Source organism: Mustela erminea, chromosome 8, assembly GCF_009829155.1.
Source record: "Mustela erminea isolate mMusErm1 chromosome 8, mMusErm1.Pri, whole genome shotgun sequence".
NCBI classification, from domain to species: Eukaryota; Metazoa; Chordata; class Mammalia; order Carnivora; family Mustelidae; genus Mustela; species Mustela erminea.
Genome location: NC_045621.1, coordinates 38,610,140 through 38,732,035, shown reverse-complemented (window position 1 = coordinate 38,732,035; position 121,896 = coordinate 38,610,140). Strand labels below are relative to the sequence as shown.

General features: G+C 39.7%; 3 protein-coding genes across 6 annotated transcripts; 1 reads left to right on the top strand and 2 right to left on the bottom strand.

Annotated features, from left to right (window-relative positions):
- Positions 1–6,008: 6,008 nt before the first annotated feature.
- Positions 6,009–97,584, bottom strand: PSMD1 (proteasome 26S subunit, non-ATPase 1). The gene is made up of 25 exons (XM_032355142.1): positions 97,426–97,584; positions 92,442–92,485; positions 91,745–91,818; positions 91,190–91,359; positions 87,227–87,432; positions 85,134–85,277; positions 82,904–83,130; positions 78,612–78,672; positions 77,583–77,711; positions 75,719–75,807; positions 74,730–74,808; positions 73,866–74,039; positions 72,132–72,243; positions 71,400–71,596; positions 70,188–70,283; positions 69,097–69,161; positions 31,347–31,461; positions 28,060–28,176; positions 21,182–21,284; positions 16,667–16,836; positions 14,542–14,634; positions 12,873–12,959; positions 12,199–12,345; positions 7,756–7,911; positions 6,009–6,228 (listed from the first exon to the last, which is right to left on the bottom strand). The coding sequence occupies exons 1-24, from the start codon at positions 97,439–97,441 to the stop codon at positions 7,765–7,767; spliced, it is 2,862 nt and encodes a 953-aa protein (XP_032211033.1). The 5' UTR covers positions 97,442–97,584; the 3' UTR covers positions 6,009–6,228; positions 7,756–7,764.
- HTR2B (5-hydroxytryptamine receptor 2B) lies at positions 44,988–64,121 on the top strand. 3 transcript variants are annotated; one of them, XM_032355153.1, is made up of 5 exons: positions 44,988–45,370; positions 46,554–46,947; positions 47,101–47,160; positions 56,246–56,446; positions 61,499–64,121. In XM_032355153.1, the coding sequence occupies exons 2-5, from the start codon at positions 46,743–46,745 to the stop codon at positions 62,392–62,394; spliced, it is 1,362 nt and encodes a 453-aa protein (XP_032211044.1). In that variant the 5' UTR covers positions 44,988–45,370; positions 46,554–46,742; the 3' UTR covers positions 62,395–64,121. The 3 variants fall into 3 exon arrangements, with proteins under 3 accessions (XP_032211044.1, XP_032211045.1, XP_032211043.1); XM_032355154.1 differs by lacking the exon at positions 46,554–46,947 and having other exon boundaries at positions 44,989–45,370; XM_032355152.1 differs by having other exon boundaries at positions 44,989–45,370; positions 46,554–47,160.
- A 7,014-nt stretch (positions 97,585–104,598) lies between the features above and the next one.
- C8H2orf72 (chromosome 8 C2orf72 homolog) lies at positions 104,599–114,317 on the bottom strand. 2 transcript variants are annotated; one of them, XM_032355141.1, is made up of 3 exons: positions 113,624–114,317; positions 110,483–110,590; positions 104,599–107,255 (listed from the first exon to the last, which is right to left on the bottom strand). In XM_032355141.1, exons 1-3 carry the CDS (start codon positions 114,228–114,230, stop codon positions 107,116–107,118), a joined length of 855 nt encoding a protein of 284 aa, XP_032211032.1. In that variant the 5' UTR covers positions 114,231–114,317; the 3' UTR covers positions 104,599–107,115. The 2 variants fall into 2 exon arrangements, with proteins under 2 accessions (XP_032211032.1, XP_032211031.1); XM_032355140.1 differs by having other exon boundaries at positions 110,483–110,593; positions 113,624–114,316.
- Between the last annotated feature and the right edge of the window lie 7,579 nt (positions 114,318–121,896).

Sequence of the window (121,896 nt, the reverse complement as noted above, 5' to 3'; positions counted from 1 at the left end):
CAGAGCTGCTGAGTCACTGCCATAATAACTAAAATACAAGCGGAAGCCAAGGCAACAAAAAAAAGAGACAGAATTTGTAGTCACATGTATCTGTGTTTGAGTTCTAGTCTCTTAACTTACGAGGTACCCCGATCCCCTCTAAGCCCCATTTCCTGTGGATAGTAATGTATTTACCTCACAGTAGAATTGTGAGGTAACAAATGGCGATGTGAATGAAGTGAGTACTAAGTTTAGCCCCTGGCACACAGGAGCAAAACACAGGTTTGTCGCGATCGGTCCATCTGCCTGTCCACCCATCCATCTAATACTTACGGAGTGCCTGCAGCGAACCAGGAACAGCTCTAGGCACCAAGCATACATCAATCATCAAAAACTAGCCCCCTGTCCTCATGAAGCTTACATGCTAATCATGTATAAGGGCCACGGAGAAAAATTAGAATCACCAGAATCCCCAAGCTAAAGCAATTATAATTAAAGAAGTATTCAATCGGAAACCAGTGGGCATTATTTATCAAACACGGTGACAGGGACTTTGGGAGATATTTGGATGTTTGCCATTAAGGAGCTTATTTATAGACTGGCTGGGAAACAAGCATCCTACAAACACAGGAAACCACCAGTGAACAGAAAATGTTGTTCTCGCTAACCTTGTGGTGGGCATGCCTGAGAACTGCTTGGAGGAGAGACTGATTAGTGAGGCTGGCAGTGAGTGTAAAGGAATAACCCCTCCCCCCTCTCCCCCAGGGTTCTAATCCAAGAACAGAGGAAGGAATTTGTTTAGGGACCCATCACCAACCCTTATTTTGGACAGGCTAATTTATACCCACCATAAGCCGATAGCCTTTGATGCTTGTAAACCTCTCAAATCTTTAGAACATGAATCAGGGCTTCTGAGAGATCATGGCACAAGAGTCAGAGGCTGCTCATACCAGGTCATGAGAATATGACTTGATGGGAAACTCTTTATCTCTATCCCCACTCTATGTAATGCCCAAGATCCTTGAAGGTAATTATCTCCTGGATGCAATTTTATTATCAACAAATAACCCACTGATTTGGAAAACATTGAGAGCATGCACCAAAGGAGCTGCCCAGAAGCCAGCAAGCAAATGGGAAGTGTCTATCAACAGGGGACTGTGTGGTAGAGCCTCTTGGCATTAGACACTACTACTTTTGGAAGACCTCCAGATGGCCAACAGACACATGAAAAGATGCTCAACATCACTCATCATCAGGGAAATACAAATCAAAACTACAATGAGATGTCACCTCCCACTTACTGGAATGGCTAAAATGAACAACACAGGAACCAACAGATGTTGGTGAGGATGCAATGAAGGGGGAACCAACCCTCTTGCGCAGTTGGTAGGAATGAAAACTGGGCAGCCACTGTGGAAAACAGTATGGAAGGTCCTCAAAATGTTAAAAGTAGAACTTCTCTAGGACCTAGCAATTGCACTACTAGGTATTTGACCAAAAAAATAAAAATATTAATTCAAAGGGATATACGCACCCTGATGTTTACAGTGCATTATCTATAATAGCCACATAATGGAAATAGCTCAAGTGTCCATCAGTTGATGAATGGACAAAGAAGATGTGGTATATATGTACAATGGACTATCACTCAGCCATAAAATGAATGAAATCTTGCCATTTGCAATGACTCGGATGGAACTGGAGGGTATTATGCTAAATGAAGTCAGTCAGAGAAAGACAATTATCATATGATCTCATTCATATGTGGAATTTAAGAAACAAAACAAATGAACAAAGGGAGAAAAAAGATAAAGAGAAGCAAATCGAGAAACAGACTCTTAATTATAGGGAACAATCTGTTGGTTACCAGAAGGGAGTTGGGTGGGGAAAAGGGGGGAAATAGGTAATGGGGATTAAGGATGATCTTGTGATGATCACCAGGTGTTATATGCAAACGTTGAATCACTATATTGTACCCTTAAAACTAATATTACACTGTATGTTAACTGGCATTTAAATAAAAACTTAAAAAAGAAAAAAAGGAAAATACTGCTTTTGCTGACAATCCTTTTCTGAAAAGTTGCAGTGGCTTGAGTATGGAGGAGGGCACAAACCAGGACCAGACTCTGGATATAGGATAGGCAAAGAAATGGCTGTTTGCCATTTGTCTGTTGCCCCTTTGGATCAAATAAGGCCAGAAAATTAATAGGCCAGACCAGCTTCACAGAAAAAGTGAACTGGAGACGTGGTGGTACAGATGGCTCCTGATGTTGAACAGGTCATGTCACTGTTATGAGTGTCCTTGTGTGTAAAATGAAGGGTTATGCCATACTGTTCTGATTCAAACAAATTTAGTTAAGGCCTCCTTAAGTGCAAGGCTCTTTAATATAGAGGATCTCAAGATAACAGCATCTACCCCTAGGGTGGTGGGGAGGAATGAGTCTGTCAATACTTGCGGTTCTCAGCAGTGTCTGGTGCGTAGTAAGGATGTCATAATTAGCCATTATCATTTAATGCCTGTAACAACCTTGAGGTGAACATTTTTTCTGTACAAATAAGGAAACCACTAAGGGACAAGATCAGGATATGAACCAGCCTGAGGCCCAAGTCCACATTCTTCCCATTAATGCAGTTTGGTTTGGAAGGGCCCTTGTGTCTTTTAATTTTAACAAAGCAGAGGGTAGAAAAGGAGTCTGAACTTTAGAAACAATCACCTCAGCACCTTCTAAGAGATTTTCTGTGGAAAGTAGAAGTGTTGTCTCATTTATGATGAGAATAAGGCGGTTGGGGAATGGTTTGGGACAAAGACACAAAAGCTTTGCCCAGGCTCATTTCTCCTCATCTCCTCACAATGATAGATTCAGAGACAAATCTTCCCTACACACACAAAGAAAAGCCCGGGTTTTCCAAGAATAAAACAATTGAAAAAACAGTCCCTAGCAGGAACGTTTAATCATTGCAGGAGAGGAATGGGAAGAGACATTTATAGATGCCTGGAGAAGGCAGCTCCAAGACAGATGAATTAATCACCAATCACTCCAGTGAATTAATCCCCTCTTATATACTCAGGGATTCTGTCCCAACTGTTCTGCTAGTGCTCAGTTGTGGCTCTTAACCATTCTCAATACAGGCAGTTGATGAATACATGATCATGCTCTGTGTGCTAAGGTGTATTATGAAGGTAAGCAAGACAAATGAGGGGGAAAATAAACAAGTCAATAGGCAATAAATGATGGTGTGGTAAGGACAACAGAGTGCAACACTGGAAACTGGGGAAGCAGAAGGAAGAAACTAGTCCTGCTCTGGCGAGGGAAATTGGGGTGGATTTCTTGAGGCAAGTCTCTATAAATCAAGACCTAAATAACTAGTTAGTAGATTCACCGGACCTAGAGGGAGAGGTGGGAGTGAAGAGAGAAGGGTATTTCAGGAAGAGGGACTGATATGTGCAAAAGCGAGGAGGTGACAAAAAGCCTGGATCGCGGGAGAAATTGGACATGGTTCTGAGCATGAGGTGGGAGGAGTCAAGAGAGGAGAGGCTGGAGAGGTGGGTCGCAACCAAAGCCTCGCACAGTTTTGTACACCAACTAAAGAATTTGGGCATTATGCAACAAAACTACTGAGAAATTTTAAGCAGGAGATGAGTATGACTTGCACTGTAGAAAGATCAATTTGGAGAATGGATTAGAGTGAACTAGGTCTAGAGGCTGATGGAGAGTTAAGTGCTTGAACCAGGGGTAGTGACCAGTGGGGAGGAGGGTAAATGAACAGGAGAGATACTTGAGGTTAAACATTTGAGTCAAGGGTGAAGCATGAGTTTTTAGTGTGAACTACCAGATGGAGGGGTTGTCATTAGCTCCAAGCAGAGAAGGCTGGATGTGCTCTGGATATTCCGTTTCTAGTGCCCGTGAGGCTCCTGAATGGGGACGCCCAGTGAGTGGCTGGATGTGCATGCCAGGAGCTCAGGTGAAAGGGAAGGGAGGGATGTGGACGGGGGAGCCATCTGCACAAAGACAGTGGATGAAGGTGTGTGATAGACGGGGTTGCTTAGAGAGTGGACCACCTGAGAAGACCAAAGACCCAATTCTGAGAGGGCTGGAAGCTCAAAAGCAATCAGAGGGAGTGGGACCTGCCAAAGAGCCCAAGAATCCCTGCACAAAGAAATGTTTAAATTAATTTTTTTTCAATTTATATTAAACGAAGAGACCAGTCAGAGACAGAAGGAAAAGACTTGCTATTGATGCCAGAGAGAGGATGCCAGCCTCAGTGGTCATTTAACTGCAGAGGGGTAGGACAAAGACTGGATTCTAGTATTAAGCCCAGTCCCAAATCAATTTCCTTTCATTTGGTTTCCTCGCTGTGCATCCCACCTGCCTTCAAGTCTGAAAGCATAGCACAACATCACCTGGGAGTAACTGCTGCCACATTCCCTTCTGTTCTTCCGGCAAATGTGCCAATCCTCGCTCCTACCTGGTCTTCACATGGGACTTTATTTCACCCTGCTCCTTTCCGCCTTAGATTGCTTTGCTCCTTGGTTATCTCTCAGTGCTACGCCTATCTAGGAAATCTTCCAGAGTAACGAAAGTCATCAGGAAAACAGTCTCATCATAGCCTGATCCAAGTGGCCATTTTACTTTATAGCTTACATTTTTTTTTTTGGAGCTAGAACTTCAATATTTAAGACCAAGTTACAAAGTTACTAAGACCAGTATAAACAAATTGTACTGTTTACCAGTAACCAGTGCTGACTTCTCCCTGAAGTTCAGTCTATTAGTATGGAAGGAATTTAATGACTTTGGCCAGAGGCCAGTGAATGTACCACCTCTCCCAGACTACTAAATTTTGGACAGTGACATCATTGAGAGACTTCTGTTTTATAAACATTTCATATATTAAGGGAAATGTTAAGAGATAACTCTGAAATGCAAGCAATGTTAAGAGCTTGAACAGGAAGGACATAGCTAATGACAGGCTAGGAAATGAGATAATCTCTTTTATAGAATCATTTGATATTGAGGAAACAGGGATTTACAAAGGAGGGGATACAATGAAATTAACCAATGAATGGTACCATCCTTTGGGATTAGTAACCTTTAGACCTGGACCAAGCAACAAAGCTGTGGTGGATGTTGTAGTAGGGTGGATCTATCTGGGCACTGGTTTCCTCTAACGAGCTTTCCCCCCACAGACTCAGAAGGCTATATCCTAAATTAAAAAGTAGAAGGATCAAGGTCGGAATAAAGAACCATTCATGTATAAATGCTGGAAATAACCTACTTTTATTTTACATGATTTAAGTCCAAAACAAAAAGCCCCACCAAAGCCCCCAAATCTAGCTCTTATTGCTATGTCCTAGGGTACCAGAGGTGCCCTTTCATATGCCAAGAACATGGGAAGGGGTAGTTGTCAGAATAATGACCTTGTCTGCTTATTTCAAGAGCCCAACATCTAAGGCCTGATAATATAGAAATCAAAATTGTACTTGTCAAAACTCATCAAATTGTATAGACTTCAAATTTTTGCATTATTGTATTTAAATTATACCTTAAATTAAGCAGCACATGGCAAAAAAGGGTAGGAAAAGAGAGGATAAAAAGAACACATTATTAAATCCTGTGGCTAAATGATTTTGTATCTGTTGTCCTCAACAGGGTCAAAGGCAGGAAACAACAGGCAAAGCCTATTCTTAAATAATGCTTCTGAGCCGCCTAAACAGACATTTCCCTTGGACCACTAAAGGGACTTCTTCAGTAAATGACAGTACCCTATGCCCTCAATCTGATTTTAAAAAACTGGAGAGAATTCTTGGAGTGAAGAATAAGGGTTGATCTTTTTCTTATTTTTTCCATTATTTTTCAAATAATCTATGAACTAGTTTAACTTTTTCATCAATATGAAAATCATGCATACTCATCCCAGCAATTAAGGATTTAGCTCTCCGGGTTTAGGCATTTCATGGTGGTGGGGGGGTAAGGGTATTAGGTCCATTTATTTAAAACTGAGGCTGAAAAACAAATTAAAAAGTCCTTGTCCATCTGGAGATTTTAATATATTTATTTGAAAACCAAGTTCTGTGAAAGAGCACACTAAACAGTCATATATCTTCTCTTCACCAAAGACTTGGAGACAAGGTTCTTCGGGTCAGCGCAAAGGCAATGGTACATGCAGTGAGTAGCAGGTCTCAGCATGGATTTCTTCACAAGCATCTCCAATACAGGCCTGGACAATCATCTTCAGATGAGCAATGAGATCCTAAGGAAGTGGGAAGGGGGAAAAACTAGGGTTATCCTTTGTTTAAAAGAAAATTTTTTACCACGAGCTGTCGATGTCTAAAACTAGCCCCTAACCCTGCCTACGCAGTCCTAACACACCAGTGTTTGGTAAGATGGACTATGGTTTTTACACTCCTACTAGACTGAATATTTTATCCTTTTGAAAATAGTAGGAATCTAATTTCTGGGACGCCTGGTTGGCTCAGTTGGTAGAGCATGTGACTCAATCTCAGGGTTGTGAGTTGGAATCCCCATTGGGTTTAGAGTTTACTTAAAAAAAATCTAATTTCTAATTAAAAACTTCTAAGCCATCTTGAGGTTAACTGCCTTGAAAGACTTAATCAGGGGGTTTTCAGTAATGTATGGTCAAAGGCTTGAGGGGGCTAATGTGAGTCTGTTCAGTTCCACACAGAGACTGAGTGCTTATGGTATCAATACCGCCATGCGCTGGTTGGGTAAAGCTTAGGAAACCATCAAAGGCCCAAAGATAATTTTCAAAGCAATTTTACATAGACAGGAAGTTAGTATAAATCTCCCTCTCTCAATCAAAGGTCCAAACACTTTTGGGGGCTTGAATATATTTTCCTACTAATGGCAGGGTTTCTGCCTTAATATTTATCTGAGATTTCTGTAAAAGCTTTCATTAATTGCTAGTCAGTGTGTAACACTCATGGTCTTATGGTGCTAGATTTACAGCCTGGCATTTAAGTAGAAGAAAAGGATAAATTCTTATTGTCTGACAATAAATATGTACTAGAGTGAGAAAACACTGATTAATAGTTTATATGCATCTTCAAATATGTGATGACAATTTCATAACATTATCCTAATTTTTTGCATCTAAAGACCTACTTCAACACTGTTAGAACACTGACATAATTTTTTTCAACTGGGTGAAGCTTTGTTATATGGTCTAAACTGACTCCGAAGTACTTTTAAGCACCATGTCTTACCACATTAGATGTTTGATATAGCTTCAATGAGTAAATGAATATTAAGGCTTTTAGTACCAAAAGTATCACCAAAGGAAAGGGAGAGAGAGAGAGACGGATCAATGATCCATGGACCAGTGCTGGCCCTCTAACTGATCTATAACAAGGGGCTCACATCAAAGTGTAAATCAACTCTATCATGAGCAAACTGTCATTCAGTTGACTTTCTTGGGAGTAAGGGGTAAGCAAGGATTTTTCAATGAAAGAAGAATCGAGCAGATTGACATTTTAGAGCAAGCTCCATACTCTCTCACGGACCTATGAGAACAGCTTTTAACTGCTCTGAATAGTACTGGTCAAACACTAGAGGGTAGAGAGTCAAAGGAGAAAGAAAAAGGAACTGGAGGTTATGTATGCTGAAGAAGTCAAAAAGAGGGGAAATTCTAACACCATTTAGGTAAATAGAGATTAAGCACAAAAGGAATGGAAAAAGTGACACGATGTCTCTGCCGAAAACATTTAAGATGTACTGACCAACAGAATTCCTTTGATAAACAATTTTATTTCGCACATACCTCTGGTCCTTAATCATCGATATACTCAAATGGTTCTGGAGGTTCTGGCTCTTGTTCTTCTTCCTCGATTTTTGGGCCATGGGCTGCCACTGGTTCAACCAGTTCCTCCGTGTCTTCACTGGTGTCCTTCAGGATGATGATGCCGCCAATGGAAAGCTGTACACACAGAGCAAAGGGTGAAGCAGCACAAACCCCATTCATATTCTCAGACGGCTCCAGAGTGTAGCACGCATATTTGTTAAATGGTACCTTAAGACTACTCAGATGATTTGGGAGTAAAGACCTGGCATAGAACTACATTTCCCCAGACAGCAGCCAGGAAATGCGGGTGTGTGCGCCTGTATGAAGCTACACCTGTGACAAACTGTTGGGCTGCACGAAGCGGCTACTAAGACCTTCCTCTTCCATTCCTCCAGTTAGTCTGAGGACTAAATGAGGAAGGCAACAATCAATGTCCACGACAAAGGACAGAGAAACTTGTCATCTATAGGGAATAGTTATAAACTTAACCCAGTGGCAGAACATCACTGTTCCCAACTAAAGACTGGTATTTCCTGCACTGCCTTGACCTGACTGGAGAGAGAAAGTTTACTTATTTACTTTTATCAATACAGCATTCTAATGTCTTGCTTGCTGTTCGACACATGGTCCTGGACCAGCAGCATCACTATCACCTGGGAGTTTGTCAGAAACACAGAAAACATAGCCCGACCTAAATCTATAGAACTGCACTTAAGAGCCACGGGTATATGTATGCATACTAAAGTTTGAGAAGCACGCTACTCTAACAGATACTTTATTACTCGTGAGAAAACTATCATTTTGGACAAAAAAGACAATCTACAAGTGAAAAGCCAATTTCTCTCCAGTGAGTTCAGAATGACAGAGTGAACAACATAAATATGACAGATATTTCACTTGAACCTACAAATCCTTTATGACACCAGGATGTAGTAGATGGGAAACAAAAAAGAACTCAGTGTAGAATCAATTTTATTAGCCCTCTCCCAAATGTAGCAGAAGTAAATTCACAAACCAAACTATTCACCCATCTCTGTGTGTTAATCTTATTCTATTTGCTTGGCTGTGTCAAAGGAAATGGGAAGCTGCTGTCTGTAATTAGATCAGTCAACAGTGGCAGGGCCCATTGGGAAAAACATTATTTCTACCAAAGCAAATTACTGGAAAGGAAAAGAAGCCCAAGCTCATCAGTCAGATGATTCACATATATACAAATAGCTCTGCAGTTCAACCTAATCTGATTTTTACTCACTGGAGCTCTGCCCTGTCCTGCTATAAAACTGGTGTCTTCGTGAGTGTCTGTACTATCTCCCTTGTCTTGACACGCATATTCATACACTTTATTTTCCCCTAAAAAGTCTGCTTTCCTTGAAGAGAGCCATTTTATGAGTGGACCCTGCCTTTACTACCAATATGCACCTAAGAAAAATCATAGTACAAGGCCACTGTCCTAATCCTCTACGGTCTGAAAGTTTACCTGAGCCTTCTAAAGGAACAAATAAAGATGAATCATCTTTATTCAAGAAAATAACTAAGTTCACAAAAAGGATTTCCTATATTTGGGAAACAGACAGCTCCAGGTTATAACTGTACTATTTCATGCTCAACTGGAATGAAATAATCCAACTCAAATCCTGCAGTATAAACAACATAAGGAAAAAGCCTTACAGCAACGTGGTTTAGTTTATTTTTAAAAAAGTAATCTCTACAACCAATGTGGGGCTTGAAACTACAACCCCAAGATCAAGAGTTACATGATCTGTCCAAGTCAGCCAGGTGCTCGTGATCTTTTTACCACTGTAAAACCACTGTTGTCTCCAGCAACAAATTTTATCTTTTCTTTTTTTTTTTTTAAGATTTTATTTATTTATTTGACGCAGAGAGAGCGTGCACACACAAGCAGGGGGAGCTGCAGGCAGAGGGGAAGCCCAATGTGGGGCTTGATCCTAGGACCCCGGGATCATGACCTGAGCCGAGGGCAGACACTTAAATGATGAGCCATCCAGGTGCCCCAACCATTTTTCTTTTAAAGCATATTTTGTCTGATGTTAGTACAGCTGCTCCAGCTCTCTTTTTGTTACTTGTCGGCATGGGATATCTCCCTATCCTTTTGCTTTTAATCTACTTCAATCTTTGAATCTAAAGTATGTGTATGTTTTAAGATCTTATTTTTTTAAGCAATCTCTACACCCAAGGGTCGGGTTCCAACGTATAACCCTGAGATCAGGAGTTGCATGCTCTGCTGACTGAGCCAGCTAGGTATTCCATAAAGCATGTCTTTAGTAGAGAGCACATAGTCAGATCATTTCTTTTTTATCTGTTTGGCTTATCTCAGCCTTTTAATAGGTGTGGTTAGTCCACTTACATCTCCTGTGATCAGGGCCCCTGGCTGGCTCAGTTTATTGATACACCATGAGACTCTTGATCTTGGGGTCATGAGTTCCAGGCCCATGTTGGGCGTAGAGCTTACTTAAAAAAAAAAAAAAAAAAAAAAAGACATCTCATGTGATTACTAAAATTTGCTCCTGCCATTTAAAAAAAAAAAATATTTTATTTATTCATTTGACAAAGAGAGAGATCACAAGTAGGCAGAGAGGCTGGCGGAGAGAGGGAGAGGGGGGATGCAGGCTCCCCGCTCAGCAGAGAGCCTGATGCGGGGCTCTATCCCAGGACCCTGAGATCACGACCTGAGCCGAAGGCAGAAGTTCAACCCACTGAGCCATCCAGGCGCCCCTGCTCCTGCCATTTTGATGTTTTTTGTATGTCTTATATATTTTTGTTTCTCAATTCTTCCACTGCTGGCTTCTTTGGTATTAAATAGATATTTTCTAGTGTACTAAGTTTAATTTTCTTGTTTCTTTTAGTCCACTTTTAGAATTATTTTGTCAAGTGGTTGCCTTTGCAATTAACATCTTGATCTCACCGGAAAACTGTAACTTAATTTCACTAGTATACAAAAACTACACTTCAATATACCGGTATTTCCCTATTCCTTTGTGTTATGGACTGAATGTTTGTGTCTTTCCACCCTGCCATTCATATGTTGAAATCCTAACCCCCAAAGTGATAGTATTAGGATGTAGACCTTTAGGAAGCAATTAGGTCACTAAGGTGAAGACCTCATTAATAATGATATCAGTGCTCTTATAAGGAGAGACATGAAAAGAGCTAGTTTTCCTTTCTCTCTGTCTTATGAAGATACAATGAAAAGAGGGCCTTTACTAAGTAGGATGAGGGCCTTTACTAAGAACCCAATCATGCTGGCACCCTAATCTTGGACTTCTAGCTGCTAGAACTGTGAGAAATGTTTGTTGTTTAAGCCATTCAGTTTTAAATACTAGGTGGCAATCTGCTATAGTGCCAGAGCCTTGACATATTTCATGCATATTTCAACTTTACACTTTTATACAGTGTGTGCACAACTTATGATTACTTTATACACTTGTCTTTTAAACCAGATAGGAATGTTGGACAGTACAATATTCCTCATTTAACAGATGAGTAAACTGAAACATGAAACATTAAATGACTTGTCTTAGTTAAACAGCTAAGAAATGGCAGAGCTGGAATATAAACTTAGTTCCACCCAATTCTAGCTCTTCACCACTAAATATAGCCATCTTCCATCCCTGTCCGTCTCCTTTCGATGATAATCTAGTCAGGTAAGACCGTGGCTCACAAGTGTAGGTAAGAGATGCCTTCTACTCACCACCATCAGGGACCACTTTCAAGTAGATGAGAATGGGTTTATTTTTTTTTTAGAAATCTCATCTATAACATTTTAGGCAGGTCCAAGATCTGGATGTATTAAATGTATCTACTACTGGCTTTCTAGTTTTTCCAGTTTCAAGAACATGGAGAAAAAAGACATTATCATGCTCAAATTACTAATTTGCATTTGTTTCTAACCTGATACATTCTTCCTAAGAAAAATTAAATGGCAGGAAGATCCTTTTCAAATTGTAAAATTCAGTGCTCTAATGCCTGTGTATTAACTTACATTTTCACTCTTTGTCACATTCCTGAGTTAGGTATAATTCTTATTTTCAGTAGAGGAAACTGAGGCAGAAAAAGGTTTAGTACTAGACTCAAGGTTACAAAGGCTGTAAATGGTAGAATCAGGAGTCAAACTCAGGATGTCTGATCCCAGAGTCTATGCTCCTAATAACGATGCTGTGTTAGAAACGTCTATAGTGTACCCTTCTGGTAGAGGAAGGATGTTTGTAGGGTTACCCAAAGGAAAAAGAAAATCTGTCCCCAAATCTACATGAAATGGGAGGGAATGTTCTTTCTTTTGCTAAGAGATTTGTATTGAGAGCTTTCTCCAATGCTTTGGAGATGTATCCTTCTCTGTCAATATACCACTGTCCCATGAATTACTATCCCACTGGTATATATAGCTTAGGGCCATCAATAACTTACTGGTTTGAAAGGCTGGTATCTACAAGTCTCTGGCATGGTCAGGACCTTAAGCTGGGCAGGCATAACTCGGGCAGGGTTATCCAATAACTGGAAGTTTGGCTCAGGTTCTTTTTTCTTCTCTTTTTCTTCCTTTTTTTCTGCTTCATCCTGGAAAATATTAAAAAAATAGCCCAACAAAGGTTCACTTCTCTTCCACATCACTGAATAATGTTTGATAAAGTTTACTGAGCAACTCGTAGGCACAAAGGGTAGCTAGGATTAGATATAATGAAAGTACAACCAAAGTCATAGACTCAGAGGATGGAGAGGGTAACTGTGAAGGGTGAGAATCTGTGTAACTTGGTTTTAGAGGATGAGGTTTTTCTACCAGGGTAGACCAGAAAAAGAGGGTCCATTTAAACAAATGATATTCTCCTTGCTTAAAGGGCCTTTACTTCTCCCACTATCATCTCATTGTCTGAAAATTCTATACTGCCCTTCAAAACACACTTTAGTAATAGTTTTCTCCAAGAACTCAAGTATCTTCCAATTAAAACTACTGGAGTCTCTGCTTGGAACAGGATACTTATTTAAGGGAAGCCAAAAACAAGGTATGGTAACGTTCACTTAAGGAAGAGTCTGGACCATGACAGAGATAGATATATCAACCCACATGACCACCAAATTATACCTACCACTTCCATTTTCTCCTCTTCTTTTTTCTCCTTCTCTTTTTCCTTCTTTTTAGCCTTGGCAGTAATAGATAACACAGCAGTGGAAACCTGGAGGAAGCAAACAGGGTAAATCATAATCCCTTACCTACACACAAACATACAAGCCCAAAGAGAACTCGATTCGACAATACTACTTGGTTTCCTGGCAGCATCATAAAAAATCAAATCATTAGGGAATACATGGGAAAAGCAAGCAGCACATTTATTCACATTATTTACTATTATGGTCCTCAGGTGACTCTTCTAATTTCTGGAGGCTTGTGTCCTATATAACTTACTATTTTTTTTAAAAATCTGTAGCCTACCTTAGATGTGGATTTGCTATCATGCAATTCTGAGATATCTGGGTGCTGTACCTTTTTTTTACTTTAAAGGGAAAGCACTAAAAAACAAAAAAAATTCCTCCAAACGTAGTCATAAAGATATTCTTACCATATCAGATGTTCTACAACTGTAATACACAGTGGGTAAGTGGTTAGCCTAGAATTACCCTTCCTGATGGGTGTCCCTGAAATCAGGGTGAAAAAGACTTTGAAAGGCTGGTACTACTGGTATAAAGCTGATTTTGTTTCTGATCCAAAAGCTGGGCATTTGAAACAGAGCTGATGAAATGAGACGAGATGTTGTCAGAGGACAATCATCACCCACCATCCTCAAATTTGGTCAATTATATAAATATCCCCATTTACACACAATGTTTATAGCAAATAATCAACAACTGGCTAATATGGAACACTACCTTGAGAGGAAAAAAAGCATTTTCTTAAATGTAAGGTATCAGAAAGGATAATTTTACTGAGAAAAAGTCAGGGGCAAGTGCAGCTCTCGAATTCACTATAGTCTGATTTAACACACATCAGTGAGTGTTCTCAGATACCGCTGACAGAGGAATATAAGTTGGTTATATTCCTTTCACTTTGAAAGGAAATTTAGTTAATACCTATGAAAATAAATAATGTACATTACTTTTCATCAATCACATCTCATACCCCAACCTACAGATACACTTGTACAAGTTCACAAATATATGTGTATGAAGACTCTTAATCTCATTTGTAATAGTGATTAATTAGAAATCACCTGAAAATGTGCATCAAATGAAGAACCGAGAAGACAAGTAATGGTATGTATACCTAAAGGGATTGTCCGTAGCAAACAATGAGATCCATATATATTGAAATTTCTTAAGGTTATTATTGTTTTTTGTTTTATTTTAAGTAGACTACATGCCCAATGTGGGGCTTGCACTCATTATCCTGAGATCAAGAGTTGCACATTCTATCGACTGAATCAGCTGGATGCCCCTTAAAAATTATTAAAGTAAAAACTATAAGCTGCAGAACAGTATGTCAAAAATAATTCTATCTGTGGTGTAAAAAGTATTGAAATGTGTGGAGAAAACATTTGGAGGGATTCAAATTATGATTCCTGCAACATGGGACCTGGATGACTGGGAGAGAAAAAGAGCTTTTACTTTACATTCTTGTGTAATGTTAGATTTTACCATAAGAAGTATTATTTTGAAAATATCTAATTTAAAACGTAAAAATATTTAAAACAAGCCCAAAGAAAATACTAAGTAGCTTCTATATATAAGTATAAATGCTCCCCAAGGGAACAAAGAACTTACCTTTTCCTTTTCTTTTTCTTTTGGTACTTCCAGAGGGGCAGGATATGCAAATGTGGATGGTTTACAGTTTGATTTATACTGAACTTTCGGCATCTGAAGAAATAAAAGAATTTTCCCCCTTACGTTAAAATAACCCAAATCAAGATTTAAGAATTCTACGCTTTTAGTCAGACGTTTCAATCCAGGCTAAATGTTCTCTTATAGTACCTACAGGGATCTGTTTTCTCACAATGAATTTGTTCTAAAGTGCTTTATGGAAGCACTTTTTTGCCTGTAGTTCCCTATACTTTCCTGAAGCTCTGTGCCTGTTCAGAGGCACCTCTTCATCTCATCTTTACTGGCCGTACCCCCTGATTTAGTGGGTTAAGTCCCACTCACGGTGTGAGCATCAGATCAACTGTTACCTCCTTTGTAAAGTGTTATTTGATTATCTAACCTGCATACCTAACTTCCATGTACCTTCCTTACACCACTCCAACAACCTACACAAGTCTGTATGTTTCTGTATCACATAATCCCCCCTAATAAGAGTCTAACATGAGCCTAATGAAAAAGTTAGCTTCACATTACTTATTGAGTAGGTGTTACATTCACTAGTCTGAATTTTTCTCTATTTTCCCAATTTACACCGATAGAGAATGGTAATTGGCATCACATTCACTAGGATAAGGAATCTTGTCTTTTTCATCCCACTTTCCTTGTAGAGAATGGAAACAGAGAACAGGAAATTGTGTGTTAGAGGAAAAAGTCCCTATAGATCATGTAAGATGTTTAACCATAGTGTTAAAGGTTAGGGATTGCGAAACCTAAAGAGTCTTCTTCTTTTTTGATTTTATTTATTTATTTGACAGAGACAGAGAGAACACAAGTAGACAGAATGGCATGCAGAGGGAGAGGGAGAAGCAGGCTCTCTGCTGAGCAGGGAGACTGACGTAGGGCTTGATCCCAGGACTTTGGAATCACGACCTGAGCCAAAGGCAGACGTTTAACAAACTGAGCCACACAGGTGCCCCTAAAGATTCTTATCTTGAAAGATAAAACTGCTCAATATCTATAAATGTGAGTAATTTTATGCTCAAACACGTGAAGGATAAATGGCAGTATAGTTATACTGGAAAAAAAAAAAAGGCAACTGGATGAAATAATCTTTATCAGCCATTTTCTGGCCTCCAATTTTTCCACTCTGAAATTTAACAGACCATTTTAACACAAGTGATGCCCAGATTTAAGAGTATTTGAAGGCGGGGTGCTTGGGTGGCTCATAAAGCCTCTGCCTTTGGCTCAGGTCATGATCCCAGGGTCCTGGGATCAAGCCCCGCATCGGGCTCTCTGCTCCGCAGGAAGCCTGCTTCCTCCCCTCTCTCTCTCTGCGTGCCTCTCTGCCTACTTGTGATTTCTCTCTCTCTGTTAAATAAATAAAATCTTAAAAAAAAAGAAAAAAAAAAGGATGGTGTGATGACAGGGGATGGGTCACCTTTTGTCCTTGAGTCATGTGACCAGTTTCTGTCAGATTCCTCAGATCCTCAACGATGGCCTTGTTTTCTGCCACTACCAGAGAGACATCCTCCCATTTTGCTCTTCCTTTTAGCTGTAATCCTTTCTTCCATCAAATATTCCAGCATCACACAACTCTGAAACATGGCCCTGTCTCAAACCTTCACTCCTTACTAAGATTTAGTTCGGGTCACCTTTCTTTCCTGCCGAGATTACTGCAATAGCATTCATTGTAATGAACTTCCACTGATACCAGAATGTTGTTTCTAGAATGCAAATCTCATCATGTCATTCTGCAAGAAATCCTTCAATAGCTCCCAAAGAACTTCAGTAATAAAACTGAATAAAACTGAAGAGTGATCTATAAAGCTTTCTCATATTTTTATATTTTCCCCTCTCTTACCATTCCCTCTCAACTGATTCATCCAAGGTTAATGCTAGTAGGGAGATTTGATTTTCAAAACTTCCACTGACACACTCCACTCAACAAGGTGATGACTCAATTTAAAGGGGAAATACAATATTGGTGAGATGCCAGCTCATCTTTAAAATTTCATGAAAATTCTTATGAGTGGGTGGTTAGGATACAGTGAAGATGATACACTATAAAACCGAGGTGTTACAAACATACCTTTAAGTCCTTGTTAAGGCCAATGACACAGGTAGGGGTATAAGCCAATGACAGGAAGTGTGAAAGAGGAAACCAGAACCAGAACTGGGTAAAGACAAGGACACCAACTACAGAAGGCATATGGGTGTGCCCAGTCCTGGACTGCAAGGAGATTGTGACATTATGACCACCTGTAGAAAAAGAGAGAAACAATGAACAAAAATCTAGTAGGGTAATAAAGATATCTAAGTATTGCACTAGGGAAGCATTTGGTGATTATTTTAGGAATACAGTTCATAAAAGCTGATACAGAGTAGCTGGAATTTGTTAATGTTATATTGTAATTGGGATAATCTAGACCCTTTTTCTATATAAGTAGGAATTTTCCAAAAACAAAGCCTGAAGGATATCAAAACTGAATATTAAATTAAATATTAATCTCTATTATACATTAAGGTTTTTAATGTCCTAAGAAGTAAAACTTTAGTATACATCATATTTACAAACGACTTTGCTGAGGCAGATATTATTTGCTTAGTTTTACTCTTTCTTTCTTAGTTATGTCTGAATGTAGTCAGCTCCACCATTAACTAGCCTTGTGACCTTGGATAGATCATTTTCCCTCTAAAGTCTCTTTTCCCATTGGCAAAATGAGGGTTTGGACTAGAGCACTGGAACTAGAGCTCTACCACCAACAAAAGAAAACCTTTAATCTCCATCCAACCTTTGAGTCAACTGAAAATTATTTTGCGGAAGCGCAATATATGAAACAATGAAATCAAACCTAATTCTATTTAATCAGAAGTTTGGGCTGTTGAGAGGCTAAATGGCTCAGCCTGTCCTGTTTACGAACTTCATGCCACATCCCCTAGACCATCCCTTGACGGAGTGCAGAGAAACACAGTCTGAACACCAGTGAATAAGAACTAAGATCCAAGCATCAGTTCGCTGGATCTTTACTGGGCCACTTTAGAAAGTCTGAGATTCTAGGAGGCTATTAGGGGTTACAAACTTGAATGCCTTTAGGAATCGGTCAGGCAAACAAATGAGAAAACCTGGACTGGAAGCAGTGGGGAACTGAAGCAACTAGAAAGTTCATGTCGTAATTAAATAGGACATGTTACTAAAGGTATACGTCCAGAGTTGCTAGGTAATTCTACTTTTAAAAGTAGACTCTAATCTGGATTTTGTCCAAAATTTTGCACCTTGGTTAGGCAGGCAGACATGTTTAAATCCGATTTGGCCCACAGGCTACTGTATTGTAGCCTCTGGTCTATATAACAGTATTAGTGTTGGACCCCAGAACTCTGAGACACCAATCTTTTAGTTTATATAAGATACCTGATAAAGGGTATCTCAGTGGCTCAGTCCGTTAAGCATCTGCCTTTGGCTCAGGTCATGATCCCAGGGTCCTGGGATCGAGTCCTGTACGGGATTCCCTGTTCAGCGGGAAGTCTGTTTCTCCCTCTGCCCTTCTCCACACTTGTGATCTCTCTCCCTCTCAAATACATAAAATCTTAAAAAAAAAACCCAACCCTATAAAAATGGAGCCTATTTGTGCCTAGTCACCATCCTAATTTGAATTCCAATTCTGGATCTCTATTGGTCACATTTGACTTCTTTTAACCTCAGTCTCTCCCAGATGCTGCTACATTAGAGTCAGGAAGTGAGTACTAATTTTACTAAGCTAGAAAAGCAGTTCAGTTTTTTATAATAATCAAATAATCTAGATTTTATTTGGAGAAAAATCAGGTACCCTTTAATTCTGTTTTTCCAACAGGGATGAGTTACATGCATTTATTGTCTGCTTGTGCTCTTCCCTATGCTAACCACCACATTCACCAAATGCTTATTATATATTGAGAATTTTGAACAAAATACTGAAAAGAGATCCCAAGGAGCCTCTACTCTAGTGGAGAAGACAAATAACTAGATAATTAAACTAGGGCATACAAGCATTATGAGACTGAAACCTGGACACCAGTGAGGACATATAGCTAAGCATGGCATCTAACCCAGGGTGAAGGCTGGGTAGGGCAAAGGAGAGGGGAAGGCTGCTCAGAATACATGATAATATTTTTAGTTCTGAAGCTGAATTCCCTTTATTTCAGTGAAACCCATTTTCTTCAGACTTAGAAACTAAACTAGTCTTTTGTTCCACGAGTCTGAGATTTAATACAAAACAAGAAAGAGTTTATCCTATTGGTAGTGTTTACACAGTTTTACAAACTTTGGTCATAAACCTTAATCTTTGGCTCTTCTCCCTGAAGAGACCAAATCACTGAGTGAATTCCCATAAACTTCAACTTCACTCATTCCTTTGAAGCTGCCCTAGAGATCCTCCATTAACACTAACTTCCGAGAGCCAGACTGCAGGACTACATGTTTTTTTTTTTTTTTTTTGCAGCTGCAGCAGTTTGTAGGACAGGATACTGATAAAGTGAAAAGGGTGAGAGAAAAATTCGGCTTGTAATAGTGAACACAGCAGTACAGAACTTTTAAGTACTGAATAACACTAAAATAAGTAAGGCGAAAAACATAGTAAATAAAAAGATAAACGGAAAGAAGCATCAAAGCTTGATTGGTCCACTGACAATTCAAAGAGATACTCATAAAAGGCAGTGAAGGGAGAGGGGCTGAAAGGGGAAGGAAGGGAGGGAGAGAGAGGACTTCTAGTAAAGATTAAAATAAAGCCGAAACAGAGAAGTATCCTCCCCTAATTCTTTTTTCTTTTTTTTTTTTCTCTTGGTGTTTTTTTTTTTTAATTTTTAATAAACATATATTTTTATCCCCAGGGGTACAGGTCTGTGAATCACCAGGTTTACACACTTCACAGCACTCACCAAAGCATATACCCTCCCCAATGTCCATAATCCCACCCCCTTCTCCCAACCCCCGCCCCCCAGCAACCCTCAGTTTGTTTTGTGAGATTAAGAGTCACTTATGGTTTGTCTCCCTCCCAATTCCATCTTGTTTCATTGAGTCTTCTTCTACCCACTTAAGCCCCCATGTTGCATCACCACTTCCTCATATCAGGGAGATCATATGATAGTTGTCTTTCTCTGCTTGACTTATTTCGCTAAGCATGATACGCTCTAGTTCCATCCATGTTGTCGCAAATGGCAAGATTTCATTTCTTTTGATGGCTGCATAGTATTCCATTGTGTATATATACCACATCTTCTTGATCCATTCATCTGTTGATGGACATCTAGGTTCTTTCCATAGTTTGGCTATTGTGGACATTGCTGCTATAAACATTCGGGTGCACGTGCCCCTTTGGATCACTACGTTTGTATCTTTAGGGTAAATACTCAATAGTGCAATTGCTGGGTCATAGGGCAGTTCCATTTTCAACATTTTGAGGAACCTCCATGCTGTTTTCCAGAGTGGCTGCACCAGCTTGCATTCCCACCAACAGTGTAGGAGGGTTCCCCTTTCTCCGCATCCTCGCCAGCATCTGTCATTTCCTGACTTGTTGATTTTAGCCATTCTGACTGGTGTGAGGTGATATCTCATTGTGGTTTTGATTTGTATTTCCCTGATGCCGAGTGATATGGAGCACTTTTTCATGTGTCTGTTGGCCATCTGGATGTCTTCTTTGCAGAAATGTCTGTTCATGTCCTCTGCCCATTTCTTGATTGGATTATTTGTTCTTTGGGTGTTGAGTTTGCTAAGTTCTTTACAGATTTTGGACACTAATCCTTTATCTGATATGTCAAGTTTGCAAATATCTTCTCCCATTCTGTCAGTTGTCTTTTGATTTTGTTAACTGTTTCCTTTGCTGTGCAAAAGCTTTTGATCTTGATGAAATCCCAATCGTTCATTTTGCCCTTGCTTCCCTTGCTTTTGGCGATGTTCCTAGGAAGATGTTGCTGCGGTCCTCCCCTAATTCTTAACAGATAATATAGCAGAGACCAGCAAAAAACTGTAGTAGTACTGAATGAACAAGAATGAACAACTAAAGCATTGTATGTAAAAGTACAAAGCTCAAAAACTGGCAGCTAAAAGAAATAAATGGATTATGGAGTAGTAAAATGTTACTCCTAAATCCTATTTAAAAACCAATTACCCAAAGTAGCCAACCTCAAATGGCTACATCCTGTATGATTCCAGCTGTATAATACTCTGGAAATGGAAAAACTAAAGTTACAGAGACAATAAAAAGATCAGCGGTTGCCAGGGGATTGTATGGAAGGAGAGAGAGGAAAAAAGGTGGCACACAGAGGATTTTTAGGGCACTGAAACTATTGCCTATGATGTAATGGTGGATATATAATTATGCATTTGTCGAAACCCATAGAAAATGAACTTGAATGTAAACTAGGGACTGATAAAACCCAGCCAATTCAGTGTCAATTTCTATGAACTATAGGTTCTATGTTTTCTCTAGGAATAATTTTCCCACAGAAAACTTCCCAAACAATTCCCCAAATAATTTTCCCAATTTCTACTATGTTATATAGTTAGAGCAGACAGGTACTTCATCAGATTTAGTCTAAATAGATAAATACATCTGGAAGATTTAATATTTACCTGCATCCAGAATGCCTTGTGCCAAAATAGCGCCAAACTTGGCCATGACATCATCATGTTTATCATTGATAACTTTGGAATACAGCTGTCTGAACTGATTCACCTGAAGGAACATGCAAAAGAATTGTAGTCATATCATATTCATTTGTGGAGCCATTTCAGACCAGGGAATAGACTGTTCAAATTATAATGAAAATTGAGCTCTGAAATTCACAACATTCAAAAAGAGAGAGATACAAACCAGATATCAAGGCAGAAAAGTTCCATAGTTGAAATCATGGGTGTTATGACTTGTCATAAGAACTGGAACACCAGTTCTGTTTTCAATCCTCATTCCCCAGTGGGTGATTCAGACTCATGGAAATGCTGAATGTGACTTTGAATCGCACCACTGTTAGCAGGCTTAAACAGTTCAAGCGAACACTGAGGCTTTAATTGTACTGTGAATAACAGCTACTTTGCTTACCATCACCCTTATAGATTTCCTAGCAGGCATAATCCTTCAATTCTGTCTTCAAGTAAACTACCCTTTAGTGAAGATGTATGAGGCATATTTTGGATTTAGTGTATATTCACATCAAGATTTTCATTACGCACACATATTAATTTTTTGAGAACACGTGCTAACTCAGGGTGGAATTACTGGAATTTTTGTTTCTTTGTTCTTTTCTGTATTCTTAAAACTAATATATATTACTTTACAATTAGAAAATAAATTTATAAAATACATGTTATCAATATATTTGTGATTGCTTTAAAACTGTGTGAGTGACAATAAGGGAACTATTTTATGCTTCCTCCTTGTCTTACACTTCTGTTTTCCCACCAGTGCCTTTCAAGGGGTAGGCACCCAGGAAGAAGTCTGCCTATTCAAGAAGCACGTGATCATGGAGGTCCCCAAATTTGCCCAAAGCAGAAAATAATGACTTTGAGTTTCCTAATATAATGACCTTACTTGCATGACATATTCTTTCAGAATCTCTTCCCCTCTTCACCTGTCTTGGTCTTGGAAGCCATGCTGTGCAATGCAGGGTAAGAGAGAATCAGACAGCCTTGGCTTATAAAGATCTCTCCTTCAATAAGTCATTTAGGAAAGTTACTTAGCTTTTCATCATTTCAGTCTCTTCATCCCTATAGGGATTATAGGATCTATCTTACACAGCTGCTGTTAAGGATTATATGATGCAGTCTATACGTAATGTAATGTGTAAACAGTGTTTTATAATTCAGTAAGCAGGATTATCCTACCATACTGTGGAAGAACCCTACCAGTCACCCCTGACTATTATCTCTGCAGCCTAATACTGCTAACAAAATGTGATGAGAAAAACAATGAACTCTCTCTGCCACTACCTAGCATGTAACTATTAGTGAGCCATTTTCTTCTGCAGGTCTTACTTTATTTAACTATAAAACCAGCATGACTAGATTATCATAAAATTCCCTTCTAGTTTTAAAAATCCCAAGGTTTGATGCTTTTATTCTGGTTCAAAAGGTCAAATTCCTTTGATTCTGAACTTATTTTAGATGAACACTTACATTTCCTTATACAGGATGGAAATTTTATGTGCTTAAAGGTTTATGAAATAATGTCATGAACTTATAAAAAGTAACATTGGACAAAGCACTGTATGTACATCATGAGGAAGAATTTAAATATAAAACTGTACTTAAAACAATAGGAAATCACACGTTCAGTGAAACTGAAAGACAGATTAAAAATATCAATACAAATATGTCATAGGACTCTCCAATTAAGTAGACTACTTCAAAGAGCTATTTCTTACTTATCATTTAAAAATTGTTTTCCTCACATTTTATTACTTATGGAGTAGTAATTCTCATGTTATGATTCTTCATAAAGAATTATTTTAGTAGGTTAGGATAGTATCTTAAATTTGAAGGCAAGTTTGAGATCATATACTCCCTGTACATACGGATGGGAAACTGAAGCAAGATAGGTGACGTGACTGGCCTGTTTGCGATCAAATAACTAACTGCAATCATGATGAGGATTATGATTTCTGGTTCAATTTCACTGTTATGAACAGTATGGTGCCTCCAGAGAAAGTATAATTTGTGGGAGAAAAATGTTTATTTCCCATTTTATATTACGAGTGTCTCACAGAAAAGACAAATTCTAGGCCATCCTGTGATCCATGCAGTCATTCTGCTGCACATGATTATCTAAAAATCCACCTTCTCCAAATTCATGCATTTTTAACATTCATCATATTTTTAAACTCTATACCTTATACTGCTGGGGGGAAAAACACTTTCAGGGAAAAAAAAAAAGGGGAGAAGGAAATAAAGTTCTTTGGGGTCATTTCTATTGGTACTTATCAGCTGGGTATGTTTCAATTTTCATCTATTTTCCTACATAAAGAAATAAAGCAGCACATCAAGGATGAGTTTTGAAGTTGTCTTCCTTTTCTCTTTTTCTGTCATTACATCTGCTCTTATGACTTCAACTATAGGTATGTAACTTCTTCCATGAAATCCCTGAGGTCAGATGAATTTTGGAATTCAGAATTTGTAAAGATAACATGGTCTATATACCATACATTATGTAATACTCAAGGGAGCATGGGAGCAATACCCTATAATCAAATAAATTAGTATTTCAGAAGGAGCTAAATGACTGAAAATTAACACTAACTGGGATAAAGTCTATAAATGAGTTCATATTAATTCAAGTTTTACAGCCAAATGAGTCCTGAAAAATAAACAAACCTCTTTTCAGTTTTCAGAGCTTTTTGGATTTTAGAACTGCAGATATAGGGCTATGGACTTGTGTAGTTTCTTTGTAGTTAGTTCCCAAATCTCTATCTTCAATTCTGATTTTTTCCTTTACTCTCATCTTATTTCCAGCTGACTTGCTATCATCTCAAACTCAACATGCCTAAAACAAAAATTATCTTTATCCTTTTAAGATATTGTCAATATTATCATGATTTCCCCATGATCAATATACCAAATGATGTTTTTAGCTCCTTTCTCAGCTTTATGAGTATTATTTTGTTTATGGTAGTTGCTTGTAGCTCTTTCTATTATCATTGACACTGTTAGAGTCCAAGTTCCTACCTTAAGGTAGGAACGGTAATATAGATTAACATTTATAAATGTGTTATGTTATAAACTATCACCTTAAAACATAAAATTTTATTCTTATAATTTCATCTTATAAAAGTTCAAAGATTTCTCCACAGAAATATTATAGGTGGCTATGGTGGCTCACAAAAGCCTAATCGACTCAAATTGTGATTTTAGAACTGCAAAAGCTTATCAAGCTTGGCCAAACTTGGATCCTACTGCCAAAAGAGCACCTGGTTACTTACCTACAGCAGGTGACCCTAGGCCAGATGATATTACGCAAGGAGGAGCATCAGAGTTTTTATTTTTACACTGCAATATTTTTTATCTGATTCTATAAATGATAATTACATATATGTTCAAAAATGCTAAAGGTGGATTTCACTTAACAAGGAAAACAAAAGACAGATCCTTCATAAAGAGTAGAGTTGGGTTCTTGAGTGGAAACAGTTCAAAGGACTTATAAAAAGTACATTACTCTAGTTAAAATGTTTTGAATCTCTGGTCTAAGGGCTTTCTAAATTGGGTTTGTAATCACCCAGGGGTGTATACAATGTTCCTGGGTCTATTTTGTTGAGAGTGAATGATCAAAAAAACTGGCAGAAGATGAAAGAAAAGATGCACTGGAATAACTTAAACCGAGATCACAGTGTATACAGAACTAAGCATTAAGACAGCATTCTGCAAAAGGATGTGATGTATATCATGCTTACATAAATACTTCCTTTGGAACTTTCCATTGTGAATTTCACAAACTATCAGAGAATGTCCCTTATGGATTTCTCTGAGGGTTGGTTATAGCCTTGATGAAATTAGTACTTCATCTCCATTTTACTTCCACTTGATCTTGAGCAGTTTGCAACGACCATACACTAGGACTCTCTAGTCTTGAGAACTTACTTCTCTTTAAGCTTTTTTTTTTTTTTTTAAAAGATTTTACTTATGTATTTTTTTGAGAGAGAGAGAGAGAGCGCACATGTATATGGAGGGACAGAGGGGGAGGGAGAGGGAGAGAGAATTTGAAGCCAACACTGTACTGAGCACAGAGCCCGATGTGGGGGGCTCAATCCCATGACTGTGAGGTCAGGACCTGAGCCAAAACCAGGAGTCAGATGCTTAATGGGCTGAGCCACTCAGGCACCCTTCTTCCAGCTTGTTAACAGCTTTTTCTTTTCAGCAAAAGTCACATATCATTCCAAAATAATATCAAGTTGTCTTGTTAGCAATAATCAGATAAAAGGGAGATGATATAAACGAGAGCCCACAGAAGTCTTTATAGCATGCCTGATAGCAGAAAAAAATGAAACAGAACTCAAACTTTAAGAATTCATGAGCTGAGTAAACAATTTCCCGCTAAGGAACAGTGTTTCCTGAAAAAATACTGGAGTTCTACACTGGCATATGTAGCTTTGCTTTCATAGTCAGTAGCATACACATTTAACTTTTTTCCCAGAGTTTACATTAATGGCAACAGCTAGAGCAGCTGTAACTGCATGTCAGCATTCGTAATTAATACTCAAGATTCTGATAAAGCCTGAAGATGGAAGTGCTCCCCACGTATTCACATCAGCGAAGACGGTTCAAAGGCATTTTATGGAATGATTAAAAAATAATAATTATTTAAATTCTGTATTTTTTCCACTTTTCTAAATGTGAAAAAGTTTTATTTATTAGCGTAAATAGTTGAATGCTTTTTCAAACTACACAGTCTACCCTACACCACCCCCATTCCAAAGGACCCTGCCAGAGTTGGGGCGGAGTTTATGGTTGAAAAATCAACAAAATCCTACAGCAAAAGATGAAAAGACAGTAAAACATTTGTCTTGTTTACAGTAAAATAACATGAAAGCAACATGGGAGGTCAAAGTGAGTAAATACTATATATTACTGTTAGGGGAGGTACACTCTATGGCCTAAACTTCCTTCTTTAACAACATTACTCAATTGGGTAACTGCCAGCAGATAAAGCTCAGATCAAAAGCAGAAATAAAAGATGCAAAAGCTATTCATATTATAACTGATATATTTAAAAACAAAAGCTAAAAAGAAATGTGGACTCTCTGAAAAGATGTTTTCTCTAGAACATACAATATATGAAGTAATATTAAAACAAAATGAGAAGGTGGGATTCTATTTTTGCAATAATCCAGTTTTTACAAGTCTTAACAAATGATTTTGACACAGAGAGAGAGAGAGAGAGCAGCACTGGGAAAATGAAATAAAAATGATAGCAACTGCTTAGAAATGGGAATCTAGGGCATCTGGATGGCTCAGTCGGTTAAGCGACTGCCTTCGGCTTAGGTCATGATCCTGGAGTTCCAGGATCGAGTCCCGTATTAGGCTCCCTGCTCAGTGGGGAGTCTGCTTCTCCCTCTAACTTTCTCCTCTCTCATGCTCTCTCTCTCAAATAAATAAATAAATAAAATCCTTAAAAAAAACCCGGGAATTTATTAAACAAAGTTCTATAAAATGAGAATGAATGATCAATGAGTTCTGGAAGCTTTGCTCTTCTCCATCTTCCCTCCCCCATCAATCTACTTTGCTGAAAATAAGGATGTTCTACATGTGCTTGATGAGGCAGAAGACAGTATGCCAATGGTTTTTCCAGTTGTCAATTTCTTGACTATTTTTCAAATAGAAGCAAAATTAATAAAAAACTATTAAATGCTCTAATTTCAAATTATGAATAAAAAGTTCTGAACCTATTATATAAGGTATACACACCTATTTCATATATGAAAAGTGATCATTTTTAGTACATGTGAATAAGATCAGTGCATTTTCTCAACAAAATGAGAAGTTTTGGCTGAGGTGCTAAGATACATTAGATATCATGTTCTAACATGATGTCTGTGAGAGTGTCATGAGGATATTTTAAAACAGGTATCTCAAAATCTGTGCTGGGAGCCATCCACAAGGTACCTATGAGAAGTGGACTACAGAATGTGTGAGGGGGATTTCTGTGGGGAAAGCTGAGCTGTGGGTCTTTGTGCCTCACTCCAAACCTAAAGATGGGCTTCAGAGGGACCATGTGGAGAGCTTAATAAGATCAGTGGTCACTGTGCATGGACATATGACATGAAAAGTTAAGAGAAATTAGCTATCCACTGAGGTACTAGCAGAGAGTGTGAGGGAGATGGAGAAGAGGAGGGAGAAGATGACAGAGAGGAGGAGAGAGGGACAGGGCAAGCAAAGTTACACTGAGAACCATATACTCCTAGTTACAAGGGCAAAATATGCAGGACTGGTTCTGTGAGCAGATATGGGTCAGAAAGGAGAGAGCTGTCTTGGAGCCATGTGAATGTCTCCCGGGGGGAGCAGTGACATTCTAACAGAGAATCTGGATATACTCATTTCTAAACTGAGATTGTATATACCATATAAAATGAATGCAGGACTTTTTATTACCTCAAAAAGATGAATCAAAAAGTCACGGACTACCTAAATTTGCATCCTCTATCAGAGGAACAAGTTATCCTACTAAACGCATTTTAAGAGGACAGTAGGAAGTAAAAATTAAAGTTCATTTTTATGATTTCATCAACCTGTAAGTTCTAATTTTTCAAGTATGGCTAAATAGTTAAATTAACAAAGTGACTATAAATCCGTAAAAATGCATTTAAAGAGTGTTATATAGTTAAAGTTGTCTCTTTTACCCACCTTTTTTTACTTCTTTTATGTTTGGTGTCCACTACATTTGAGGTAAAATTGTCCTTAAACGAGGATAAGTTACTAAAGAAAAGCCTGAACCAGCTCTCTTCTGGAGAATTTGTTTGTTTGCTCACCTTTGGACAAGTGATTTCAGTCTGCTGGATCATGATGAGAGCCGAAGCTATCAGAGCTCCTTGCCTCACATAGTTCACAGGGTCATTTGTCATTGGCTCTAACAAATTAATTGCTTCCTGAAAACATTAAAAAAAAACTTTAAATTAAGCTGGTGTAGCTGGATTTTCAAATTAGTTACTATTATTCTAAGTCGGTACTTCCATCTAACATTGTAGTGAGTTCATTAAAGACTACTTGCAACTGAGTATGCTTTAAGTTTCAATACAGTTGACCATAAGTGAGAAGGAAGCTTGTAGAACTGGTGCTCCTGTCTTGAGGTAAAAGAAGTCAAAAAGAAGGTAACAGAAAATGAGATTAATGTTTGATAAACACCTACTATTTTCCAGGTACAACAGTATTATATATGTTATCCCATATAATTCCATTAATCGTAAAACAAAAACAAATAAACAACATAATACAATCTTTATAAACAAAGGAAACCGAGGTTAAGAAATTTGCCCAAAGTCATGTAAGTAGAGCACTCAGGCCTGTCTGACCCCAAAATCTGAATTAAGTATCCAACTTCCAACAAATATTAGGTTAAGGTAATGTCTTTGATGATTTTGTAAGACCTAACTTAAAAAATTAAATCGATGTTTAAAAGGATTCCCCAATATTATATTCTTCAGAATAATTGGTTCTATGAAAAAGGGATTCCTTGGTGAAATTTAAGTTTGGTAGTTCTGGAGTACTATATATCACTGTCCCTTGCAGGTTCAAAATATATACAGCTTATCAAATACTCTCTGAATGCACACCATACCAAAAGATCCAGAGCCTCATTAAAGAAATTACTCAAACTTTGTTTATCCTAGCATTTGTTCACTATATTTGACCAAGAACTCTTTTGCCCTATGTAAGTTCTGTTAACAACGTGCAGAAATTTTGTTAAGTGCCAGTTTATAGGATTCCTTATAAGGTCTCTGGTAGATATAAATCCAGAGGAAAAAAGCAATGGGTTAACAAAATTATCAAATTTATTTCTTAATACAGTATGCCATTTCTTAAATATCCTTTGTTTCAAGGCCAAGGAAGGAAAGAACAAGTTGAATTCTTTTTTTTTTAGGCAAACAACTTCAGATTTCTTTACATGTGGATTCATTTATTTTAAAAATCAGAGCTGATAACAGATAATACGTGTAACAGATAAGAGTATTCTTTCTCCCCATTTCAGTGAAAGATGTCATGACATTGTGCAGAGTTTTTTAAACACACTCATAGTACTGTGAATACTTTTTATGAGGTAGTCATGATAAAAATATAAGTAAATTTCCAACTTATAAGTTAAAAGACACTAACTTGGTCTTTGAGGTATGTGATACAACCTCAAAGATACATTTTAGAACATAAAAAAACTTTTGAGTTTTTAATAAATAAAAATAAGACACCAAACCTTGGTCAAATAGGTATTGTTAGATAGGTCAGATAGGTCAGGTATTGTTAGATAGGTTATATAGGTCAGATAGGTAATTGTTATATAGATCACACAAACTATCTAGAAATAAAGCAGACCTGTTTAATATGAGTAATAAAAATTTTTCATTGAATTAACTTCTCAGGTTCTGTGTCTCAAAGAACATTTGCTCCTAGACATCATATTAAGTTCACAATAATCTGGAAAGAAAAAAAAAATCTAATATACATTTAACTTAAGAGGCTTAATATAAATGTCTACTGAAGATCTGAATGGGAAATACTTTATAAAACATCCAACATAATTTTCCTTTGTTTACAGAGCAGATGTGTTCCAGAAAAAAATGAAGGCCAATTTCTATAAACTGTATTTTATAAACCCAATGATATTTCTAATAAAACTGAAGATACATTCTCAGGTAAGAAATCCCGCCTCAAAAAAAACACTTTAAAAACAAATCTCTGTGAGGACAGAAACTATGTTCAACTCATTCACCATCATATCCTTAAAGGATCTTCCCTCCCAACACTGATTTGAAAAATATTTACTGAATGCCTACTATGTGTCAGGTCTGACTTTAGGTTGTAGCAGTGAATATTCGGTTCTTAGGGACCTCACATTTCAGGGCAGAGACAGACAATAAATAAATACGTGTAATAAAAATATCAGGTGGTGATAAGTCCTATGAAGAAAAAACAAAGCAGGGTAAGGAGATGAATGAGAATACCAGAAGGGGATGTTTCTCTACAAATTTTTATGCAATTTTTATCACATATAGTGAAAATGACATTTTAATTCCTAGCTTTAGTAAGGTTTTATGTGATTAGAAAAAGATATTTGTATCCAATACTAATACTCTTTATTAGAGAAAAAGTTGAGCAAATTAAAATTTAATTCCTGGACTCAATCAATAAGTAACTATGTTTTATTTTATTTTATTTTATTGTGGACAAGAGAGAATTAAAAACAATGACTTCTCTGATGTAAAGACACTGGGAGCATAATCTAGCTATACTTGTGTTCTTTATGTTCTCGTTCTCATTATGCTTGTATTCTCTCTCTCTCTCTCACACAGACACACACACACAGACACACACACACACACACACACACATACATCCCCATGCATGCACATACTCCATTAAAAGAAAAGATCATGCTCTGGGGAGTGGTTAAGGTATACGGGTTTGTGCTATGAAAGGCAAAAATGAGGTGATTATGTCATTGCTGTGAATGAAAAATACTTGTTTAAGCAAGAGTGCATTTCTTTATCAATCCCATGATGAATTGTATTTCCCAGTCATTTGCTTGCCTAACCCGCTCGATTCTGTCACTTTTGAGTTTTTAACAAGTATCAGGTTAGCTATTACGTTTGCGAGAATAATCAGGCAAATAGTTAAATGATTTTCTTAAAACAAAAACAAAAAAAGAAGGTTAGCTGATTTGGATGGTCTCATTCAAGAAGGTTGATTTCCACAATATTTATCATGCCAATTAAACATGTAAATTACCATGTAAAGTGACCAGAGTAATTCTTCAAAGAAAAAAGTATTCTATCTTCTTCTTTTTTTAAAGGAAATCAATGGTTTCAAGAAGAAATTCAACAGCATTGTTTCCATTACAGTCACCCACGCAACGTGGTGGTTTGTTCTTAACTGGCTTAGAGGAACCCAGCATGTGAGGAAGGTAGTTCTGGGAAGCTTAGTGAGACAAGTTAACTCTTATAGATCACACCACACTTGCATTTTTATGGTGGCTATACAAACTTTTCTGCAAGGGAAAACAGTCTGGTGCCAGGAAAGAACTGACCCAACTGGCTTTGGGCTTTACCTTGTTTCCTGTGCCAGCACAGCAGATGCCCAGGGCCATAGCAGCTCCATAACGCACGTGAGGATTGTAACTCTCTGACAACAATGAAACAACACTGGGGCACTGTTCAGGGGTCCTGATAAGAAACAGAGGAAATGAAGACAGTGTTAGAGGTAAAATATTTTAAATAAAGATGGAAGAATTTAAACCGTTTTTTTTTTTTTTTTTTTTTTTTAACCGTATGGGGAACAACAGTTATATTTCACATAGAAGTTGGGAGAATAAAAAACCACCCATGGAATTCTAATTATTGATATTAAAAATCTATCTTCTGTATCCTGAGAATACAGAGAAAGAAAGCAGAATATAGCAGTGATTCCTCAACCATAACTGCATTAGACCAAGCATTACAGTCACTCCTTTGTGCCTCCTCCATAATGGGTAATAACCATGAGGGTGTGGAGGGCACATAATGCTCTATCTACATGGATCTTACTTTGTGTTTTGTATCAGAAGACAAAAGCTGTTATACAGACTCAGGGATGTTTCCAAAGCTGCACAAAAGATCTGAATCACCCAGTGTAACTCTGATTGAATATCAAATTGGTAAATATGCCTTGATAATGAAAAAATTCTGCTTTTTTTCTTTAGCAACTATTGTTGTGTTGATAAGGACAGAATTATTTTTTTAAGTTTTATTTATTTATTTATTTGAGAGAGAGCAACAGAGCGTGTGTGTTGAGTGTGGGAAGAAGCAGAGGGAGTGGGACAAGTAGACTCCATGCTGAGTGCAGAGCCTGACATGGAGCTTGATGCCATGACCCTGAAACCATTACCCAAGCCGAAATCAAGAGTCAGACACTCAAACAACTGAGCCACCCAGGTGCCCCAGAAATTGTTTTTTTCTCAACCTCTTCATAGCTCAGCAAAGACAAAAAAACCCAGGAAAACCCTAACTAATGAAATACCTGACCTCAACTTTATAGTGGTTACTCTTCAGGGCAGCAGGATGAGGGTAGTAACTAGAAGAGAAGTAAGGGGCACCTGGGTGGCTCAGTTGTTAAGCACCTGCCTTCAGCTCAGGTCATGATCCCAGGGTCCTGGGATCGAGGCCCACATCGGGCTCCCTGCTTGATGGGAAGCCTGCTTCTCCCTCTCCTGTTCCCCTCTGCTTGTGTTCCTCCTTCTCTGTCAAATAAATAAATAAAACCTTAGGGAAAAAAAAAAAAGAGAGAGAATGTAAGGGGAGTATCTGGGTAGCTGATAATGATCTCAACCTGGATGCTGGTTACAGTGTGTGTTAGACTGTGAAAATTCACCAAACTGTAGGTTAATTACGTGCATGTTTTTGGATATATAGTACACTTCAGTAAAAACTGAAAGAAAAAGGCTACCCATATAACTACATTTAATAAAGTTTTTTTAAAAAACACTATTTTCTTGTGAATGAAAGCAGTTACTACCTACAGACCAATTCAAATCCATAGCTCTGCTGGAACTGTCCTCCAGACTGAAACTCTAGTAAGTGGTAAATTCAAATTTCAAATGGAGTAGAGCCAAATTTATGAAAACATGAAATTTTGCTATAAGGCTGGATTTCCTCCTTATAACAAGGTGCATCATTCTTTTTTGAAAATTTTCTCAGTTTGACTAAGCTTCCTAGTAGGAATAATTTGTAATTTGTAATACTAACAGCAACAATATGGGAAAAAAAGCTTGGTATTATAAAAGATGCAAAGTATTAAGAAACAGAGGATTTGGGTTCTAGTTCTAGTTTTGTTAATTTCTTAGTATGTCATGACATTAGGTAAGTCACTTTTTTTTTTTTGTAATTAGAGATAACTTTTCTTTTGCTGGAATAAACAGAAAACAAAATGAGTAAATAACTGAAAATATGGTAATTATATATATATATACCTTCAGTTAATGCACACTGACATAAATAACATTATATAAGAGAAAGCCATGAAGTAAAAAACCCATGTTCCAGTTCCTGTTTTGTCTCTAAATAGCTGGGATAATTCAGATAAAGTTTAATAAACCATTCACTCTGGGATCCCTTTCTATGTACAAAAAAAGGACAAGAAGTTCCATAATGTCTTTCCTAGTTTATAATTCAATGGCTTTAAAAAAAAAATATTTTATTTATTTATTTGTTAGAGGGAAAGAGAGACAGAGAACACAAGCAGGGGAAGTAGCAGGTGGAGGGAGAAGCAGACTCCCCACCAAGTGAGGAGCCCAATGCTGGGATCATGACCTGAGCCGAAGGCAGATGCTTAATCAACTGAGCCACCTAGAACTCTCCAATTCTATGATTTTTAAAATCACAGTGACTCCTTAAATAATTTCTTATAAAATATATAAACTCTTATAAAATAAACCTCTTATATCTCTTATAAAATAAACTCCTTAAATAATCTCTGCCTTCTTTTCCTTTTGCCCTCCTTTTGTTATGGTAGTGAGAATGACATGGGCTTGGAATCAGAAAGACTTGAATTCCAATTCCAGTGCCATTTAATACTAGAGTGGCAATCACTAAATCTCTCTAAGCCTTAACTGCATCACCCATGAAATGGTGTCTGTCCCACCTTACTCATGCTAGGAAAGGTGGTGGTATGGTAGAGTAGAATACTATACCACAATCACTGAACTCTAAATGCATTATCAGAAACTGTCTCTGGATCAGAACCAGGAATGTGGCTATCCAAGTTGTAGTTTGGGTTCTTATTTGTAAAAAAGGGAAGGTAACTCAAGCCCAAACATTCATGGAAAATAATATAAAGTGAATTGGATATTAAACCTAGAAAGCTGGTTATATTCAGAGTCCTGACCTCTAGATCTCCTCACCAACTTTTTAAGGAGCTAATGGCAGACAGAACACTTACCCACTGGTCCCACAGCTATAGCAAGGGCAGGAAATTCCAGGGAAAACTGACTCACACTGAAGAGCCTATTTATTTATTTATTTTTAATTATTTTTTTAAAAAGATTTTTATTTATTTATTTGATAGAGAGAGATCACAAGTAGGCAGAGAGGCAGGCAGAGAGAGAGGGGGAAGCAGGCTCCCTGCTGAGCAGAGAGCCTGATGCAGGGCTTGATCCCAGGACCCTGAGATCATGACCTGAGCCGAAGGCAGAGGCTTAAACCACTGAGCCACCCAGGCACCCCTGAAGAGCTTATTTTAAATGTATCTTAAAACTTCATTTATCTTATGATGCTCACTTGTTTAAAAAAGTATTGTACTTAGAACAGGATATTAACAGTTTCATGAGGTTCAGAGAAAAATTTGCCAGTGAACATAAATACTGGGAGCTTAATATAGAGCTTTACCCAGTTGATTACCATAAAGACTAAAATAGGTTTTAAGGGCTATAAACTCAAAGAACATAGAAAAAAAAAATTCTTGTTAAGTTTCTCAGTCGATAACAGTTCCAATGCTGACACATTCTTCAATAAAGTGTTAAGACAAGAAACGATACATTTTTTAATTAGCTTAGACATTCAGTCCCTTCAAGAGTACAGTAAAACCAGAGTATCTATGTTTACTTTAATTTTTAGCAAGTAGCTCTAAAAGGACAAAAGAATCCTTCTAAGCAATGACTGGAATGTAAATATTCGCTGGAAGCAAAACTTTGGCACATTAATCCTTGTCTAAACATGTAACACACACAAAATGTATGCATAAATATAAAAATTTTAAAGTCACAGTTAAGGGGCGCCTGGGTGGCTCAGTGGGTTAAGCCGCTGCTTTCGGCTCAGGTCATGATCTCAGGGTCCTGGGATCGAGTCCACATCGGGCTCTCTGCTCAGCAGGGAGCCTGCTTCCCTTCCTCTCTCTCTCTGCCTGCCTCTCTGCCTACTTGTGATCTCTCCCTCTCTCTCTCTCTGTCAAATAAATAAATAAATAAATCTTTAAAAAAAAAATAAAGTCACAGTTAATAAATGAATAAATGGCAAAACAATTATCACCACCACTTTGAGGCTTGGAATGAATTAATGGACCTCAGGATAATTATCAATGACTGCTAACATCACAAAAATAGGAACAAGTTGCCCTAATGTGCACTGCCAGCCCTGCCCCTCTAAAAAGGAGAGAGAAAGAGAGAGAGAGAGAGAGAGAGAGAGAAACTGAACCTCAGTGTGACCAAGCCTCGAGATCTAACTATTAATTTACAGGAAATACAGAAGACCAAAAAGCACATTAAATTACACATAGGGATGCAGGATGCAATTAGCAAAATCCCTACTGTGCAAACTTGAGTCATAATAACCTGGTTTCTTCAACAAATGAACCGCAAGGTGGAAACAAAAAGAGATTAAAAGAAAATACATCAAATCTTTAATAACAGTCCATAGGGTTTTCTTTCACTTATTTTAGATAATTCTAACACTACTGGAATCTTAGCTTGCTTTTCCTTCTTTCTTTCCTTTCTTCCTTCAAGATTTTATTTATTTGACACACAGAGATCACAAGTAGGCAGAGAGGCAGGGGGAGAAAGAGGAGGAAACAGGCTCCCCACTGCGCAGAGCCTGATTCGATGCAGGGCTCAATTTCAGGACCCTGAGATCATGACCTGGGCCGAAGGCAGACACTCAACCGACTGAGCCACCCAGGTGCCCCAAATCTTAGCTTTTCTACACAAGCATTTATCTCTTAGATAACATCACAAAATAATTCCAGTCATTTGATATAATTTCTTCAGATTAGCATTTATAACAAAGTATTTAAATGACTAATCCCTGACCAGCAATAAAAACTTATCTCTTGGGGTGCCTGGGTGGCTCAGTGGGTTAAGCCTCTGCCTTCAGCTCAGGTCATGATCCCAGGGTCCTGGGATCGAGCCCCACATCGGGCTCTCTGCTCAGCAGGGAGCCTGCTTCCTCCTCTCTCTCTGCCTGCCTCTCTGCCTACTTGTGATCTCTGCCTGTCAAATAAATAAATAAATAAAATCTTAAAAACAAAAACAACTTATCTCTTTGTCTCCATGAACATATTTATTTATTTTAAAAACAGATTTGATTGACTGGGAGGGGCAGGGGTGAGCAAGGGAAGGGCAGGGAGAGGGAAAAGCAGGCTCCCCACTGTGCAGGGAAATAATATGGAGCTCAACCCCCTACCACCCAGAGCATAAGTGGAGCCAAAACCAAGACTTCAATACTCAACCTACTGAGTCACCCATGTGCCTCTCCATGAACATATTTAGAAAAACAAATGTCTAGAAATAATCAAGTCACAGGAAAATAATGGGTCTTGTTTTACTAAGTAGGGGGATTCAGAGAACAAGGAATTCAATAGTTTGGAAACCACTTTATTAGCATAAAATGTGTTATGTCTGACAGCTTTTTCACATATTTATGTTTTGCTATGCTAAATTTAAAAGTATATTTACTCACACAATTATAAATGTGCTAGCTGCATTTCTTTTTAACACTGGAGCTACACGTGGTGGGAACTCTAACAACTTTTTTTGTTCCTTGTATTTTGGCTAGTTTATAAAAATAAAAAGGTGAGTATCATTAGGTTAAAAAAAATGGGGAGAGGGTGCGTGGGTGGCTCGGTGGTAAAGCATCTGTCTTTGGTTCAGGTCATGTTCCCAGGGTCCTAGTAGAATGGAGCCTACACCTGCCCCAATCAGGCTGCTTCTCCCTCTCTCTCTGCAGCTCCCTCCTGCTTGTGTGTTCCCTCTCTGTCAAACTGATAAATAAAATCTTAAAAAAAAAAAAAAAAAAAAAAAAAACCCCAAAACGGGCAGAGATATATTTTTTGAGTTTTATTTTCATTATAATATAAAAGAAATGCATCAAATATTTATTATCAGGAAAATAACTGAGAAAGAAGAAAGCAGTTTTGTTTACCCAGCACACTTTTATCCCACGAAGTTCTATATTTCAAGCTGCTGCTATTCGTGGATTTTCACTTTATCAGTTTAGATATATCTACTACATGTGAAGTATCATAAAGAAAACAAAATGAAATTTCATAGATCCTGCCCTAAATCATACAAATTTAGTCCTACCTTTAATATATATATTTTTAAATCATTTTACTAGACTTCAGATAATTAAAAATAGCTGCAGTTCTAGATAAGCTTTTGCTTTATTTCCAAACAGACTGTTTCTTTCAGGTGCTACCAAAATAGGGCAAAAATACCTCAAAAGATGAGAAGAAAGTAAATTTATAAGATTTATACAAAGAATTCTACTTCACCATAATAAGAAACATGGCCCTTAAAAATATCAAATTGCATTCCTGGACCTACAGAAATCTATAATATTCAAAAAGTTGTAATATTATTAGCACATTCCCACTACACCTTAAAATGAGCAAACCAGGGAAAGTCTTACAGTGTGAGTGAGAGATTATACACTTGTAGATTATTAAAGTATTAATATTTCCTTGATTTTATAAAAATAACATAAATATACTTCAATTCTCAGAAAGTTTAATTCATTTCTGGTATTTAAATAACTGTCCTAATAATAAAGGTCTACTTCTAATAGCTGATTACAGTGATTACTGAAGACTTCCAGAGCTGAGCAAATATAAATCAAATATTTGGGTCTTTTATGATCAACTGTAATTCTAGATATAAGAATTCTTTTAATTAAAGACATTTCATGATATCAAGTTGTACTATAGAATTTCACCGATATTTTAAAAAAATATCTTATTCTTTGGTCCTTGACAAAAGTGGATACAGTCATGAGCAGCTCTCTTTGGCAATATCAACCTGGCAAAAACCGTCAGAATGAACTCTGAAAAAAATCTAATGAAAAACTTACAACAACCATGGGTCAGCTTAATGAAGCACTGTTGGAAGAGAGTGCTGTGATATTGGGAACTGCTCATCTACCACCCTACTCTGAGACTGGTGGTGTCAGTGGAGAGGGCAGCCTGTGTCCTAGCACAGCTGTTAATGAGAGCGAGCAAGACAGACTTTATTCTCAGAGAATTGAGAACAAATTGTGTTTCAACCTACCTGGTGCCTCCTTGAAGCACCAGTGCAATAGCCTGCCTTTATTTCACCAAACTTAAGAGAACTCGCAGGCCTGGAGCAGCTTGCCAGGTGACATTTGTTGAAAACATGTAAAGGCAAAAGTACTGGCCATGGGAGCCTGGGGCAAGGATTAACGGTTAACCTAGGCAATAAACAGACGGAGAAGCTTGGGAAGAAAGAGGCTGGGAGAGGAGATATGTGGGGTTAATAAGGGCTTTAAAAGCTGCCACATACACCGAGGGAATGGCAAATACCACATGCGTACTCAGGGTTAGACACACGCTCAGGAAAGGCCTGAGAAGACTCGAAACTTTCACTCCCGGACCTGCACAAGCAGGAAGCAAAGGCTAAGGCACAGTAATTAGGCTAAATTAAAGGAGTGTCCCTACACAGCCAATATGCAAGGACTGGGAGAACCTTTTTCCTTTTCCCTTTCTTTTTTTTCCTTTTCTTGGCTCCAGGCATTTAAGGAAACTGTCAAAAAAACCCACTAGCTGACCGCCAGACTAACGTAACACAGAGCTGGAGGCAGAGTCTTAACCCACTGAGCCACCCAGGTGCCCATATAAAACTACTTTTAAAAAAGTCACCAAACAATCCACAAGAAGCAGCAATAATAAACCCCTGGAAGGGGCGGGGGGTCGGAATCTGATTTCCTTTGTTGCCACACTGTAATATTCAAAACATCCAGTTTTCAACAAAAAAATTAAGAGTCATGAAAAAAAATAAGGAAATACATAAAGCCTACTCACAAGAAAAAAAAAGAAATTAATAGAATGAGTCCCCGAGTAAGCCCAAGTATTGGACTTAAGCCATCTTAAATACATTCAAAGAGGAAAAAAAAAAAAAAGAAAGGCAAATAACTAAATAAAACAGGAGAACAATTCCTCATCAATTCAAGAAAAACCAATTAATAGAAATTATTTTTAGATACACAAAATCAAATTCTGGAACTAAAAAGTAAAAGTGAAATGAAAAATTCACTAGAGAGGGTTCAACAACAGAACTGGGCAGGCAGAAGAATCAAGTTAGGTAAAGTGACAATATTAAATTAAATTGAGAATTATGTTAGGTGAACTGAGATTATCTAACCTGAGGAGCAGAAAGAGACAAGAATTTTACAAAATGAACAGAGGCTTAAAAACCAGTGGGACACCATCAAGCATACTAACGTTGCATAGATGGGAGTCCTAGAGGAAATGAGAGGGAGAGAGCGGTAGAAAGAACATTGAAGAAATAATGGCCAAAACCTCCCAAATTTTGATAAAAGACTAGAAACTCAACAAACTCTAAGCAGGATAAACTCAGAAACTAGTGATCGAAGAAGACAAAACCTACATTCTAGTAGGAGACATATAATCAAAAATAAATGATAAACTAAGTAAAAAATGTGAAGTAATAAAGAGAACAAAAAAAGGAAATCAAGGTAAGGGGTATTGGAAGAGACAGGAGAGGAAGGTTTAACAGCACCAATTAGGGTAGTCAGCGTAGGCTTCAATGATAATGTGGTATTTTTTTAAAAAAAGATTTTATTTATTTATTTGACAGAGATCACAAGTAGGCAGAGAGGCAGGCAGAGAGAGAGGGAGAAGCAGGCTCCCTGCTGAGCAGAGAGCCTGATGTGGGGCTCAATCCCAGGACCCTGGGATCACGACCTGAGCTAAAGGCAGAGGCTTAACCCACTGAGCCACCGAGGTGCCCCGATAATTTGGTATTTTAAGCAAAGACAGGAAGGCAGTAAGGAAGCAAGTCAAGTGGCTAGGTAGGGGAAGAGTATATTATGTATTAGGTAGAGAAAATACCTCATGCAAAAGCCCAATGATAAAACAATGCCAGGCAAGTTTGAGGAACAGCAGAGGCCAGTGGTTTGAGTGTGGTGAAGAAGGGGAAGAATAATTGAAACTATGGCCAGATCATAAAAACTTTATAGGAACTTAACAGGCCAGGGGTTACCGGAACTTTGCCTTTTATTATGAGTGAAATAAAGGGCCACTGGAGGATTCTGAGCAAAGGAATATGATCTGCCTTGTTTAAAAAGGATCATTTTGGCTGCTTTATTGAGAACAGAGGGCAAAGGCAGAATAAAGAAGACTGGTTAGTTGGTATATATGGGTTTGGGGTGTGCGTGTGCGTGCGTGTGTATATATATGTATTTATATATACATATATACATATATATATATGGCATAGAACCAACAAGATTTCCTGAAGGAAAAAACGTAGAATTTGAGATAAAGAGACTGGGAAGATGCAACTGCCTTTATCTGAGATAAATAGACCAATATATATAAAGCAGATCTGGAGACAGAGAACATAAGTTCAGTTTTAGACAATCTGAGTTTGAGATGTTTTTTTAGACATCTAAGGAAAAATTGAGTAGGCGACTGAACATGAGTCTGGAGTCTAGGCTAGAGATAGAAGTTTGGGAGTTTCAGTATATAGATGGTATTTGTTGGGCTGGCGGTTCCGGGAATGCAGGAGGAACAACAGAAATGCCCGCTGGGGCCGCCATCTTCCAGTCCCCTCCCCCCCTTCCTTAACCCTAGACTGTCCCGCCAAAAGGGTGTACGCCCAGGTCACGTCTCCATAGGTAACCCGATACCTATGCAGGAAGCAGGACTATCAGGAGCCCTCACCCCATACCTTCCGATCACCAAATATGGATGTGAGCCCATGCCCTACCTTGGCCAGATAAAAGACTCCTGCCAACTCCCTCCCAGTGCGACATCCCCCACTCCCCTTTCCGGAGTCGAGGAACCTCGCCCGAGGGTGCCCACCTCCTCCCGGTGCAACTTTCCTGATTCCCCTTCTCCTGAGCCCTGAAACTTCACTAGAGAGTGCCTTTAATAAATCTTGCCCTGTGCCTACCTTGCCTGGTGTTGTGTTTACCTCGCCCGCAAAACCTTACAGTATTTAAAGCCATAAATGTATATAAGACACCAAGTACAGACAGGGGAGAGAAGAGATCCAGAAATGAACCCCCAAGAAGGTTGAAGATTAAGAGGCTGAGAAGATGAAACAGAACAAGGAGACTAAAAAGGAACAGTCAGTGAGGCAGGAGAACATCCATGAGAGTGTGATCTACTGGAAGCCAAGCGAAGCTATTCTACGGAAGGGGAAAAGATCAACTGGGTCAGTCGCTGCTATGAAACAGGCAGAGCAGGTTACGTCACCTAATTACAAATGCAGAAATCAAAGCTCAGAGAAAGGTCTCCTAACCCTTAAGGATTCTGCCGGTCTACTTTCATGACCACGAATCATAGCCATTAGGCTGGAAATAGAGTTTTAGTTTTAGGAGCTTTCTTCAACAAGTTAATGGAAACTACGGGTGAATAGAGGAAGACAATAACGAGAGACATGAAGTCAACAGGGGAGAGGAACCTGGGAGGTATCTGTATATTAAAAGGGGAGAAGAAGAGTTAGAAAAGATTCTTTAAGAAACACAAAGAACCAGGATGGAATGTCTCTGAAGGCAGGAAAAGATAAAAGCTTTAAGAAGAAATGCTTAGCCAACAGAGCTGAATATTGCACACAATCTATAACTGGTGTTAAAAATGGAATTTTTAAGAGTTGTTTTAGTAGAATGTTGGAGATAAAAATCTGATTATAAGGATTATAGACTGGGTGGGTGATGAGAAGAGAAAAAGATAGGCAATTTTTTAAAGAAGTTTGATGATGAAGGAAAGAGACTCAAGGGATAACGAAATGTTTAGTTTTCATTAACTAGAAACCTGAGCATGTCTACAAGAAAGATATTAGAACTGAGGAACTGAATATTCAAGGCATGAATTCTATGTGTGAAAAAGATACTATATTCAGCAAAATTGCAAAGAATATAATAAAGAGTTGGGATCAATAACTTAAGTGAAAGTTGTGGAAAAGAGTAATGTCAACGTAATCCCAAAGGAGAGGATGGATTTAAAAAAAAAAAGACACTTCAGAAAGATTAAAAAGTAATAGCACTTTCAGACTGGTCTAAATCTTTCATTAAAACATAGGTAAAATCAGTTGTTGGGGGAGAATGAGCAGAGTCTAAGAAGAACAGATCAAATTTGGAAGAACTATTTTTAGAATTTTAGCTCTTTTGCTGATATGAGTAAGAAAGGAATGGAAAGAAAAAAAAAGCCAAAAAAAATTTTTTTGAGTTGCTCTGTAGGACCTGTTAAAATGAGCTAGTTTTAGCTACCACCTCTGCATTATAATGATCAATACACTTGCTTGTATCCATCTGTAAGGGCCTACTTAGTCAGAGAGAGCCATTCTGTTGTTTATGCAGTAAACTTAGATTGACCCTGCCCCTCACAGAGGAACTTAGCAAGTCCGGAAACTAGTCCCAGGTAACAAAGCCCAAATACAAGGGTGGGTCAGGCCAGGTGGAGACATCCAATCAGTGGGGCGCACATACTGTCTCCCAAGCTACCAAGGAGAGTAGGCCCCGCCTTTTGGGCGCCAATTCTGATCAAGTTGATAGGCTAGTTCAAATATCTACTAGGGTAAATTGAAATTCAATTGGCCACCTGTTTGTGACCTAGCATGACTGTGCAGTTTTCTCTGTGTGTTGCAATCTCATTGGCCACCTGTGTGTGGCCAGGCTCAACCACATGGCCTTTGCTCTATAAAAGTTAGTCTGTGAGGCTGGGAGGGGTCGCCCTCTCTGTAAGAGGTGGACCCGACCATTCGGTTTGATTCTCGATGCTTGGCATGAAATAAAGCTTTGCTTGACCTTTGCTTTGTATCAGTCTCGCTCCTTTGATCACAGACCCATTAATGGGGGACCTAATAAATCCATGAGATAAATTGACACAAGGGAAGAAAATGTTTACCCTGTTCATCGCGACGAGCAAATGAACTCAATGAATAGTTCACAAATAAATGAATACGTACTGGACACAATCCCTATATTGCCAAAAATTCCTTAATGGCTAGTGTTTGATAATTATGACTGAGAGGTAAAAAAATGTTCTTGGTTGGTATTTGTCTTAGACCTATAAATTAGACTGCCCTTTTAAGTCAAAGACAGAATATGTTCAAGAAATTAAAAAGGCATCAGGACAAAAGTCATCATTTTGGATAAAATGTAGGAATTAAGTTTTCTGGTTATGGTCAGATTAGAGCACAGTTCAGTTATTTGCCAACTGAAAGATTGGTCTACTCTTTCATCTATTTCTTTATTATTATTTTGCTTCCTGATTCTCAGCTATGCTTCTAAATTTTTTAAAATTATTAACATATAATAAATTATTTGTTTCAGGGGTACAGTTCTGTGATTCATCAGTTGTACACAATACATAGTGCTCACCAAAATGCATTCCTGCCCCAATGTCCATATCCCAGCCAGAGTGAAAAGTTGCCAAATAACAGCTGTGTTCCTTAGCCATTAAACTAATTAAAAACAAAAACCAAAAAACAGAAAACAAACAAAAAAAAACCCAATAATAACCCAACCACCAATTTTAACTACTTAGAATTAAGATTCTTAAAAAAGTAAGTGAGGAGACCTGAGTGGCTCAGCTGGTTAAGCATCTGCCTTTGGCCCAGGTCATGATCTTGGGGTCCTGGAACTGAGCCCCACATTGGGCTCCTTGTTCAGCAGGGAGCCTGCTTCTCCCTCTCCCTTTGCCCTTTCCCCTTCTCGTGCTCACTTGCTTGCTCTCTCAAATAAATAAATAAAATCTTAAAAAAAAAAAAGTGAATGTGGGTAAGAGGGTTAGTACTGGCAAAGTTTATAATAGTAATAATGGTCAGCATTTTTATAAAATAGTCGATGAATATTTAAAAAAATTTTATCTATAAAAACAAATCATATATTCATTGAATATACTGGTACAACTTTAAATCTGGCATTATTTGTTTTACAGACTCTTATCTGCCTGCATAAGTACAGCTGCTAAATTGTGATTCACAACAAAGCAATATTTCAGCATATTTCAATATTCCTGAATAGAAGCCTGGCACATTAAAATCCATTTGATTGCTCTTGAGTATTATATGTTTTCATTCAAAATTTACAGCAAATTATTTTTTCTAAAATACTGAAAAAAACCCTGAATTTTGAGTTAAAAAAAGCAGCAAATACTGAATACAATCTGAAGTGCTCAACAGAACTGAAATGAACCAAATATTTTGCAATAACTTTCACACAAGACTAAAAATCTGAAACAGAAAAAGGGCACAACTGTTATTGCTGACCTAGAATTAAGTACTTTAAAAATGAGTGATCTATGATGATCTTTTAAAAAGGAAACTTAGAATGCTCAAGTTCTAATGCTAAGCTACTCTTACCGTCTAGAAAAAACTTAAGCATAGCTGTTAAAATTTTTATGCCAATTTTCTGAAATAAGGCAGAAATATATTTTTATTATATACTGTATACTTTCCCCAAAATACCTGAGAAAAAATACAAAAAACGGCCAATGAACCAACGCCCCAATCCAGAGGCCATCTGTTTAAAAACGAGCAATCAAAGTTCCTACTAAAACCTATGCATACATGTTGAATTCAGATCTTTCTGTGTTCTTCTATATAAGGCTGCAACCAGAGAGAATTAACTGTGTTCCACAGCCAACACATAAAAGCTGAATAAGAATCTTGTTCAGAAATTAGAACTCTGGAAATCCCTACAAGGTTCACAGAATGAAAGTTCTAGAATCTCTAGACTATATCTTAATTTTTCTCAAAAAAGAAAAACAGCTCAGTGTTAATCCAAAACAAAACTATGTTAAGCAAAAATGACAGTTTATTTCAGTCTCTCAAATACCAAAGAGAGCTCTTAAGAATACAATATGAATAGGGTCATGAACTGGTTCAACATACTTAACTGGTAGTTTTATGAATTACAATGAATGCTGCTGCTTTCTAAAAATGAATGTATCAAAGAGGAAATAACTTCCTTGGCATGCCTGTAGCTCTACAACACATTTGTTTCATTGCTTTTAAGCGTCTGTGCGGGAGGCTCTGGAATAAGTCAATGAGAGGACTTCAGTCAGAGAAGCACGCAGGTCTACTGAGCAGATCAGATGACATGCTCAGGAAATTAACAAGAAAAGGTAAGTATTTTACAAATAAATAGATAAATAAATAAATAGTATTTTACAAATAATTATAATTAATCTAAAGATTTTTTTCCCTTTCTTCAGAAAAACTGCTACTGTATCTTTCATTTCTATTCAGTGGCTTAAAAACCAAAATGAAAATTTTACCAATGTTACAGGAGAGATATTTTATATAGGATTTACAGATTTTATTTACTTGAGAGGGAGAGAGACGGAGAGTACAAGTGGAGAAGCGTGCTGCACGCTGAGCAGGAGGCCCTGACGTGGGGCTCAATCCCGGGACCCTGGGATCATGACCTAAACCAAAGGCAGCCGCTTAACTGGCTGACCCATGCAGGCACCCCTGGATTTACAGATTTTATGAATTAATGGTTTAACCTTCCTCTTAGCTTCTCCTCCTTCCCAAGGAAACTGGGGAGGTTAAAGAAAAAAATGACTACTTAAAACAAAAAAAGAGCTTTTTCAAATTTGGCATAAAGTGATAAATTTGGAAAATACTTGTGGCAGCAATAGGCTTTCTCTGAAAGATGATTTTACTAAAAACAATTATTTGGATCCTATTAATACCTATTTTTTTTTCCTTCTCTCAAACTAAAGAAGTTTTAAAATGTTGCATAAAAATGGCTATTTCATCAGTATTAAGATAAACCTGACCAGAGAAAACCCAATTACAAATAAGGATTCCTAGCTGGTAAATCATTCATATGGACTTAGGTGGGCTTGAAGAATTTCTAGGTGGGTAACCATTGTGTACCAAAAAGTTCTATTCAGAACTACGTAGTGCTTTAATGTTTCTATTCTTCTGTACATATTCTAAGGTAAAGGTAAAAAGACATTCAAGGGTCAGGAAACATCTAGCCTTTTTTTTTTTTAATAGCCACTGAAAAAATTAATGTATCTCCTGTTTCGTGACCTGAGGCATATCAGGAACACGACTGTGGAAATAAGTTGCATTGTCACAAATGCACAAGGGACCTATTGAGATGGGAAGGGCTACTAAGTTCAAGAATTATTTCTGTTTTTTTGAAAATAACGAACTAATGCAATCTACGTATTTTAAATCTAGGGGGAACTCTTTGAACTCATTGGCATTCAAATTCAAACATGAGTCTAGTTCTACAGCAGAGAGAGAGGAGAGAAAAGACAGAGAAAGTAATAAACAGTCTTTCTTTCACAGCTATCAGTTTCTTTCACTAAGCCTTCTGAAATCTGAGCCTCTGCAGAAGACTAAACCCTGGGGCCTTACCTACAGAAATGGACAGAAGCTTGTATGCTCTCATTTTCAAGAACCCAAAAATTTTTTTAAAGGAAGAAGTCAACTTTGGCTTTGAGTGTTTGGCCTGGGTACAATGCCTTTAAAAAGCAGATGACCAGCTTAGCTACCGACCATGCAGACCATTGTCCGGAATTGGATCACATCACACAAAAACAGCGAATGGGCTTCTCTTACAGAATATCAGAACAGAGCAGAATTCCTGAGCACATTTTGCAGAGCTCCTTTCATCACTTAATCTTTGCTAACTGGTCTGAATTACAGACAGAATCGATACCAGAGGAAATGAAACAGACTGGTGAGCAACAGGGAAATAAACCGCGCTGGGCAGCTCTTCTGATACTCCTGGTGATAATACCCACCATTGGTGGGAACATCCTTGTTATTCTGGCTGTTTCACTGGAGAAAAAGCTGCAGTATGCTACTAATTATTTTCTAATGTCCCTGGCAGTGGCTGATTTGCTGGTTGGATTGTTTGTGATGCCGATTGCCCTCTTGACAATAATGTTTGGTAAGTATTTCACTTTGCTCCTGGCATCAAACCACAGAACTATGATATACTATCAGAGAAATGGATACTCCAATCTTTAAAGATGGACTTGGACCATTTAAAGATAACAGTAGGTAAACAGTCCCTCATTTCCATCATCTTCTACTGTTGATAATGAGTTTTAAAGAGCAAAAAATAATTTCTTAGAAACTATTCTACTCTTTCCCCAGCCATCTAATAAAAGTCCAATTACCATTTAATCATTTAAAAAATCATCTAAGTTTAGCAAGATTCACAGATTCTGCATTCATCGCCTAAAAATTACAGTGAAGAACAGACCTAAACTTTAACTTTCCCATTATCAATACTTTTTTTCCCTTGACCAAGCAACCGCAAGGACACTTTTGTGACAGCTGGTTATGTGCTGGGTTACTGAGTAATAATAAAATCTTCGAATCACTTAATTCCAATTTGAATCACTAAACACCAATTTAAAATTGGAATTGTTCTAAAAGTTCTTGTTTTTTTTTTTTTATCGTTTGTGTATTTTAGCCTTAAACATAATTCTTAACACATGTGTCATGTTAAGAAAATATTATGTTTAATTGCTAAAGGAAATGGTCTGGCTCACAGTGTCCTAAGAAATGATTCATCTGTTTAACTTTTATGATTTCTAATGATCCATGTCCTTGATACACATAAGAAAAATCTGATTCAAAATAATATTAAATATTAAAAATTTATTAAAAATGAACTATTAAAACAAGTGACCAAAACCTGAGTTATTAAAATAATAACTTGATATTAAAATATTAGTTTGTTATAAGAAGAGAGATAATATTAAAATGAAAGTTTTTACTTACGTGTATCATCTCTAGTTACAGAATTTGGGTAAATACAAATAATTCTGCTGACAAATTATTAGGGCTTCTGAGAATCAGTATAAAGAAAATACTTAACTTATTCAGTGTTTTGCATAAATTGATATTAGACTCATTGACTGCTTAAAAAAATGATTATTTGTAGCAGATAGGGCTTCTGGAAATTATGTTTATATGGTGAGGATAAAAATATTCAGGTTATAGAAGTAAAGTTTATTTAACTAGAATATGTGTTAGAAGGAGACTAAAAACTCCAATTAAAAAAATCCTCCAATTTAAACTATTGTATTTAGGTTTAAATGCTACATTTTTTTTTTTAAAGATTTTATTTATTTATTTGACAGAGAGAGATCACAAGTAGGCAGAGAGGCAGGCAGAGAGAGAGAGAGGAGGAAGCAGGCTCCCTGCTGAGCAGAGAACCCGATGCGGGACTCGATCCCAGGACCCTGAGATCATGACCTGAGCCGAAGGCAGCGGCTTAACCCACTGAGCCACCCAGGCGCCCCCAAATGCTACATTTTTAAGTAATTATACAAAGATACCTAAATTAAGTGTTTGATCCCCCAAATGAGATGGTGACAGGCTAAACTTCCCATTCTAAATTAACATCTAACCGAGGCTTTAAATTCAATAGCAGGGCAAGCAGTAATAACTAAGGTTCTACAGCTTTAATGGACTCTCTAATCATTAATAATATCCAACTATCCCTTCTTTTATACATTTGTAATTTTTTGAATATTTTAGTACAACATGTAACCATGGGAAGTAATTAAGAAATTTTACTCTAAAGGAGAACCTAAAGGATCTTGATTCTGAAAAAAGTTTAAAAGAAATAAATGAGGATAATGTAGAAACATTTATGTATATTTGGTAAATACTGTAGATGCTTGATTCAAGGCTCTTATCTCCAAACACAAATACTAATTAATCTGTAAAATCACACTCTTAAATATTCTTTTTTTTTTTTTTTTTAAGATTTTATTTGTTTATTTGACAGAGATTACTCTTTATGTTTTTGCTAGTCGTACAGAAAATGTTACAATGCTCATCTTATACTATCGTAATATTTAATTGATATATTATTTTGATTAAATGAGACTGAATGAGTTACAGAGAACTGAATTTTAACTCTAAAGTCCATATCACACAACCACTATTTGCAAATTACTGTGGTAGATACTCAAATTATCAGCTAAATAGTTAAAGAATCTTAAAAAGCTAAGTTTCATAGTATTAAAGTGATTAGATAAAAGAGAAAAACAGATAGAAGAGATAAGTCCGTGTAGTCCACAGAAAAATTCCTACAGTCCACAGCTGTAGGTATCTGCAGCTGACGACTGAGCTTATATTTAAATTTTTGGGGCCCAAGATATTCTTGGCAATAAATGGTAGCAGAAAACCCAACATATCTTAACATAAAATATATGGAATGTCTTCCTATTTATGTCCTAAATAACTATGATATGTTTTAACTACATTTCATTCTTTCAAATGCTTGTTAATTTTTAAAAAATAAAATAAAATCTTCTGTGGTCCAAACACTTCGACTATCAGTAGTGAAGCAACACTGGGGGATTAGATTTTTAAAAACTAACCTGGGAACTTAAACACTACTTAAAAATTATTGCTTTAAATTCATTATTAAAAACATTATTCCATTTCTAAGAGAAAGTATATGAGAAAATACATGCTCTGCACTCCAAAAAACTTCAAAAGGATGCATTCATAAATTGGAAACTGCACATACTATAAATTGGAACTTGACTTCAAACACTAAGATTTTTATAGCCCTTCACATGTTAACAAATACAAAGACTTCCTAAATTAATGCAGTTATAAGAATTTTTGATAACATTAAAGGGGGGAATAGATTTTGTGTATTTTTCTCTCATTGTAGGAATCATCTTCTGAACTTCAGAAGTCTGTACGAACAAAAGTGTCCCTGATTCTGTAAACATAAAACATTAACTACCGCTGAGTAGTATGAGTGCTTTTAATTATCTCAGGGAAATTAAATGAAAGTAACAAAAGAAACTTTACATTAGTTAATGTTCTAATAAAATTAAGTTTTGAAGAAAGGAGAGCAGTGAAACTTTAAAAACTGACTCTTATGCTGAGGAGTATGTTATTCAACCAATGATTTACATAATATTTGATTATATAATATTGTTTGCTTTTTTTTTTTTTTAACAGAATTTCATTTTTAGCAAGATTATGATGACTGGCCTAACATGGTCTCTCAAATGAACTGTGATACCTATGTCAATCTTTCTGCCACTTCTTCCACTCTGGAAGCACTAGACTTAACCTTTGCTTTGTAGGTCTAGTTTTGACTGTCTTGTGTATAATTCCCAAAATCCACGATCATAAGTCTTCCGAGATCAGACGAGATCGGGCGCGTTCAGGGTGGTATGGCCGTAGACCACGACCATAAGTCTTAAAAATGCCTACTTAGAAGGCATTTAGAAATACCTCAATAGGATGTAAAGGAAAATAGAACATCATATGCCAATATAAAAAAGATAGGATGCTCACACTTTATGAACTTCTCTGAACTTTCTCTCATTAAATAAATGATTAAAAATGTAAAGGAGAAAATACAGTGTTTGGTCATTCATTGGTCATTACTGGTTTATTTATAACTTAAGTTTTAATCCATGTCTCACAATTAAAGTTGAAACAGTATCTATGCTATAATTGCAAGAGGCTGTAGAAAATAAAATGGTTGCAAGATAGGGATCTGAAGCAAGACATCCCAGGCACTGAATCCTGAAATAGTCAACTAAGGCCCAGCACATTATAGGCACCAGTAACTGGCAAGTATCAGCAGAATATGAGAAGAGTTTATATACTTTAAATACGTGATTTAGTTTAGATGTGAATCTGACCAGAGAGGTGAAACAGATATACAGCAGTAAAAGAAAAAGAAAATCAGATATTTATGTGGTGAAATGCTGCTCTACCCAATCTTAAATGAGGAACCAAAGCAATTAAAGGCACTTCTTTTTGGAAAGTGGAAATTTAGGGTGCCTGGGTAGCTCAGTCATAAAGCGTCTGCCTTTAGCTCAGGTTCCCTGTGTTGGGCTTGGGCTCCCTGCTTGGCAGGAAGACTGCTTCTCTCACTCCCACTCCCCCTGCTTGTATTCCCTCTCACACGGTCTCTCTGTTAAATAAAGAAATAAAATCTTAAAAAACAAAAAACAAACAAAAAAGGAAAGTGGAAATATAAAAAACCAAGAAAAAAAATTTTGTAAGTATTAAATCACTTGAAATGCTAAAAACACTATCATATTAGACATCTAATCCCAGAGTTATTTTATATATTCATATGTAGTGGGAAAATGACAACAAAAACAAAACAGAAGCTTCATAATAAAAACTGAAGCACTGATCTATGTCTTTCTTTCCTGAAATATAATAGAAACGTAAGCATTTCTGAGAATAAAAAAATGGGTACTTTGAGAACCCCATGTCCTTTCTGGCTATGAGGCTATTTAGGGTCTGTCCTACTCCAATAAACTCATGAACTATTTACCTTGGTAAACTCTATAGGCACAGTCCCCTTGGGACAGCTTCAAAAATACAGTCATTTAAAATTCTCAGAAGGCAAATATCTTATGTCTCAGATTTATAGGTTAATTTTAATTATTTTTCTGAATTAATCATATAACTCAGCTTTCCAAACTAAAAGCCTGCTGAAAGAGTAAGCGGGTTTCAGATCAAATGAGTGCATCTCACCAAGAAATGGAGTTTCTGGTTAAAAACACTCAGGTTTCTACAGCCATTAAAAAGAAAGCTAAATAAATAAATAAATAAATAGCCAAGCATGCAATGTATATAGGTTATTTATGTTTGCTATTTATATATATACACACACACATATAAATATAGAGAGTAAAAGGCATACTTTCATGAAAATTTAAAGTTAAACACATTCTCATACCTTTAAAAAAATAAAAGCTTTAAGTTCAGTTGGCTACATGCACTCTTGCTACAGCAGACAGGAGGACAAACATATTGGTTTTACGGTGATGATATGATTTAACATTTACTTCTTAGTAGGAGTGTTTTAATGGGTAGGCTAGTTTCTGTCAAACAGTAATAGTAATAGGAACTAACATTTATAGAGTGCTTTCTTATGCCAGACATTGTTCTAAACACTTTACATGTCTTACTGCATTTAATCTTCAAAGCAATCCTATAAAATTGGTATCATCATCATTATCACCATTTTCCAAGAGAGGACAGAAGAATAATAAATAAATGGCAGAGACATGATTTGAACCCCAGAGAATGGACTCTAGAATTCACAGTTTAACTCATTCTTTTACACTACTTTCTCAAATGAAATGCAACTGTAATGGTCATATTTGACAAACAGCCAACATTAACATCTGAAATAACTTTACCTAACAAGTCAGACATAGAGTTTTCTCTGGGGACAAAGCAGACAATATATTTTTTTCCAGACAATTTTTTTTAAAGTTATATTTCATATTAAATGATACAGAATACTTGGGTCTTAAATAATACTTGTACGAATCTTTGAGATGATCACCAGATCTCTTTTCTGAGGAAGATATGAGACCTGGGCCCATGTCTATGAAGTTGTTGACCCTTGTATGAAGACAAACAAAAACTGATGTAATTGAACGGCAATTCTACCACCCCTTATGTATGGTGGTATTTGAAGCATGCAAGTCTTCATTTTAAGCAACAAACTTTGTGCTATTAATATTTTTAGATAAATAATGAACTACATATAATCCACAACTCAGCAAGATTGTTATGCTCCTATAATTACTGACCTGTAATTATTTCAGGCATCCACAGAAGTGCCATTATTCAAACTTTACTGAAATTAAATTCCTCTTTAAGACTAATTTGGGAGCAGGTGGGGGAAGAGGTGGGTTTTTTAAAGAAAGTTTGTGCACATTTTGTGAAACAACAAATACTATACAATTTAAAAGTTTTCCTTCTTCCGCCTTAGCTTTTATGAAAAAGACAAGTTCAGAGCCCCAGAATAGCAGTAATTAATTTAGTTCAAGTACCTGATAACTTATTTCCCTTATATTGACTCTTATATATGTTTTTCTTTCTGTATAAATCTATAACTGGCCCATTTGAAATAGTATAGTAAGTTCTTATGGAAGTAAGCTGGACATAATACATTATAACAAATAAATGAAATTATAAGTCCTTAAAACAAATTAAAACCCTAGTAAAAATAACAAAGTTTTGGAGTAGTTAATCTACCCCACACCAAAGTAAGAAACTTTTCTGACCCTGAGCCTAACAAATTAATACTAAATGAAAAGATAATTTTAGAAATTAAAGTATCTGGACTAGGGAAAATCCCTTTATAACCCAAGAATGTCTAGAACTGTTTTTAATTTGTATAAATTCTTAGATTACCCAAATCTGTTTAGGCAGACAAGATTTTTTCTTTTTACTTTATATAAAAGATTTCTACTAATTTAATGCTGTCATATTACTTTTATGTTCATTTCATAAAAAGCCTATTGACTAGTACCTTCATGAAACTTTCAATTATAAAGATTAATAATAAAGATCCATCTCTCTTAATCCTAAACCTGTATCACAGTCTCCCTAAAGAAAATTCCCTATCATGCTTCAGTATTTCTACTATTAGTAATCAGTACTAAAATAATAAAATTCTAGCAAACTGCATTAAATATCTGCTTCATGCACCAAAATTAGTTTATTTTATTTTTTTAAGATTTTATTTATTTATTTGACAGACAGAGATCACAAGTAGGCAGAGAGGCAAACAGGGAGAGAGGAGGAATCAGGCTCCCTGCCGAGCAGAGTCCGATGTGGGGCTTGATCCCAGGACCCTGGGATCATGACCTGAGCCGAAGACAGAGGCTTTAACCCACTGAGCCACCCAGGCGCCCCAAGATTTTATTTATTTGAGAGAGAGGAAATAGCGAGATAGAGCATGAATGGGGGTGTGTGCGTGAAGGGGTGGGGAGAGGGAGAAGCAGGCTCCCTGCTGAGCAGGGAGCCCAACGGAGGCTTCAAGCTCATGACCTGAGAAGAAGCAGTCCCTTAACCGACTGAGCCACCCAGACACCCCTGAAAATTTGGAGTTTATAAAATAACTTCATTCTGTTGGAAACTGAGCCTAACAAGGCTTCATTGGAGCACTAAAGAGCTTTCTCTTTTAGTCCACAATTAGAGTCAAATTGTCTATTCTCCAAAGACTTGTACTTTTTACATGGCTTCCTGCTCATGGCTACTAGATTTATGACTAGAATTTCCCAGATCTTAATTTAAAAACATAACCCATAATTAGAAAAGCTAAATAGGCAAGCTTAAAACTATGATCAGTATCTCTTGTTATAGTTCTATATTTGAGTATTTTTCTATTTTCTACTCAGTTCTAAATGTAGAACGACAGGACAGTTTAGAATGTAACATCATTTCAAGTAGTTTCCACTGCACAACTCTTTCAATCATAGATTATTTTCACTCTACCTGAACTGTTAGTTTAGTTAAACTGAGGTCTGTTGCAGCCTTTCAGTGTCCAAAGTCCTTTTCTATTTATTAACAGAAAATCTGAATACTACGACTAAGAGGGAGAAAAATCTTCTAACTGATTAAGTTTCTCTCTAAAGACAGATTTCTCTGCCACACTTGATTTATTTTGAGAGGTCTCCTATAAATTTCTTCCTATGACGCATTCTGAGCACCAATCTTACAACAGTGAATAAATGTTGGTGCATCTTTTAAGACCCAAGATAATATAATGTTCCCCAGAGTCTTCTAAAACACTGCTTTTAAAACATTAATTTGTACACTTTTGAAAAAAAAATACTCAAATCTATCTCAAAACTCTTTCCCTAAATGATAGGCTTTCACTTATTTATTTATTTATTTTTGGTGTGGGATGTTAACATCTCTCTACCCCCAAGGTTCTTAAATTTAAACAGTTTACAACTGAAGAGTTTCTTGGTGCTCTGAAATCCTAAAATGGTATCTTGGTCTTCCTTCAATTATCCCAATTATCTGTCAAGGTCAGATAATCATGCAAAAACTAGGAAAAGTAGTTTATATTTTTCAGTGGACATACAACAATTAAACTATAAAAAGGATTTAGATACTCTCATATATATACGACATTTGTTCTGCACAGAAGTAATTTGCTTTTATTGCAAGGTCTAAAATGTGTATGTGTGTGTGTGTGTGTGTGTCTGTTAGAAATGCGGTTCTAAATGAAATATTCTAGGGGAAACCCTAAAATAAATTCTAGGTGTTTTGGAACCGCAAATATATATATACTGGATGTATGTACAAAATATAACGTATCAACCCATATGTGTTATAGATACTTGCCTAAGTAAATTTATTGGAAAACTACATAGGATATTCAGTACCATATCCAAAACTGAATTTTTTCCAAGTTATTATTTCTCAAATGCTTAAGACTGTATGAGGCATAGAATAAATTTTTTTAATAAGATTTTGTTACATAAATTAAGTACTATGTTTATCCTGACACTTTCTTTTTAAACCATAACTCCCCAGTGCCTGGAGTGAATGATGAAATATGGAAGGATAACAATCCATTTTTCTTCAGAATAATCTGAAGTCATTCCTTTTGCAAACTTTATTTAAGAACTACTTCTGTCAAAAAGAAAACTCCTATCATTTCACTTAATTATTTGACCAAATGAGAATTTGCTATAAACAAAGATCACGCTGCTAGTTATTGCTAGAAACGAGTCAAATCCTAGGCTTCACTGAGATTCCCATTCTAATACTCTTTTTTGCCACACTGTATTGCTTCCTCTATATGGTAAAATATTCTTTTTATACAAAATCAGCTTAAAAATGAATTTTATTTGACTAGCAAGGTTAAGTTGCAGTTGAAACACTGTGGAAATTTTTAAAAGATCACAAAAAGAACAGACAAAAGAGCAACTACGGTCAAATGAATGCTAAAAATGCTAAACTGCTGATTTTGAAAAAGGGTGTTGTGATTACTATACAAAACAGAAAATGTATTTAAAAGGGACCATTTACAGAAATGTATTTATTATTACTGAATCCATTATCTAAAGTTATACATCTTGTGGAGGTTAACTCATAAAATTTCAAATAAGTAACAAAAAGTTTAAAAATATATATCACTTTAAAAAGAAACTGTAAATTGAAGATTGCCATTCATGAGAATATGCTTTTGTTTTGTTTTTTTTCAGAGGCTATGTGGCCCCTCCCACTTGTTCTATGCCCTGCCTGGTTATTTCTTGATGTTCTTTTTTCTACTGCATCCATCATGCATCTCTGTGCCATTTCCGTGGATCGTTATATAGCCATCAAAAAGCCAATCCAGGCCAATCAATATAACTCACGAGCCACAGCACTCATCAAGATTACAGTGGTATGGCTAATTTCAATAGGTATGTGGGGAATGTCAGGGTGTGGGGTGGTATAAATAAACTGCTTTTGGTTTCTTTTGGGTTAGAAATATACCAGGCCAGGTAGGCTGTGAAACTTAGCATAAGAGGTCAAGGCAGACTACTGATATACTGATACACCAACACAAGCTCTTTATGCCATGTCATCATATAAAATCACACTATCAACAACATGTGTGAAAAAGCAAAAAGTTCACGTCCTCAGAAAGAATCATCTTTACAAAGGTTACTGAGATATCTTCCTGCTTTGATTTTGACATGCAGGAAGACTAAGTCTGAAAAGAGGTTTTGTTTTTGTCAATAGATCATTAAGGTCTAGGGAGCATGCAGAATCTCGAAATTAGTATTAAAGTAACAAAAAAATAAAATGCATCTTCAGTCACACTTAAGAAGATAAACAGGAAAAGAGAAACAAGAAAAAAAAAAACCAAACACCTTGTATGCACATACTAAAGACCATAAATTCATCTTGGAAGCCAGTATGTATGTGTATAGAATAAAGGCATTAAGTATCTACATCAGTGTTCTGGATATATGATTAATCGGAGGTTTTAAGAGAGATGCTAGCGATATTCAGAAATTATTTACATAAGAAAATAGTATTTCTTCTAAACTGCCTTATGCCCTTGTGCCCATCTTTAATGCTCAAAGATAGCTTCTATGATAGAGTACCCTAGCATGAAGTAGAGCAGAAATAATTCAGACCTCTTATAAGTTAGTATCAGAAAAGATTCACAACAATTACTATGATGATCATCAATAGTCTGACTAGCAGATTCACTTCTTCCTAGAAAAAAAAAATCAAAGAGCAAAAAAATCAAGAGAGTTCTGGAATGCTAAGGAAAACCATAAAAAAGACATGGTCTTTCTCTAATCAAAGTAAGAACACTGGGCAAAAAAACCAAGATAATGAAAGTGACCTTTATGTTCCTGAAACAATAGCAGGGCCAAACCTCTTTTGAAAAGTTTGGAGGTAAAAGTAAGGAGTGTTATTACTCTGGCTTGTGAAGATATCAGGGCCAAGGAAAAGTCTATTCTGAACGACAGGTTTGTAAGCAGAGAGATAGGCTAGTTTTGGGGACAGATGCTGATTGACAGAGCAGAAAAGGCCCCCCAAAAGAAGCCAGAGAAAGGGCATGGGAGATAATGGGTAACAGTCACCAAAATTTAAAGTGGAAAGGAGGGAAACAGTAGCTCATGCCAGAAGTCCCAATCTTTTTGGTAAACTCACTGCAGTAAGGGAGAGATGGGGGAGACAGTGTGAGGTATGTGTATGTTGGGTTAAGGTGGAGGAAACAGGGCAAAGGCAGGGAGAAAACAAGAGAAATGATCCTTAAGAAGAATTAAAACATTTGAAACCATGAAATATGATCAAGCCATGTTAGAAGTGATACCCAATTAAAGCTGGTTCGCATGAATCCATAAGCAGATCAAATCTCTGTTGCATACCTGTGACATACTAGATATCAAGAATACAAAGATAAGTAAAAAAGAGCCTCTATATTCAAGGAAGGCAGATAATAAACAAATTAGACTAAACAAATTAGACTAATTAATACAAAGTATTAAGTAGGCAGGTAGAAAAGAATAAAAAGAAGACTCCAGATTTACAGCTTTGGAAGGGGTCTTATAAATTCACTTTTTCCTTTTATAGATGAGAAAAGAAACCTAGAGGTTTTATTTTTTTAAAAGATTTTATTTATTTATTTGAGAGAGAGAGAAAGCGTTAACAAGCAGGAGTGGAGGAGCAGAGGGAAAGGGAGAAAGAGGCTCCCTGCCCTGATATGGGGCTCAACCCCAGCACCTAGGATCATGACCTGGGCTGAAAGGCAGATGCTTACCGATTTGAGCCACCTAGGTGCCCCAAAATGTAGAGGTTTTAGATAGTTGGCTTAAAGACTGTTAACAGCTTTTCAGCACCAATGCCATAATCAATGCTGTGTTCATTTCATCACCCTTTGTTTGTAGGACCAATGACAATTTAGTAACTTTGTAGAAGAAAAAGCAGATGATAGGGTTAGTTGAGTTTTTAAATTCTGCAAAATGCTGAAAAGAGCTCGCTTTCTTCTGGACTTAGTTATCCTCAGTAAGACCTGGCAAAAAGTAAGGTATGAAAGAGTAAGGGTATAAGGGTATAAAAAGTACCAGCGAAAACTTATGTTATTGACCACCAATCTGGTTGAAAAGGTAATGTGAGCCTTGAAGGAGGTTAACAGAATGTGAAAATAGAGAAGGATGAATGGACTAGAGGTCAACATAACTATAAAACAAAGTCCCACAGTAGCAGGGCAAGAAAGGGAAACTTCACACAAAGTTCTTGGTTTTAGATATGAGACTGCTTTAAGAGGGTTTGTAGATGCCTTCAGGAGTGCAAATAATAATAATGAGGGTTGATACACCAGAAACTAATATAATACTGTATGTTAACCACACTGGAAATAAAATTTTTAAAATAGTAAAAGATATCAGAACGGAGTTCAACAGACACAAAATGAAGGTGTCAGAAGGGTCATCAATAAGGTCAAGTCATGGAAGGTAACAGCAATGGAGTGGTGGAGAGGAAGGCTTTAGCAAGGTGCTGAATCTACTGAGGAAGATGGGCAGAGGTCCTGGAGGTTGGTAGAGAACAGAGTATTGTAAGCAGATTATCAATAGACTTCAAAAGGGAACGGTTTTGGGGAGAAAAGTGGAAAAATCACCTAGAATTACCAGGGTACAGCAGGGGTCAGCCAACTTTTCCTATAAACGGAAAGAAAGTAAATATTTTGGGCTTGCAGGCTCTAACAGTTTCTGTCACAACTACTCAACTCCGCAGCAGGAGAGTAAAAGCTATCATAGGCAATTTGTTAACAAATAGGGATGGCGGTGTTCCAATAAAATTTTATTTACAAAAACAGGATACAGGCCAGATTCAGTCCTCAAGCTGTAATGTGCTGACTTCTACTGTAGAAGAGTAAGTATAAAGAATCCACTTTCTGGTGGGAGAGTTGAGGAAAAGTAGAAAAAGCAGTAGTCTCCCTGTTAGAAAGTATTTGAGGAAAATATTTTCATCAATGGCTCTTCAGTTACCATAAAAAGGCTGTGTACATGATGAAGTACTTTCAAATTCATAAAAAACAAAACAAAACACAAGGATTCTAGAGATTTCTAAAGATACAGTTAATTCAAACTTCTTTTTAAGAATCTGCTGTTTCAAAGGGAAAGGATTCAGGATAACACTTGTGTACTTGTCTAATAAGCTACTTCATGTGGCAAGATCATATTTAAATACCCACTCCATGGTATTTAAAACATTAGAAAATTAGCATGAGATATATTTCTTTCATATCTGTTAGAGGAACTCTCAACCTGAAAATAAATTTCATTTGGAATGTCTTCTTTGCAGAAATGTCTGTTCATGTCTTCTGCCCATTTCTTGATTGGCTTATTTGTTCTTTGGGTGTTGAATTTGATAAGTTCTATCTTTGAATTTGATAAGGCTTTTGAATACTACACCTTTATCTGATATGTCATTTGCAAATATCTTCTCCCTTTCTGTTGGACATCCAAGTGGCCAATGGACACACGAAAATGTGCCCAACATCATTCAGCATCAGGGAAATACAAATCAAAAACACAGTGAGATACCCCCTTACAGCAGTCAGAATGGCTAAAATTTACAATTCAGGAAATGACAGATGTTGACAAGGATGTGGAAAAACACCTATGCTGTTGGGAATGCAAGCTGGTGCAGCCACTCTGGAAAACAGTGTGGAGGTTCCTGAAAAAGTTGAAAATCGAGATACCCTATGACCCAGCAATTGCACTACTGGGTATTTATCCTAAAGATACAAATGTATTGATCAGAAGGGGTACATGCACCCCAATGTTTATAGCAACATTGTCCACAATAGCCAAACTATGGAAAGAGTCTAGATGTCCATCAACAGATGAATGGATAAAGAAGATGTGGTATATATATACAATGGAATACTATGTAGCCATCAAAAAACCAAAAATCTTGCCATTTGCAATGACGTGGATGGAACTAGAGGCTATGATGCTAAGCAAAATAAGTCAATCAGTGAAAGACAATTACCATATGATCTCTTTGATATGAGGAAATTGAGAGGCAGGGTGGGGGGTCATGGGGGGAAGGGAGGGAAAAAAATGAAACAAGATGGGACTGGGGAGGGAGACAAACCATATGAGACTTTTTTCTCCCCCCATATGAGACTCAATCTCAAAAAACAAACTGAGGGTTGCTAGGCGGTGAGGGGGGAGATAGGATGGCTGGGTTACGGACACTGGGGAGGGTATGTGCTTTGGTGAGTGTTGTGAAATGTGTAAGACTGATGATTTACGGACTTGTACCCTTGAAGCAAATAACACTTTATAAGTAATTAAAAAGAAAAAAAAAAGGAAAGTAAATTTCATGATTCATATGATCTCAAATATTTAAGTAGCATTAAAAAAACAAAAACAAAAACAATGACTCCACTTAGTTTTCCCTAAGTCGTCAGAGGAAAAGATTAAGACATTCATAAATTACAAAAAATGAAAATGTCTATTAAATCAAACTGTGTAGCCTCAAAGACAAAAGTCATCTATCTAGAATTAAGATACTGCATGAATGTATTCTGAAGTCTCTTTAAATCAACTACATTGGATATAAAGATAAAGCAAATTCTCTTCTGAACTACTTTTTCTTAACCTGAGGATAGATCAATAAACACAAACAGATTATGAGAAATGGAGAATAAATGACATTCTCTTCTATTTTGTAGACATACTACAGCTTTAGGGAAGCTTAAATTATAAACTTGAAATCACTAATCAATCTCTGTTTAAAAATACCCCGTTTGATTACTTGGGTCTATTTGTTAAATCTTCCTTTAATTAAATGCTTTGACAGATTCTGCACTGTGTGTACTAGGAATGAAAATTGACTAACCATTAACCACATAAAGTCACTAAGATAAACTCTAAAAGGACCTAATCTAAGAGTCAAAGGTCATAAAATTAACTCAATTTATCTTGTTCCCTCTTCCTTAGGCATTGCCATTCCAGTACCCATCAGAGGGATAGAAATTGATGCAGGTAACCCAAGCAACATCACCTGTGTGCTGACAAAGGATCGTTTTGGCAACTTCATGCTCTTTGGCTCACTGGCTGCCTTCTTCACACCTCTGGCAATCATGATTGTCACCTACTTTCTCACTATCCAAGCTTTACAGAAGAAAGCTTACTTGGTCAAAAACAAGCAACCTCAACGCCTAACATGGTTGGCTGTGTCTACAGTCTTCCAAAGTTCCAAAGAAACACCTTGCTCATCACCTGAAAAGGTGGCAATGCTGGACAGTTCCCACAAAGGCAAAACTCTGCCCAACTCAAGTGGTAAGATACGAAGGCGAAGAATGTCCACAGTTGGAAAAAAGTCTGTGCAGAACATTTCCAATGAACAGAGAGCCTCTAAGGTTCTAGGGATTGTTTTTTTTCTCTTTTTGCTTATGTGGTGCCCCTTTTTTATTACAAATATAACTTTAGTTTTATGTGATTCCTGCAACCAGACTACTCTCAAAACGCTCCTAGAGGTATTTGTGTGGATAGGCTATGTTTCTTCAGGGGTGAATCCTTTGGTCTACACCCTCTTCAATAAGACATTTCGGAACGCGTTTGGCCGATACATCAGCTGCAATTACCGGGCCATGAAATCAGTAAAAACTGTCAGAAAATGTCCCAGCAATACCTGCTTCCGAAATCCAAGGGCAGAGAACTCCAAGTTTTTCATGAAACATGGAATGAGAAATGGGATTAATCCTGCCATGTTCCAGAGCCCAATGAGGCTCCGCAGTTCAAACACTCAGGTTTCCTCAATCATTCTATTAGATACACTTCTCCTCACAGAACATGAGGGTGACAAAACTGAAGAGCAAGTCAGTTATGTATAGAAGGAATGTCAGTTTTCATCTAATTAATATAACAATGAATTAGGTGATAAAGATGATATAAATGTACCAAGAATTATAAAAGAAGAACTTTATGTCATGTATCAAATCACCTCTTTAAAATAAGAGTTATTTATAAAGATGTACAATTTTCTTTATTTGGACAAAACTACTCCATGATAAAAATTATTCTGTATAGCTGAAAGCAAAAACAATCCAGCAGTCTGGCTAAATGTTAAGGTATTCAAATGAAATAAAATTAAGTAAATCAGTAAGTTTCAGTCTTAAAAATAAACAATGTCATTGTAAGAATTTGTTTAGTTCCTAACTGTATGAAAGCTGTGCTAAGAATGAAATAAGACAAAAAAGCATTAACCTCTTCAAAGCCTTAAAAACATAAGGCATAACACAGAACAACGAGAGGAACAGAAGACTAAAAATAAGTGCACAGAATGATCGCATCTGGAGGTAAGCTAAGATTGTCACTGCAGTCTGGCTCAGTTAAAGGTAGTCACGATATTGCTTTGATCTAGAAACTTGTGATGGAAGGGGTAGGGAGGACGGTTGTTGGGTATCACACAAAGTAATAGGATCTCGGAACTAGAGCTGTTTGTTAAATGTCTGATACCAGGTACATCTACTCACCAGAAGTGGGTCTAACTTAGAGAACGAGAGGATGCAAATGAAATCACTCCAGCATACCTAAAATTCATTTTGTTCCTTGGAGAACAAGTACAAACTGGAAACACAGTATCTTGATCCAGGAACCTAAACTTTAATGACCCCATAATGACCCCAAAACTTGGCTGAACTTCTGGCACATTTTTTATTCACCCTTTCCTAATTTCACTGTGCACTGCTAGATCTGGGAATAAATCCAAACTGTGTCACCAGCTAACTGACTAAATTTATGGAAGATTCTTAATTTCTCTGGGCCTCAGTTTTCTCAGCTACACGGGGTTCTTATGAAATGAGTACAGGCGGGCAGTCTGTATTGGTAGCCAATTCTAGTTACATCTGATATTTTATTGTCACGCTACTGCCATAAATGGTGAACAAAATTAGTCTGAAGGGTTCTGCAGTGAAGAACACCTTAGCTTTTCCTTTTCAGGCTGACCCATTCTTATGTCTCAGCCTATTGCTCTAGGGCTGTCCCTCTCCAGGTTAAGTTTAAGAAAATTACTTCAAGAAATGTGTTGGCTATGGAGAAACTCAGCATAAGTGAACCAGGTATATAGTCTCCAAACGGCAGAATCCTTTCCTAGAACATAGTTAGAACATAGACCGTATGGGCTCTGTGTCATCTGCCAGAAAGAGTATACCTTACAAATTTAATCCCGAAATCTTAAAGCTTTAGGCACAGAATTCCCCCCAGCAGTCTAAGATTTTTCAGCAGCATGTTCTAGATTCATTTCACCGTGGCAAAAATGTTTTTTAACTTAATTCTCAATTTTTCTCTTATATATTATTAACAAATGACACAAAATTTTCAGTAGAAAGAAACACTGAAAATACTGTACTCCCTGGACTACCTGAGAGTAAAGAAGATAACAGACATGAGAACTGTTAGTTTCCCACAAGACAATTTCATCTAAGTTGAAGTACAAATACATGTTTACCCACATGTTTTCAGTATTCACGTCCAATAAGTAGACTTAAAAAGAAGATTTTAAGTCATGGTTCAACAGACATTTCTGCAAAGACGACATCCAAGTGGCCAACAGACACATGAAAAAGTGCTCAACATCACTTAGCATCAGGGAAATACAAATCAAAATCATAGTGAGATATCCCCTTCACACCAGTCAGAATGGCTAAAATTTGCAAGTCAGGAAATGACAGATGTTGAGAAGGATTCAGAGAAAGGGGAACCCTCCTACACTATTGGTGGGAATGCAAGCTGGTGCAGCCACTCTAGAAAACAGTATGGAGGTTCCTCAAAGTTGAAAATAGAGCTACCCTATGACCAGCAATCACACTACTGAGTATTTACCCTAAAGATACAAATGTAGTGATCTGAAGGGGCACATGCACCCCAATGTTTATAGCAGCAATGCCCACAATAGCCAAACTGTGCAAAGAGCCTAGATGTCCATCAACAGATGAATGGATAAAGAAGATGTGGTACACATATACCACGGAATACTATGCAGCCATCCAAAAACCCGAAATCTTGTCATTTACAACGACATAAATGGAACTGGAGGGTATGATGCTGAGCGAAATAAGTCAATCAGAGAAAGACAATTATCATATGATCTCTCTGATATGAGGAATTTGAAAGGCAGGCCAGGGGGGTTCGGCAGGGGAGGGAAAAAAAATGAAACGAGATGGGACTGGGGAGGGAGACAAACCATAAGAGACTCTTAATCTCAAGAAACAAAATGAAGATTGCTGGGGGGTAGGGAGGGAGGGAGAGGGTGGCTGCATTACGGACACTGGGGAGGGTATGTGATTTGGTGAGTGCTGTAAATTGTGTAAGGCTGATGATTCACAGACCTATACCCCTGAAGCAAATAATATATGTTTATAAAAATATATATATTATGGTTCAAGAAGGTCAAATGTCTGCAGTTATTTTAAAAGTAATATGTATGGGGCACCTGGGTGGCTCAGTTGGTTAAAGCCTCTGCCTTCGGCTCAGGTCATGATCCCAGGGTCCTGGGATCGAGCCCGAGCAGAGAGTCCGCTCCCTCCTCTCTGTGTGCCTGGCTCTCTGCCTACTTATGAGCTCTGTCTGTCAACTAAATAAATAAAATCTTAAAAAAAAAAAAAGTAATATGTAACACCTAAAAGGGAAGAAATGGTAAAATGGAGCACATTCTAAAAAAGTAAATGACGGTGCATCAGAGAACATTTACTGTTCTTAAGAGATAGGACAGAAACTTTACAAATACTAAAGGTAATGAGAAAATTTGAGAATAAAAATATTCTGAGAGTTGCTTAGGAAAACAGTATTCTGATGGAAAGGCATGTTGTAGAAAGCATTGGTCTATAATGACATCTGTTTTGAATTTCAGTTGTACCATTTAGTCCTATGACAATGAGAAATTTTATTAACTATTTTGGAATTCAATTTCCTTCTTCTTCTTCTTCTTTTTTTTTTTCAATTTCCTTCTTTTTTTAAAAAAATATTTCTAAGCTTCTTCCACCTTTAAAAATTCTCAGTCGCAGGAAACAGCACTAATCTAAAATTTTGAGAATTTGGTTTCAATTGCAATTCCTAAGTTGATTACATTTAATTTTTTTCATCTAGAAATCTGTAACTTTCAGACAAAATCATCCCTAAAGTCCAGTTTCTTCTACTTATAAAGAGTCATATTATGAAAAACAGAACTCAGAATGGTCCCTTAGAAATAGCAAGCATATAAACCACTCATTAGCTGGATCTCACTAGTCTAGGTAGTAAAAAAAAAAAAAAAAAAATTTAAACAAAGCCTTTAGACTTTTAAGCAGCTAATGGTAGTTTAAAAAAAAAAAAAAAATCTAAACAAAGCCTTTAGATTTTTAAGCAGCTCATGGGAGACATCTGCTGCCAAAACTGGGAATTCAGCATGAGTGTGAGCTACAGGAAACGCAAAGGCAGAACTGAATGTTAATTGGAGAACAAAGCGCTGTCAGGTTAAAAAGGGAAGAAAAAGTTTTCAAAAAACTCAGCTTCCTCTGTAGCAGAATATATACATCATGCCACTGATATATAGGATATGAAATATAAAATCACCAAGAGGAATTAGTAACTGACAATATAGAAGCAAAACAAAGGAAGAGAACATCATGAGTAGGACTGTTTACACAAACCAACAGTTACTAAAGGTACCCCTAGAGAAATATACTTTCCAGATCAAGATTATCTAGTTCTCTGGTAAGAATTAAAACAAAAAACCCTCTCTGGATAGCAATAAAACTCCACACCCCCGCCAAGAGCACTCCCATCCTTGGATCTAAACTCCAGAGCAAAATCAGTGAAAGACTAGGGTCACAGTTTGGCTAAAATAATACACCAAAAAATGGACAGGGAGAAAACAGAACTATCCAACTTCTACTTTTACTTACTCCCCCGCCTCTTAGGAGAATGATATTTGGACCAGAAAGGTAAAAAGTAATGTTGTAAAGCTTGATCAAAATGAAAAACAGGTTGGGGCACCCAGGTGGCAGTTGGTTAAGCTGCCGACTCTTAGTTTTGGCTCAGGCTGTGATCTCAGGGTCATGAGATCAAGCCCTGCATCAGGCTCCCCACACCCCCCAGGCTCTGCTTCAGATTCTCTCTCTGTCTTTGCCCCTCCTGCTTGTGCTTTCTCTCTCTCTCAAATAAAGAAATACAATTTTTTAAAAAAATGTATAACAGGTACAAAGACTGGCTGGCTTAAATGAGTTCAGCTCTGTAAGCTAAATGAATCACCTCCCAAAAGAGAACTTGTGGTTGTCGTTATGGAACTACTACTGACAAATCTGAGAAAAAAGAGAGAATGGCAAAGGTACAAAAAGACTACAAGTGGCTAAATAGTCTATGTTCAAAAACAGTAAGAGAGGGGGCACCTGGGTGGCTCAGTGGGTTAAGCCGCTGCCTTCGGCTCAGGTCATGATCTCAGGGTCCTGGGATCGAGTCCCACATTGGGCTCTCCGCTCAGCGGGGAGCCTGCTTCCCTCTCTCTCTCTCTGCCTGTCTCTCCACCTACTTGTGGTCTCTCTCTGTCAAATAAATAAATAAAATCTTAAAAAACAAACAAACAAACAAACAAAAAAAACAGTAAGAGGGGGGTACCTGGGTGGCTCAGTGGGTTAAGCCACTGCCTTCGGCTTGGGTCATGATCTCAGGGTCCTGGGATCGAGCCCCACGTCGGGCTCTCTGCCCAGCGGGGAGTCTGCGTCCCCCCTCTCTCTCTGCCTGCCTCTCTGCCTGCTTGTGATCTCTATCTCTCTGTGTCAAATAAATAAATAAAATCTTAATAACAAACAAACAAACAAAACAAAACAATAAGAGGACTCAAGAAACTAAGTGTGGAGTCTATTGCAGATCTTTTAAAAAAAATGTGCAACAGCTTAAGGAACATAGGTTTTGTCATACCTTAGAAAAAGAATCAATGATATGATACTTCTATGGATTACAAAAACAATAATAACCAACTAATCACTTATCTTATTTTGGAGGTATCAGACTAGTAGATCTGTGTAAATACTGTCTTTAGAATTAGTGAAGGCTCTTTAGTGTCTTTGTGAACAAGATGAACAAATGAGGTTTAGAGAACAACACAATGAAGGAGCCAACTGGCATGTGGCTGAACAGCCTTATTCAACAAAACCGGTGTAAGGAGAAACCTGATTACCATATCATATAGGTCTGTACTTCACTGTTTTATTCAAAATTTTTATCCACAGAAGAGTAAAATATCTTACAGCCTATCTGGCAACTTCTTGATAAATGGAGTAACTTCCTATCTAAGATGTTACGAAGAAGTTCCTGTAGCCAGTTCACAATGGATGTTCAATCTTTGTTGGACTGTATTATGACCTTTAAACAAAGTCCACTCCCAGGAACGTGGGAGACAATCTACCCCAGAGATTAAAAGGACATGAGTGAGACTCATCTAACATGTACCTTGGGAACTTATTTTTTTGTATAATTCCATCACAAATGAGCTACAATAAGCAGTGTCCAAATAGAGCTAAAAGAAGTACTTTTAATTTGCCTTTGCTAGATTTTAATATAAAGTATCTTAACCAGAAGAAACAATGGTACTTAAGATTGGAGATAAGCAGACAGTAAGAGCTGCAAGAAGTACTACTGCATCTGCCACCACTATTAGAGTTACCACTACTGTCATACGCTTAAATAACACTTAGTGCCAGAGGCTGTTCTAAGGGCTTTAGGTATTAATTCAGTTACTCATCCAAAAACACACTTCTTTTTTTTTGCCCCCAAGATTTATTTACTTGAGAGAGAGAGAAGAGAAAGAGCACAAGCAGGGGGAAGGGTAGTAGAAGAGGGAGAAGAGGGAGAAGCAGACGCCCTGCTAAGCAGGGAGCCCTACTCAATCCCAGGCACCCCCAAAACATACTTCTTAAATAGGTACTATTGTTACACCCATTTTACAGATGAGAAATTGGAGGCTCAAAAAGGCTAACAAGCCCAAAGTCACTCAGCTTGAAGTGGCAGAGCCAGGATTCAATCAGAGCAAACTGGTTTCAGAGTACGTCCTCTTAATCACAACTATCCTGGGCCAAGGGGATCTCCAAATCGCAAGTCCAAAATTGTTTTCTTAAATCTGCAAAACTTTCACCCTTCTGCATTGAAACAAAGCTTATTACCTCTTATTCTCATCAAAGAGCTTCAAGAACTCTACAACCCTATGTTAGATACAAGATCCATTTGAATTACCAATGTGTATGGAAAGAGGAGTACTAAACATGCTATTTGGATTTAAAAATTTAAGCAGACACAGGGAATGCTATGAAATAGACAAACAAACAAAAAAACCCAACCCAGAAATAACAAAGTCATTTCACTACTTTTCAAATAGGTTCTTGGACTCTCAAGACACACTTGCTTCTTTTTCAGATCAACAATACTAATCTTATTGTTAAATGGTCTTCACTCTCTAAACCTAGATATATCCCTCAGATATTTAGTTTCTGTTTAGTTACTATTAAAAAAAAAAAAAAAAAAAAAAAGGACTACAAAGAGAACCAGAAGTTAGAAATTATTACCTGAACAGAATGAACCCAAGTGATTCTACCGCTGCCCTCCGGACATCATCATTGACATCACTTACCTAGGAAAAATTTTAAAGGATGATTACATTATACCATGCATTCTATTACTAGAATTAACTGATATGAGAGGCTCATATCATTCAAATATAAATCAGACCTCATTAATATTAGAATGTCTTCCCTCAACTCGGGAAAAACTCATCTGAAATACCCTATTTCGGGATGTGGAAGCCCTTTAAGCTTGGTGAAGTTTAAGAACCAGGGCTACTTCTAAAGATTATTTCAGCTGCACTCTGCCTTTTGCAGGCTACACTGAAAATCTAACCATTCCTTCAGGGTTGTTTTAAAAAAAAAAGTATGTTCTAAATTCAAGCAAAACACAAACATCCACCATTTACAACATACCACATGCTGTACTGATAAAAAAATAAATTAATAATAAATACTATGAGAGGTGTGTATCTCTGGGAAGAAGATAGTAATAGTTCTAAACCTTTTCTGCATGGGAAGATGACCTGAGGTTTACCTTCTCCTGGAACCAAGATGGTAGAAACCTACTAAGTTAAGACATATGTACAGTATCCGTTTCATTACCAGGCAACACTATTGTTCATAAACTCTACCTGGGTTGGGAGGACTAGGAATGGGAAAAGCCTGTTGGAAAACATAGGCATTGGCTTTCCTGTGCAAGGTAGCTCTTGTAATAGGGTATGTTCCATAGAGATACCTGGAAGCTAAATTCATAGACTATAAAAAGAAGTGGTTTTTATTGTTCATTAGGTTTCCCTCTCCTAGGGTAGCTGCACATACTCATGTGGTCTTGTCCCTTAGAAATGAGGATGCCCTTTGGAGCTGGTTTTCAGAAGTTGCCCCTGAATGATATTAAGGACTTCTATTTGTACTGACATACTGTTTTTCTGTTCTATACTTGGCGCTTAGGTTATAGCTGATTTTGTGCAGTGAGTGAGAATCTGAACCTGACATCACTCATGCTAGTCATGCAGTGTGGGTGCTGCAGCAGCCCAGACATTTACTGTCCATCTGCAAACTGTCCTTTCTACCTCTACTCGAGGAAGAGTACTTACAGCAACGTGGAGCAGGCGTCGAATAGCTTTGTTGTTACCCGAGCCACAGTAAGCCATGGCTACAGTGTACATTCCAGATCGTCGAAGAATTGGGTCCTAAGAAGAATAATCTATATCAATCAACAAATTGTCATTTCAAACAGTGACTTCTACAGTCTAACTGGCACAGCTACATCCACCAAGAGAGTTGGTTTTAGGCAAGAAAGGAGAAGAAGGATTTTGGGAGGAGGAATTAACTCCTTTTAATTCCCAACTCTATGCAATGTGCCTGTACTGCCTTACACTGACTAGAAGTATCAACTTAAGTCCAATACCAACACTAACTACCTTCTCATACTCAGCTTCCATTTATTAAACAAGTAACAAAAAAGCTTGCTTCTAATTCTACATTGTAACTTGCTTACTTCATTCTTGAGGGCTGAGGGGAGCAGATATGGCATCTGAGAGCTGAGCAAAATAATGAGCAGTTTTGTCACTTAACTTTTAACAGCGACTCTTTTCACCAGACTATAGTGGACAGCATTAGCTACCACTGACTACCCACCATGCACAATACCACTATCCAAATAAAATAAAACAAAAAACAATGAAAAAAACTCACCCAGATAAATAAGTATAGAGACTGGCACTGGTTTTTGATGAAAAAACGAGGTAAACTTTATATCTTATTAAAGGGTTATTAAGTAATTCCAAAAATATTATTTCTAAAAGCAATCAACTTGTAAATTTCTAAAGAACTTCTTTGGATCTGCTTATCTGACAATTACTGATCTGAAGTCTTAATTTAAAATTCTCAAATTAGTCCTATTAACTTGTTCTAATCAGTGTTCTCCTTTACTACATTCCATTAGGCTTTATATATATTACATGGAGTTTTATCAACATGTGTAGCTAGGTGTTCTGATGGGAACAGAGATAGTTTATTTATTTATTTATTTATTTGACAGAGAGAGAGATCACAAGTAGATAGAGAGGCAGGTAGAGAGAGAGAGAGAGAGAGGGAAGCAGGCTCCCTGCTGAGCAGAGAGCCCGATGCGGGACTCGATCGCAGGACCCTGAGATCATGACCTGAGCCGAAGGCAGCGGCTTAACCCACTGAGCCACCCAGGAGCCCCACAGATAATTTCTAATGAGAGTGCTTCTCTAAATGCTGGTGATAAACAGGGTGTGATGAACTACAGGGAGAAAAGGATAAACAATGTATCATCTCACCTTATCCCGGCACAGAGATTCAATGAGAGCATCAGCTTCCTCCATCCTCCCATACATTACTAATGCTATGCCAACTGCAAGACCACGCAGAATCTTCTCATGTTGAGTTTCCTGTGCATAACCGACCATGTCCTCAATAGCCTGGGCATTTTTAGAGCCCAACATAACCAAACCTAGGGCCAGGCCAGCTGCTTCACCTAGTGAGTAAAAAGTAAACATTAAAAAATAAAAAATATGTATCTAAAATCAATGAAAGATAGCTCACTGGAAGCGGCACTTATTATCATCACATATCAAAACAGCCATTAATTCTGGTAGCATTTTTTTCAAACCATTTGATAAAAAGCACATCCACATATTTATAGCTATTTTCCTTTTAAATCTTGATAGATTACCTCATCGAATCCTACAACGATTTCAAAGGAGACATAATGACATTATTCTACACTACCACCATGCAGTATAGATAGCTCTGAGACTCAAGTATCAAATAGGTCACTCTAATAAATTTCTATTTGCAAAAGTCAGTTATATAGACAGATACACAGGATATGTCATTTTAAAAATCTATGTATCACAAAACCTATTTTTATGAATTTGACAAACAGGGCAAAATCCACTCCCTTCTACAAGTAATCTATTAGATTTTTAAGAGGCTACAAAATATAAATAGAAAATAAATAAAGTTATATTAGTTAATCCTAGTTTCTTGCTCTGGAAAGAATCACTTACCTGTCACAGCATCATCTTGATAAAGGTTTGTTTTTAGCAAATCATACACATCCTGGCGCGCAGTCCCCATGGCAGCCAAACCAAGGCCCAGACTGCCACCATGTCGAACAATCTAGGGAAAAAGCATGGGCTCTGTTGATTCAGAACACTGTACTTAAAAGTCCAAGCTTTTATTCTGATTTAAAAATATATTGATATTAAACACGCAGAGCAGCTGACCTAGAGGGAATGAGCAAAGTATTTGTGAACCAGCTAGCCAGTGGTAACCTCGGCAATTTCAGTTTCAAAAGAATGATGCTGCTGATACAAAATAATAATAAGTTGAGAAATGAATGAAAGTACGAAAGTGGAGGGAGAAGGTACAGCTCTCTTTCAGTAAGTTTACATGAGAAGGGGAGAAATATGATAACTAAGAGGGAGAAGCAAGGGTCAAAGAAAGATTTTTTTTAGGACAGGTGAGACCTGAATATACTTACGGGCTGAGGAGAAGGAGCCTGAAGAGAGGAGAAAAGGTTATCTAACAGAGCATCATTGTAAGGAAGTGGGAAAAAATGGGGTCAAGGGCAAAAGTAGGTCTTTATTTCAAGAGGGACACTTTAGCAGTCATGTGTCATTTTTGAGTGCACAGTCTCCATTTATAGGTAACAGTACCCCAATCTTGCTCGGAAAATACTCCTCTCCCATTGGTTAGTCTTGGTGGGATTGCCATTTAATAAGCACCCACCTTCCCCTACCCAAACTGTGGGACTGTGACCCAAAACAGACTACTCAGATGCTCTTTCACTAAAATTTTAATCTTTCCTTAGTGAGGTGACCCAAAATCATTTCAAGTTCATTCATCCTGACAGTAGGGCCCTAGAGAGATGATTCATTAGTTCCTGTTATCTAGATCTCTAAAACTGTCCTGGCTCTTAACTTTTGCAAGAATTGGCTTATCTGCTCTTCCTTTAATTATATAAGCTACTTTTGATAAACTCCTTGTTTGAAGTTAATCAGTGGAAGTTTCTATTGCTGGCAACCACAGGAGCTTTGTCTGATAAGAACAGCTGTACCTGAGACCAGAGGAAATGAGGCAAGATATAAATAAATGTACATAGTATTTGTGGATGAGGAGCTTATTAGGTGAGACAGATGATCCTACTGGCCTCAATCTCTTCACTGAAATCAAAGGGCGAAGTTGTCTGGCTTACTTACCTACTCTCCTAATAGCCTTCTAAAGAAGAGTCTACTCTAACATAAAAGCTAAAGTCTAAAATCAAAATTCTATTTCAAGGTTCTGTAAAGTAAGAACAAGTTGCTTAGTAAGTTTTTTCAAAAGAATTACATTTAAAAAATATAAAATAGCAAATAATAAAGAATTCTGGTTCCTGAGAGAGTTATGCACTTCACTGGGACTTAGTTTCCTATAAAATAACAAAATTAGACTAAATGAATACTAAGGTCACTTACAGTTATAATATTCCAAGACTCTTAAATGTGGAAATACAATACCTATTTTACAAATATATGGTACTTTATTCTGTTTGTCACATACAAGGTTTAAAGGACTGAGAAGCACAATTTTAGTTTAGAGAGAAAGAAAGAAAATAACCTTAAAAAAAATAATTCCTTAAGAATAGTTCTATTTTTGGAATTTCAAAATCCTACAAAATTTCTATTCACTAAAATATTTTGGCAAGTATGTTTTCCTGGACTCTTAAGTAACAGAAATTAGTTTTTCAATCAAATACTTACATCATTGCTGGCATTCTTAAGCTGGTTAAGCAGATAGTCAATTATATCACCACCATGATTGGCATGAATGAGACCTAATGCATAGAGACCTCCACCTTCCTGATAGGCTGATCCTGGAGAGGTGTCCTTAGGAAGATAGGTTGCCATTAACTGTAATGCTTCTTTCTCATGACCCTGTAAATTTGAACCACAACAAAAGTGTAAGAGAAAGTGAGAGTAAAAAATATGTATTTTCTATGACTACTGTCTTCTTTCTAGAAAATTCACTTTCTAAAAGAGGAGGAAATGGGTGTCTCCTCTAGATTACTTTGTAACTCAAATAAGAGGAGAATTTTAAAAGACCCAATCACATCTTTGTTAGAAACAAGTGCTTTAATTTTTCCCTTTCTTTTATAACATTTCTCCAAATTAACCTTAGACTATACAAATAACTTATTTCCATTCATACTCTGAGAAATGTCATCTTCATAGGAAAAGGATTTCCACCCTCTACTAAAAACAAACACATAAGGGGATGCCTGGGTGGCTCAGTCCGTTAAGCATCTGCCTTCAGCTCAGATCATGATCCAGGGACCTGGGATCAAGTTCTATCAGGCTCTCCGCTCAGCAGGGAGCCTGCTACTCCCTCTGTCTGCTATTTCCCCTGCTTGTGTGTGCTCTCTCTCTGATAAATAAATAAACAAAATATTTTTAAAAAATAAAAACTAAAAACAAAACATAGGTATTTTAATTTATTTACTTTATTCTTTCCTATAAGAGGACTAATCCGATTTAACAAAATGTACTTATGAATGATTTACAGTAAACTTTTATTTTTTTGACTCCAGAAATACTGCTTCTGTTATACTGATCAGTATATATTACCTTATGAATTACACCCAGACTGGCTGTCGCTGTAAATTTTGCCCAGTTAGTGGCCCTGGCCAACCATTCCAAGTTATCTCTGTAAGAAAAGAAAATTCAGCAATACTATTGAAATGAATTCCAGAAAGCTTTTTTTATAACACTAAAGTCAAAGCATTAAAATTTTACCTTGAACTATTATAAATCATTTTACTTCATGGAGCTCAAGTTACTGCGGATTCTATTTTACCTCCTAAGTTCTTAGTATTCTGGACTTTAAAAAAATGCATGGTATGTAATTTCATTATGAACAAAAGCAGAATTATATTAATATATTTCATGCAAAAGCCTATAACTTAAGCTCACTAATAAAGGTAACTGATTTTAACTTAAAACAAGCAGACATACACAATAAAAAATGTATAGGGGAGCCTGGATGGCTCAGTCAGTTGAGTGTACGACTCCTGATTTTGTCCCAGGTCATGATCTCAGGGTTGTGGGACTGAGCCCTGCACTGGGCTCTGTGCTCAACAGGGAGTCAGTTAGGTATTCCCTTTCTCTCCCCATCTCCTCTTGCCCCACTTGTGCACATGGCACGCGCACTCTCTCTCTTTAAAATAGTAAGTAAATACATCTCTGCAAAAAAAAAAATGTATAAAATAACAAAAATAGAATTTAAAATTCAGGACAGGGGTGCCTGGGTGGCTCAGTGGGTTAAAGCCTCTGTCTTCAGCTCCCAGTCATAATCCCAGGGTCCTGGGATCGAGCCCCACATCGGCCTCTCTGCTCAGTGGGAAGCCTGCTTCCCCCTCTCTTTTTCTGCCTGCCTCTCTGCCTACTTGTGAACTCTGTCTGTCAAATAAATAAATAAAATCTAAATAAATAAATAAATAAATAGATAAAATTCAGGACAAGTAGGCAAGGGAAGCTCTGCACATCCATGTAACAATGTCAACAGTCTCTATTAAAGATGAGTGTAAACCAAAGTGGAAACCTTCCAGTATATTTACCTAAGAAACTGGTCACTGGTAGTCCCACAGTGCATAAAAGAGTTTGCTATAACGGTTGCTGTATGACACACAGAATTCCGTACTGCATCCTACAAAAACAAATAGGTTTTTATCATGACAAAGTATTTATATATATGCAAAGTTGCATGGAGACATATAACCAGAGACCCTGTTTTATGAAGAAAATATTAATAAACTGAACTGATATTTAAACCATGAATCTTGGATGTTTCTATATAAAGATTAAATAGGTAGTTTATAAAAACAATCAAGTCAGAGTCTCATCTGTGGTCTTAACTTAAGATCAGTATATTTTAGGCAGAAATTTAGGTAGTAGATTTTCTGTTTTTGAATAGTTTAATTTGCCATTTCTCTTCAGCATCTTTTCTATAGGTCTCCAAGGTATTAGGGTAACCTCAAGAGCAGTGCCCCACCTCTCCTCGCTCTGCACTTCTGGCAGTCACCAAAATGATTTTATTTTTAATAAAACTATATTATAAAACTATAACAAATAATTGTTAGAAAAACACATTGTGTAATTCTGTGTCCATTTGCCATTTGTAATTATTAGAAGTTTGAGAAGTATGATTTCATGTTTTATGCAAACACCAACGTAATGAAATAATATACAGCTACAAATAATACACAGCTACAAAAGAAAAGGGTACTGGGTAGTTAAGGTAGAAGGCAGGAAAATGAAGATTTTTCATACTATAAATCTTTTCATATTAAAACATTTTTTGAACCAGATAAACATATTACTTGGTCAAAGATTAAAATTAATATTAGTAATTGTTAGGATCAATATCAAGGTAAGAACCTCTGCACTCAAGGAATTTGCAGTTCAATGGGAAAAAAAGACACATAAACAAACTATATTAATGTTCTGACCGTGCCACCTGTCCAAATGCTACATATATGTATTAAAATAAAAAGGCAGCTAAAAATATGAAAATAAAACAAACACCACTAAACTTCCCAAGGAAGGTGAACACAAAAACAGGAGCTCAACAGATATTAATTCCCTCTCTTCTCAACAAATTCAAGGATTTCTCCCTTCGTTTTATTTTTTAAAAGTTATTTTCTTGATCAAAATAAAATGCAACAAAGTATTCAATAAGAAATAAGTAATTAGGGGGCGCCTGGGTGGCTCAGTGGGTTAGAGCCTCTGCCTTCGGCTCAGGTCATGATCCCAGGGTCCTGGGATCGAGCCCCGCATCGGGCTCTCTGCTCGGCAGGGAGCTTGCTTCCCTTCCTCTCTCTCTGTGTGTGCCCCTCTGCCTACTTGGGATCTCTATCAAATAAATAAATAAAATCTTAACTAAAAAAAAGGAAAGAAGTAATTAGGGGTGCCTGGGGTGGCTCAATGGGTTAAGCCTCTGCCTTTGACTCAGGTCATGATCCCAGGGTCCTGGGATCGAGCCCTGAATTGGGCTCTCTGCTCAGCAGGTAGCTTGCTTCCCTTCCTTTCTCTCTGTGTGTGCCTCTCTGCCTACTTGTGATCTCTGTCTATCAAATAAATAAATAAAATCTTAAAAAAAAAAAAAGAAAGAAGTAATTAGGGGCGCCTGGGTGGCTCAATGGGTTAAGCCTCTGCCTTTGGCTCACGTCATGATCTCAGGGTCATGGGAATGAGCCCCACGTCAGGCTCTCTGCTCAGTGCCCTCTCTCTTTGCTGCCTCTCTGTCTACTTGTGATCCCTCTATCTCTGTGTCAAATAAAAAACTAAAATATAAAACAAAAAAAGAAAACTTAAAAAAATTGATCACATTTTTAAAAAAATAAGTAATTTAAAAAATTGTATTAATATTCAACAAAGAAATAAATACAAGAAGAAAGCCTCTGTTATAGATGAATTTCTTACCTTTGTGTTTTTTAGAATCATGAGATCTGTGTTATTATTTCGTATTAAGAACTGTAGATGTAACTCAATAGCCATTTCACCACTTAAAATTTTAATCATTTTCAAAGTTTGGTCCTTGGGCTCTGGACTCTGCCAAAATAAATAAACAAACAAGAACGAAAATTCATATATTACTAAAATCCACTAAGCCAACTGTATTTTAAGAGCCCTAGACCAGTGAAATTCACAGTCCATACACACACCAAAACTTATATTTTAATAGTAGGATCTAGAAAACTCATATATCATTTATTTGAGAGAAAGAATGATTTATTTCTTTAATAGCTATCATTGAGATATGATACCAATTTGACGGAAGAATGCAATTCATTCTGAACAAGTTCCCAATATAAAACATTTTAATATTAAAAAAAATCAAAATATAAAGTAACTGATTACTGATGATACACAAGAAAAACAAACTCATAGTTATACAGAACAAACTCACAGTTAAGACAAGAAACTCCCTACTACAAACTAGAAAATCAAAAGCATTTTTAATCAACACATATATATGATCTCATGAAATAACAAGCCATCCAAGTAAAGAATAGTTTACATACCTGATAATCAAAAATCAAAAGTCTTGTTAGAGGAACATTTATATCCACGAGACTACTAATACCCCCTTCTTCCATTCACTATGAATATTAAAAACAACAAAGGCAACTAAAGTGCTCCCCCTACAGTAAGTTGACATTTATTTGTTAGAGGCCATACTTTTGTCTCACCCTGTGACAAGTAATTCAGTTATTCTAGACAGAGTTCAACCTTTTGTAAGCATCCAAGGATTTGATTTCTTCTAAGTTAAATGCTTTCCAGAGTCAGTCCAAAATTTTAGCTTTTTACAGAAGATCTATTTTTATTAAATGACTATAGTATTAAACTTAATATTAAACCCCTTTAAAGGCAAATATATAACACTTTAAAATAAAACATACTGTGGGAATATACATTAATGATAAACTCAACTTAAAAAAACATACTTACCACTTCTGGCGTCTTTCCTACAAGCACACTACCTGTCTTTTCTTCTGTTTCCATTGACTCACTGAAATAAAGAGAACCAAGAGCTACTAATCTGAAAAATTTTTTCTGAATAGTGTGTATGGGTGACTTATTATCAAAATGAAGGTCTGAATCATGTTCAGATGAAATATTTTGCAAGGAAAAAATATTTAAGTATTTCCCTTAAGAAACACCCAAGATTCTATTAAGATGGAGGCAGACTATAATTTAATTTCTTCCAAATAAATTCATAAAAATACACAAAGCAACTAACCAGGTTAGCATGGACAACAAATACAACAAAACTAGGTGAGAAAGCATCCCCCGCACTCCCAAAACACAGTCAGGTAGAGATACACTGTCACCAGCTACACCAGTTTGAAGTAAAGCAGGTGGGGCCTGAATAGCTCTTAAAACCAACACACCTTCTAAGTCAAAGCATGAAAATGCTGGGCACAGAATCCAAATTAATATGGCAGAAACAAAGGAAAAAGAAAGCCCAAATAAAAGGGAGAAAGTAAACAGACTTAAGAGATCTCAGATCATAAGTCACCATTTTGTTTAAAACTCTGTAACACAACAGAAGAGGAAGTTCTAGAAAGCAGTGAAATTAGAAAAACTATCCTAAATAAGCTTCTTTGCAAAAATTCAGGAAAACTAATTTCAGTAAACAAAAGCTACACACAAGGATCAAAGCAAAATTCCATATGACATTAGAAAAGAAAAATTAGCCACCTGAGTGGCTTAGTTAAGTGTCTGACTTGATTTTTGGCTCAGGTCATGATCTCAGGGCTGTGAGATCAAGCCCCACGTTGGGCTCTGTGCTGAGTGTGGAGCCTGTTTAGGATTTTCTCTTTCCCTCTTCCTCTGCCCCTCCCTGCCCTCACAACCTTGCTCTTAGAAAAAAAAAAAGAGAGAGAGAAAGATCATTTCAAAAGGGGTAAAAAACATTAAGAAAATTACGTAAGATATAAAAGAATAAAACATGTCAGAATTAGGAAACTCAGAAATGAAATAAACTAGGGAAAAATTAGAAATGAAGAAAAAAAATAATTTTAGAAGATTAATTCAGAGGGGCAAATAAACACAACATGAATAAAGGACAAGGCAAGAAAGAAAAATTTTAATTAACAAGGAATAAACCAAATGCTACTTCCCTAAGATCAGGAATAAAGGATGTTCACTCTAAGGTCTACCCAATTGGAAATCAGAGCCAATGCAGAAAAACAAAGCAGGGGGAAAAAAACATGAAAGTTACAAAGGAGGAAGTAAAATTGTTTCTATTCAGATGATGTGATTCCTATGCAGAAAATTCTATAGGATGATCTATATTACTAGACCTAATTGATTTAAACAAGGTTACGGGACTCAACATTAATATAAAAAATCAATTGTATTTCTATATATTGGCCACAATTAGAAATTGAAACATACCACTTACAATACATCCAAAAATATACATAGGAATGAATTTAAGAAAAAAATGTACAAAATTTCTGAACTAAAATCTATAAAACGCTGCTGAGAAAAATTAAAAGAAAATCTAAATAAATGAAGAATACTATGCTTATAGATTATAAGACTTGTATTGTTAAGGATTTCAAATTGTTCCAAATTGAAAAGATTCAACACAATCCCAATTAGAATCCTCCCAGTCTTAAAGAAATGCAAGAGATCCAAAACAATCTTGGTGGTGAGGGGGAGAGAAGAGAGGTCAAAACTTTAGGTCTTCATTAACATAATTTTAAGACTATAAACTTTAGTAATAAAAATATCATGGTACAGCTATAAGGAAAGATGAATAGGTAAATAGAAAAGAACAGAGCAATCTATCAACATATCACATGTCAAAGGCTCAAAGGCAATTCAGTAGGGAAAGGATAGTCTTTTAAACAAATGGTAATGGAACTACTGGAAATCCGCATATTTAAACAAACTCTACTACTTCACACCACATACAAAGGGTTAAGCTGAGTTCTACCACATACCTAAACATAAAACCTAGAACCATATAGCTTCTGGAAAAAAGTGTAGCAGAGTATCTTTATAACCATTAAGTTTGCAAAGAATTTCTTAGATTGGGATGCATAAAGGAAAATTAGATTATCAAAAAAAAGCTTCCATTCATCAAAAAATACCACCAATAAAAAGAAAAGATAAGCCAAAGACTGGGAGAAAATATTAACAATATAACAAACACAGGCGCCTGGGTGGCTCCATCGGTTAAGCATCTGCCTTCAGCTCAGGTCATGAGCTCAGGGTCCTGATCCAGCTTCACATCAGGGTCCCTGCTCAGCAGGGAGTCTGCTTCTTCCTCTGCTTCTTCCCCTGGTTTGTGCTCTCTCTCTCTCTCATTCAATCTCTCTCTCTCAAATAAATAAAAACTTTAAAAAATAATTTTACAGCAAAACATCACTTTTGTCACTGGAATGAATATTAAAGAAACTGGTAACACCTAATGTTGGCAAACAAATGCTAATATACTGCTGCTGGGAGGGTAAAATGGGCAACCACGTTGGAAAATAGTCTGGCAGATTCCTACCAAGTTAAACATATACCGTTTGACCCAGCTATTCTAATCCTATATATTTATCTAAGAAAAATGAAAACATCTGTCCACAAAAAGACTTGTACAGGAATGTTCCTAAGAGTCCTGTTCTGAAACAACCCAAATGTACATTAATATAATAATGAGTAAACAAACTGTGGTATATTCATACAACAAAATGCTGCTCAATAATGAAACGGAATCAGTTACTGATTCACCCAAAAAACACAGATATTCATCATAAATGTGCTGAGCGAAAGAAGCAGAAACAAAAGAATACACACTATATGATTCATTTTTATAAAGTTCAAGAACTGGCAAAACTAATACATGTTGACAGAAATCAAACCAGTGGTTGCCTCAGGGGCACGGGTTGAACTCAAAGGCCAGAAAGGCAGTTTCTGGGACAATAATACAGGTAATGGTTATATGGGTGTTTATACTGTCTGTATATGACAGTATATGTTTATACTGAACTGTATTATGAGGATATGTGTATTCTTTAGTATTTAAAAGTATTTTTCCATTAAAAGAAAGAACTGAAGAGCTAAAAAGGATTAAAAGAAAGTGAGAAATAAAGAGGAGCAGAAGATGGGAAAAGAAAATCTAACTTACATATAATAATAGGGCCCCAAAAAGAAAATTAGAGGGAAGAAAACAAATACTAAAAACTAAAATTCAAGAAAACCTTACCGAGGGCAGGACTATTTCTGGTGTTTTTGAGGACAAGTTAGAAGGCCAGTGAAATCTGAAAGCAATAAGTAAGGAAGAAAGCAGCAAGAGATGAGTTGAGGGCTTTAGAGAGGACAGATCATGTATAACCTCGCAGGCCATGTTCAAGACTTAGAATTTTATATGAAATGTGTTTTGTAAAGTATTGCAGGTGATGACATTTAGAGTTCAGAAAAATAACTCTTCCCTGCTGTGTAAAGAACTTTAAAAGGAAAAATGTGGCATAAAAGACACTTTTTTTTTTTTTTTTTGAGGGAGAGAGAAAGGGAGAGAATCTTAAGCAGACTCCACACCCAGCATGGAACCCAATATGGGGCTCAACCTCAAGATTCTGAGATCATGACCTGAGCTGAAGTGAAGAGTCGGACACTTAACTGACTGAGCCACCCAGGAGTCCCATAACAAAGACACATTTAAATATTTTTAATAAGTAGCCTAAATATGTAAGGAAAAAAAAACAGGAAAATAAAATCTAGTACTGTATTAGCTTAAGATAAATGTATATTTAGTTTTAAAAGAAGCAGAAAAAGCTGGAAATGTTTCTTATTTTCCAAGTATCTAAAATCTAGCCCACCTAACCCATGTGAGTTTTTTTTTTTTTTTTTAAGTAGGCTCCACACTAGGTATGGAGCCCATTGCGGGGCTTGAATCCATGACCCTGAGAGCAAGACCTGAGCATCTGATTAATATACTAAGTCACCCAAGTGCCCCACACGTCTGAAATTTTTAATTTATGTGGTTAGGTAGCACATATGCAATTGGCCCTCCCTGTCAATCACTTCCATTTCTTTCTAGAAAGGTCCCTTTCTTTGGTATTCTTTAAGGTGCCCAGCAGAGTGCAAAACAGAGCAATAGCCTTATTAAGACTTTACAACCTAAGAAAACTAATTCTGAAATTAATTCTTAGACTATGTGGTCAATGAATATTCCACCTATTTGCAAAATGAGATAAAGATTGTTCAATTAGTTCTGGTGCAGAAAAAGATACTTATACCTGTCTTTCTCTGATCCTGGAACAGTACCCGTATTGGTGGATCCAGGCACAGAAGCAATAGGGGTACCAACAGTTCGAAGATTCTGGATTACAGATGACAAAAACTGCTGGCTAGCACTTTCATACAAATCAAAACAAATCTGATAAGCCATCAGGAGGTTGTCTTCCTTTACCAGTTTTTCTAAGATATCACTCACAGCCTGAGGATCATCTAAGAAAATTAAGCACTGAAATGCAGATAAAGAACAATTACATAATAATTGAAAACTGTGTCTACAAAATACTTAACACACTGACAAACAGTTAATAATACAGGAAACTTTAAAATATAAGCACAGGCAAACTGGGGAAGATGAACTGTTCTAGCACATTTCTTAAAAAAAAATTAATTTAAAATTTATTTTAAAAAAATTAATTAAAAATTTTAATTCCAGTTCTAGCACTCTATTTCTGATCCTGGCACTAGACAGAGTTTTCCTGAAAATGGCATCTGATTGTACCTGGCAATTAGCAGTACTCAGTAACTGGTAGGTGAATGACTCTCAGCTTTTTCAAATCTTACCTGTATTTTATTATCAAGTGCTCCTTAATTTGAATTTTCTGCTTAACCATAAATTACAGGGGTCATTCATTTATTTAACGGACATTGTATCATGCTGGGCCAGAATAAAAGGCACTAAAATGACCATTTGGACATATCTCTCTTCTCACTCTTATGATCTGTCACATGTTTTAATCAAACTATCCAATAAATTTAGGATTTTATTTTTTAAGAATTCAATTTAAATTTTGTTTCCTTAAAGTAGCAAATAGCTAATTTCAAAATGAACATATTAATTAAAGTGTTAATCAAATTAAGAATAGGAAATAATGGAAACAAAATAAATGACCAGTAATAGAGAATGGTTAAGTAAGGCAAAGTACATCCACTAAATGACTACTGTAGAGTCAACAAAAAGTTGGAGCAATAGTTTGTGAAGACTCAGAACATGGAAAAATACTAAAATTGGAAGGATGTATATAATTGATACTATTTGCCTCCAAAGAAAGGAACTTAGGAGTCAAAGTAAAAAAGTGGAAAGACTTTTCACTGTATACCCATTGGTTCTTTTCAAATTTTGAATCACAAGAATGTTCAAAAAAATGTATTTTAAAATGTGAAAGTTTTATAAAGCTTTAAAAGGACAATAAATAAAACCGCTAAAAAGAAATAAAATTGCCTCTGAGAAATAAAACTGATATACATAGGTAAGCAGAGGACTATGATTTTTCATGTGTTTTAAAATACAACAACAAAAAAAACGATTAAAAACTATTTAGAACATTTAGAAGCAAACAAAACTCCAAAGACTATAGAGATTAAAGTGAAAAGAAATACACTAAAATGTTGACTTTGGGTGAAATAAATGATTTTTCTTCCAGTCTTTCCTGTTTCAAACTTGCTTCAAAAAGCATTTAAAAAAGGATGCGTTACTCTAAATTTTAAAAATGTATAGAGAATGACTATAAAATAGCATGAGACTATATTACAGTGAAAAAGTAACAAAACCTGTGATACAATACTATGCTCTAAGCAGAATATAAAAATTTATACAGTATGGTAATTGTTAAAAAGCAAACTTCACTTCCAGTCAAAAAAATCCAATGTAGCCATTAAAATGTGCTAATAAATGAAAGAAAAAAACCTATGCATTATCTTTGAGAAAAGGCCTGGGGAAAGGGAAAGATACACTTGGCATTTTCTGGACCATCTTAATTTTAAAAAATGTGCAAGCAAATTCATACATGAAAAGAGATAAAATATACCTAAATGTTTTGGTTCTGTTTGGGTAATAAAACCAAAGATCATTTTTACACCTGAAATTCACTTTAGAATGACACAACATACATACTGTTTTTACCTCTTCTACCTTTTATTTTTTTCTTTTAACCTAGTTTCCAAAATTTCTTTAAATGGTTGCAATACTTTCAAATATAAAAAGAATACACAGAATGCATGAAAACATAGCAGTTTTTTAGTTTTGTAAGATTGCTTCTTACCAGTAAAAAAGAGTATAAGTGTACACCTTAATTGTCACAAGCTGTTGTGAAGATCCAACTGAGATACACGCATGATACCATTAGAGGTACACAATGTAACGTAATGCAATGTAATGCAAATATCACAGCCCAGCACTGCGGCATAAAGTAGTGTGATAGGAAGTAAGATAACATCATGTAATATAAGTACCTGACAAACATTGATGAAATCGGGTTTTTCCAGGTTCATGTAGATTTTAACTAGAACCCTTAGTACCTTATTCCGAAATTGTTTATTCTGCATTAAAGACATGCAGAGCTTGAGGCTATAAGCTAGCATTCCTGGGACATCATTCTGAAAGATAGAATTTCAAGATACATCATTATCTGGTTACTGTGTGTTACATTGTGTCTATTTGGTAATCAAATTATTTTCATCTACATTCTTTAGTTATTTTAAGCAGTCAAACATTTATCTGCAATTTAAAAAAACAACTTAAAATTCAACATTTTAGATTAAAATCTTGAAGAAAATTACTTATTTTCCTGTTTTCATGAAAAAATGGGTTGAAAACAATATTTAATGATCATCCTGAATCCTTACTATGTGAAGACAGAACACTATAAAACAGTGGTGCTGTTAATTATTAAAAAAAGATATATACAACTGTCTATATACCAAGTGGTTACATTTTTCATAAAACTGAAAACTGACTACTGAAGTCCTTCATCCTTCTGTCTCCAATCTTGCTAGTCCTCATGTCTTGCTGCCTTGCCTATACTTGAAAGCCAGGAACACCGCAGGATAGAACTATTCTCCAGCTCTGAGTGACTCAGGCTTCAGGTGCTGTCACATCTAGCGGGTGCTCTTCCTAAGGAGATTCTAACTCCAGACTATGTATATCTTGCAGTTCTCTGAAGCGTCTTTAGTATCTGAGATACCGACCTATAAAAGTCCCTTCAACATAAACAAGCATATTGAAGAGCTATGGGAGTATTTCTCAAAAAGCAAGTTGTGACCCATTAATGAAATAAACTTTATGGGACCAGCATTTTTGATGAAATACAATTTTAAAATATCAGTTATATGAGAAGTAGTGAAAGTAGGTACTGTTTCATAAAACTTAAGTCATATCCACATGCTCTGGGATGCAAACTAAGATGGATTTCTTACTCTGCTTTGTTCTTTTTTTTTGAACACTGTGTATCTTTACTTTATATTTTTATTTGCTCATCTGCCTATTCCTCCAGTGGATTGTTCCATCTCAGAAGAAACTTTGTTGGTGTCATTTGCCACAACATATCCAATACCTAGAACAATGTCTGACTGAGTAGACACCCAAAAGTATTTGTTAGTGAATGAAAACAAGTATTTTAATTCTATTCACTGGAACAAAGGGAGAGGCTACAATTGCCCAAAAAATGAAACCAAGTAAAACAAGGTTCAATTCTATCACATTAGGTCATTTACTCATTTAAATCTTATCACTGCTGCTGAACACAGATATTAACTACCAAGTAACACAATTAATTAATCACCATACTGTTAAACCCTATGAAAAAACATAAGGCTCCAAGAGATTAACAGAAGATTTGGATCTAGTCTTTGTAGTAGGGGTAAAGAAGGATATCAGGCTGGGAATCAATGGATCTGTAAACCAGTGACTGTTAAGCTGAACTCTCAATCTTGAACAGGAATAAAGCAGATAAAGAAAAGAAAGGGTATTTCTGGAAGAGGCAATACTTCTGGTAAGGGGAATGGAGCAGGGTACATCTAGGAACCGAGGCAAGGCTGCAGTGCAGAGAGCCAGCTCATGGAGACAGATAGGCGGCGAGGCAGACCAAGTGGGTGTGAAGCTCAAATGTCCATTTAACTCAGTCTTGCACCTTACTGACCATCTCCTTACACTGATTTACTACAACTATCATAATTATTAGAAAACACCCCAAACCAAGAATCTAGTCTGTAGTTTTAGCCATAAAACTAAACTAAAACTAAACTAAAAATATAAAATAGCATTCTAACAGTTTATCAGTATAGGCTTCTTAAAAAGGGCAGGATAATTAAAACAACTTCCCCATGTACGACTACAAAGTAATGAATGTGGTAAGATAAAAGCAGGTACTTGATGACCACAAAAGACAGCCAAGGTTCATACATAAACATGAAAAGAAAATATCTGGCAAAAGAGCACTTTATTATTCCTAAGATTTTCTCTTCACTACCCATGGTTTTTAGTTTTAATGACTTGCCTTGCCAATTCCCCATCAATAACAATCTCTAAAATCACATCATCTACCTACCGACTCCAATATAGTCTTCTCAAAGACATCCAGTCTTCGTGTCTCCAGAGCAATACCAATAGCCTGCTTATACTTGTGATCATCTAGACATCGCTGGAACATTTTATTTACAATGCCTTCCAATCTCTGGTCAATTGGCTTTTTTTCACCTTCAGGCAAATCTGCATTTTCCACACACTGCTTGGTGTAGTGATCAATGCATTTTGCTATGAGGAAAACAAAATAACGAATCATCTTATTAACAGGGCTAAACTACTAGAAAAGACAAATGCCTACATTTTTTAATCATAAAAATTTATGGGATAACTACAGAGTAATAAGCAAATAAAAAAAAATTTTTAACTCTAGATGTTATACATTCAAATTAGTACTACTCCCTTCATAACAATTATACTGGAGGGTTTACAAACTAATCCCAACAAGGCTGACAGTATTCAAAACATTTCTTTGTATTATATTTTGACCATTATATTACTCAACTGTACTGCTTATTAGACAGCGTTGGCTACAAACAGCTACTGTTTTCACTTTCAAAAACAAATACTTGCTATTACTGAGGATATTTAAAAAGACCTATTGTAAAAATTATCACAGAGCAATAAATTATTAGACTTCCTCAAATTAGTGAAACTAACTAATAGCTCAAGACAGTAGAGGCTCTGTCTAAATCATCTTCCTAAAATACTGGTGAATGACCTGAAATGTATCACAGATTCCAAAGGCAATTCCAAAGATTTCCAAAAACCTTTCCAGCAACTATAGCAAATCTGTTGAAATACTGTTGCAAAGTAAGGTAGGTGAAATCTATGCAATCCCCACTCCCAGCCCCCCACCCCCACTGACACTGCCAGTCTTAAAATTCACGCAGTGGTATTATCTACATGCAGGCTTTGGCTTTCATATTACACAATGATCTGGCTGAATGCAGCAGACAGGGCAACATACTGAAGGGGGCCAATAGGATAGTTGTTGAGAAATACTTAAGTTTGTTTACAATTCACACTACTTTACAATCACACTTTAAACTTATTAGGAATAACCAATAAAGGGAATTTCCCTAAGCCTTCTTCCACCCTCATAAGGAAGACAGTTACCCAGGTGAATGACCTAAAATAGTTATACTCCCTATAACTCATTGACTTGTTACTGTCCCTTTCAAAAAGAAAAGGTACATGGACAAAATTAATTAGTCAAAACTACAGCCCTGGGAAACAAATGATTTGAATCAGCATAAAGAATTACTGGTCCACTAGATGGCCCAAATTAAATGGATCTGTATTTTGGGAAAAACAGAATCCTTTTACAAAGTGGAATATATCACATTCAGAGGCCATCCAGACAGAACTATGAAGGTTTACATACAGTTAAAAAGGACAAGGTGGCAGTCACAAGGCAGATCTTAAACAATTCAGGTTGCAGAAAATCTTTAGCAGGCCCTAATAGGAACGTTTTAAACCAAACGTAGTTAAGTGAGGAAACATTACACCTACTCTACCAGAAAAGAACCTCAGAATTACAACAGTTGGAGAATTTTCCTTAAATTGTAACTGAAGGGAAAAAAAAATACCTCCTAGGTTTCAAATGAGATTCATGCTTTCACTTACCAAGTTTATATCATAACTATATCCCAGAATCTAGTCTCATTCCCAGCTGAACTCTTTTTAGAACAGAAAGAAAATTTACTAGCCTTGAATTTTCTGGATATATAATATTCATTAAGATTCTAGGAAGTCGGGCGCCTGGGTGGCTCAGTGGGTTAGGCCGCTGCCTTCGGCTTGGGTCATGATCTCAGGGTTCTGGGATCGAGTCCCGCATCGGGCTCTCTGCTCAGCGGGGAGCCTGCTTCCTCCTCTCTCTCTCTCTGCCTCTCTGCCTACTTGTGATCTCTCTCTGTCAAATAAATAAATAAAATCTTTAAAAAAAAAAAAAAGAGGGCGCCTGGGTGGCTCAGTGGGTTAAGCCGCTGCCTTCGGCTCAGGTCATGATCTCAGGGTCCTGGGATCGAGTCCCGCGTCGGGCTCTCTGCTCAGCAGGGAGCCTGCTTCCTTCTCTCTCTCTCTGCCTGCCTCTCAGTGTACTTGTAATTTCTCTCTGTCAAATAAATAAATAAAATCTTTAAAAAAAAAAAAAAAAAAAAAAAAGATTCTAGGAAGTCTTTCTCAAATTCTATTTTGTGGATCTCCTCACAAATTTCACTGATGGTCAAAACAATCCATTCCTTATTAAAGATTTTATTTATTTATTTGAGAGTGAGCAAGAAAGCACGAGTGCATGCACGGGTGAAGGGGAAGAGGGGGAGAGGGAGAAAGATTCTCAAGCAGGCTCTGTGCCTAGGTTTGATCCCTCAACCCTGAGATCAAGACCTGAGCCAAAACCAAGAGTTGGGACACTCAACCGACTGGACCACCTAGGTGCCCCCAAAATAATCCATTCTAAAAGTCCCTACAAAACTAGAAGGGTGAACCCCACTGCCACACAAAGAAAAGCAAACAGAACTGGTCTATTTATCAACAATTGCCTTCTACAAGCTAACATGATACATAGCATTTAGAGAGCGGGAAGGCATCTACCACATTATAGTCCCTTATAGACCAACAGCCCTGTTTAAAACGTGATCTGGAAAAGAGTAGCAATGCACATTATTGTAGAAAAAATTATCAGTACTCATCAAAAAAACCCTTGAAATAAGAGAAGAGAGGTTTAGTGTATTTAACTCCCCATTTCTAACTCGATATAGAGAAAGTGTTCCATGTTTCAAATGTTATGGTCTATTCTTTAAAACCACTTGTTCTTTCCATAAGATTTACAGATGAAAACTCCAATTCAATGAGCCCCCAACAGCAGTAAGTTACATGCAACATTTTCACACCACCATGGCAAAAACTTTAAAATCATAAATGAAGAATTCTAGTTAGAACATCAAAAACATCTCAAAGTATCCCTTCAGACCAGTTTGTGCAGCACTTTCCAATTTCTGAAAGAGGATATCAAAGTTTTCTTTCTAAGGGTTCAGGTGAATAATGCAGACCTCTTCTAAATCAGCAATTAAAAAAAGATCTCCATTGCACACCACTGAGAGACATACCCTTGGGCTCTCCATAACTATGACCAAAAGCCTGAAACTCCTACAGACTTGTCTGATGGGTATATAGTCTGTTCTTTCACCTACTAGATCAGGAGTTTTCAAACATTTTTTAAAGCTACAAATCTTTGAATAAAACATTACTTAGTTATAGTTTAATTTACAAGATAGAGAGCCCAAAGTCTTGCCAGTATGCTATTCTCCACTTCAAAAATGAAGAAACAAAGGAAAAAATGATGGTTGCTAGTAGAAACAATATGGATTTTGAAATAAGCCGGAGTTTTAAATTCTGACTCTCCTATTTAATGGTCACGTGTCTCTATCATCTCAAAACCCGAGTTTTTTCATTTGTAAAACAGGGAAAGCACCTTCCTTATGGGACAGCTGTAAGATAAACCATGCCATGAAGAATGAGTGGCACAGTGCCTGGCAAATGGAGGTAGTCAATAATGATTTCCAGTATTAGAAACAGCTCTACAAATTGCTGCCCTTTAGTTTGTTACTCATAATAATCTAATTTTTTTATAGAACAGAATGCTCATTGGAGTAATAATAACTACCTTTATGCTGATTAGGCTAAGATAACTACCTTTATGTGATTAGGCTACTTCTGATTAATTTCTTAGATTCATTCTTAAAATGTTTTTTGAGGTATCTTGACTATAACTTACTAATGTTACTGTTCATTATGCCAAAAAAAAAAAAAATCACAAAATTGGAAGGCAGATCTAAAAACTCAACTTGCATAAGATTATAGGTCTGTGAACTTCCAATTAAAATTAAATTTGGCAACAGCAAGAAGTAATTCAGGAAAAAAATGTTATATGCACTACAGCAAGAAAAAAGCCAAAATAAAGCTTTACCAGATAGAAAATAATTACCTATAATAGTTTCCACGTATTCAGAGTTGTCATTGACATTGAAGAGGTCACCAGCTCCAAGTGCATAATTCAGAGATTCCTCAAAAGCCCCAAGGTGATAAAATACTTTAGATGCCACTAAGGCCGCAAACTGCCGACTCCGGAAACCTTCATCTTCATACAAAACTTCTCTGAAAGAAATTAGGAAGTATAAGCCTAGCTCAAACTGGTTTTCCTTTAAAAATCCTAAATTTAGGGCGCCTGAGTGGCTCAGTGGGTTAAGCCGCTGCCTTCGGCTCAGGTCATGATCTCAGGGTCCTGGGATGGAGGCCCGCGTCGGGCTCTCTGCTCAGCAGGGAGCCTGCTTCCCTCTCTCTCTCTCTGCCTGCCTCTCCATCTACTTGTGATTTCTCTCTGTCAAATAAATAAATAAAACCTTAAAAAAAAAAATCCTAAATTTAAATATATTTAGTAGCAGCACATTTCTAAGTGAATTAATAAGCCACATGACCCACATCCACAGATAATTAGTTGATCTACTTTAATCCAATTTACAGAAATAAAATAATTTCTTACATTTTATCTACAGACTCAGAAATTTCTGCCCAGAAGTCATTGACTACTGCATTCAACTTGTGTAGTGCAAATTCCTGTAGAAGATAAAAATAAAATACAATTTTTTACAAAAAAAAAAGGTTCTGACAAATCAATGGCCAAATTCTCAATCATATTTACTAAAATTTTTAATCTATGACAAATACAAAAATGTACTGACTTGTGTTTTCTCTTGGGTTTATAGATTTCCTTTCTGTTTTTAATCATAAAACATTAGACTAGCCATAGTTCATTCCTTACCATAATAAGCATCTTTCTTCTCTGTATATATAAAATTAATTACTGGATATAAGTAAATTCAGGTGTGTAGAGCCACTTTAAATATGTGCCATTTTAGTCAAATACAAATAATTTTAAAATATGTGACACAGAATAAACAATTTTTTTGTGCTTTCCTTTGATAAAGAAACAAGGGTGGGTGGGGAGTGTACTGGTGCCATAATGAGAATTATTTACCTTAGCTTTGTTAAACTCTAGGGAAAACCAATATGCTATTTTGGCAATAGCATATTGCCAAAATACTGTTCTGGGGTGGGGGACTAAATTTGAATGGCTACAGACTGGGTAAGACGGCTATATGGAAAACACACAAATATGGCTCAATTCAAAGTTTCACAGCACTCAAATTAACCCCAGTTAATTTTTCTTCAACTCATACCTTAAGCTGTGGTTCTTCCTCATCCAGAAGAGAAATAATTCCAGCTGTAAGATAAAAGATATATCATAATTATAAAACATACGCTAAGATAAAAGATACTGCTTAGTCAAAAATATACCATAATTGGAAAAAGTAAGTATTTTTTGAGAAGTGACTTCACTAGAAGAATGATTATTCTTTAAAATTGTAAATGTTTATGGGGTGCCTGGGCGGCTGAGTCACTAAGCATCTGCCTTCGGCTCAGGTCATGATCCCAGGGTCCTTGAACTGAGCCCCACAGCGGGCTCCCTGCTTGGTGAGAAGCCTGCTTCTCCCTTTCTCACTCCTCCTGCTTATATTTTCTCTCTCACTGTGTCTCTCTCTGTAAAATAAAAAAAAATCTTAAATAAATAAATAAAATTATAAATGTTCCTATTTCAAAGTTTAAGAACTGTGTTATCAAACCCTCATGACACCACCAAAATCACATTTACCAAATTCAGTGGTTTTCAAAGTGCAGCCCTTGAACCCACAGAATTAGCATTTCCTGGGAACTTGTTAAAAATGCAAATTCTTGGTCCCATCCTAGATCTACTGAATTATAAATTGTGGGGATGGGCCACAAATTTTCCTTGTGATACTGATATTACAGTTGGAGAACCTTTGGCTTAGCGTACTAATCAAAACTTTCCTAGACAGTTTTAGAAAAAACTTATTCACACAAAATGAATCAAGAGTTATAAAATTATTTACAAAAAAAGGTATAGTCATCAACTCCACAGAGTAAAATGTATCAATTATTTCAATATGCCTATATTAAGGCCACCACTTTTATATCACAAGTAACCTAGAAGGTATGTTAAATGATGAGCTATCTTGTTCTGACTTCCAATTATCCAAGCACAGTGTTCCCCACATGACCTTGAGGTGTTAGCAGATGCTGGAAAGTGAAGGATACTGAAAAGAATACACCTGGTCATATACCGAAGGGATTTTTGGGAAAAATATAAGGGAAATTACGTCCTTAAACCACAAAAAAACAAACGCCACAAAAAAACAAAGAAAACTAAACTGTCTCTGAGATACATGTTTCCATATAGATCTTAAAGTCATTCTGCAACACTGAATTCAAACTGTGAGTTGAGGGGCACCTGAGTGGCTCAGTTGGTTAAGCATCTGCCTTTAGCTCGGGTCCTGGGATCAAGTCCCGCTCTAGGCTCCTTGCTTGGTGGGAGCCTGCTTCTCCCTCTCCCTCTGCCCTCCACTCCCGCTTCTTAAGCTTGCGCTCTCTCGCTCTCTCTCTCTCTGCGTCAAATAACTAAATAAAATCTTTTCGAAAAAAAGATAAAAGAAACTGTGAGTTGATTAAAAAGCATCACGACAAATTTACTTAGGAGATGTAACCATTTTTTAAAAAGATCTTATTTATTTATTTGACAGAGAGAGACAAAGTGAGAGAGGGAACATAAGCCGGGAGAATGGAAGAGGGAGAAGCAGGCTTTCAGGTGAGCAGAGAGCCCCATATGGGGCTCGATCTCAGGACCCTGGGACCATGACCTGAGCCAAAGGCAGATACTACGGTTCTTTTGCTGAGCCACCCAGGTGCCCCAAGAGGTAGCCATTTTTAAATGGTAAGTGTAGGTTTGCCAAGGAGCTCCAGCAGTCTTGAGAGAGCCATACAGCAAAGGATACAACATTTAGCCAACAAAAGTACACCATGGTGTTGGCTAGGGCATACTACTATTCTAAAAGTATAAGAGTAGACAGAAAGAACTTCTTGGTACTCTAGTCTGGTACTCTAGTCCAGAAAAGAGAGGCTGAACTGACAGAATGCAGAGAAGACAGATTAAAAAATGTAACGGGGGGGGGGGGGGGTGCCTGGGTGGCTCAGTGGGTTGGGCTGCTGCCTTCAGCTCAGGTCATGACCTCAAGGTCCTGGGATGGAGCCCAGCATCAGGCTCTCTGCTCAGCAGGGAGCCTGCTTCCTCCTCTCTCTCTGCCTGCCTCTCTACCTGCTTGTGATCTCTCTCTGTCAAATAAATAAATAAAATCTTAAAAAAAAAATGTAATGGGGGGTTGAGCGTTTGGTGAACTAGTGAAATGGAACAGATGACAGAGAATAATTCTTTAAATGTGGAACAGATTATAAACAGCAGAACACTTCATCAACATACTAAAAATGCTACCCACTGCCTATCATCAATCAATCATGTATCTGAACTGCTTTTACCAAAAGAGGTGATGAATTTCTTACACTCTCCTGTTTGGTATCACTTATGGCTAATTTGTTACATGGTTGTCCTGGCTTAGAAATACTGTCTTTGTTCATGGAACACAACTAAATCAAATAAATACTCTACACTCCATATTATTTCCCATCTTAAAAACAAAACAGAACTTTCCTTTGGATGGCGGGAGAGGAAGGTATACAAGGAATGTGAAAAGTCTGGGATGCTACAAAAATCTCTTCTGCCATAATAAAAAGAAAGCAGACATTATGTAAACTTGTTCAATCATTTATAGTAACATTTGGATGTTATTTATAAATACAGAGGCACGTTCCAGTTATAAGTTGAAAATCGCTGTCTCCAAGGATAAGGAAGAGGAAATGAGTGGGGGATTACTATCTTAAAGCTTTTTAGCATAATTTCCCTTTATGTGCCTATATTATGTTACAAACCCACAAAACACCACTCATCTCACATCTCTCTCCTGCAACCACCGATCTCTCTCTCTCCACTCCCTTCTGCTGACAAATCTTTTGAAAACCAGTATGTGTTCACCTCTTATTCACCACTATGTTCTTAGTACCTAGCAAACGACTAGAGAATAAACGAAAGAATTAGCTGATGAATCCATACCAAAACTGTGAGGCTAGCTTGTTTAGCACCTGGGACAGATCCTAAGCCACTGTGAGCCACAGAACAGGAAACAAGGTGACAAAATGTTTTGGGCAAAGGCTGGTAAGTAATCCAGTAAATGTAAAAAATACACACTCACCACAAATATACTATATCACCACAGCATCTCAGAATAGTATCTTAAAGATCATTATTCTTGCCACTCCCAACAGGTTTAAATTCTATCATATTCCCACTAAGTATTTTTTCAGGCTCTCCTTAAAATACTCTAGGGATTAATTTATTGATTTCATTAGTTGATTCCTTCATTCTAAATATACTTCTGAACTTCTGCTATCTGCTTGACAGTGCTCTAAGAATCATGAAAACAAGTCTGCTGCCCAAACTTGTGTCTACAAAGAGACAGTAATCAGGTAAGTAAACAAAATAATCGCAGGGCTGTGGTGAAGGAAAGGGACAGCTAAGGGGAAGAGAGGCAGGCAGCATATTTTAAAAGAATGATCAGGAAAAACTAATATTGGAATCGGGACTAAAGATTGAGAAGCTAAGGGAAAACTTGAGGAAAAAGAGTCTAGAAAGAGGAAACAGAATGTGCAATGGTCCTGAGGTTGGGAGAGAAACTGACATATTCAAGGAACAGAAAGAAGGCCAGTATGAATAGGTTATAGTGAGTGAGGAAGACAGTAGTATAAGACAAAGGGGGAATCCAATGATATAAGTCTTTGGTTAAAAGTCTGCATTTTATTCTAAACACAATGGACATTCCTAGAAATGTTAAGCAAAAAAAAATGACATGTGATTAAAGTTTGAAAAAAATTACTCTGACTACAACAATTAGAATGGACTGTATGAAGATAACAGTGGAAAAAACAAAATCTTAAGGCCGTTACAGAAACCCAGGCAAAAGATAAAGGTGGTCTGGGCTAATACAGAGCTGTGGCAATGGACAGATGTTAAACAGAAGGAGCTCTACATTTACAAATGGTAAGAAACTTCACCCTCATTTTACCTTTAGAGAGCTGTGACTGGAAAAACTCTTTCCTATTTGAACTAAAATTCATCTCATTTGTACCCCCCGGGGGACAAAAGTCTAATTCCAGGTAGAGGTGACACCTCTTGAAATCTTTGAAAATAGCTTTATATCTCTAGGGTCTAATTCCTTTCAGCAACCCTCACAAATACACGGGTTTGAGCGCTGTACAAGTACAAGTTAGTCCAAGCAAGTCTGTTTACAACAAAATACTTGTGGGACAAGCGTAGATAAACAGGACGAGAAAAGGGTGTGTAAGAAGGCAAGCAAAACAAAAAACAAAAAAACAAAACAAAACACCAAGGCTGTGGACACCTATATGCAAATCAATCTTTGGGGGAGATGGGGGCTTAACAATTCTCCATTGGATCCTTGAAGCTTATCTCATCTCCAATGTCATCGTCCGGATCTACATATGCAATGATTAAATGTAAGAAAACCGCTCCGCACATCCATGAATTCATACTTCAATGCAGAACACGTACTGAGCCCCTAGCCTCCAAACTACAGACACATGATCATTATAATGCAGCCTTCAAGTGCTGTCTTCACCGGACACAAAAGTTTTCTGGGCGCCTGAACTGAATACTCGTGGAACAGCCCCACAAACAACCCGCCTCAAATGTAATTTCCGATTTGACTCCAAGGAGAATGGAGCCGGGGCCGGGGCTGGAGCCCTTCTGTAGTAGTTAGGCTGCCCTACCCGCCGACCGCACCGGGGGTCAGCCCATCCTAACCATATGCGAGGGAAGAGCTGGAATCCGACGGCCCCAGGGCCACCTTCGGGAGGGACAGAAGTGAGGACGCCCCCCTGCCCGGCGGTGGGGATCGGAAAGGGCCCAAGAAGCCCCTCGGGTCCGGGCACGGGGGTGTGTGACTGGGGAGGGATGACCAGGCGCTCCAGCCCGCGCGATCCCCCCGAGCCGGAGGTCATCGCCGGGCCCTGAGAGGCCGGGCCCAGACCTCCAGCCCCCAGAACGGGGGGTGGGCCGTGGGCAGCGAGGGGCCGCGCAGGCCGGCGCTCTGCCGGGAGGTGCCCAGTCACCGGCCCTGACTCAGCTAAAAGCCGGCGTGGCGGCTCCTCCCTTTCGGCGCCGGGAGCGGTCGCACTCACCAGCTGAAGTGATCATGGCTGCGTCCCGCACGCGCCTGCCCGCTCGCTCGCCGTCCCGGCCGCGCTGTCTATCTGTCAGCTCCGGGCCCGTCTGCTCCGCCGCGCCTCCTGGCTCCCCCGGTGCGGTGCTCAGTCAGTAGCCTCCTCAGGCCGCCGGCTCGCTCCTCTTCCAGGACCCCGCCCGCCCCGGAGCTGCCCGCCGCCCCGCCTGTCGCTCGGTGCAAATTCTCCGGCCCCGGCCTGCGGTTTTCTGCGCCGTCACTGCTACCCCGGCCCTCGCGAAAGGGTGCACGGAGAGCTCCATGTTTTCTCTGACTTTCCTCGAGGTCCAACGTTCCCGCCGGGGCGCGGACCCTCTTGGGCACCTGCGATCAGGCTTCAGGATAGCCACCCCCAGAAAGAGGACCCCATTATCACCCGCCATTGCTCAGAGAAAGGGTTCTGCGGGCAGGAGCTCATGGTGCTCGCAGCACCACCTGCTGCTTCGGCGGTCTCTCTGCATCGTTCCCCGCCCGTGCGCCCGCCAAAGCTGCGGGGATAGGAGAAAGGCAAAGGAGGATGTCTTAAGAAAATGAGTTTCAGCATTTTTTAAAAAGCAGAATCCGTCTTCAAAAGAAATCCTCACAGAAATGCTTTATTATCATAATGAATCCCTAAGTAATCACTCGTTCATAATAAAATTGAACAATGATAATTTTCGTTTTACATTTGGAATAGTTAATACTGTATGTTGTTTAAAAGAAGCGCGAGGGGTGCCTGGGTGGCTCAGTGGGTTAAAGCCTCTACCTTCGGCTCAGGTCATGATCCCAGTGTCCTGGGATCGAGCCCCGCGTTGGGCTTTGTGCTCTGCAGGGAGCCTGCTTCCTCCTCTCTGCCTCTCTGCCTACTTGTGATCTCTGTCAAATAAATAAAATCTTAAAAGATTTTAAATAAATAAAAGAAGCGCGAAAAGATTTATAATGAAGGACGCCTGGGTAGCTCAGTGCGTTAAGCGCTGCGGCTCAGGTCAGGATCCCAGAGTCCTGAGATCCCTGCGGCGAGTCCCCTCCCCTTTACCCTCTCTTCGGGGATGTGCCCTCTCTTTCTTTCTCTCTCTCTCTCAAATAAATAAATAAATACTTGAAAAAAATGATATATAGTGAAAGTGTTCCATAGAAAAAAGAGCTTCCCATTCTTGCCTTCTAGGCGTCTAGTTCTTCTTTGCCCCCATAGCAACAGGTTCTTGTTTTTTCTTTATCTTTTTTATTTATTTTTTTTTAAGATTTTATTTATTTACTTGACAGAGAGAGATCACATGTAGGCAGAGAGGCAGGCAGAGAGAGAGAGGAGGAAGCAGGCTCCCCGCTGAGCAGAGAGCCCGACGTGGGACTCGATCCCAGAACTCTGGGATCATGACCTGAGCTGAAGGCAGCGGCTTAACCCACTGAGCCACCCAGGCACCCCTCTTTATCTTTTTTAAATAAAGATTTTATTTACTCATTTGAGAGAGAGAGAGAGAGACAGCACTAGCAAGAGTGAGCACAAGTGGGAGGGAAGGGCAGAGGGAGAGGGAGAGGGAGAAGACGGCACCCCATTGAGCAGGGAGGCCTAGGTAGGGCTCCATCCCAGGACCCCAGGATTGTGACCTGAGCCTAAGGCAGATGCAGAACCAACTGAGTCACCCAGGCGCCCCTCCTGGGTTTTGATATGTCTGATTTGAAATGGTAATTGTGGTTATTGTGGTAATGGTAATTCTGATGGCTACCAGCTTCAAGAGCCAATCTACTTCAATAGTCAGTACTGAGAAAGGCTTGACAAAGATTAGAGACAGATGGTGGTGATTTTTTTAAATTAGTTTATTTATTTGACAGAGATCACAAGTAGGCAGAGAGGCAGGCAGAGAGAGAGGAAGGGAAGCAGGCTCCCTGCTGAACAGAGACCCCAATGCGGGGCTCGATCCCAGCACCCAGGGATCATGACCCGAGCCAAAGGCAGAGGCTTTAACCCACTGAGCCACCCAGGAGCCCCGATGGTGGCGTTTTTAAGCCACTAGTCTTGCACCATCAAGCTACTCATTGATTAGATAGCAATTACTAAAGATTATTTCTGAAAAAATAAATAAAGATTATTTCCGGGGCCTTGTCAAAACAATGCAATCTACTGGCACAAGCAATATTTTGTGCTTGACTTAAAATTTGGTTGATAACACATTGGAGTGAATGTGTGAATTTTTAAAAAATTAGTATTCTAGAGCTAAGGTGGTTAAAATACATCAAATATAATTATTAAACACTTCTGAAGAACCTGTAGATCAGATTGGAAGGCACTACCTGAGAGGTGTGCACAAAAAAATAAACAGTTATCTGGGAGTATCGTTTCACAAAGGCACTTTGGCCCATCCTCACATGAAGACACCTGCATGCACGAAAATTCTAGAGAAATCACACGTAACAGGCGATGGAAATGAGTGGAGCAGGCAGAGTGTAAGGAAATGGTAGCTCAGCAGGAGGGGGAGTGACAACTAAGAAGCAACAAAACGAAGAATGTGTGGTCCACTAAAAGAGAGTAGTGGCTACTTCTTCTGCTGTTGCTGTGCGGAACTACTAGGGCACCCTGGGTGGCTCAGACAGATAAGCATCTGACTCTTGATTTCCACTCAGGACAGGATCTCAGGGTCATGGGATGGAGCCCCACAGTCAGGCTGCACTGGGCATGGAGCCTGCTTAAGATTTTCTCTCTTCTAAAAAAAATAAAAAAGATTCTCTTCTTGCCCTCCCCCCCTTCATGTACTCTCAATCTCTCTCTTAAAAAAATAAATAAATAAATTAAGTAAGTAAGTGTTGGCAATTAATTAAAATAGTTTTAAAACAAGAGAAGACCAGGTGCCACGTCTGCTCTTCAAAGAGAGGATATTATGAGACGATTGTCATGTGTCTGGCTTGGATACTTGGCTTTTAACTTCCCCGAAGCCCCAGGGGAACCTGGTGAGGGGCCTCTCTCTTCCTGTGGATTCTGCTCTTCCACCTGGACAGCTGTTCCAAGCCTGAGGTTTCTTCATCTCCATTTAATTGTATACTCTTTAGTCACAGCGATCTTTTCAAAACTCAACTCTGACCACTGCCTCTGCTCCTTGAAACCTTCAGCCCTCATCCTGGGCTCTATTCTTATGCTTCTTCTTTCTGAGTTTCTGTCCAAAGCCTTTGTCTCACTCCCCACTCTCCCTGTGAGAGATCCATGCCCCCATTGCTGTGGACAGAATGGTGGCCTCCTCAAATGTATCCCATAGCCCCATCTTTTCTCTGGAGCCCCAGACTCACACATTTACCGTACATCTCTGCTTGATACTCCTTAACTCAATAACCTCAAAGCTCCATGCACATCTCCTGCCTTGATCTGGGGGAGGAGAAGGGCACTAATAGCAACTGAAGCTGGGCCATGACTGTTCCCTCCCGCTCATGGGTCGGTACCAGCTCTGGTCTACTTAATCTCTCCCACAGCAGCCCAGCTCCCATTTCCTAGCAGTCTTGGCTCCCCCTCTTCTTTCCTGGCTGCAACCACTTCCAACAGCTTTGCCTTCCTGCTCACCATCTCAGGATGCTCCTGTCTGTCCTCCCCAGCCAGCCAAAAGCACGATCAAAAACAAGGAAGACAAGGACTCTCTCCTCCAAGATTTTCACCCAACCCTGCTTACCCTCAGTCTTTATGTCCCAGCCCTCCACCTTGGCATGCCACGGTCCAGCGATCCGGAACTGCTGGGGCTCCCAGAGTCTGACCTTGTCTCTGACCCTGGTATTGGCTCTTCCCTCTGACTTCCTTTCCTCTTCCCCCACTTACCAAGCAGCTCCTCCTCCAGGTGCGCCTTTCTTGATTACCCAACTATGTGTCCCCTTGCATCCTTTACCCCACACAGCTATCGTCCTGTCTCCTTGCCCAGGTCCCAGCTGGACTAGGAACTTCTCAAGGGGACGAGCCACATCTTATCCATCTCAGTATCACCTATAGTAACTAGCACAGTGTTAGGCAAACAGTAGGTACTCAATAAGAGTTGGATGAATGAATGAAGGCAGAGTCAGTTAGTTATTGGCACAATGCTGGAACTCACACCTGTGTCTCTGAAACCCTCGCCCTCTCCAAATTTTATAATGAGATATATTTATCTTCAGAGAAGTTTGAGGACAGATCAAAATCACCGAAGGAATTCCTCCCCAGTGCTCTGTTCATAAACAATATCTGCCTCCAAATTTAGGACTGAAGCAAAAATTCGCAAAGACCAAACAAGGTCCTCTGTAGGCTCACACAGACCAGGACAGACTGGGGCAACTGTCAGGGTGAAAGGAAGAAACCAGAGCCGGCACTTATTTTGCTGGAGCACCCACCTTAAACTGGGCTCAGGAGCTGCCGGGAGCACCTCCCTGGCTCCCGCGACGCCCTCTAGTGGCCACGGTGCTCCCCAGAAGGCGAAGAACTCCGCGAGGGGCGAGCGCCCTGGGACCACCCACCTCCCGCCCTCCACGGCTCGCCTACGCCCATGCCCAGCCTTGAGGGTATTAGGAGGGCCTCGCTCCTTCCAAGAATCGGGCTTGACTGCTTTTTGAGCTGCAGCGTTGTGAGTTGGTAAGAGCAGGCCTCGTCGGAGCCGGGAAACACGGGATCAATCCCTGCTTTGCCACTTAGCGGCGCTGTGGCCACGTGGTCACCCAACCCCCAGGCGCGGAGGGGACAGGCCCACCTGCCTGGCAGGGCCCTAAGTGAGGGAAGGTGCCCTAGTCAGGGTTTGGTGTAGAGCGGCGCTGAATAAACCTCAGATCTTAGGTCACAGGGCCAGGCGCCGAGGCTGGTGGATGCTTTAGGTACACCACGCATGCCACATGCTAGAAGAGTGAAATCATTTGTTCATGGAGCAGAAATGCAAACGCAGCAGTGTGAGACGGAATTCCGGTGTGGGGGGGGGGCGGTGTTTGATGGGAGGGAAACACCTGGATGGGGCCCTGGGTGGACTGAGGCACAAAAAGACCCGCAAAGCCATCTGAGACACTGAACTCTCTTCCCTGGGGGGCGGACTGCGGGAGGACAGCTCCTATCCTGGGCGACAGGAAAACTGACAAGCTGATGCAGGAAGCCACTGCCCTTCCCTTCCTGGGGATCTGGGGGTGAGGCGGGAAGAGCCACACCGAACCCCCAAGACCAGTATCCTGCACGTTTCTATTGTTCTAGACTCTTGCTTTCACACTGGCTAGACCCTAGCAACAGGTGCAACCAAGAACTGGAAACGCAACTATTGCAAATCCTGGAACTGATTTTTAGATTCCATTTTATTTCATTTCATTAAAATTTAAAGACTGATGTCCAATTTAGTTATTGGTGAACTTTTAAGTATATCTGGAGCAATTTGAGAGTGAATCTCTTTCTTTCAACTACGAATTTCATGATCAAGTTATTTTGGTTTAAAAATTTAGTGTTTAAATCAAGCTGTTGTGTAATAGCCTCACAGGATTTCGAAGATGCAAACTGTGTCATTACAAATGTTTTATATTTAAGTGGAAATAATGCTATTTTGGACATTCTGGACTAAATAAAATATATTATTAAATAAAATATATTATTAAAATTAGTTCCATCTGTTTTATTTTTTTCCTTGTGTGGCTACTAGAAAAATCTAAACCTACATATGGTCCTGGTGTTAGATTTCTCTTAGGCAGGGCTGGTCTAGACCTACCCAGAGGTCTTGTGCCCTCTAACCTCCCTTTTAGGCCTGGCCCTGCTCCTTGGTGCCGGCACAGCCTGGACCAAACCAGATTGAGGGAGAGAGGCTAAAGATGAGACGCCCTCCTGCCAGGGAGCAAGGGGCTTAAAGTGGCTGCCCTAGCAGCCAGGGGTTCTGGAGTGGGCAAGATCCCTGGGATGGCAGGTGGGTGGTTAGGGTAGCCCAGAGTTGGGGTAACAATCTGAGAAACCATCATTAACCAGTGAGGGAAAGAAGAAACGAAGGGCAGCAAGACCCAGTGTGTGTAATCAGGACTCAGAATGAGGGCTTGGTCACAAGGACTTAGAGCCTAATGACTCCACAAGTGCAGAACAGGACAAAACCCAGCCTGACTTAAGACTTACCATGTGAACTCCTACCTAAGGGTCTTTGAATTTCACCAGTCAGGTGTGGGTCTGCCCTTGCAGCAGGGGCCCTGGCTGGGGAGGTCAGGGAGCTCAGGGAGGAAGCCAGACAGGGTTTTGCCAAAGCCCTGGACCCGCAGAGGCCCCAGGGCCCGGGCCAACTCTGGACCTGAGCCATTACACACCTTGCTCACTTTGGGATCTCTGTGAACCAGGGCATATCCCTGTAGGTAGCCTCTGTTTCTGCTCCCAGTTCAGCAGCCCCAAGTATAACATAACCCAAGGGCTCTGGCTCAGGGGGGCAAAGGCATCTGAAGAATTCGTGTACAATGCTGGTCAGCCACCCTGCCTTGCACCTCACTTCCTTTGAACTCAAAGATTACACAAGCAACAGTCTGTCTCAATCCTTGATACACTAACACACAAGACCGGGTCAGAAGGGGGTTGTGCAGCCCTCGGGTATCAAACAAAAGACTCTCTCCCCACTGTGCTGTTTATGTTTGCCGGTCCAAACAGGGCAAAGTGCAAGCCTCGCGAGCTCAGGGAGCCAGCCCCACAGTGAGGAGCCGTTACACTTTGAAGCAGGTTAACATGGCTGTCGTCGCCTTTTCCCATGAGCTTAGGTCCTGGGTTCTCTGGCTGGTGTAAGAGGGGGGCTTGTTGAGAACACACTGGTGTTTGGGGGCCTTAAACCCCGGCCCCTTTGCAGGTTTGCCCTGTTCTTTGACTCCTCTTGCATGATAAGTCTTGGAGACAAATACTTCGAGAGGAGAGAAACCATGACACAAATATTATACAGGGCTCTCTGGGGCTGAGGCAAGGCCATCTTGCCTTGTTAAACATGCTCATAGGTGCAAACGAACGCACACATTTGGGTGAGCCCCAAGCAAAATGCTATCTTTGAAAACCATCTCTTTTCAAACATTTACTTTCTGGCTACATGTTTTTCCAATTCCAGCCGACAGGGTTGTAGAGATGTTTCCCCAGGGCAGGACTGGAAGTCTTTCAGGCCAAACTATTCCAGAGGTTCCCACCTTTTGCCCAGGCTCCCTGCTCCCACGGGCCCCTGTGAGCAATGCTTTGAGAACAAATGTGAAGATCCATTCTGATTTTGATTAGACAGCCGTGAGGTACTGTTTGGTTTTATTAGGTAGAAAGAATTAATAATCAATTCAAGTCAGAAGCAGCACAACTACTCCCATATTAGAAGGATTAATACCCACTAGCCCAAAGTGTGACTTGGCTGGAGATCCCCACCAATGGCTCCCAGTACCACTGACCCCATTCGGGGCCTCTATTCCCAGACAAGCCCACCGCAATCTTCGGGCCTTGTAAAAGTCCTCAGGGAAGAGACCTACCACCAAGGTCATCCCTTCCAGCACCTAACTCTTGTGTCTGCTAGAAAAATACAAACTAGATTATTCCTAAAAAGATCATGTGTAGCCACATGTTGAGAAACCCAACGTGGGCCCTGAAGACTCTCAGTCCAGTCGCGTGTTTCCCGGTTGGGAAGCAGAACACGAACCTCAGGAAAGACCTTCTGTCTTTAGCTGGTCACCAGAGATACTGAAAGTAATGAAAAAGTTATACGTAGACCACTCTTTACCCCACAGGTATGCGAACTTGAATGTTCATCAGGACCAGGCAGGTGGCACGTACGAGTGAAGTAGAGAGGCAGATTAGATGGGAGGGAGGGGGCTCTACCCAGGGGAGGGGGGTTGCAGCGAACTGGATGTGATGGCATGCCCTGTCCTCTACCCAGCAAGCTACATTTTTTATGTGCAATTTCTCAAGTTTCCAATATTGGCAACAAATACAAAAGGTTTTTAAACACAGCAGAGGCTGTGCCTTGTAACTTCTGCCTTAGGTAATTTCCCACCTTAATAAAGGCTCCCCCGCAACCAAATAAAAAACTCGATCCCATATAGAAAAATAGAGCAGCTTTGGAAATACCAGTCTCCCCATTTCAAAACAAAATCTACAGTAATCCATTGAGTTCATTCTTGTGTAGAAGGTCAGCTGGGTCTACGTATTGGTGAGACAGCTTTGCATTATTAAAATGACACCTGCTGCTAACCAAGCCCAAATAAGAGGTCACCCTGCCTGCCCTCACGCTATCCCCATGAGGCAAAGAAGGGATAGAATTAGGCTGCTTAATATGAAGAATAAATTGAGGCCTAGAGCCAGGAGGGACCCCACCTTGATATCACACAGCCCCTCAGCCACAGGTTTCCAATTCCACATTTTGGTACCAGACATGAAAGCCAAAGTAACTACTGGAAGGTATGCAGAACCTTGTAGAATCCTGGGCAGATAGGCCCGCTGCATGTCTGCAGAGCAAATCATGCACAAATGAATGAATTTAGCTGCTTCCCTTGGACAGTGCTTCCTACCAAGGCAAACCAGGAGCTGCTCTTTCCCATTCCAAAGACTGCATTTCTCCAGGGGCAGGCAAGGAAGGCAGGGGAGGTAATGCAGAGTTCCTTCTACGAGTGAACAGATGGCTTTCCTGGCTTTGAAGGGAACATCATCATCAACCCTGTCTGACTCTTAAACAGAGAAAAAAGGATTCAGGAACTTGGTACCTCTGGGCTGGGTCTGCTTTGACCTTGGACAAGGGCCTGAAATGGAGAGAAAGTCCCATGTCCTTGTAATGCACATTCCTATCTTTCTTGTTTGGTGTCATGGGCAGTTCCCAGCATCCTTATTCTCAAAGGATTTGGCACAGAAAGTCAACATCAAGAGGAGGAAGAAAGAGGGCATGCAAAGCAGGTGGCTGTCTTTGCTCTGACCCAACAGGCCCCCAGGGCAGCAGTGCAATCTTTATGTTGGCTTTGCTCTGGGAGCCACGGTCTCAGGAAGCCCAACCCTCTCTTCTGGGGGCGGGGTACTCTTAGAATTTCCCAGGGAAAGGGATTGGCTCACTCAGTTTCTCAAAGGAGCCATGATGGGCAATTTTGGTGGAACAAATCTTTACTGTTAGAGATTGTACCGTAGGTTGTGAGAAACCCATTAAGTGCCAGGGGTACCGCATAGTCACAGTAACCCCTGCACAACACACACACACACTCACTCTCACACTCAAACACACACCTTTCCAGTGCTGCCTGGAATGGCAGCCTGGTTCTTGGTTGAGAGCCCCTGGGCTCAGAGCCTTGTCATGTGTTTGAGAAACAGAAGCTCCAAAGGTTCAGTGACATGTCCAAGGCCACCCCCGTTCCCGATCTGATGACTTCCGTTCCAGAGTTCTTTCCAGTTGCATGTGAAATGATGGATTTTCATGCAAACACACCATGGGCTGCCACAGCACCACAGAGCCTAAAGGTAGACAGCCACCTGTCCTAGTGGCATAGAAAAACTGAGGTACGGAAAGGCCAGATAACCTTACTGTGATCGGGGAGTGAGCAAATGTGAGGTGGGGGTGGGCAGGTTCCAGGAAACTAAGTTTTCCTAGCTGGTTCAATGCAGCAGCCCCCCACCGACAGGTGGGGCCTTTGTAGTTACCACCATTCCAAGGTCAACATGGAAGCAAGGGGGCTCAGTGAGAAGGAGCCGGTCCCCAGTGTGTAGGTTAAGAGCACGGGTGGCCCGCTGGTCCAGCCCTCATCTTGAGTCTACAGCGGGGTCAGCAGGAGCAGGGACAAGTCCATCACAGGCTCTCGGCCCCTTCCTGTGGTCCTCACAGTCTCCGTTGGGACATATGGTTGTCAGGGCCAGCTCCTCCTCAGTGTCCTGGAGGTGATCTGGAACAGAAGAGAAGGAATCACCCAATCAGAAGGTCAAGTTTAGGAGTGAGTAATCTAGGAGCGAAAGGGAGGAAGTTGGCCCCAGTAATATCTACTTAAAAACCACAGTAAAATATGCATCGAGACCCTTAAAAATGTACATACCCTTTGACCCAGCAATTCCACTTCTAGGATTTTATCCTAAGGAAATAATTAGGAATAATTAGTGGAACTGCCATCTTGGGATGAAATGACACGGAGGGTGGCTCAGCAGAGAGAAGGAAAGGACCTAGGTCCTCAGTGGGGTCACTGGGCTCCGGAATTGACCAGCCCTGAAGATGACTCTACCTCTAGACTATCTTTTAGGCGAGATACTGAATGCCCTTGCTATGCCAACTTGAGCCATGGTTTCTCTCCCTGTAGCCAAAATCATCCTAACCTAATGTAATGTCCAAAGAAGGGGCTGGTTGAGTTCACCATGGCTCACCCATATGATGAGATTCTGGCATTAAAAATGATGCATCATCCCCATTGAGCACAGAGTCTGCTTCTCCCTCTCCCTCTGCCCCTAGCTCCTGCTCATGCAGTCTCTTGCTCAAAAAAATAAAGTCTTTAAAAAAAGATGCATAAAACTCCATAGAACTACACACACACACAACAGTAATACTGAGGGACTCTTAAGAAGATCTGTGGATTGTTTCAATGTCAATATCCCAGTTGTGATATCATCCTATAGTTTTGCAAGATGCTACCAGTGCAGGAAAGTGGGCCAAGTGTACACAGGATCTCTTTGTATGATTTCTTACAACCGCATATGAATCTACAATTACACACCATTCCCCTGAAAGAGACAAGATGTTACTGATAGGTAATTACTGCTGTGGAATATTGCACACTGACAATATGTTGCTGTGAAGGAAGCAGATTCCAGAACGGTATGTATGAATGTCTGTCTAATTCCATATTTATTGTGTAAGTTATAAATGCATACACATAGTCCATGAATGCAATTTTCATTTTAAAACATTCACTTCTACTTGAGATTAATTTGTTATATGCTATAGAGATGCTGGTTGGCTCAGTTCTAAGAGCATGTAACTTCATTTTTTTTTTTAAGATCTTATTTATTTCTTCGTTGATGGGAGGTGGCAGAAGCAAGAGGTGCAGGAGGCAGAGGGAGGCAGGCTCCCTGGTAAACAAGGAGCTTGATACTGGACTTGATCGTGGGACCTGAGCCCCGGACTTGATCGTGGGACCTGAGCCCCGGAAGGCAGACACTTAACTTACTGAGACACCCAGGCATCCCACGCACACAACTGCTCATCTTAGGGTCATGGGTTTGAGCCCTATGGGGGTGGGTGTAGAGATTATTTAAATAAATAAAATTTTAAAGAAAATTGTTACATCCTACAGAGAGGGGAGTTATCCAAGATTTATGTAAAATTGTTTCTGATTCCTTTGGTTTATTATTTTTTCCCTTTGGTTTCCAGAAATATCCACACTGACGAAGGAGAGACTGAAGTTAACATTTTTGCAACAGAATGCTTTGAATACCTGATGCATTTGGCTGATAATTCATGTATTATATAGAAGCGTATTTATTACAATGTAAACGGTACAAGGAGGTGCACAGATAGGTAGACAGACAGATGAACAGAATGGTCTATGTCAAAATACAGCTGATATTTACTTTTGAGTGACGGGATTCAGCAAATGATTTTCATACTTGTTTTCCTTTCTCAAATTTTTTGAGCTTTCCCCCGTGATAGGCTGAATTCTAAGATGACCCTTAAGATTTCCACCACTCAGTGCACCCCTCCTGCGTAACTGCCTCCTTCTAGTGCCAGTCTGTCACTAGGATGGGATCGTCATTCCCTTGATTAGGGTCCCATATAGGACAACAGAACAATTCCTCCTGGGATTGAGTGACATTATCGGAGACCAGAAAGTCTCCTGCTTCTTGAAGGAGCAGCTGCTGTGTTGAGAGACATGTGGCGAGATGGCTGTCCGCGGAGAAGAGCCCCAGCTGACAGCCACTAAGAAGGCAGCGGAGAAGGAAATTCTGCCTACACCCATGGCAGCATGAAGGCCTTGGGCTCCGGAAAGGAATACAGCCCGGGCGACACTCTGATCGGCTTTGTGAGACTCCTGACCCATGGAAATTGTGAGGAATTAACGGGTGTTGGTGTAAGCCGCTGAGTCTGTGCTCACTTCTTACGTGCCAAGGGAAGGCTGACACCTCGCCTGGTGATTTTTTTAAACATAAGGGACACAAGAAAAGTTTGTTTTAAAACACTGCCCGTTGCTTCTGTAACAGAGCTGTGCTGTTCAGTACATGCAGGGGCCGTGGGTCACGTACATTTAGATTGTTACAACGCACTCCCCCAATACTTTATAGCTCTCACAACAGCCTCAATGCCCACTGGGTGCTCCTAGGGACCCCAAAGAACTGTCTTTTCCCCCTTCTCTCTTTAGCGGCTTGAGAAGCCTACACTAGAAAAGGCTTCCGGCTGAGTTCCTTCCTCTCCCTTCCCAAACTGCCAGTGTTGGGTCCAGGCTGCTCCTTGTCCCTCCTGGGACTAGACAGTCCCCTCCTAATTGGCTCTGCCTCTAGTCTTGCCCTACCTCACAGTCTTGTCACCTCTCTAAAACGCCCCTAATCTGGACAGCCCTGCTCAGAAATGGCCAGCAGCTCACTATTCGTGCGACACTTGGGTCCAGAGTCCCAATTTGGTCCCAGCTCTCCTCCTCAGCCTCAGCCCTCCCAGTCTCCTGGTCCTCACCCTCTGGCACTCCCAATGGGGGCCCCTTTTCTGAGCATGACATCATGCCCACAGGCCTTCATTCACACTGCTTCCTCTCCCAGGTTTTCCCCTTGCTGCCTAGGACAATCTCCAATCCCTGGCTCCAAGGTCGTGTGTTCTGGAGCCTCAGGGGAAGGTTATATGCATTGTCTCCAAGCACCCGACCATGCACGGGGCGGACACCTGCCCTGACCACACCGATGCATTCATTAGTGGGAGACCCATGGGGCTAGAGCCCTACTGGGGGGTCAGTGTGCCTGTGGCCCTTGGCAGGAACACCTCACATCCTCACATCACTCACCTCCACGCCCCGCACATGGCAAGTGCTCCGTGGATTTCTGTCAACCCTATCCCTTAGGTCCCTGTGTGCACATGACCCACCCCATAATCCCAAGCACCTGGCCTGCAGGGTCCAGAAGGTCAGGAAGGCAGCACACTCACCCTGAGCTGGGTCACTGGGGGAGGTGGCATCTGGATCCTTCCCCCGGCTCCAGGGACCCCAGGAAAAGCACGCCAGCAGTGCTGGGAGGCCCGGTCTCTCCCAGGGTCCTGCTGCCAGAAAGAACACAAGGTCCCAGACGCATCAGGTGAGCACGTTTGAGAGATTTTTCTGTTCAGCAAACCAAGTGCTTCAATTACCAACTGCCCTAGTTTCAACTGTTTGATTAAAAAAACAAAGATTCTGGGGGGCTCCTGGGCAGCTCAGCAGGTTAAGTAAGCATCTGCTTTGGCTCAGGTCATGGTCTCAGGGTCCTGGAATTGAGCCCCATGTCAGGCTCCCTGCTTGGCAGGGAGTCTGCTTCTCCCTCTGCTCCTCCCCTCGCTTGTGCTCTCTCTTTTTCTCTCTCAAATAAATAAATAAAATCCTTAAAAAATTTTTTTAAAAGATTCTGCTTTGCTAAGTGGGGTGGAGTTTCTGTATTTGCAAAATTGACCCCCCAAAAAAGTGACATGAAACTAATAACAATGACACAGCACCAAAGAAAATACTCAAAGAGCAGAAATTTCCCCTTGAGTTTTGGTTCAAACTATCTCTTAATGGGAATAGACTTAATCATTTTTTATAACTACTGTAAATCAATTACATTTTTAAAAAAAGATTTTATTTATTTATTTGAGAGAGAGAGAGAGAGAGAGAACACGAGAGGGGGAAGGGTCAGAGGGAGAAGCAGACTCCCCGCCAAGCAGGGAGCCTGATGTGGGACCTGATCCTGGGACTCCAGGATCATGACTCTAGCAGAAGGCAGTCACCCAACCAACTGAGCCACCCAGGTGCCCTAAATCAATTACATGTTGAGTCTAGTTTCCTTATTTTTTTAAAGTTTTCAACACAGTAGAAACTTTAATACTTAAAACTATAAGCTACCATTTTTCATCTAATTGATTGGCAATGCTCAAAAGTCTAGTTTCCTTATTATAATAAATACCTCAGCACCTGGGAGCCCCCACTCTCAGGAAAATGGCCAACTGGAACACAGAACATCTTGTTTATAAATCCTCATGCATGACCTATTTACTCTGAATTTGTACCCACTTCTAAGAAGACTGGGTCCTTCACTGGTTTAGGATCAGGGTCCTCAGCTGGATTAAGCATAATTAGGTAAAAGGTCATTGCCAAGATCGGGCAACCTAAAAGTATAAGAATAGCCATCAAGCAGTGAAGAAAGAGACTGGAAAACTTAAAAAAGCCAGATGCAGTTGCTCTCAAAATCTTAGCAACAGGACTGCTTCGTGTTAGCAATCCATGGCTTTGTCCACTGAAAAAGCCCCGAAGAGAGTAGTGGACAGTGAGTTATACCTATACTCATCAATTTTGGTCATCAGTAAAAGGTTTCATGTTGTTCAGGATGTTTCTATAAAAGTAGAAACAAGTTTAAACAGTAAAGAATGATTTCTTTGCAAAGTGTTAAGATTTCTTAAGTGATAATATTTCAAAGGAGGCAAGGATTCTGCATGCCAGGCAAGGTGTTGGGAAATGGGGATATAACGGTGGTTAAACTCACCAAGTGACAAAATCCAGTGCTTAAGAGTTCTGGGATTTCACTTGCAAATTTACAAGTGGGAGTGAGGAGGGTCAGGGAAGGCTTCCTGGAGGAGGAAGTCTGGTCCCAAATGATGAAATGGGACCGGTCAGGTGAAGAGGAGGGCAGGAGAAATGGGTTTTCATTCAAGGCAACTTTAAGATGTACAAAAACTTAGAGGAGGCCAGAACACACTTGGCTCTGGGGAATTAAAAGTTGTTCCTGGAGAATGGGAGAGGGCTAAGAGACTAAGAACTCGGAATTTTCTAGATACCAGGTTATTGGGAGCAAAAAATCTGTTTGTGTAAATTCCTTCTTTTCCCCTGTGGGGCCAGATCTGTGAAAGGACTGGCAGTGACAATCACAATAACAACTCACCTCAGGACTTTTCATGTCTTTCAGAATACTGTTAAAGAGTTTCAAATTTAGCTGACTATCACAGATTTAACAGAAAGGGGTTGTAAGCACTAGGTGTGGGGGTCGGTGGAGTGAGGCTGGGGCAGAACCTAGGGCTGAGATGCATGGCTTTCACTCTGGCAGGCCAAGCTAGATGGTAGGTCTGGGACATATGGGACATCAGAGGTACCAGGTCTCCTTGCTGGAAAAGCACCCCCCCCCCCCCGCAAGCCTGGCATCTTCCAGTTTCTGGTTATCACACCGATGCCCAGAGAAGCAGAACACAGTCTCTGTGTTGGTTACCACTTTAGCAAGAATGGAAGGCTTGAGGTCTTGGGGACGGCAGCAAGTGCAGGGACGGTGGAGGCAGGAAGGGATGTGGGAGCGCAAAGGACAATCCTGCCTCTCTCAGCTTCGCCAGATCCAGCTGAACTTAGTGTCAGTATTTTAATCCTGAGACCCTGAAAAACTCTTGTAAAATCTTCCGATCGGTACCAGGGTGGAAGAGATTTCTCACACTTCTGCTGATGGCAGTAGTTACCCAGGCTGGGTGCCCTCACTGCCCTTCCCACGCTTCAGGAGAACGTGGAGAGAAACGCAGCAGTGGGTGCACACCCAGAGTGGGATTAGAAAATTCTGAGCCCGCAGTCCCTCACACCCTTTCCCCACACTCAGAGCCTTGGCACCTATTCCTGTGAGCCGGTGGGGCATCCACGCTAAGCCTCCACGGCCACATCCCTAGCTGCACGGGGTCCTGGAAGATCCTGCCACCGCCACCTCCCAGGTCCCAGTTCTATTCCCCTTCCCACCTTGGAACTTGGGCCTCCTGATGCTTTCTCACCTCCTCTCCCTCCCCCCAGCTCCCAGCCCAATCCAACCCTCTCTCCACCAACTTCCCTGCATTGAGCTGGTCTGCTCGGCTCTCCCAAGCCCTTGCGTCTCCTAGGCTCTCTGGATCCTTCCGGAACAGACTGGACCCCGGGTCCAGGGCCCGATCCACGGTAGCTGGAAGGCCTAGTGCTGGGCACCTCCCCTCTCTGGGCCTCAGTTTACTGTGGTGCCCATGGAGAGAAGCTGGCCTAAAGAGTTCCAACTTCGGGGCCTCCCCCCACCCCCAGGCCGCCCACTACCCGCGCCTCCCCGCCCCCGGGCCTTGTAGTCTCACCTGGTCGCGAGGACCCGGCTGCTTGTAGCGCCCTGCAGGCGGCCGCCTGGACGGCCACGCTGGAGGCCGGGTGGCCAGGGCAATAGGCGGCCGCCTGCACTGGGCCCCCCGCTTGGCGGCCGAACACTGTGCGCAGCAGCGCTTCCAGGAGCCGCAACCCTGGCGCCACCGTGTCCTCGGGCCCGGCCTCGGCCACCAGCACCCCGACCAGCGCCGCCCCGGCCCGCCGGCGGCCGCGCACGTCCCGCAGCATCTCCCGCAGGCGGCGCCGCGGCTCCCGGGCGGTCAGCGAGGACGCGCGGCACAGCACGAAGACGAGCGGCGAGCGGATGGCGCGCGCCCCCGCCGTCCCGGGCGCCCACTGCGCCCCCGGTGGCCCGGCCCCTGGTGTCCCAGCCCCCGCGCTGCCCGGCTTGCCCGCCGCTTGCTCGGGCGGGAACACTGCCCGGGCGAAGTCCCGCAGCAGCGCGCGGCTCTGCTCGCGCTCCCACAGCTCGCCCACCAGCAGCACCTGCCCGCGGCCGCCCGCCGCCTCCACCAGCGCCTGGAAGGGCGGCTCTGCCGGGCGCGCGGGCCGCGCCACCAGCTCCTCCAGCTCGCGCTCCATGCTCGTCGCCGCGCGTCCTCTACGGCCGCCCGGGCCCTGCAGCGGTGGCTGCGCGCCTCTCCCGCCGCGGGCGCCGGAGCCCGGGAGGACACACCCCCAAGGGCCAAGCCCCGCCCGACTCCCGGCCCGCGGGCCGAGCTTTCCGCGCTCCAGCGAGCCCTTGGGCGGGGGCCTGGGGCTTTCCCTGTAAGCGCGCTGCGGCTTCTCCCGCAGTCTGCGTGGTAGACGCGGGGACATGGAGCCGTCCAGCCGTCCAGCCGTCTATCTATCCACCTGTGCACCGGTTCCTCCAACCATTCGACAGACACTTGTTGAGTACCTACTAAGGTGCGGGGCAGCCAACGGAAAAGGAAGACAGAAAATTATCATGTGAACAAGTTAGATCGGTTTGAGAATCGGAGCACAGACTTCCTTGGAGTACGTGTAGTTTGGGGACCGGAACTTCTGTGTGTGTGGGTGGCACTGCCTCTAACGTACTGCTTTGGGGTGTTGGTGGGGGGCGGCAGAAAAGGGAATGCAGAGAAGGGAGTAGGGAGGTGAGAAAAGAGGGGAAGCAGCAATCTCTTCTGTTCTGTCACTTAATTCACCTTTTGGGCCTCAGCATTTAACATAGGCTAATCGAGGGCTCATTATTTCAACAAATACTTATTACCCTGGGCACTGGGGGGTGAAAACAAAGGAAAGAGACAGCATTACTCCCCGTAGATCAGAAAACCTAGGAAGGCAGATGTGGGCACTGATGGTGCTCAAATCTGGGCGGGAATGGGGGTGGGGGGAGTGGTGGTGTAGTGAGTGGTGATATAGGTGATGTAGAGAGGATGTCTGTAGGCCAGGTTAGAAGCAGAAATATGTTTCCTTTAATTCTAAGGGTCTAGGTCAGCTTCATCCAATGGAACATTCTTTGATGATGACAATGTTTTGTATTATCTACACTGTCCAGTGCAGTAGCTGCAAAGCCCCATGTGACTATTATTACCTGAAATCTGGCTACTGCAACTGAGGAGCTGAATTTTACATGTGAGTTAATGTTAATTAAACGAAAATAGCTGCGTGTAGTTCATGCCTGTGGCATTGGACAGTGCTGGGCAAAGTTCTTTACTTTTGCCTTGTCACACTGTATAGACCAAAGACCCTTTTCGATCAAGAGCTTGTTCATGTTCAGCTCTCTCCTTCTCCATATAACCCCCAATCTGCTCTTCAGTAACCCTATTTCCGGTCCCATCTAATTATGCTGAATTATGTCCTCCTGGAGAATTTATATGTCCATTCAATAAAACACACCTTTTCTTGAGCACCTACTGGGTGCAAGCAGTGGGGATTGGAAGATGTACATACAGCACCTCTAAGTCTAATTATCCAGCAGCTGTTTTAGCCAATGTCTGGAGTAAGGACCTTGTATCTTTGTTGTGAGTCTAGTTAATATAAACTTTTCCCCTCTGTGTATGGTCTTGGCTCAGGGCAGAGATCCAGGGGATTAGGTGGGAAAAGCCCCAGATTTGGAGCAAGAAGCCCTGAGCCAGAATCAGAGTTGGGTTCTAATACCAGGTCCCACTTGTCTTTATTGAACATCTCTGCCAGGTACTGCCGGTGCTGAGGACACAGCTGAGAATAGGCCAAAATCCTGCCTTCATGGAAGAGGGGCTGCTTTAGGGAGGGCTGGGAGAGAGAGAGAAAAAAACAAATACATAACTAACAGCTTCAACTGGTGCTGGGTGTTATGAGAAAAGTAATGCATGGCTGACAAAATGGTCATGTACTTGAGATGCTGGACCCTTCCTGTGGGTACAATCCTGAAGATACCACAGATGCAAGAGAGACTTTGGTGAGGATTAAGAAAGGAATGTAAAAACCCCAGAGAACCTGCCCTCCCCATCCTACCTTCTGGGAGGTAGCAGGTGGTTTGGTCCTGGAGTGTGGGAAGGAAGCAGCAGCCCCTCCCATGTGAGGGCTGTGCTACAGAAGGGGATAGGTTGAGTGGATGTCTTGAAAGGAATGTGTACTTCTCTTTGCCCACATTGGCTTGGATAGATCACTGCCCAGCCCCAGCCCCAACCCCAGCCTCAGCCCCAGACTTATCATAGTCATTGCCATGGTGCTTTGAGGCAGAAAATAGTTGCACTAGCTGGGAATGGTAACATTAGGCTGGGGGTAGAAGCAGAGAACAACGATCAGACCTGGCAGCCAGTAGCAGTCCTGGCCCTTCTTCCCACTGCCTGTGTCAGGGCATTCCACCCACATGACCTAGCTCACAAAGAGTAGTGGTCAGGAGAGAGTGCCAAGAAGTTCCCTGAGAAAGGTGCCTGGTAAGTTTGGGGGGGTCAGAGGCACCCTGGGGGTGTAGCCCAATTTACATTGTAATAGCACAGGCAATTGCCCTGTCTTTACCACCCCTCCCCCCTTCTTTGAGCTCCCCAAGAGGAAACGAGGTAGAATTTAGACTTTAGCCTCGTTCAAAGTAGCCAAGGTAGCTGATAACCAGGAAAACGTCAGTCACTGGGAAAACTAATCAGAAATCTGGAAAGTTTAAGACGAAGCAGATTTACACAATACATGAATTAAGATTCATTTCAGATATTAATAACACAGATTCCAAATGATAGCTACTGATAACGCAGACTCCAAACACAATGAAAGTTTATTTTCCCTTTTGTAAAAGTGTAGAGGGGGGCCGTTCAAGGCTGATAGAGTAACTTTGTATTACCAGTTCTTTGAGGGCTCAGGTTTCAATCCAGCTCACTATTCTCCCATCTCATCTTCATAATCCAAACTGGCAGTGAAAATGCCAGCCATCACGTCTGTATTCCAGGTACCTGGATCACAGAGGACAGACGAAGGAGCAAAAATCAGATTGCCTTCCGATTTCTCAACAGCAACACTGAATTTAAGATGATAGTTGAATAATATTTTTAAAGTATTACAGAAAAAGAACTTTAGCCCAGATTTTGATTTCTGGCCAAACTAGCAGGTATTTAAGGGCTCAGAAGGTGTCTCACATAGGTCCCCTCTTGGAAAACACCGAAAACACTGTTAGAGGAAGCACTCCCAACAAGAAAAGAAATAAATACAGGTGTGTCCCACAGGAGGAAGAGGAATTCAGTCACTTGTTTAAATCACTCTTGTCTAAGTAAATGGGGCAGTGCAGGACCAGCAGAGCAGAGCAGCGCAGAGCATAAAAGATGCAGAGGTGACAGAGGTGGGAGGTGGGGAGGGGAGGTTGGGGGGTTGGGGGACCAGTTCTCCCAAGTGAATGGAAAGGGAATTGACCCCATCTAGGTTACAGCTTTGAGGGAGAAAGGAAGACACAGCAGCTGGCCAGAGAACTGGTTTGAGTTTTGGACACAGACTTTTCTAAAACCAGCACGTGGGACACCTGGATGTCTAAGCCCGTTTGCCTTCCTCTCAGGTCGTGTTCCAAAGGTCCTGGATTGAGTCCCACATCCTGGCTCCTTGCTCAGCAGGGAGCCTGCTTCTCCCTTGGCCTGCAGCTCCCCCTGCTTGTGCTCTCTCTCTCTCTCTCTCTCTCTCTCATTAAAATAATATAATAATAAAAATAAATAAAACCAACACACTCTGCCTCGAGCTATTTATTCTCCGGCTTGAAATTTCCAGGTTAACAATTCCAAACTTCTCAGTGATGGGATGGAGGATGAATCAGAGAGGGGGTGGGTATTAAGCAAAGGTCGGAGTCCAGGCCGGTACGTTTTATCTTTACCTGTGTTATTTACATGGCAAAGGTTTAGGTATTAAATTAACAGGAAACTGCAAAGACCTTAAAAGGGGTGGGGGGCAGGAAACCAAGATGATTTTTTCCTCCTCTGTGTCCACACCCTTGAAAACATCATAAAACAAATAGGCTTTTTTCTGATTTCCCTGGTTTTCGATGAAGACGTAAAGTGAAACTGGATTTCTGAAGCAATTTGCTTCTCTGTGATCCCTCAAGTAGAACCTGGTGGGAAGAATGATAGAAACCTATTGATCTGAAAAAGAAGGAGTGATCTTGGTCTGGTTTTGGGTACTTCCTTTGCTCTCTTTTCTCCCTGTCTTTCACGCTATCCTTCCTCAATCCTCTCTCCTCTATCCCTCCTCCTCCTTTTCCCCTCCCCCTTCTTCCCCTCCTCCCTCCTGCCCTCCCCTCCTTCCCTCTTCGCTCCTCCCTTCCCCTGTCCCTTCGCCTTTCTCCCTTTCCCATCAATCTTTCTTCACTTCTTTCCTTCCTTGCTCTTCTCTCCTAAAACAGTTGTTTTTGGAGCTTTGAGGAAGGAGGGACCGGGGGAGAGTGTGTGGGCTCCAGGGGAATCTCTATAGGGGGAGAAAGATCTTAAATGTGTGGGGGTGCCTGGGTGGCTCAGTGGGTTAAAGCCTCTGCCTTTGGCTCAGGTCAGCACCCTGGGATCAAGTCCCTCAGCATGATGAAGTTCTAGAACCTAGGTGAGGTTCGGTGGGCTGAGGTCCGGAGCCGATGACCAAGAAAGAATTCTTGAGACATCTTTGGTGCAAAATTAAAGCACGGGGACAGGACCCGTGGGCAGGAAGAGCTGCTGCCCCGGGTTTTGAGGGATGGCAGGTTGTATACCTTGTCGTTGGGGGGCTCTGAAGGGAAGGGAGATTCTTGGTGGGGTGTTATGATCCTGCTATCATTTACATTCCCTTCTACCTCAGCCTCCTCCAGTTTATGGTGGGGAGGGAGACATTAGGGCTTCAGGAACTGAGAGTTATTTACCTCTGGAAATTTGTGCTATTGATAAGGTAACCTCCCTGTTTGTACATCTCTAGGACATCTGTAGAGCAAGGGAGATTCCTGTCCTGCAGGATTGTGATCTCTACAAGTTAACTATTTATCGTTTTATGGCAGTCAGGGGTGCCTGAGGAATGCTACACATATTACGGAGGGGAGCAGGTGGAGAGGGGGTGCAAGGTGCCAGCTTTTGCTCTGTCTTCAGCCAGCCTGCTGCTCCCTCATCAATCAGGCTCTCTGCTCAGCAGGAAGCCTACTTCCCTTCCTCTCTCTCTCTCTCTCTCTGCCTGCTTCTCTGCCTACTTGTGATCTCTGTCTGTCAAATAAATAAATAAATAAAATCTTAAAAAAAAAATCTTAAATGTGAGGAAGACCATGAACAGGAAGGAAACTGGAGGGGTACCCACGACCCAGAGAGGACCCAGGCTGGGATAGGAGGAGGTTTCCAGACTGGGTCTGACTGGGGCCTGTGGGTGGGACAGTGAAGCAGCCCCACTCCCTTGTGCTGTGTCCTGGATGCTGGATGGCCCCAAGGGTAGCGCTGTACTCAGACTCCATTTCCTTGTTGTCAGGGTGGAACATTTCCATTTATTTATTTATTTATTTATTTATCTGACAGAGAGAGAGATAGAGAGAGGGAACACAGCAGGGAGAGTATTAGAGGGAGAAGCAGGCTTCCTGCTGAGCAGCAAGCCTTATGGGGAAGGGGAGTGGGGATCGATCCCAGAACTCTGGGATCATGACCTGAGCTGAAGGCAGGCAGATGCTCAACTGACTGAGCCACCCAGGCACCCAAAGCGTGGAATATTTTCCTTTTCTCCCTTCTAGATTCTTTGGCTGGTCTAAGAATTAAATTAACGTAAGAGAGATTAACAGGAGCCAAATAAATTTAATTACATCTATACTGCTGTCCCACGAAGACATAAGACTCAAAGGCAGTAGAACAGTTGAGTCTCACATGATGTCTTGAGCTGAGAAACGGGACAAGGGATCTGGGGCTCCAGAGGGAGGAGGACAAGTCCCAGGAAGATGAGAAGAGCAGGTGTTGGGTAATCGGGTATTGGCTCTGTCACGCTGTTAAGTCTTTCTGACAAAAAAACAAAAAACAAAAAACAAAACAAGAACAAAAAAAGCTATCTGGTAATAGCTCTCTTTCTGGGTCAGGCTCCCTATCTAAATTCTTCCAGGCAGTTAAAGGAGAGGGAAAAAGCTTTTCCTGGGTCTTTGGGTCTTGATTGCCTTCAGCTCAAATAATCCACATGCCAAAGCAGCACATTTTGGGGTGACATCTTCTGTTCCCCTTCATCCCAGCCCAGCCTGATGGTTCCTGTTGGGGTCCTGGGAATGCAGATGTCTCCGACAGCTGGTGCTCACAGGAGGATCAAGCAGCTTAGTTTTACCTGAACGTTAGGTAAATGAAGCTCTGTGGAAGTCTGTTAAGCTGGCCAGGCAAAAAGACCCATGCTCTCATCCCTGCTGTACACTTGCTGGGCCCAAGATGGGTCAGTGGTGTCTGGAGGAGAGGTGGGCAGGCCCCTATCCCCCTTCCAGGGCACAGCTGCACAGGCTGAAGGAATTGGGGGCCAGGGAGGCAAGAAACATGCAGAAACATGCCCTCAGCCTGCCCTTGAGCTTCCGACCCCAACCCACTGCCACAAGTAACAGCTGAAAGAGCATCCATGCAGAAGTGGGGACACGGGCTTGGCTCTGCCTGGCACGTGGGAACAGGTGACCAGCACACCTGAGCACTGCTGGCAGGCCTACAGCTCCCGCCCAGTGAACCGTTGGCCAAATGCCGCTCCAGCATGCAACCCTGGGGAGGCTGTCTGCACCTGGTGCCCTGGCCTGGGCACTTCAAGGTCACCTCAAGGTGACTTCATAAGGATCTGCTGGTGTCTGGTCCCTGGCGTGGCAGGGAGGGGAGTGGCAGCTGACTTGGCCTGCAGTGACACAGGGTGACCTTAAAGCCACTCAGCCTGGCCCTCCTTTACACCCTCCTGGCCAGGGCAAGTTTGAGTTTGAGCATGAGTCTCTAAGATCTGGCCTTGCAGGAGGACGGCACTGGCCCAGAATGGCCAGGAAGTGGCTGTGGGCTCTAAAAGCTGAATGGGGCTATTTCCTACCCCAGCCTCATTCATGGTGGCACCTTAATTGTCAGGCGTCCTGAGGTTTGAGTGGATCAGAAGGGGGCTGTCACTAGAGGGATTCCCCCTTCTTCACCCAGGGCTCAGCACGCACACCCGTTTCTAGAACAGTCTAATAGGACATCCACTGTCCTACTGGGGTATCCTTGGGGTGGGCCTCGGGGCCAGCGCTCACCAGGGACTCCCTGACCAGGTACCTGTCTGTCTCATTCTGTACACTTTCAGCTTCCCCTTTGTCCCTGGCTGATAAGATCTAGAAAGAGTGTGTGTTTTTGGGACACGGGCAGTGGGGTGAATTTCTAATCGCTCTTCACAGGGGGCCTGGCATCGGACAAGGCAACCATTAAATACTGATCTTACGATGACATTGTTTGTTTCTACCAGCTCTTGGCCAGCACCTCTCCTGCCCAGAGAGATGAATGGAGGATTCGGTCAGGATCCTGATGAGTGCCCCCAAACTTGGGTGTCATCACCAGATGACAGATGACAGAGAGCTTCTGTGATTACTGACTTCAAGACTGCTCAGCTCCCCATTCTCAGGCTTTGCTGGGCAAAGGTGAGGGGGTATTGCCGATGATTGGAGAGTGGCATGACCCTGGCTAGGGTGGGGGGCAGTGAAACCCTCATCTCGTAGGTTTAGAAGAAGCCTCTTATCACTTATCCTTGGTATCAGAAGCAGTGCTTGCCAATAGAATTTTCTGTGATGATGAAGGTATTTTATGTGTGTGCTGTCTGGGACAGTAGCCACGAGCCACAGGTGAGCACTTGAAATGTGGCTAGTGTGACT

Excerpts from the sequence above, each read along its gene's own strand:
- PSMD1 (XM_032355142.1), bottom strand. Across the intron at positions 91,819-92,441 it reads AGGAAGAACCACAGCTTAAG|GAATTTGCACTACACAAGTT; the intron begins GTATGAGTTGAA and ends TATCTTCTACAG. Across the intron at positions 85,278-87,226 it reads AGAAGACTATATTGGAGTCG|AATGATGTCCCAGGAATGCT; the intron begins GTAGGTAGATGA and ends TCTATCTTTCAG.
- C8H2orf72 (XM_032355140.1), bottom strand. The coding sequence starts at position 114,230 with ATGGAGCGCGAGCTGGAGGAGCTGGTGGCGCGGCCCGCGCGCCCGGCA. Across the intron at positions 110,594-113,623 it reads AGCCGGGTCCTCGCGACCAG|CAGGACCCTGGGAGAGACCG; the intron begins GTGAGACTACAA and ends TCTTTCTGGCAG. Across the intron at positions 107,256-110,482 it reads CCCCAGTGACCCAGCTCAGG|ATCACCTCCAGGACACTGAG; the intron begins GTGAGTGTGCTG and ends CTTCTGTTCCAG.
- HTR2B (XM_032355152.1), top strand. The coding sequence starts at position 46,743 with ATGACCAGCTTAGCTACCGACCATGCAGACCATTGTCCGGAATTGGAT. Across the intron at positions 47,161-56,245 it reads CCTCTTGACAATAATGTTTG|AGGCTATGTGGCCCCTCCCA; the intron begins GTAAGTATTTCA and ends GTTTTTTTTCAG. Across the intron at positions 56,447-61,498 it reads GGTATGGCTAATTTCAATAG|GCATTGCCATTCCAGTACCC; the intron begins GTATGTGGGGAA and ends CCTCTTCCTTAG.